We start from the raw sequence: 104,435 nt of genomic DNA, 5'->3' as shown, positions 1-104,435 counted from the left end.
GAGCTCTAGGGGTGCCTGAGGTTTCCGTGTCCCCTGTGAAGCCCAAATGCTGTTCCCTCGGCGCGGGGGACGCGCAGCCCCGCTCCCACTTTGCCGATGCAATGTGGACGAGTTTCGCTCAGCGGCTCTGGCACATTTTGGCTTAATTATGGACACCGAGGTTCTCAAGAGCGGCCTGAAGGGCTGGTCTGAGCTTTGTAGCTGATGTTTCTTTGCTGTCTGTCGTGTAAAATCACAGCCTGGATTACAGGGAACCAACACGTGGTCTTTGCTCGTCGGCGATGTGCGTGGGCAGCTTCGGCGACCGTTTCCGAACAAACTTTTGAACGCGCGTTTGGCTTCTTCCTCCAGTTCTGCGCTCTTGTTTGCTCTTGAACCGTTTTCCTGGGGATGAAAGAAGACGCCAGTCGCTGCTCTCATGGCGCTGGTGTTTGTCCGGGCGGTTTCTGGTGGCCGGGCGGTGGGTGATGCCAGTTCCTGTGCAGTGAACGGGGTGTTTCTCAAGTCAAGCGCTGATCAGTGTGATAAAACACAGATCTACAAAGCAGCAGATCCGAATTTCGGTAATTTACCAGCATGAGCTCAATTCTCAGATGAGTCATTAATTTCTAAAATATAACTCACTATCACAGAGTATGATTATTCCTTAGACACAGGACTGGATCGTTATTTTTCTCTATACAGCGTTCAGAAACTGTTAAAGCACTTGACAGGTGAATAAAAGATTCAACCCTTTCTCCGGAGAACATAAGCCCTGTCTGCACGCAGAGCGACATTGTTTTAACTCGCCTTTGTTCTTAAATCAATGTAGTTAACTAAGACAACAGTTGCATCTTTCAAGTTAAACCGTGCTTAAGATCGGTTTACTTTGTAAATCTGCATATGTAGGTTAAATCAATAAGGTGAAGCGAGGCAGGCTTGAACCGGGAGGAATGTCCTGGATCATCTTGCTGCAGGATCCCCACAGACTTTGAGGCCGGTTTGCAGTTTGCTCCCATATACAGCACCATGGTGGCTGAACCATCCCTGGAGACATCCCAGGCCAGGCTGGACGGGGCTCTGAGCAACCTGAGCTGGTGCAGATGTCCCTGTCATGGCAGGGGGGGCACTGGGGGAGCTGGGAACGTCCCTCCAACCCAAACCATCTGTGATTCTATAGAGTAAGTTTACAAAAGGCCCTATGAACGTTGGGAGGAACTGGTGTTTTCCACTGATGTCATTGTGGCCTTAATTTCATTTCCAAAAGGCAGAGATGATTTCGGCCGGCCTGCTTCTGGAGGACAGAGGTTTGCTGTCCCCTCTGCGCTCCCTTGGGCTGGACGTGGTCCCTGCAGGAGCCTGGGGGTGGTCCCGAACGGTGCAGCCTGGCACAGGGACAACCGGAGCCACCACAGTGGGATGTGCCTGTCATGGGTCAAGCAGCCAGCGTGGAGTTGTCACCTGCCAGCTGGAGAGCCACGAGCACAGCTGGGTTTGGGCTGTTGTGACCCTTGGTGGGGCTCGTCGTGACATCAGGAGCGATACTGAAACAATGCTGGTTGCGTTCCAGCGATGGAGGGTGCTGCGTCTGAGCAGCTTCTGACCATGGGGCTCACGCTGCCGATGACTTCTAGGTGACTTCTCTCCATAACTTCCCATGGGATGCTGCCCACCTGGATTAAGTCAGAGTCACAGATACACAACGCATAGTTTTTCCAGAGTTGTCTTCACATACAGCTTGAGAGGCTGGCGGACTTGGAGTGTGTCCCCTGTTCTCGGATTCCCTGTTGGTGACAGCTGGTGCCATGAAGCTGTCCCACGTTCATGTGCACGTTTTCCTCCCTGAAAGCCACCTTGTCCTGTCTAATGGTGTTGCTCTGATCCCAGGAGCCCCAAATTCCTGCCGTGGTTGGGTTTCTCCTCGCAGGGCTGGGAGGAGGAGGTGGGTGGGGGACAAGCTTCTCGAGGTTGAAACAACAGTAGAAAGAAACCTAAATGAATTTTTTAATTACCAACAAAGAGTAGGAAAGTGGCTTCTCTCCCTAATTCCGCCATGGCTTCAGCTAAGCGCGGAGCGGCCAGCACGCTTCTGCGAGTTCTGCATCTTCGTCGGGAAAGCGAGTGCAGCTCTGGATCTCCGTGTCACCAGGAAGCTTAATTGAATGTTTCTTAATGTGCTAATTGAATCTCCAATTATGTTCCCACTTAGTGTTCCGTTAGAGAAGGAAAACGATTTGTGTGTGTGTGTCTGTGTGCTTGTGTTTGTTTGCAAGCAAATAACCATCGTGATTAAAAATCTAATCCCCCGGTTGTTGGGTTTTTGTTTGGAGCCATCTGTCAACCTCGGGGGCAGGTTCACGGGGTTGGATCCACGATGAGCGGTTGGCCGGCGCGGTGGGACGTGGTTCATGTCCTGGCGTGTCCGTGCTCGTGGGTCCCGGTGCACAACGCCGGCTCATAGAAACCTGGTAGGTGGCAGCTAATGGGATTATCAGCCCCCTTATGTGTGTTTGACGGAGCCGTCGGCGCCGATTCACAAAAGCCCGAGCCTTTAAAATCCTCACTTTAAAAATGTTATGTCCTGTTCTTCAGCAGATGTGCTGACCGGCTTATTGTCTCCATGGTAACAAGGTTTCGCTTTTAAAATAGCCTAAAGTCACCAAAGAGAAGTGGGATATTAATAGCATAAGCAGCGTAGGTACGGATAAAAAATAGGATTTGGCTGTTCCTCATCCAAAATTTCTTGTATTTGGGAGTTGTCTGTCTCTCTGTACATACTGTGGGCGTTTGTTTAAATGTATTTTTCTAGTGTGACCTATAAAATTATTTATCTTTATTCATGCAACGTTATTATGATAGAATGTTTATATGGTTACGGTAGCAGAATACTAACATAATACCAAACACATAGTATTTAGCAGGTAATCATTAAAACAATATCTTTATGAACTGGATAATCTCCATGTAGAAAGGGCTGGAGCGCCCTGGGCGGCTCCGTCCTCACCTCCCATCACCCGCCACCCTCTGACCATCTCGCCCATGGGTTTATTTCTGCCCCACCGGTGTTTTTGCTGTAGGGTGACAGACCGTGCGAGACCCCGGTTGTGGGATTGCAGGGGGGCCGAGGCAGTTCAGCGGGTTCTGGGCGCTGCGTTTGCTGTCAGGCAGTTTCTATGGACACCGGGGGTTGTGTCAAGCGCAATCGCGATGCGTTTGTCTGTGCTGAATATAGAGGAAGCGGAGATGATTGCATGGGACTCCAAACCTCTCTTTGCTAAAATATTTTCTGTTGCTTTGAAAAGAATACGGTAGAGACAGAAATAGCTCTTTCCTAAAATCCCGAGTTCTTGGGTGACCCGCAGAGTTGGAAATAATAGCTTCTTAACTCCTTTCCGCTGCTTTCAGGGTTATATGGGAAAGCCTGATGTGTATAATCTTCAAAATTCTGCTTCAAACAGTAACAAAGCAGAGCTCTAGCAAGATAAAATTCAGGTGGGAGCTTCTCAGGTTGGTCCAGACAACCTTTGAAGGTCCCTTCCAACCCAAACCATTCTATGATTGTTCAGCCAATTGTGGTGTTAAAATGCCTCCTGTTAAATATGGTTTTTGACTAACAGTCGAGTGTCATACGGACAATCGGAAGGTGATGTTGCTGATCCATGTCAGATCGCTTGAGGATTGAAAAAAGACGCTGACAGGCGTTCAGAGCGTCTGGGTGACACGGTGTCTGTCGTATTAATGTTTGGTTGGTGTTGTGAGACCCCATCTGGAATATTGTGTCCAGTTCTGGGCCCCTCAGTTCCAGCAGGACAGGGAACTGCTGCAGAGAGTCCAGCGTAGGGCAACCAAGATGATTAAGGGAGTGGAGCATCTCCCGTGTGAGGAAAGGATGAGGGAGCTGGGGCTCTTTAGTTTGGAGAAGAGGAGACTGAGGGGTGACCTTATTAATGTTTATAAATATATAAAGGGTGAGTGCCATGAGGATGGAGCCAGGCTCTTCTCGGTGGCAAACAATGATAGGACAAGGGGTAATGGAATCAAGCTGTAACACAAGAGGTTCCACTTAAATTTGAGAAGAAACTTCTTCTCAGTAAGGGTGACAGAGCCTGGCCCAGGCTGCCCAGGGGGTTGTGGAGTCTCCTTCTGTGCAGACATTCCAACCTGCCTGGACACCTTCCTGTGTAACCTCATCTGGGTGTTCCTGCTCCATGGGGGGATTGGACTGGATGGGCTTTTGAGGTCCCTTCCAATCCCAAACATACTGTGATACTGTGATACTGTGATGGGGTCTCCAGCTGCCTCTGTGGCTTTGGGACCTGGTGGGGTGGGCGATGGACGGGACTCGTGTGCCTCCCTCATCCCACTGATCAAACCAGGAGCTTTCTCCAAAAATGGGAGGAAAGAGGTGTTTTCTGCTTTTTGCAAAGCGACTCGCGCCTGTTTTTTGGTGAGATCTGGACCGTAGCGCACTAGATACTCTAAGGTACCAAGGTAAAAATACATGTTAGTAGTCGCGTTCCAGTCACGTTCCCTCTTACAATTAAACCTCTTTGCACCGTTTCCTTGGCACGTTTTATGGTGAGCATCGCTGTTTTGGGGAAAACCTTTTTTTGTACCAAATAACAGATTTCATGTCCTCAAGTAAGAGTCGCTTTTGAATACTGGATTCTGATGGCTTTGTGTTGTTTGGGCCTGGCTTATGACAGCTTTTCTTGCATGGAATAAGCAAAATTCTAGCTGTGATCTCCATTTGGTTTTACTTGTATTCTGTTTCTGCTATAATTTGTATTTTTATGACAGTTGTTCTCTGGACTGATGGTTTCAGTGCTTAAGTAGTGACTCTTTTTCCCAGCCTATACAATATATCATTTTTCCATTTATATGTACAGACAGCAGGAACTGTCCCTACGTCTCTATATTTCTTTAGGTTAATACGCTTAATGCACTTTGATATCCCTTGCAAAATTTGATATGCTGATTCAGGCAATGTAATAAAATACTGTGGGTCAGAATGTTGAAAACACCTTTTGAAAACACTTGTTTCTCTGAAAGCCAAGATAATACTTTTATTGGGATTATCCGGTAGCTTCTACTCAGTGATATTCCATTAATCTGGCGCATTTCATCTGTGGAAGGATTTCCTGTGGTTTATTCTGTGGCCCTTTGGTTTTGATTCTTGCTTTTTGAAGCCTTTTATGACAAAGGCACCACGTGCCTTGGAGTTCACGAGTGGAGTTTTGTATTAGGAATTAGCTGAAATAGAATTCAGCTGAAATCGGACTCCAAGTTCTGCTAAAGCATCTGTGTTATGGCCGTTTTGTGATCATGCTTAGAAGCGATGGACGTACCTATAAATAATGCAGAAGTTAAATGGTTATAGTTAGAAATGGAGATCCCTTTCATAACCTGGTGTGGTTTTGGTTTGGTTTGGTTTTTTCTCTCTTTAATTTATCTTAGAGTGATAAAAATTACCTCAGCATTAGGCATTTCTTAGGGCTTAATGTCCAGTTGGGGTTAATGTCCCGAGATACATTAAACATCCAGCCAGTCATTAATCTTCCAAGTGCCTGGTAGCATATATGGCTTAAATAGTCTTCTCTTCTTTTGGCTTTGGTCATCTTAGGCCATTGGGAGCATCTTCACACGTTGGGACACACCAAAGGGTTAGATGATGCTGTTCCAGCATTAAGGATTTAGATGAATTATTCCATATAGACTTCAGCTCTTGAAGGGAGGTCACCACTCGGCCGAGAATAAAATCCTTATTTATTACAGAAAGAGACATTATGAAACAAAATGAAGATGGAAGGGAAGTGGTTGAGTCACCGTTCCTGGAGGGGTTTAAGAGGCGTTTAGTCGAGGTTCTTGGGGACATAGTGCTGGAGTTAAGTTACGGTTGGGCTCGATGATCTTGAGGGTCTCTTCCAACCAGGATGATTCTATGATTCTATTCTATGGAATAACTTGTAGAAAGTTATTGCAGAAATCCTGGAGTCTGTGTACTGTCCTGGAACTGTTCTGACGTGAAGGATGGCGGGGTGGGCTGCCCAGCTTGTGGTGGGCAGTATGGCAGGACCGGGAGATGCGGAGGAGATGAGAGACGACCATTGCTCTTTGTATTACCCTTTTTGCATTTCTTTTTTAAGTGAAAGCATGAATTACCAGTCTTACTGTTGAGCCCCAAACACCAACCTCAAGGAGAGGAGGCTGAATAGAAGAGGCTGCTTTATTCTTAGCCCTGTTCAGTAGTCAGGAGGTAGACGGCATTTGCTGTCGAACGGATGATTTTCAGAGCCCAAAAATACATTTAAAAAAGAAAGAAAAATAAAGAAATGTAAGCATTGTGGAGCAGAGCACACCCATCTGTTTGGCTGAATATTTTATAATTTTTATAATGAACTTGCTTCTCATGGTAAAGGCTGAAGTAGGTATTACATAGGCTGATGTTTGTCCTCCAACACGCACACAGCATGTCCCTGCGATGATGCCGGCGCCTCCTTCCTCCTCATCGCTCTTCCTGCTCATTTCTAATGCCCTCTGGAGGGACAAATATATTACTGATGTCCCCAGGTCTTGGTCCAAGCTTCATATTTCTTATCCGTGCCCACCTATTTCCCAGCTTCTTGTTGAAAACTGCAACGTGGTTAATTTTCCTCCCGTCTTTGTGTAGAGGAAAGACTGGTGGACTCAACAGCAGCCGTGGATTTTGCATTCCCTTCAGTCAACTGGGTAATTGCTCATAACTGAGCTTTTATTCTGTCTATCAGATTCATGTGGTATTTATTCTTGTTGGAAGCAAAGGTGTTTTATTTATTCATTTAATGCACTTACGGATTTTCCTGCTTTAGGCTGTTAACGTGTAATTGAGCAGCTTACATCCCTCTGTGACAAATCTCCTGGTATTTCAAACTTCTGCATAATCTCATGCTTCGGGTCCTCTCTGAGATTAGTGCTGGTGATTTGGAAAGACTTGTGTGTTCTGTTATTAACTGCGGTCATTGAAAATGAATCAGCTGTGAGGAGTCGTCACACAGCAAACCTCTCGCCAGAAAACAGTCCCTTTTCCAGCTCTCTGGACCCCATCTCTATGTCAAACCTGCAATTATTTCACCTGTAAACACTTCACCTTCACTGTTTTGCAGATGACTCTGTTTTCCGTCGTCGTTAAATGAGAGGTTACCGCTTACATGCAGGAAAAACAGAAGTGTGATGAATTACAAGCCAGTGTAATTTATGCAGAACAGTGTGGGGGAAATTGCAGCCCACTCCTGTTCCACATAAATTATGCATGTACCTCCTTGAAAATAGCTGCAGAGGGTGTTCGGATTTTTTTTGGCTAATGAATCATGCCCTAAATTTCTACAGTACATACATTGACTCAAATGTCCCCCTTTTGCCCCACCTTTATTTTTAGACCATCTGTAAACTTTTGCGGAGCGTGTAGTTCCGGATGTTTCTTTATTTTCCTCCCAACAGACCTGTTCTTTGAAGACCCTGTTTTGAAAAGGGGCTCCTGAATTTACTACTCCTCCCAGAGCTCTCCCACGTGAGAGTTTGCATTTTATGCTTTGGAGATCTCTGGAGAGATCCCTTGGCTGTTTTAGTGTGTGAATTATATGTGAATGACCGTGAAGATGCAACCTGGTCCTGTGTGCAGTCGCCCCCTGCAAACCACGGCTCCAGGCTTCTTGGGAGCTGCAGCCTTCAAACCTGGGTCATGGGCAACACAAACCCTTTCAACCTGAAATAAAGCAGTTGCAAAGAATTCATGAAGAAAGCAAAGTATGACGCCGTCCATATAATATTTGCTTGGTGTAATATATAAATATAATATTTATTTGGCCATAAGGTAGTGAAGCTGGGGGATGGTTAGAGCAACGCTATATATACGAGAGGAAATGTTGCACCAGGGGAAGTTTAGTTTGGATATTGAGAAGAATTTCTTTGCAGAAAGAGCTGGTGGGCATTGGAACAGTGGTGGAGTCACCGTCCCTGGAGGAGTTTAATGGACATGTAGACGAGGTTCTTAGAGACATGGGTTAGAGGTGGCCTTGGCAGTGCTGGATTAACAGTTGGACTTGATGGTCTTGAAGGTCTTTTCCACCCAGAATGGTTCTGTGGTTCTCTATAGCAGTTGGCCATGGGCAGCAGCTGGTCTGGTCCTCTCCTGCACCTCGGCAGCAGCTGCAAGGCTGGAGCTCCCTCGACGAGGCAGCATCACCAGCCAGCAAGAAGCAGTTTTGGAAGGGCTTGGAGAAGAGAAGCGCTCCGAGGAGGATTTGGAAGGTGAAGAACGGTTGCTTGGAACATGAGAAGGTGGAACAGCTTTGGGCCTAAAATCAGCTCGCTACAGGGATACAGAATGTTATGGGAAGAAAGAGAAGTGTGATTTTTCAGTATAATAAAGGTGTGGGTGGAGCGGCGGAGGCAAACCTGGGCATGGGGGGGGAGCAGGGATCGGAGGAGCAAAGGTTTCATGGGGCAGTCATGGGAAACCATCAGGATTTTGTCATGGATGTGGAAAAGGGAATTTCAAGATGCTGAAGAGAGATACTTGGTATGTTTTATTGTCGTCTGTGAGGAAACTGCGTAGGATATATATAGTTCAGCTCGTGTGTGCTTTCTTGAGGATTTTTCTGCGTTTTTTTCCCCCTGTTTTACATTATTTTAAAAGTACAATTATTTATCTTCATTTGATGTGTCCGAGCAAACAGTGATTGCATATTTGGGGCCAAATCTCTCTTGCCTCTGTCCTGCGGAAATCAGTGAGGGTCTTTGTGCAAAGCAAGCAGGATTGCATGAGATAAGAACAGAAGCTGGTTTTTATTCCCCCCTCCACCCCCTCATCTGCCATTGTCAGTAAAATAGACATTTATTGCCCCTCCACATCCATTTTTGACAAATGAAGAAAAACCATTTGTGGGAACAGCACCAAAACCAGTTTGGTTCCCAGCATGAAAAATGAAACACGGTTGGCCTGGGGAATGATGTGTAAGAGCAGCTGGGGTGGGGAGAGAAAATGTGAGGTTTATATAGTTATCTAGGGAGCACTAGGCTGGGAAAAACTTCTGTTGATGATCCATATGGTAAAAACAGTCAAGGTGTTGTGACTTGACTTTCGAGGGGTCCAAGCGGATGGATAATGGAGCATTTACTGGGGGTGAGAATCGTGGTCCCCTGGAGCTGTTCAGTGCTGTGTTCAGCCAGGGGACTCCTTGCCATGGAGTGCTGGGATGCAAAAACCCAACCCAAAACAACAACAGAAATGAACAAAAAAAACCCCAAACCAATAACAACAACAAAATTGATGCTATTTTTATTTTTTAAAATTATTAATAATAATGATAATCATAATCTGGTGGTTGTTTTGATTGTGGTCGCGCCCCCAAGAGCCGCATCCCACAGTGTCATGGAGCGGCTTCTTTAGCCTTTCGGTCCCCAAACCCCCGTCCTCAGTGTCACTTCAGGGTTCATCTCCAGTCTCACACGGCAAACGTTCCTTCTCGAAGGCACATGCACCTCTCACGTCCCATAGGAAAACACGTGCTCGGGAACTACGTTCCCCCTGCATTTGACTCACGTTAAGCAGCTTTATGGAAGTTTGTACGGAATGGAACATTAGAATATTTTTGTCGCAAGCTGTGTTTGGTACACAGAGAAGATATATGCTCTTTATGAGCATTTCGGTAAATCTGAACAGCGCCAGTGCTGAGATCTATCCATTAATTATCCATTTTCTCATCTCTTCAATATTGATTTTTGAATAGAGCAGCCCTTGGACTAAAATGTCAAGCAGATCTCAAACACGAGTGTATGTGAAAGCAAGCTTTATCAACCTGTTTGTACACCTTGCCTGATGAAAACCATCCAAAGTCTCTTCTATTTCCAATGAAAGGATAGTTATTTTCATTGTTTCACTAATTCTCTTCAGTGGTAATGATCCACCTCAGGATTCCCGTAATGTGTTTTGGAAATTAGCCCTGTTTATATGTATATGTATATATATATATACACAATGATACCTTCTAGTCTTTAGGAAGTTCGTTAGTATTTCAAGACTTATTTTGAAAGAAAATAAACCTGTCAACCTTTAGTAATTCAAAGAGCCCTTTAGCCAATTTTACTAATATCTTTGGATGAAAATTGTCTTTTCCAACTACCTAAAAAGTAATAGGTGCTGTCTCACTCCTTTCCTAGTTATTCAGAGAGGGGGAATAAAAAGGGTTTATTACTGTACGATGTGAATACATCCTATCTCATCTCTATGTACGAGACAGTATTTTTTTACTAAATAGCCATACCTTAGGGCGGGAAGTGTCATTGCTATCAGTTTTCCTATTATTAAAGCTACGCATGAAGTCGTTTGTACGATGCGTTTGAGTTTCTGTTCTCAATATATGTTTAAATTACTCTTAAACCCAAGTTGGCCAATGAGACCCTTTGCCCCTCCTCGCAGCCCACGGTTCTGTGTGGTTTCCCTGCCCTCCTGGTCACTGATTTCACCATTTCTCATCTGCTTTGCTCCCACCCGCCGTCCTCCCCAGGCTGGGCTGGATCTCCAGCCTAAGATGCAGTTTGGGCAGTTCCAGGCTTAAGCGTTCCCTGCTCCTTCATGTGGTTCTGCTCATGCCTTAGATCCTGAGGTTGAGAGAAGAATGCTAATCTATTAATAACTGCTAACGAGCATTCAGAATGCATTGTATTAACTCGCAGCATTAATTCTGTGAGATTTTTGGAGTTCAGCTAAATATGGCTTTTAGAGAGGGATAAAATTACTGTACGCAGTGGTTTCCAGGTTGTTTTTTTTTTTCTCGTTCAGTTCTATTATTGGAATAGTTACTTGCTACAATATATTTTAATACAATGGCAAACCAAAATGCACCGTACAGATGGTTTCTGACTCTCCAGTATCCATGTTCAGGCCTGTGCCCGTTAATTAGTTCCGCTGTGTTCACCTACGTGTTACTGTTTCGTAGGAGGAAAAATGTTATATTTTTGCACCTGAAAAGCAACTTCTTAGGGTTGAAAGAATTTGCATTATTCCTATGGAAACAAAACGCTGCACAAAGAAAAACCCACATATATTTAAAGCCAGTATTGGAAATCTGTGCCCTTCTGCATGGTGAGGCTGTGTTGGGAGATGGGGACGTGACAGCGGGAGCAGGTGCCAGATGCTGCTGCTCCTTCAGCAGCGGCTCCCAGGGGGTTCAGATGCTCCCTCTGGGGTCTGACTCCCCAAATTTCCATGGGTGGCACTGGGGACCAGGGACATGCCAGGGGCTGCCCCCCTCAGCAGTGGGGACCGCAGCTGTGCACCCACTGATGGCAATGGTGGCTTTTTCCTGGCTCCGATTCTGCATCTTCTGGGACCAAATGTCATCGTCTTTGCCTTGACACACTCGTCTTGGTGCTGGATTTGCCGTTGGGATTTCTTTAGAGCGGCAGCACAATGATTGTTGCTACTTGACCCCAGGTCCAGTGGCAGCCCAGTGGCCCAGCAGCTGGCCTTGCGCCTCTACAAGCCGCAGATCATCTCGTATACACCGTGTCACCCCTTATACTCATGGTTATCGCCTTCTGTAAGGTGTTTACTGTGTAGTTCTTAATCAACCTGCTTATCCTTGCTGAGCCGATGCCGTTCGGACCCATCCATGCCTGGTGTGATTGCAAGGGGGCAGCTGTCGCCTCCTGGGGTGTCAGGAGACCATTAAGTCCTCTATGCACGAAGAGGAGTGGACACAAATGCTCTTGCTTTTCTGACAGCCAGCAGTAATAGCCATCTTCCCAAATGTAAGGTTTTGACAGAGATAAATCCTGTGTTTTCCCTATAACGGGAGCTGGGATGAGGCAGAACCGCAGGGTGAAGGCCAGGATGCTGCTGCTCTTAGATCACACACCCAGTTATAGCCGTGCTCGTGTTCTCATCCTCGGTCACTACTTGTCTAAAACATGAGATTCTGATTTAGGCTTCAGAAATGCTTTTTTTGGGTGGTTGTTGTTGCTGTTTTTTATCACACAACTGGCAGCGGTTTGTGTTCGTGCTGTCTTGCAGCTTTTTTGTAGTCCTACCACCCTAGTGCCACAGTTTGTAAGGATCTGCAACACTGAGTTTCATGGGAATGAAGTATCTGATTCTAGGAAAAATAGAACAGTGTTCCAGGGCTATTCGCTTACATAGAAATTCATTAATTATTACGCTTACTTCATTTTAAAAGCCTCTTTTCACAAAATTCTTCCTTAGTATTTCAGGCAAGATTAACCTGGCAAATCCCGGCTCATCTGGCGTGCCCACGTTTAGATGGGTAAATGTAAATATGGTCACGAAGAGCAATCGTGTCAGTGCTGCACAGGACAGGGGCTGGGTTTCGGTGCTCTTACATCCTCAGGGAAATATTAAGATGAAGATGCTCTTGATTTACTAAAAGATGTTTCATCACTTGTCAAACACACAATTCCCATTTCTTTTAATTCGGATAAAGTAATGTAAAAGACTTTTCTAACAGAATCGGGTGCAGGAAAATGTGCCAGGAGCCTTTACACGAGTTGTAGATCTGGGTGGGCTAAAAATCTGCAATTCTGGTAAAAGCCACAGGGTGGGGTTGTTACTTTAAAGCTTGCTGTGATGTCGATGCTTGAGCACAGAGTTCGAGTCCTGAAGTCTTTACGTCCTTTTAGTGACTTAAATCTGGTATTTATACTTTTCAAGTTATTCAGTGAAGAGCCTGGCTCAGCACAAACATCACAAGCCCAATATAATTGATTTCCAAAGAGTTACTGGTGATGATTTTTGGGAGCAATTTGGAGCACTGGGTGCCGGATGAGGTGCCGGGTTGTCTCAGCAGGGAGGGGTTGGTTGGAGCTACAAAAAGTGCTGCTTCCAGGAATGTCTGATTTTTGGAGCCCAGGTAAGACTGATGCAAGTTCTCACTCCTACTCTGAACTTACATTTGTGGTATTGAGCTTGTAGGATGCAGGAGACGCAGCGAACAGGAAACAGTTACAAATCATCTGGTAACTTCTTAAATGAAGTATTTCCTGTGCCATTAAGCCACAGAAAGGGGGTTTCAATCATCATTTCTGGGCAGAATCCACAGCACCTTGTGCTTGCGTGAGGCATTTTAAAAGGTCCAAAGACAATAAATGTCAGTGCTGTGCACTCTTTGAAATGTGTCCTCTGAAGGGGAGATGTGATTCTGTGATGAATTAGCATTCTTTGGGCTTGCCGTAGAAGTTCCTTCTTCAGTTCCATGTTTAGGACTCCACACACAAGCGTTCCTGTGTACACCTCGTTCTCACTCCTAAGCAAATATAAACCCTCGTCTTCATGTGCGGGCTCCTCGCAGCCTGTCCCTGCATTGTCTGTCGTGTCCCGGTCATGGCCGAGAGTCCCGCTCCCAAGGAGATGTCCAACGCTCTGCCCATTTGCCCAGCTCATGGAATCACAGATGGTTTGGGTAGAAGGACCTTCCCAGCTCCCCCAGTGCCCCCCCTGCCATGACAGGGACATCTGCACCAGCTCAGGCTGCTCAGAGCCCCGTCCAGCCTGGCCTGGGATGTCTCCAGGGATGGTTCAGCCACCACTTCTCTGGCCAACCTGTTCCAGGCTCTCACCACCCTCAGGGCAACAATTCCTTCCTCATGTCCAGCCTGAATCTCCCTCCTTTAGTTTAAAACCATCACCCATTGTCCTGTCGCAACCAACCCTGCTAAAAAGTCTGTCCCGATCTTTCTTATCAGCCCCTTTTAAGCATGGAAAGGCCACAATAAGGTCTCCAGGAGCTTCTCTTCTCCAGCTGAACACCCCAACTCTCTCACCTGTCCCCAGCAGAGCTGTTCCAGCCTCGGATCATTCCTGTGGCTCCTCTGGCCCCTCTCAGCAGGTCCATGCGTGTCCTGTGCTGGGGACCCCGAGCTGGACCCAGGGGGGTCTCACCAGCCGCTGCCTCAAGCTCTCAACCTCCTCAAGCTTCCCAAACCCCTCCAGTGTTTAAGCCACTAATGAACAGGAACTGAAGAACCATCTTGTGGCTTCTTCTCCTCCATATGCGTGCCCAAGCCTTTGGCTTTTGTTTTTCTATTTATCCCAATACCAACCGTTGTCTTATTTTGACGGGTTTTGCTCCAAAGTGCTTATTGATTTCCTTTCTCTGCCTTAGAGCGTCTGCACGGAGCGCGTTGGTGCTGGGCTGACACGGTTTCATAAAAATATTTGTCCTGAGAGTAAAGCATGGGAATTACAGCAGACACTTTTCGGAGAAGAAAATTACATGCTATCAGACCACAAATATACAGCTAATTTACCATAAAACCTCTGCATTTGAAGCTCAGAAAAGCAAGGGGCTGGAACGCAGGACTTGTTTTGCCTGGTTTGTTTAGCTCACGGCGCTGTGATGTGCTTAGATATCTAAATACCCACCGGCAATGTGGGGAGCTGCGAGGTAGGGGTTTATCTGTTTGGAGGTTATGTCAATTAGAAACAGATTTATTTTCTTTTTAAACTACAAGCGCTTGGCGTTTTTTTTCCAGATTATATTCTAAAAAACTAATTGGTGAAGGCAGCCAGATTTGGTAACTCAAGCAACCCTGTTTCTAGTGTTTTGGCAATACAAAGCTGCGAGAAATCTGATCAAAACGGCGCTTGAGAGGCACGCTTTTCCCAGGAGCTGCAGGCCTGTCCCTTCATGTGCTGTCCTGGAAGCTCTTCAGTAGGGAAAGGAGGTTATTCCCCCAGGCTGTGCTTGGCATATCTGCGGGGAGGGCTCTCTGCCTTACTTTCAGCCTGGAAACCACGGTGAGAGCGCATTGCTGTGTCTGAATCTCCTGGATTTCCCATGTCTAGCTACTCCTGATCAGCAGGTTCTTTTTTATTATTATTTTTTAATATAGCTTATTTTTTAATCCAAGCTTGCTTGGCCATGGACAATGCACATGGAAACTAACAGGGAAAAGGTCTCCTGAAGTCTTCTGCAGGATGACTTTCTCGATTTATAATGAAATTTCTAGATTTATAATTAAATACAACCCCGCCGTGCCCTTACCGTCCTGGGTTATAGCACAGCATTGAAGCCTCATGGCTCAAATTCTGCATTTTGCTTTGGGGACCAACTGGCCTCTTCAATAAAAGGTAATTCAACTGGCCATTCATAAGCCCTGTTGATGCTTTCCAGCTGTGTGTGTTTGTCCATTTTTAGGGCAGCCGGTAGCATTTCCAGCACCTTTTGGGAGCGCGGGGCAGGGCTGTCTGCTCTGTGTCCTGGACTGGGGTAACTGGGCAGACTGGGAGGCACCTCGGAGCTGCCTCGTCCTTTGCTTTTGTCTTCTTGGAGCCCCAAACACAATATGCGGGTGGGCAAATCTCGCTGCTTTCTCCCCAGCGTCATAGAGCATGGGGAAAATCTTGAAGATGCTCTAAAGCTGGAATTGTTTTGAGTCATGAAAACACTCATAAACACTCCTACAGGCTTGCAGGCTTGGTTGTTCTAAATAATTATAATTGCTTTAATTTGTCATGGTTTGTGATGGCTCGCTCATTAAATCATGAGCTTCATGAAAGCTCCAGCTACCGAGTGGATCTGGTAGAAATAGTAAGATAGTATTTAGCTGTTTGCACAGAATTATGCAGCAATTATGACGAAACAAATTCCTTCCAGATTCTCCTGATTACCATGGTAACCCACGTCCAAAATAGCAGTATAAGGCCACTTAGCATGAGAAGACCAGATTTTTATCCCTTATTAACTGATGCATACTATAGATTTTGACAAAGAAGTCCTTAAAATGGAGGTGCTTCCCTTTTTAACTGCGGTGGTGTTGTGGCGCTGAATTCTCCCAGCAGAAGGCAAGGAGCGATCTTGCTGGGAGCGTTTCTCTTGCTTTGCGGAACACATGCTGTATATTTTTGACTTCTCTGACTAATGGCAATTAGTGAGGGACGAGTGGCTGTTCCAGGCAGAATCCCCAGGGTAGCAGGGCAGCCTATTTTAGGCGCATCTCGAAGGCGCAGCTGTTAAGCTCCGCACAGCGTTTCCCGTAGCTCCAGCCTAGAGCTCTGCACTCGGAGAAACTTGAGCCGGATGATCGATTGGGCTAAAAGGATCTCATGCAGATGTAATTTGTAAGGATTCAACAACTCCAAGAATTTAGGAGTTGAGTGTTGCCTCGGAAATAAAGCTGACTTCAGTTGTTTTTGAAATAGCTGGTTTGGATTCACGTTATGCCCGTGCACGTGGTGTATACTTGTTTTAAAGTGGTTTGCAGCTGTGAGTTTTTTTGAAGACAGTTTTCCCCAATTGTGTTGGCCGGAAGCTTTTGAACTGAAGCTGAGATTTATTTACTTTAATATTCTTCTTTCTTCAGGAATTGAAGTGGTAAGGAAAGCATTTGATGTCATAGCACTGGTGGTAAAACTGAAAGACTGTCTGATGCCGTTCGTATTTTACTCATCATTGGTGTAAAAAGATGAGTTTTCTGCGCTGAGTCACCCCCTGTGTAGCTGCAGGGGACAGTGTCAGCACATCCTGATCATGCCTTGCTGGCTTTTTAACTAAGGGCATGAGCCGAATTTATCCATACCCAACAGAGACCGATGTTATCGCTGGTGGTGGGGGCAGCGCTGATGGGGAAGGGGTTTTTGGGGACACCACCGCAGCAGGGGATGCAGAAAACCCTTTCCTTGCCCCACAGTGGGTCGCAGGTCCCCGTGGTGGAGAGGTCAGTAAACCCGTAAATAAACAAGGTTTTAGTGCTGCAAAGCAACCAGAGTCTCCCCTGGCAAGAAAACAGCTGTACCAGATGTGGCTCTTGAGAAGTGTGGAAGTGATGGAAGCGTCGGTGCTGGGGACGTCCCGTGAGCAAGAGGAGGGGACGTGGGAGGAAGGCTGCAGCGAGCCGGGGAACCCGGGGAGAAAAGGAGCCTGAATGCAGCACAATTACCCAGGGCTTTAAAACAGATGGTGAAAAAGCATCATTGTTCTAGCAGGAGGAGAATGGGAAGGATATGATTTCACCGATGACTAGAGAAGATGAATTTGGTGGGTGCATACTTGGGTATTTTTATTTATCCGTTTGTTTGCGATCAGTGAAGCAGAACAGAAACGCATCCTTCCTTTCGTGCCCTCCAATTATTTTTCTTGCCAATACATTCCCGAGCCGTACAGAGGGCGGGTTCGTGCGCGGTTCTGCTTGAGGCGCTGGATGCCCAGAAAATGCTCAGTGAGGTTGAAATGTCGTGGCAAGAATGCAGTCGGTGAAGGTCTTGGAAATTCACTTGTGCATCACGTCTATAAGACTTGAAACAGAACTGCAACTCAAGTTCAGGGTATGTTTTCACTCTGCCTGGAACACCGATGGGGCCGCTGGCTCATCCGCGCTTCCTGACTTAACTGAAACCACACGGTGCTCTTCTTATGAAGAGATTCTTGAAATACTTTCCTCCCTTGGATTTGCTCGATGGATGACACAGGACAAGCACAAAGCTGCTTTTCCCACCATGCACTTAGTGTGGTGCCATTTCCTCACTCTCTAAGGTTATTTTAAGTGATTTTTGTGTTGCTTTGAAATAGCAGAAGCAAGTTAGCAATTTAGTGTTCTCGCCAAGACTATGGCTTTTCATTTTTTGGGTTACTGGATGAAATCCAGCATCGGCTGCTAAGCTCGTTTGTCTTGCTCACGCATATATTATGGGGTCTATTAGAAATGCTGAAAATCAGAGTCCAGGACAGTATGCATGAGGTATACCTGTCCCACCAATGGCCATAGTGTGCTTATTCCAGTCACTAAATGTATTTAAGGGGCTTAGGAATGGGTTACCTGTACTGTAAATTACCTGTGAAGATGATACTGGCATCTGATGATACTTCAGGGCTGTTTGCTATTTATTTCTGGTTGGCGAACTATGCCTATGGGTCTCACTACAACAAAAGTTTGGGGTTTTTTTTATGGAAATAGCTTTTCAGTTTCTTAAAACTGACACTTTAATCTGCATTATGGACATTAGAAAGATGGGAAAAAAAATTGGGAGCTAATCTCTGTTAATGCTCAGAGGGGAGAGGAAAGATTGTCTGCAGGTAGAAGAACTATTCTCATTACCCTGACATCACTGCTCATTTAAGATAAAGGCGTTCAAATGTCTATTTTACGATCTGCAGAGAATTAAAGACGTTTGGTATTTTAAGAAAACGTTCTCAGGAATGTATCAGAGCCATCAAGGCTCACCTGTTGAGCTAGATATTCACAGCTCACAGTGCAATTCAGCTCGCTGCCATTCCTTTGTCACCTATGCCCTCACCACCTACTCTCCCACCCCCAAGTTTTAGGTGGGTTCTTCAAAAGATGAATAAAAACCCAAATTAGCTACGCGAAGAAGAATTCAAGGCTTTCAAATGCAGTGGGGAGAGCGGGCGCGCACGTGTGTGGGAAGGAATGAGTCCGCTGACAAAAGAAGCTATTAAATCTTTAATACTTGCTTCATGCTACTATGAAATGTATTGAAGATATTTAATAAAATGTCTTTTATTTGTATGGGTTTTTTTTATTTCCATGACTAAATCTGTAAGGCTGCTATACTGAGCTTGGGTTAAATTGCTTGGCTATAAGATGCTGTGCCTTAACACACGTTTGAAGGGCCGTTCCCTGTTCTGGAGCTGGTGCTGTTTGGCTGTATTGCTTTGTAATCCATGCCCGCACACTTTTCTAGTTATAACGTATTTTTAACGTTGTTGCTTCCTGTACATTGGCGAAGCAATTACAGCTTATTACCTTCAGCAAGTCATAGCAGTGCCTCCCCCGTGCAGTGAGAAGATGTGAAGTGATGATCCTTCCTCCAAGAGGGAGGCAAGGCTGGAGCACGCCTTCCCGGGACAGCGAAAGGTGGAAGCGCTAGCAAATGATTCTGAGGAGCAGCTGTGAAAATGAACATCCAACAGTGCTGGAATAGCAGTACGGAAATACCAGGAGCATCACCCACAAAGGCGGCTGAAGAAGCTGGAGAATGCTGATTCAGCGTTCTCTTGCGATACTTTCATTGCTTTTGCGCTCAAAGCCACACAGCTTTTGTTTCAGTCAGTTCACCTCTCTGATTGATGAGTGAAGAAAGCAGCGAGCCCTTCTACATCTTTCCGTTAAGCAGGATTAGTGCTACTTATCTATTTTTCACGGTGGACTTTCCCCACTCCATTTTCTTGCAATGCATACCGGGCTGTGTCTTTGGATTCCAGTTACTCTGCAAGTATTCAGGGATTTCTGCTTTTGTTTGTTTGTTTGTTTCTATTTTTATTTTGGTTGAGGCTGGTGGCTGCATCCTTCCCTATCACCTTCCCATCCGGAATGGGAAGAAAGACCAGTTGTGCTGGATGCCAGACAGGGTGGCTTTTGGCCGGGCTGCTCCTGAGAGGTGTGTCTGATGCTTTCGGGCCATGTGTAGACTGGAGGTGGTCGCTGTAGCCCGAATCACATCATGGTCCCCAGATGTCCAGGTCGGAGTGAGCGATGGCTGCTGTGGCCAGGAATGGCGTGGCTGGGGAGGAGCGGACAGGGAGACTGGTGGTGTCTGGGTGGATTTTGGACATGAAGTGAACCTGAGGGTAGGAAATGCAGCTGGGACTGGGTACTGGGAAATGCTTCCTTATAGAATCAGAGAGTGGTTTGGGTTGGAAGGGATGTTCCCAGCTCCCCCAGTGCCCCCCCTGCCATGACAGGGACATCTGCACCAGCTCAGGGTGCTCAGAGCCCCGTCCAGCCTGGCCTGGGATGTCTCCAGGGATGGTTCAGCCACCACCTCTCTGGCCAACCTGGGCCAGGCTCTCACCACCCTCAGGGCAACAATTTCCTCCTCATGTCCGGCCTGAATCTCCCTCCTTTAGTTTCAAACCATCAGCCCTTGTCCTGTAACAACAGGCCCTGCTAAATAATCTGTCCCCATCCTTGTCCCATAGCCCAGCCACAGTCCCGGAGCTTCCTCAGGAGCACTGCTCTGTGCCCTGGGACTTGCTCTGTCACAGTTCTTCGCTAGGACTGGCCATGTCCCTCCACCTGTTTTGTCCCAAGCCTGGGGACTGTGGAGGCCCAGCAGGCTGGGAACCCGGTGTTGAAGGACACCATGGCTTCCCTGGGCGGACCTCAGCTCTGGGAGCAAAGCCCGTGTGAAACAGAGACCTTGGGAGTCCAGACCTGCACCCAGTAAAACCCACGGGCTTCTCAGTTTCTCCTTCCATTGGCCAACCACTGTCACGCTACCTGTCGGGACAGAGGAGGAACCGAAAGGGATCTTGGCAGGTTATGAATGTGGGCAGAAAATGAAATGCTAATCGGCTGCAAAAATGCAGTCCGAAGGAGAGTAATTGTATGTGTACATTGAACAGATGGATGGTGAGAAAAACAAGGGCAGAAGTCGTCTTCACAAAGGTGAGCACAAAACACGCATTATGTTTCTCAGAAACATGTCTTTTGTTGCAGCACAAAGGTGCCATTTTAATGCTCCAAGTCTTGGCTCTTCATGGAAACAATTAGAAAAGCAGAGTGAGTTTCAGTAGCATTTTTGCCAGTGAACTCCCCATGCTGTACTAAGGGAACAGCTATCTTCAGTAACCTTTGCGCACGTACTTTAAAAGGAATGAAGGCAACTGTTCCCAAAAATCAGAAGACAAAAGTCTCTGAAGTGAGGTCCCTGACAGAAGCTCTCAGCTGTGTTTTAATGGTGAGGACGATTAAACTCTGGAGCAAAGGGAAGCTGGGGCCTGGCCTTGGTGTCTCCAAAATGAGAACAAGTGCCTTCCTGGGAACTTCTCTTCACCCAGTATAAACTGTTTATCCTAGCACAGATTTGCAGGCCTTCGCTAAGGGCTGGGGTGTGTAGGTGAAATTCTACGACTTATAGAAGGTCAAACTCAATCACTGTCTGCTCTGAATTTGTGAATGAGTCTCCTCTTACTGTTGGGTTGTTGTGTGGCCACGTTTCCAGATTCGTGCTCCAAATGTGAAGGAGCTGTGCTCATTGAGGCAGTTCCAAGGGTAAATTGAATGATTAAAGAGTAAAACTAAAATACGACCTTTTCCCCCTCTGAGATTTCCTCCATGCCCACCCAATTCTACTTCAGTGAAGGCCACCAGAAGTGATTCAGAGCACCCCAGTACCAGCTGGGTTTGGGAACCATCCCAAACCCACACGTTTCCAAGGCCCAAATTTCTGACGGCGCAGGTCGTGCTGGAGATTGACGAAAGCTCCATCTGCAGAGCACCACTCGCTATCTTACTCTGCTATTTTTATTCTCCTGAACCAAGAGGTGGCAGCAATATTCACCAGTGAGACATTTGATGACTTTTACTGGAGCATAATGTTTATTAGCAGTAGTGAGGGTTGAAGTCGTAATGTTATTTCTAGTCTGAACCGGAATAAACCCAATTTTGCATCATTGCACCCATCTGGCTGAAAATAATGGTTATAAGTTTCTGGTCTAGACCCAAAAGGTCGGGTTACCTTTGGCTGCACAGGGGTCGGTGTTGTAGAAAGTAATAATTACCACATTTGAACGGAGTGAATAGGAGCCTACTCTGTATTCTGCCCATCACAGCAGCTAATGGCAGATATTTTTTGAGAATAAAATGCAGTGGAAAACATGTACAGAATAAGCTGTCAACAATATGAGGTCTTTTCCTAAGCCTGTCCCTGCTAAGGGATCAAGGCTGAAGGCAAAGCTTGACCGCATCCCTTCAAACTTTGCTAAGCAGAACGTGTGGAGCTACAGTAGCTGCAGTACTCAAATAAACATCAAATCCTGTTTTAAGGACAAGCTTTACCCATTTTTGCTTCCATCGTTTATTTTAACAGAGTATGGAATTTTTCTACAGTTTGGATAAATATGCCCTTTTATGAATTTTGATTCTTATCACCTTTTAATTCTGCGCTCCCTCATCTGTGTATTGAATTAAATTCTGAGAACATGGGGTTCGGATCTGCTTCTCTATTTCTCATAATGTATATAGGCGGGGACGGCAGAGCTACCATAATTTATTATTCTCAACACTTCCAATTATAATATTCTGTTTTCTGCTTGTAACCCTGTCAAGCTTAGCTGTTCAAGCTGAATTTTTCCCTACTTGCTCTCAAATAGCTTCATTACGTGAGAACATTGCGATCGTAATGGACATTTTGGTTTGGACAATAGCAAATATTAGACTTTAGATATTGATCCTTCGTCATTTATTCCTACTTTTTGTCTCATAGGCGGTTTTAGATCTAGGACAGAACTTTCCTCTCAGCAGTCTATTTAGGGTTTGGGGTTTATTTTTAAGTAGTCTCAGTAAGGATGTTGTCAAAGCCAGAATAAACTAATCGTTCTGTTCTTTTTTGTGCATGACTATAGGGTTTGAGACATTAGGGAAAACACACGTCTAACAGCTCAAGGAGTCAGGGGAAAAATATTATAACGGTATTTGTGTAAGTGTTCAGAGCACCAGAAATGACCTGATCTGATCAAAGTTCTGACCTATACCTGAGCTTCCACAGATTTGCATCTTAATATCATGTGCATTGGGGCATCATTTCCAAGTGGGAATTTTGAATGTTTACTGATGGGTTCAAACATCCTGGCCTAAAAGCTGAGAAACAGATACTATTCTGTTCTATTTCAGTAGCTCCTCATGCATCAAGGCCCTTTTAGACACAGGGCTTTTCATCCACGTAACATGACGATGGGCTCTGCTGCTGCAGGGATTTTTATAATTCTGATTGCTGCCTTTTGTAAGGAAAAGGCAGAAGGCATTTTGAGTCATCTCTAACTGCCTCCGATTTGTGAAAGGACTCGTACAGTGCTGCTGGCACATGGAGGGTCTTGCGATGCTGAATGAATTGAGAATCGTGGGTGTTTATCACCCTGAGCAGAGCGCGGGTGACTCAGTTGGGCCCAGATTCCGCCTGACTTTGCCTGGGGATCCCTGGACTCTTGTCCCATCCCGAGTCACCACCGTACCCGGATCTGGTGGTGCAGACCCCAGCCGGCACGAGGTCTCCCTGCAGTCAGGGTGGAGTGTGGAAGCAAAAGGTGACATTTGGGCTGTTTTGAGCCACCCTACCTGGCACAAAGTGGCTGTTGGCAAGATTGACCAAGGGCCTTAGTCCTTCTCCTGGAAGTGGTGCCATTTGTGTCCCTCAAGGAGAGTCCAGGTAAGAATTAACAGTGCAAGGGGCTGAACCTCTCAGACAGAGACTCATTAAAAATATATTTTAGGATAATTATGTTAATCAGTCATCATTTTCAGGATATTTTAGAGAGATTTTGTGTTCTGCTTCTAGGTGGTGAGACTATCGCAAACTCATCGTTGCACCAGGTAGGTAGGAAAAGGTCTCACAGAGACTTTGCAGGCGAGAACTCAAATGTGCACAGCCAAATCCTTGAATATTTGTTTTTCTCAATTCCCAGCTATCCTCACTAAATATTTAAAGAAATCAGGTTGGATAAGTGGCTCCTCGTTCATTGATCTGTTGTTTCTGGATCAGTTTCTCCACTTGGACGGATGTCATGGAAATCTACTGAAGCGAACTGAAGAGGTTCCTATAGTCCCTTGCTGTGAAATTCAAAGTGCTGTGTTGCAGGATATGGTAATTGGATTATAAAGCATACAAAAACTCAATAACATCAACAGGCTAATCAAGCCATCCCTGTAAAATCCCAAGGGGAAGCAGCAAACTATAGATAAGTTCCTATAATATTTGCCCAGCTTTATTTATTTATCTATTCATTTATTTATTCCTTTAGCCTCTTAGGAACAACAACAACAAATTCTTCTTAGCACAAGGACTTCAAAACTCTTTGGCTCATTTTAAAACAGCCTTTGCCCTAGTTTAACTTGCTGAAAATGAAAAGGAGAAATTGTAGTTTTACTGGCTTATCTAAAGGAATAAAACCTCTCCAGTGAGATGATACTTTTTACAGAAGCTGGAGTTTTGCTTTAGCTTGCAGGGTCATGTTTGCCCAGCTCCAACTGCCCAGTCAAGGCTTTGTTTTCTCTAAAAAGCTATTACTTGATAGTTATACTTTATCAAAAATATATTCAAAGTAACATTTTTCTGAATGTTTACCGATAAAACTACAAATATTTGAGTGCATTTGGGAAATTAACACCGACCAGGAGCTTTCTGGGCTGGATGACTATATGAGCTTGGAAAATCTTTCTGGTGATTGCTCTGAAGCCTCTGTGGCATCCTCCATCTCACCAGTTCTGCTGAACTCACTTGGAATAGCACTGTGTGTGGCACCGGCTAATACACTTTTCTTATAACGGGTGCAAGATGGTGCCACCCAGAGGGACGTGGACAAGCTGGAGAACCTCATGAGGTTCAACAAGGCCAAGTGCGATGTCCTGCACCTGGGTCAGGGCAACCCTGGTACCAGGACGGGCTGGGGATGGAGGGGTGGGGAGCAGCCCCCGGGGGATGGACTGGGGGTGCTGGAGGATGAGAGATGGGACGCGAGCCAGCAAGGTGCACTTGCAGCCCAAGGGGATAATCATACCCTGGGCTGTGTCACCAGCAGCGTGGGCAGCAGTGGAGGGAGGGGATTGTCCCCTCTGCCCTGCTCTGTGAGCCCCCTTGCAGTGCTGGCCCAGCTCTGTCCTCAGCACAGGACACGCATGGACCTGCTGAGAGGGGCCAGAGGAGCCACAGGAATGATCCGAGGCTGGAACAGCTCTGCTGGGGACAGGCTGAGAGAGTTGGGGTGTTCAGCTGGAGAACAGAAGCTCCTGGAGACCTTATTGTGGCCTTTCTGGACTTAAAAGGGGCTGATAAGAAAGATGGGGACAGACTTTTTAGCAGGTTGTGTTGTGATAGGACAAGGAGAGGAGATGGACATGAGGAAGAAATTGTTGCCCTAAGGGTGGTGAGAGCCTGGAACAGGTTCCCAGAGAGGTGGTGGCTGAACCATCCCTGGAGACATCCCAGGCCAGGCTGGACGGGGCTCTGAGCAACCTGAGCTGGTGCAGATGTCCCTGCTCATGGCAGGGGGGGCACTGGGGGAGCTGGGGAGGTCCCTTCAACACAAACCATCTGTGATTCTATGATGAAGGTCTTGAGATGGTCCAGATGCAGAGTGCATAACATTTAACAAACAGCTGTGGTGGGATGCGATATACCTGGCATTCCCGGTCACCATGGCCGTATTCTTGCAGGGCTCCTTCCCCCATTCCCTGCACTTTTGCTTTTCTCAGCCCCAGGTGGGTGAGTGTTGCTCTCATGTGTGTTCTTGTGTGTGTTGTGGTACTGTTGAGGCTTTCCAGGATGCAATGGGGACTTTCACTACGTGGGTAAAATGACACCGGCTTCCCATAAACTTTGTAATTCGCTTTTATTGATAGTTTCCCATAATTTCATCAGTTGCAGTCTAAAGTGGTACACAGCAACACGCAGCATCAGCACTTACGGCAGTTAAGGAGATTGATTAGCATTCATAAGAAAAGAAGAGGCGCTTAAAATAAGAAATAAAACAAATGTTTAATCCTTTGGCCCAGATGGTTTTTGGCATGGAAGATAAAAATATATATCTTCTCTAAAACCAGCACTCCTCTATCTTCCTTCCAACAAAACGATATGACACAGTTCCAGCCATAAAACCACTCTGTCTTTTCGGGTTGGTACCTGTAGCGTGACTCGATATTTTGGACCTTCAGGCAGTACCAGTGTGGTGGGTGCTGAGAGCTGGGAACTGATGGGGGTTTTGCTGCAGGGAGTTTCTCTTTGTCTCGCAACATCTTGCAGGTAATTTTGGATTTGCTTCGCTCTATATCGTGCACCGGTGGGAGCCACAATTAGAGTTGGCTTGAGTTAATAAAGCCTTGGAGTGCATTCCTATCTGGCTCAGGAGCTGCAGATAATCCACTTTTCTTTATCAAAAGCACGCTGGAAGGCTGTAGCTGTGCTTCTGAGTTCGCCACAGCTCAGCTACTTGCAAATCTCCACAGTGCCTGCAAGAAAGAGGAATTTCACAACTAGTTAAATATAGAGGATACCTACAAATGTAGCCCAGTTACCTCTCTCATTGAAGGTGCTTTAAATGAAGAGAAAGCGACAACGAAGTCTTCACACTCTCTTTAATTATAGCAGCCTTTACATAACAGTGTCAGATGAATATGTTTTAGAATAGGTGGCACCTCACTTCCTCCAGAAGAACTGTCAAATTAGACCCTACCAGACTAATTTATGACTTGCAATTCAAAGAATTAAAGCATGCCATCCAGTAGTCTCTTTGAATAAAACCTTTAAATGCGCAGAATCCTCTGTGCCACGACATATCCCAAACAGCACAATACTTCTTTCTTTGGAAATATAAATACGTAGCTATTCATCTGATGGCTTCGAGGACTGCCAAATACCACAGATGTCACCCTGCTCTCATTGCTCATGAGCTGGTGGAAAACAGGGTTAGTGGGGATCTCAAGAGGTTGTTTTATTCATACCTCCACCCCGAGGCAGAAGCTGTTGTTACTGAACTGGATGCTTATCTAATCTATATTATAAAACAGAGGAGGGGAGAGAGAGGGAAATGGTTTTAGAGGGAGAAGGGGTAAAAATTGGGCTATGCCAAATAACTGAGAAGAGTGAGGAACTGGATTCCTTCCAACTGATGGAAGCAAGTTCTGCCTTAGGTGGATTGCTGGCTAATGCTGACTGTCTTTTTTCTTTATATTAATGAAATATATACTTGGGCCATTTTGCTGCTTTCAACAAGAGCAGCATCACGTAGGGGAGAGCAATTTTCCTCAACGGGTCCCAGAATTCAGGCAACGGAAGGTCAAAACCAACACTTGTGTTTCGTCTCAAGAATGCCGATGAAGGCATCCATGTGCTTCAAAGTGCTAGAAGGAGCGAGTTCACGTCCAAAGGTGCTATTAATGTAGCCATGAATGCTTTTCATTAAAACGCCTTTGCCTGCTGCGGGGATACTGTCTCATTACCCCAGAGCAGGAGGAGGCCATAAAGAACTTCTCACCGTCTTGGTGACGTTGGCGTTTGGTTTTTGTCACTTCAGGGTTAATATTCCTTCTCCTTCCTCCTCCAGAGTAGCAGGAAAGGAGGCCTGCGGTCCCGCTGCGTGACCCGCGGGGAGCCGCTAACAGCCCAATCCCAGGTGAGGGCAGAATTCTGATAGAGTACAGAAAAGGGAGAACTTGCTGACTTACATTCTGGCTTTGCGCACTGCGGTGCTGAGGCGTTTACTCGACTTGGCAATCTAGTTCCTGCGCTTTTATTCAAATAGCACTTTAGGGTGTTTATGCAAATAGTTCATTGCTACATCTCCTGAAAGAGCCATACGAGAGCTGTCATTTGGTTGTGTAATCGTCAGATTGGGCTTTAAATAAAATGTCTTGTGGTTCTGTACAAGACTCACGCCCTGGGAAAAGCAGTATTCCCACATTTGGATAGCTCAGAAATGACTAAATAATTGATATTCTGGAATATATGGATCCAACAGACTTCCTTTGTACTTCAGAAAGGGTTGGTTCTAATAAAAAAAAGAGAATATGAATGATCTATAGTGGGATCAGAGTATTTGGAGGAAGGCAAGTATTTCAGAGGTCTGCGGGATGCTCAGAGTATTCTGACTTCAAATCCGTTCCCCCCCCCCAAGCCTAATAGGGTACAGTAAAGCATTTATTTAAACATATTGAAGAAAATGTGTTAGTCTGGGTTTCTCCCCAGTGACTTACTCGTCGTTAGAAGTCTTAGAAGACCCTTTCCAAACGCTGAAACTATTGCAGGTAGTGATATATGTCTTTAGTGATGGGACAGCCTGGTTTTTGACAGAAGCACTGAGTAGGTCCTATAGAAACTGTGTTGGGTTTTAATCTTTGTTGACATCTGCTTTAAAATCCCCTGTGCCTTTGGGAACATGTGGAGTTGTGGGCTGAGATCAAAGGGCAGCATACGCTCCCTGCATACAATATTGCAGTAAATCCGTGTGAAACCTACATCCCGGTGGTCCTGCCGCCATCCTCAGAGGATGCACGTCCACAGTGAGGAACATCCCATGTGCCTATGGAGGGTGCAGCGCCACACGATTAAACCCTAGTAAAAGCAGAGAGCAGACTGCTCAGAATGCCTGTTTACCAGTCTTTGAAGATCACTGTCGTAAATCAATGATACAAACAAAATGTATAATGCAGCAACTCATACCATTAAAAAAAAAAAAAAGGTATTTTAAATGATTAGACCTTAAAAGACCGAGTTCAGCTCAGGTACTCATTTCATGTCTTCGCAGCTCTGTGTTCACACACACATAAGCTGATGGATTTTTGGATGCGGGTTGTTTAGCATTAGCCAAGTGCAGGCTGAGGGTGACAGGTACCAGAGCCCTTCTCTGTGGCTCGAGGCAGTGGAATTCCCAGCCTAATAATATCGGATCATCTGTATTCCCTTTCAGAAACAGGCCAGGGATGATTTTGATCTCTGAAAACCTTCAGTTAACGTGCGACCCTCATCTGTTATTGTTGTGGATTTGTTTGTTTGTGTCACTCCTTGGGAAGCTAAAAAGATGAAGCTTTTAACTGTCTCTCCCATTGCACTCTTTCCATTTTGCCTGTGTCAAACTATCCTATAAGCTGAAACCAAAGAGATTTGACTTTCTGGAAGCCAACAGAGATGACCAGCCATATATCCAGTGTAACATGGTGTCCCTAACGGTAAAAACACAACATGCTTTTTACTGAATAATGCCCCAGCAGGCATGTATAGAGATACCTGCATTACGGCTGACAGTGGAATAGCAATGGCTAATAAATTTTGAGTGATTTTCCTTAGCCTGAACGTTCTCGCCTCTGCAAACCTCCCTTGCTCCCCGTTTCTGAGCTCCATCCAGCCTCCTGTTCCTTTGGGATATTTTGAGAGCCTGATTGACTTATCAATTCCCAAAGAGCTGAACATCTTCCTCTTCTGCTTCGCTGTGTTACCTCTGCTGGTTCCTGTTGCGTGTTTCTCAGATAAGTTACCTCATAATATTCAATAGTCTTTGATTTAGAGTTCCTCTGTATTACCGGTATTTGTATTTTTGCATTTTAGGCTCATGCCTGGGAAAAACAAACAAACAAACAACTTATAAAGACAGAGGTTCCTGTATTTATTTGGCTCTTCTAATAATTTTCTCCACCTCATACCATGGGAACAGGCATTAGGTGTGTGTGTTTGGACTGACTGAGGGTTGCTCTGTCGCAGGGGGGCAGTTCAGGTCCCCGTCACGTCCCGGTCCCTGCACGGGGAGGGCATGGGCAGGACCCTGTGCCGGTGGCCATGGGGAGGTGTTGGGGACAGGACTGTCACACCTGCCCACAGCTTGTCTGCCAAACTGGGAAGAAGCAGCTTGAGGTTCCCCAGTGGTTACTCAGAGCCCCTGCCCTGACTGAGCAGCCTAAGCACTGTATTTTAGGCACCTAAGCTTGCAGCAGGTTGTATGGCTGTCCCTTATGTTTAGATCTTTTTCAAGTACAATCCCTATTTAATGAGCTGTGTGTGTATTTTTATAGCATCTTTTAGGAGCCTTTCAAGTTGAGTCATTAAATATCTATTTTTAATAACCTCTGCGTCTTAAAAGGACAGAGTGAAATGTAAGTACTTGAAATCAAATAGTGATTCCCCTGACTTCTGACTTCAATTATTTCATTACAAATTTATGTGAAGTTCAGACACTTTTTCTTTTCTTCTTGTGATTTCATGATTTCATGGCCTTTTTTTGTTTGTTTGTTTGTTTGGAGCTGACAAATTATTCTGATGTTGCACTTTAAAATTCCTTCTCATTTTAAATTTTAATAGTCTGCCACCAGCAATGTTTGTATTTCTTTAAATTTGTAACATCACAGATCTTCAGGGTGCGGAGGGGAAGGGACCTGCTCCATAGCACGGGCCCTAAGAATTGATCAATTCACTCCTGTATAGGGAGTTAATGAGAATTTTAAAGCCAACCTTGGATGCTGAAATCCTCCTCCAGGAAGGAGCCAGTTAAATGCCAGTCACAGAGGTGGCTTCTGGCACCTGAACAAGCATTCTGCCAGGAGCGGTTTGACACAAGTCACTTGGCCCAATGATCTCAAGGATCGTTTCCAGCCAGTATGGATCTATGCAGTGCTGTCTTGTTTGAAACAGGCCACTAAAAACCCATCCGAGATTTATGATTAACTGCTTGGTGTGATTTGTATGTTGGGTTAACGTTGGTAATGAGCTCATTGCATGGGGCAGGAGGTGAAGGTGTGATTCCTTGGAAGATTTTGTAGTCTGAGAACTCAATCCTGAAAAACACTTCAAGAGACCTAAACCTTAACCATGAGATTTTTCAGCGGATCATCAGTGGGACTCCATATGTAGATACACAAGCTCTTGCAAACCAGGAGGTTGTATAGACAGAAGAATACATGGAGGGCATAGAGGTAGCAAATTGGGAATAAGACTTAGCATAACTTTGTGATTCTGTGTGAATCTTTGATTAAATTTGGAAGAGGTTGGGAATACGGGGAGAATAACACCTTTGGCTTTGCTTCAGATGTCTGTTGGACACTTCCCAAGTGATTAGTGGTAACTTTGCAGAACTAAATTAAGCCTTTGCAAGGAAGAATAAATTAAGCAAACGGAAAAGAAAGATAGGAGGTGTTTGTGAACACGGGGATGTGGGATCTGATTGCACTGAGGATGGGATTTAAAATAATTGTTTTAATAAGGACAGGAAGTAAGTAGTAAATTTGTTTTCCTGTAATTCCTTTTATTATTATTTATGTGCCTTTTTATCACATAGGGCTATTCTTTAGTGTTATGCTTGCTCACTACAAATTTTAATGTTTTCGGCAGGAGAATCATTCAGTGCTACGAGATGGGAAGTCGGGAGACGTGCATGTGAAGGGGTGTTGGTGTGACTGTGCAGTTAATTAGCTCCTCTGGATGTGGTTTCTTCACCTGTGGGCTGAGGTTTGTGTGTCCCCTGGACATACTGTGGGGGTTTGCTTGGTTTGTTTTCAGACCTTGAGGGGGGTGGGTTGTGTTTCTCCTCAGAAACCAACTGCTGTTCTCTGGGATCTTGAAGAAGTGAGGGCGGGGCAAATAAAGAAAGAAATACCCTCCCTATTTCACAGAATCCCAGAATGTCAGGGGCTGGAAGGGCCCTGGAAAGCTCATCCAGTGCAATCCCCCCATGGAGCAGGAACACCCAGATGAGGTTACACAGGAAGGTGTCCAGGCGGGTTGGAATGTCTGCACAGAAGGAGACTCCACAACCCCCTGGGCAGCCTGGGCCAGGCTCTGACACCCTCACCCCCAACAAGTTTCTTCTCAAATTTAGATGGAACCTCCTGTGTTCGTTTGTACCCATTGCCCCTTGTCCTGTCACTGGTTGTCACCAGCAGAGCCTGGCTCCATCCTCCTGACCCTCCCCCTTTCCATATTGATCCCCAGGAATGAGTCCCCCCTCAGTGTCCTCTTGTCCAGCTCCAGAGCCCCAGCTCCCTCAGCCTTTCCTCACACGGGAGATGCTCCACTCCCTGCAGCATCTTGGTGGCTGCGCTGGACTCTCTGCAGCAGTTCCCTGTCCTGCTGGAACTGAGGGCCCACAGCTGGACACAAGATTCCAGGTGTGGTCTCCCCAGGGCAGAGCAGAGGGGCAGGAGAACCTCTCTGACCTACTGACCACCCCCTTCTAACCCACCCCAGGTACCATTGGCTTCCTGGCCACAAGGGCCCAGTGCTGGCTCATGGTCACCCTGCTGTCCCCAGGACCCCCAGGTCCCTTTCCCCTACACTGCTCTCCAACAGGTCATTTCCCAACTTACACTGGAACCTGGGGTTGTTCCTGCCCAGATTCAAGACTCTGCACTTGCCCTCGTTCTATTTCATTAAACTTTTCCCCGCCCAGCTCTCCAGCCTGTCCAGGTCTCTGATGGCAGCACAGCTTCCAGTGTCACCACTCCTCCCAGGTCGGTGTCACCAGCAAACTTGCTGACAGTCACTCTAGTCCCTCATGCAACCATTGATGAATATATTGAATAGTACTGGTAATACATTGAATGTTACTGGTTTTTTTGCCCCTCCTTGGGCACCCCGGCCGGAGGTCGCCCCGCCGCCGCCAGGCAGCAGCTGCCGTGAGGCGGTGGGGGGGGCAGCGGTGCTCGGCTGCGCCCGCAAGGCTGTGGTAAGCGCCGCGTCACAGCCAATGGCGGCGCGGCGGTAGTGCATGGCAGCCAATGGCGGCGCGGCGGCGGCGCGTCGCAGCCAATGAGGCGCGGCGGCGCGGGGAGCGGGCCGCGGCGGGCGGGAAGGCGCGGAGCGGAGCGGGGGGGCCGCGGGGGGCGCGGCGCCGGCAGCGGCACCTGCGGCGGCACCCGGTGGGCGCGGGAGGCGGCGCCGCGGCTGGGGCGTCCGCAGCGCTGAGAGGGCAGGACCGGCCCCGCCGCCGCACAGGCCTCCGCCTTCCCCTCCCCCGCGGCGCCTCGCAGCGCCGGTTCCGCACCGAGAGAGGCGCCCGGCGTCAGCGGACCTCCATGTACGACAACTTGTACCTGCATGGATTTGAAGACTCGGAGGCGGTGAGTGCGGCGAGGGGAACCGCGAACATACCCCCGAACCCCCCGGCTTTGCGAGCGGAGGTGGCCTGTGCCGGCCGGAGCCTCCCGAAATGCTCCCCCGTTACATAACGGGGAGAGCGGCGGCCGCTCTGGGTCCCGCAGCCGTGGGCAGGCGGCTCCGGGCGGGCAGCGCCGGCTGCCGCTGCCGGTGCGTCCAGCAGCACCGCGGGGGAGCCGCTGGTGCCAGCCGCACGAGTTGCGCGGCTGCCGCCGGTGTCGCACGGATCCCGTTGGGACGGACGGACGGACGGACGGAGCAGCCGTGCGGGCCCGTGGTGGCTGAGGCATCGCCGGGGGTGTCAGGGGCTGTGTCGCCCAAAAGAAACTGAGGCAGGCCGGGGATGCTGGTTGGGATGCGATCTCCCCTCCGGCATCACCGAATGTGCGGCAGCCTGGCTGGGGAGCCGCGGCCGCCCCTCACAAAATGGTTCTCTTGCAGCACAGCGGCCCCGTTACCGTGGTCAGAGCTTGATGCCCAAAATAAGCATCGTCAGGGGCAGTTGTCCAAGTGCCATGGTTTTTTTAATTTATTTTATTGTATTGTATTTATTTCCAGCACTAGCTGCGCAGGAGCCCCCTGGAGCAGAATCACTCGGGGCGAGGGAACCGCCGGGATTGCCGCGGCGATGAGCACCCCGTTCCATATTAAACAGGGATCTGTTACATAAGGCCTTGTGGCCAGCTCGTAAAATGCACAGATTATACCATAAAATAGAGCGTACGTCAATGCAGACGTACGTATCGTGTGATGTGGCATCCCCAGGAGAACGGACAGGACTCCGTGTCGCTTCGGATGAGGATTTTTGCCTCACCTGGCAGTGAGGTTGTGTCGGTCTAGGGCTGGGAAGTGCAAATCTGTCTACATGTTGCCTCATGTACCACCAACTTGTTTTAGCATCTGTTTATTTCAGAGGGAGGGGAACCAGGACTGTGCAGGATTGAAATTAACTAATGCGACACACTGTGCCGAGAGGAAACCCTTGCATTTGACTTATTCCAAAACTGTGTGTTTGAATTCTTTCAAAACTCTGCTGCTTTGGGTCAGTTTAGAAATTCCTGCCTTTTTAGTACGCATGTGTTAATTTGTGTTGTCTCTCGCTGCTGCTTACAAGTTGCCATGCCAAGTGCATATGAGTGTGTTGGTTCCTTTAGGGATGTGTTTTAGCATCTGACTGGTTGTTTCTGTAAACCAGGCAAAGCGTGAATTCTTGGGGACTGTTCTCAGTCCCAAATATGTCTTGTGCTGGGATAATGTCTTTCAGCAAAGTATAAATAGGCAACTTAAGTATAAAAGGCAACTTAAAAGCATAGTAGTATGGATAAGGCTAATTTGCTGGATAGTTGTTGCTGTAGAAGGAATGTTTTAGCTATAAAAGCCGGATTTCAAAGTTCACTAGAGAACACAGATAGATGTCTGGTGGGATTCGAGGGTGCTTCTGAGATGCTTAACTCCATGTGTTTCAGTAAAGTCCCACTGGTTTCTTCCAAGAACATCATTTGGGAAAAGCGGTTTAAGCAGTTTGAAGGACAGCAGAAGAGCAGAGACCTGCCTGTTACACAGGCATCTGTGTTAGATTGTACTGTAAGAATCGTGTTCATAACAGAGGAACTGGGTCTTTAGCTGTCTGCTTTGAAAGGTTGGCATGAAAAGTAATTTCCAAGTTCTTAAATACACTTGACTAGTTAATGATAATGCTGTTTATGGCTTTTGTAATTTACAGTCTCTCAGCACTTGAGAATGCTTATGATAAACTCAACTTCTGGAATTGTGGGAATATGTGAGAATCTCAGCTTTCATTAACAAAAATAACCCCCAAACCAAACCACCAAACCCTAAAAGCAATCTGGACCTCCCAGTCATATGGAAAAGCTGGAGGGTGTAAACCCCAAAGGCTCAGACACAAAGCAGATAAAATTCCCCAAGTGTTTGTTTGCTTTATGCTCCTGAACCTCTTGCTTCAAACATTATACCTTATTATTATTTTGGATTCTGACTCATGAGTTGAGAACACCCGCTGAGACAATATTCTGGCAAACAGGTAGCCTGATGGGTCATATGAGTATTACTTTCATGCCAAAGAAAGCCAACGTGATAGAATTAATATAGTGAAAAACAAGTCAGTGGTAGAATACTGGTTCCCTGTGGTTAAGAGAAAATGAGTGAGAGCATGGAAAGGTGAAAGGAAAGGCCTCAGTTGTTCTGAGGTTTAGGATGTGAAAGCTCAGCCCAGATGTTGCGCAGCTGTTGACCTGCAGGGTGTACAAGCCGATGTACCCGATGTGCTCTGCCATCCCCTGAAGCAGGGGAGGTGCGCTCGAGGACTTGTGCTGCCCGCACTGGTTCTGGCATCAAATTAACCAGATCAAGATGTGTCATTCTAATACAGTAACATCTTCCTAAAGTAGACATTTGCCCTCATCGAATCCATACAGCGGTTTTCTATAGTAATGGCCTAATATTCATAGTGAGAAATAAGAGCTAACAAATGATTGTGGTTTTTTACCCCAGTTTTCATTGTTTTGCATGTGGACCATGTTCACTCTGCGTTTTCTCTGATGGAAATCCTGGTGTGTGTCCGAAGTAGCGGGAAACTGTTGGAACCCAGTGAACTAGCAGCGTTTACTCAGGTCTGTCTCAACCTCCAGCCCGGCAGGCAGCTGATCTGGGTCAAGCCTAACCAGAGCTGAGCTGGCTTTAGGCGCCCTCCTAGGCAGCACTTGTACTGAAATGTGGTAGGAGCCAAAGCTGCGCCTAGTGCTAAAACAAAAACCCACATGCCCTCCTTCCTTGGGGTTTGTAGAGACTAGCTATTGAGCTGGGTTTATTGCAGTAAATGTGTTTCTTAGGAATGAAGGCAATGGGAAGATCAGCAGTTGTGATCAAGGGTTAATCTCCGTGGATCTTCGCTGGACTGAAATAGATGCGTGTGGCCGAGTGCCTCTGAACCGCTTCACACAAACATAGCGGTGTTACAGTTGGGGTGCCGTTCGGCTGATTTCTGACTTCAATATCCACAATGGGTTTTTTTCAGTCATAAACCTGCACCTGTTATAACTCCTATGTACACATATCAAATTTTAATTTGCACTGGAGGAAAAGATGAGTGATCGGTGTATGGCACTGACACAGAGTATACCTGCTCACTTTTAGAAAGCTACAGTAAAATCACAACATTTAAAGACAGGGAAGCTGAGGTATGTGCTGAGTTCATACCTGGCCTCTTCTGGTAGATAATACACAGATTAACTGATCAGGGGATGCACTAGGAAGAGTGTGCGGGTGACATTTTCCTGTTAAAACCAGGAACAAACATGACATTTTTTTATCAGCGAACAAATATATAGATGATTTTTGTAATTGAAGCTGTTATTGTAGTGTGTATATGTGCATATATATAGAATATATGTAAAAATACGCATTATTATAATATATATATTTAAAAAAAAGTGGGCTGGACGTGTGCATGAGTATTAGAATCCATTACCAGCTGTGATGATTAATGTGAAGTAGATGATGCACTAGTTAGTGTGAGGCATTTTGGAGGAGGAAAATTACACTGTTGAAGCTGAAAAAAAACCTACCAGCGATTGTAGACAAAAAGCGGTTGCCACGTTGAAGAAAAGAGGTGCAGAGATATGGAAGCAAAAAACATCTGCAGGCACATGTGCTCTGGTAATGAATACAGTGCAGCCTTTCAGTTCACGGCCATAGAAAGAAACATCTTCCCAATGAAGATTTTGGCCTAGTTTGTTGCCTTGCCCTGTGATTTGGGGGATTTTTGGGGGGCTTTTTTAGTGCTTTGAGTAGATCTGAACAGGGTCACCCTTTGGGGAATGAAGGCATGTTTGCCTTGTAGGGAAGCGTGTGTGACATTCTTGATAACAAGAGAATAGGATGTAAAAACCCGTTAGCACAGGGGGATTATGACAGTGAGGTCCAGTGGTTGGAAAATCAAACTGTTTCACCTTCCCAGCTGTGAAGCGAGAGGAGTGTGTCTGCTCACAGGGGAAAGGTCTCAGTTCAGTCCAGAATCTCCCAGTTTGGTTTCAGTAGAGACTCCATCTTTTTCAGAAACAAACTTCCACAAAACTCTCCCATAAGAAGCGGCATTTTCCGTAAAATGACATTTTCCATTAGAACTGTATTTCATTGAAAATTTATCTGCAGGAATCAGCAACAAGTACCTTCTTGTGCAGAGTCCTTCCCAGCCCCAGCAAGTTACTGGGAATGATGCATACCCCAAGTGAGCCTTGGCCTTTCGCACCCGGGAAACTATCAGACTGAGCCCTTTTAGTTTATTTGGGGGTTTTTTGTGTGTTGTGTCTTTTTGGTTTGTTTTGTTTTTAATATTTATACCTTCAGAGCAGCACCTGAGCATGTGAAATGGTTTTCCTCGCTTCTCACAAGGTGTAAGTTTAAGGCTTATCAACACGCAAGAGGCTTTATCATCTGCACTCGAGTCAGTTATCAGGGCCCTTGGAAGTCGCTGCTCAGAAGCTCAGCCTGGGTCGGGATTAGCAAGGGCTGCTTAATAATGCCAGCGGTTCCCATTCAGCTCGTTTGCTTCCTCCTTGTGTTCAAGGCGTTTAAGATGGCATTTGATTTATGACTTGGTCTTCTGCGTGTGTTTTTGGTAGGGAAGTTCATATTGCAATATTGATTGGATTTCTGTGTGCTGCCTCAGTGACCTTTAAAGAAGGAGGTAAGGGAGTCTTTCCTTGCCCAGGATGTCTCTGTTGCAGTAGCTCTTTGGTAGCTGCCTTCACCTATTTGCTTTTTCCCCATCATGTTCTTCTTCTCTTAAGCTGTATATGCACCTTCTTTTCTAGATGTCTCTTTGCCATTTGGCTGGCATCCAGTTCTGCTTTCTCTGGGGCTCTTCTTGTCCCTGCCTCCTATTCCAGTGCTAGAGGGGGCTCTCAGTACACCAGACAAGCAGCATTTTCATTTTCTGCTGCTTTATAAGCCAGGATGATGTGCTTCAATCAAAGGTACTATGCGAGTTCAAACTCTATCACCAAGAATTAGATAAACACTTTTGGTGGGATTCATGCCCAGATCCGTAAAAGCACTTTAGATTCTGAAAGACCTCTGGTGTTTGTAGGGACTATGTGCAGCTGATGTTCAGGGTTGGCCACACAAAGGGCAGCGGGAAGGACTGTGGGTGCAGGAGCCATTTCTACAGCCCTGGGTCATCAGAGCTGTAGCGTGGAGCTGGAAAATAGAATCACAGAATGGTTTTGGTTGGAAAAGACCTTTTAAGATGGAGTTCAAGTGTTCCCCCACCCCTGGCACTGCCCCATGTCCTGAGAACCTCATGTCCGTCTGTCCAGCCCTCCAGGGCTGGTGACTCCAGCACTGCCCTGGGCAGCCTGTTCCAATGCCCCGCAGCCCTTTGGGGAAGAAATTGTTCCCACATCCAACTTCAGCCTCCCCTGGGCAACTTGAGGCCGTTTCCTCTGGTCCTGGCCCTTGGGAAAACAGTGGCTGGCTGTGCAATACGTATCATACTGACAATGTGTGGGGTGACACGTATTGGCTTTATCCGCAGTGTTAATGGCTTGAGGTCATGCATTAGGGTAGAAAGCTCTGCTTGGGGCAATTCCAGTGTATTGGTAACCAGCAGTACAAACTGTGGTATTACCACAAGTTGATAGCATCGTGTGCGAGCCGCAGGAGCCAGCAGGAGCTGCTGCGGTGCAGAGCCATCGCACTGGCCATTCATTCCTCTGGGAGGAAGGTGGATGTGACATCTGTGTAAAAACCGTGCTGATCTGGAACTTTTGTCTCCAGTTATCGCATATCATTCTTGACTGAGCATTGCTGAGGATTTTTAGGAAAGAGGTGACGTGAATAGTAGGCAAACATGGTTCATTCAGCACGCAGAAGCTCGGTGTCGGTGTTTTGGGGACAGTGTCCTCCACCCCGGTGGTGACATTGCTCCTCTCCCCAGCCATCCCTTGTGTTGCTCCTCTGCGCTTTTCCTCATGCCAAGTGGGACAAGAAGATCTGCTCAGGCAGAAAAACGTGATTATAGAACCACAAACCTCAGTAGGGAAGTTCATATTTAAATATCAACTGGATCTCTGGCTGGTACCTCTTCGATCTCTCACGGAGAAGGAATGGTGGTCTGTGCTTGCCCCATACATCTTTCCTATACATCTGCCTGGGAGGACAGAGCATGTGCAATGTGATCACGGGCATTCCCTTGCGCTTGCTCCTGAAACTCATCCTCTGTGCCTGCAGAGCTTGTCATCTCTCTCTGCAATCCCAGGGTTACTGCTGTGAGTTTTGTAACACCCAACATGTTTTATAGAACGTCTTTGTACAACAGGCAAGCAAAAGGCTTCACGCAGCTGTCGCATAAAACCTGGGGCTTTCAGTGGGGTCAGAAGCCTTTCAGTGATTATTGGGTGCATCGTTTCTTCTGAGATATTCAAGCTGGAGACTGGAAGTTGGTAGTTTGGATCTGATTGTCGTTTTATAGGGCTCGATGGATTTTGCAGGCAGGGCTTGTGGGGGCCAGTGCATCTTTCTTGCTTGCCAGCAGGATTCTCTGCCGGTGGAAAGCCTGGCAATGCACACCCTCTTTACGGTGCACGGGGGAGTTTTACTCCTTGCGAAAATCTCTGCTGGGTTTGTAGGTAAAATTAATAATAAGACCCTCGGTTGTGGGGCTGATGATCAGTAGGATGCAGCTGGGTTTCCTTTCTGTGGCTCCCCGGAGAGGTTGTGGATCTGGATGTGAACCACGAGAAGAGCTTGCGGTGCCATCCGGCTGTTGATGACACGCGGCTGTTGATGACACGCGGCTGTTGATGACACGCGGCTGTTGATGACACGCGGCTGTTGATGACACGCGGCTGCTCTTCAAGCAAAGCTGTTCTTTGTTTCTGCACTGGATTAGTTAAGTTTTCTGATGTTTAATCCAAAAAGGATGAGTAATGTCAGGACCTCGTCATTCCAGGATGGTTCGCCAAACTGCTGCCGGTTATCTCCTCGCGGTTTCTGTGGGATTTCTAGTGTCAAGTGTGCATTAAAGTCTGTCTTGGCTGCGAACAGAGTAGATAATTTCTGCTAAAGAGATTATCCTCTGCCCATTAAGTCTTCTGAACTCTGGTTGAGATTTGGCTTTTACATGGTCAAAGCGTTTGTGTGTCTCTGACAGTTTCCAATCTGTTTTCATTTCCATTAGTTCTTAATAGATTGCTTCGACTAATGAATCATCATCTGCCTGACATTTCTCTTCTGTATAAAGGCTGTCTAACAGGGTTGGAAAGTTAGCTGGTTTTCTCTTTGGGGCTTTGCTTGGCTGGTTTTGCTTAGATTTTTTTCTATTAACATTCCCAAAGTCCTAGTATTAGTACAGCATGGGCCATTCTTACCAAGTCTAATGTTTTGTGCTCACAGGAAAGTGATTTTCTATCTGACTCAGGTCTTCTGTTGTTAAATGCAATGCTGTGATTTGGTAGTATGGTAGTCAAATAAAACTTTCAGTAAGAATCATAAATAATTTTTACAAGAGCTCGCCAGACTGCGATAGTGTGTGTTGAGTAACGTTTGTTCATAGGAAGGACTAAGGTGTGTAGTTAACTACAGCTTTACTCCAGCTTTTGGATGCCTTGTGGTGAACTCTTGGCTGACCGTGGAAGGACAAGGGCCTCTCATGAATGTGCTGATCCCGGATTGCAGGTCGCTTTAAACATTGCCCAGCGCTTAAGAAGACGCTCAGAAGCGTAAATGGCTCAAGGGCATCTGGGGGAGGAATGTGGCTCTTGCTGCCGAAGGGACACATCATAGGAATAATAAATAAGCGTGTGATTTGTTGGTGCTGTGGCTGGCTTCCCTATCTCCCTAAAGCACGTTCTGCGTGTGAGATACCGAGCTGTTAGATGTCTTTCCATTGAGCGTGCGTTTACAGAGATAGCGCAGCCTGGCTTTAAGAATCAGCAGCTTGCACAAATGCAGATGACTTTACAAACAGGACAAGCCTGACAACTGTTCACGATCATTTGGAATCCGGTAATTAATTTCAAACTGGCACTTAGCCGGCTGAATGCTGAGTTCTGTAGGGGTCGCAGGTGCTGTCAAGATTTGCTTGCAAACTTCCATCAGATCCTGGTTTGTATTTTTCCACAGGGCTTTGTTGGTGATTTTCATGCCAACAGTGGACTGTTTTCAGTTCTTGAGTGTCTCGTTTTGCCGCGTCCTTTCCTGTTACCTGTGTCTTCAACATTTACCTACATTCAGGTGCGATATGTTTGCACTTCTGCACGGTGGGGAGGTCACCGGCCTGTTGGTGGGCACAGTTTTTGTCCTTGTCCGGGTAAATCCCTCTTTCCGCAGGAGAATCCATCGCTCCTGGGCATCTTGGTTCTCTCCACTCACAACATCTTTCGTGGACCTGTGCGTGCCCAATGAATTCAGCTGATGTAACATCATATATGTCTGGAACTACTCGGGAGTGTTGCCTAGAGGGGGTTTTTCATTGTTTGTTTCATAAACCAAAGAAAAACGAGACTGGACTGGGCATCCCTCGCTGCGTTGGAGCACAGGTTTGTGCCCAGCTTTCTGTGCTACTGGGCATCAGAAGGGATTTCTCCTGTGCCGTTTTCCAGAGGAGGCAAGTTGTTAAGAATTAAGTGGGCAGCAGGTGGGTTAGAGGAGAATGTCTCCAAGCACAGTGTCATCTGGTGTGTGCTGAGTAACTTTGGGGCCTCCTCTTGCTTGTCCTGCATCTTTCGTTGCCTTCCCTTCCTCCAGGCTCCTGCCTTGCCTTAACTTGGCTGCGCTCCTGACAGACTCGCTTTGAACAGATGATGGGTTTGTGTCTATATATACACATACATATGTGTATGTATATACATACATATGGGTATATAGGAGTTGGGCTCCGGAGGTCCCTTCCAGCCTCAGCTATTGTGTCTCTCTGTGAAAACTGAAGGTCGGCTTTCAGGGCAGGAAGGGGGTGTTCTGTCCAACTGCAAGTTCCAATGGGTCTGTTGTGCCCACCTGGGACAAGGGGCTGCTCTCTCGTTTTGGTTTGGTTTGTTTTCCCTAGAAAGTCAGGTAGTACCAAGGCTGTGTAAGTTACAGAGATGGAGCTATTTGCTTGTGCTGTTTCACCGGCCTGGGGAACGGAGCCTGGCGCTGATTTGATTTATTACGGCAACACGGAAGAAATCATGAGCAAAAATACTCCCTATCATCTTGCTGAGTACTGAAGTGGTGAAGTGTGTGTTCGAATGAGCTGCTAACACTTCATATAAAACTGCCGAAGCCCTTCTATTTTGAGACAATTTCGCTTATACCAAATACATTTTCCCTGCGAGTCCTCTATATTTGTTTTTAACGTGCTGGGACATTTCCCTGCAAATCAGCTCTCAGTGCTCAGCTCTTTCTGCTTCCTCCTGCTGTTTGTCCTCGGTACACTGGCATCACACTTAGTGATTATATTATTATAAATGTCAAGTTTTCCTGGCCGTACTGGCTGCTTCTGGTGTGTATGAGGCTGGAGGATGTTTTTTAATAGCCATGTCCATTATGGCCATAGATGAGCTCTTTGTGCCTCTCGCCCCCCTGGAAAGAGCTGTAGGGTGGGGTGGCCAAGGCACTGTCCCCATTCCCCCGTCCTGCTCACAGGGTCGGGTACAGCCCGAAATCCTCTGGCCTATTAGTTCAAACAAAGCTCGTTCAGAACCTCTCATCCTTTAATCTGTGAATAAACCAATGTTTCTAATGGTTACCCCACTATTCTGCTGCTTTACAGACTTGACTTTTCCATAGAGGACTTCTTCTGTGATTGATGTGTCCCCCGAATAACGTATCTATTTTGCCTGGGAAAATGATGGATTCTGACAAAACATCAGTTAATCTCCGCTAAGATACATAGGTCAGGAGATACCACGATAAAATTGTATTTTCCGGAACAATTAGCGGTGATCTCAGGTGCCAAAAGGAGAATAAACAAGTGGAATAAACAAGTGGAGCACAGGGTGTGATGGTCCCTTTACCCTCTGGATGTCTTGACCAACATTGCTCATCTTATATATATATGTATGTGTGTATATATATATGTATGTGTATATATATATATATGTGTATGTGTGTATTTATATATATTTTTTTTAATTTACTTTTTTTAAAGTTCCTCTCACCACTTTGTTTCCATTGATCTGGCCCTGCAAAAAGCTGCTCAGCAGAGGTACCCGCTGCCATTTGACATGTATGCTCGCCATGGATATAGAATATAGCAGTTTCCCAAAATTACCATACTGATGTTCAATTGTGTACTTGCTGAAGTGCCTGTTTAAAAAAGAAAAACGGGCAAAGTTATTGTATTTCTGAGTGTATTTGTTTTCAGAGTTTCTGGCAAGACATGAGAAGCAGCTTTATCCCCATTGCGGTGCTTATTCAAGTGAAAAAGTTCTCAGGACGTTTTTTACACCATTAGACAGGACTATCGGAACTTTACGCTTTTTATTGATCTCTTATTAGAAAATGAACAGGATATTGACAGCTGGAAAAACGGACAAATGAGTTCTATTTTGCCTCCCTACATTTTTCCATGCTAAGTACAGTTGTTTTGCTTTTCACTTGCTATGCTAAGGAGCAGAGTGGTAGGAAGGGTTTCCATACAACGTTGAATAGCTGTTGCGTTCCACCCGGGAGCGGATTCATTTCGGGAACACATGAAATCATCTTCCCTTTAATACATGGGGTCTGCTGTGTGTAAACACAGCACGAGTGGGAGTGAGGAGGAAAAGAGTCACAAGCTGGAATATTTCCTGTTGTACATTTAGAATTCGTGGAGCGGTGGTGGATGCACAGAAATTGTTTTGCTGAACAGACTTGAGTTGATTTAGGCTTTGAAACTTGCCATCGAGTGTCATTTCCAGTGCTGATGGTACCACTGGTGACATCTGCATTGAGGATGGTTTCTCTATTATAATATTTAAGCACTTTGTGAAGAGTTGAGCTCCGCTGCTCTGAATTTAACACACACAAGTGTTTCCTTTCGGTTGGCTTAGAATCAGGTTTGCACCTCTCCCTTTCACTGTAAGACCTTTCCATCTCATTTCTCCATGAGAGGTGTCCCGTATTAACCTCCTACCTCATTTACGTTCTGTATAGGCTTATGTAGCGCAGGACTTTCTACATAGGGTTTTGAATTACATAGTTACACGTATTTCAGTGTATTTCAGGTGTAAAGTGCTGCGTTTCAAGGAGGTTTTATGCCTCCTAGCGCCTGGACCATGTACATTTGGAAGATCCAAAAGCGGTTTGCGCACTACTTGCACGGTGAGGGCTTTGTTGTTCAGAATGGTCCGGAAAAGGTCCCTACAGCAAATATTTGCCTGTGTGTACAGTCCCAGGTTCAAAATATTATTTGCTGTGGGGTTTTTTGTGGTTGGTTGGTTGGTTTTGGCTTTTTGTTTGTTTTTTTAATACGTTGGGTCTTTGGCTCCATCAGGCCAGGAGTGTCCCTGGTGTTGACCGAGTTTAAAGTCATGGTATCTAAGGGGTGATCATGACAGTCATTCTAATATGTAATGTGCTCAGTACTACAATCTGTTTCTAAGATGCTTGGATATATCAACATAACCGTCACACTTCCATAGTCGTCGTCTTGTCTGCAAGAGGAAGCGCCTGTTGTAAGAGTTCTTATTCAGGTTCTTGCCTGCAAGGGGTATTTGCTAAGTGGAAAAATACATTCGAAGACATGTAACTTTGCACAGATATCTTGTGTCTTCCTTCATAACCAAGAATTTAATTTATAAAAGGTATGCAAGATCCGCTTGGCATCAGAATTGAGTATTTTGCATTCGTCAACAACAACAAAACACTAACAAAGCTAGGCTACCTCTGTTCTGGGTGCTCTGATCTCTTACGGATAAAGAAATTCTGGTCTGTATCCTCAGAATAACACCAATGATGTAAATAAATAACACTGCAGTGTTGTTTTGCTGAAAACCGATCTGTGAAGAGGTAGGTCCAAAGTTATCCCAGCCTGCTTTTCAGCCTGGCTTTGCTGGACGCTTTCAAACCTATCTGGCCTAAATAGAAATTACATGTACCCGGTATCTCTGAAATTTGAGGCCAGAACTGAACTGAGGGGTAAAACCAACTGGGTTTCAATGGAGCTGGACTGATGCCGTCCCTGGAGGTTTTTCAAGTGAGGTTGGACATGGCACTTAGTGCCATGATCTAGTCAATGGACTGGAGTTGGACCAAGGGTTGGACTCGATGATCTCTGAGGTCTTTTCCAACCCAGTCCATTCTGTGATTCTGTGATGTGTTTCAGAGAAGTGCAGCCCAGAATTCCCGATTCCTGCTCATTTCTTCCAGCCATTGAATAATAATTCCTCCCTTTGGTTCTGTTGTCTCTTCACCCAACTGCAGCTGCTGTGTTACCTGCAGCTGGAAGATTAAGCAGCTTTCCCCTATGAAAGGTTTTAGGAGGGAAGTCAGCAGAGCGGTTTCCCCAGCCTGGCCGGGTACGTGCTGCAGTCTCGGGGGAGCCCAGGAGCGTTTGGGTTGGTTTTTCTTTTTGCTTTGATTTTATGTTGCTCTTTCCTCCTCCAGCAAGTCCCTCTCGGCCTTTGCTATGCATTGCAGCGGCGCTGCTGACACAGAGCTCCGGCTGCCAGGAGGAACGAGCCGCATCCTGCTCTTCCCTGGTTTATTTTCGTCTTTCAGCAGCTGCAGTTCTTGTTCCTCCCGTCATTTCGGGGGGAATCGGCCAAGCTGCACAACCAGCACCCTGTGGGCTGCTGCTTCGGGGTGATGGGGTAGGGAGAGGGAGAGTTGTCCCTCCTCTGTGAGCCTCAGCACCTTTTTCCCCTCTCACTTATTTGGTATCTTGTACTCATTTGGTAATTTGTTGGTGTTTCAGTAGTGTTGCTTGCACAGCTCTTCTCCAGCGTTGAGATGGACCATAAGAGCCGCAGTAGAGAGCGGTACGGAAGGGGCTGTGTCAGGGCAGCGGGGCCACAACAGGAGCGACACAGGTACAAGTGTCAATAAGAAACAGCCTGAATCCTGCTGTGCCTGCGATGGTGTGTCCTGCACATCCTGGGCTCTGACAAGATGCACAGGGGATAGGAACCAGGAGCCCAGGACTCCAGACCCTGTTTCTGGAGAGGAGGTGCATGAAATGTGCCGCCAAGGAGGGGAGCGCTGGGATTTTGTACTTTTTACTCTGCTGTGCGTTGCTGGGAGGGAAAGCTGCGTGAAAACCACAGAATCCCAGAGTGTCAGGGGTTGAAGGGCCCTGGAAAGCTCATCCAGTGCAATCCCCCCATGGAGCAGGAACACCCAGATGAGGTTACACAGGAAGGTGTCCAGGCGGGTTGGAATGTCTGCACAGAAGGAGACTCCACAACCTCCCTGGGCAGCCTGGGCCAGGCTCTGACACCCTCACCGGGAACAAGTTTCTCCTCGTATTTAAGTGGAACCTCCTGTGTTCCAGTTTGTACCCATTACCCCTTGTCCTACCATTGATTGTCACCCAGAAGATCCTGGCTCCATCCTCCTGACACTGCCCCTTGCCATATTGATCCCCATGAATGAGTCCCCCCTCAGTGTCCTCTTGTCCAGCTCCAGAGCCCCAGCTCCCTCAGCCTTTCCTCACACGGGAGATGCTCCACTCCCTGCAGCATCTTGGTGGCTGCGCTGGACTCTCTCCAGCAGTTCCCTGTCCTTCAGGAGGTGGCTCTGAGCAGAAGGGTCCTGCAGGTCCTCAGCAGGATGGAAAGCAGATATGAGTACCCCACGTGGAAGCGGTCGGCTCCTCCATATGTACATGAACGTATATATCCTGGGGATGTAGCAGGCTCGCTGCCCCCTCCCTCGCCGTGTCTCACAAAGGCTTGGCTGTCCCTACTGCTCGTGCTTCTGCAAAGCTGAGGGGGAATTGGGCTGGACGTGGCCTCTGCCACCCCCAGGTGTCACTGGTGGCCTCTTTCTCCAAAGGTGATGCTGTGCTGGCTCGTCCCTCCGTTGGGGAGCTCTGGCCGTGCTCCCGGGGGTCAGCAGTCCTGTGGCTGTGCGGAGGCTGCTGGAGCTCGCTGTGAGGCCTCTTCTTTCTCCTCCTCTTCCTCCTCCTCTCCCTGCCAGCATCCTCCTGCTCCGCTGCCTCCGCAGCCTCCCAACCGCTGCCAAGCCGGCGAGTGATGCTGGGCACAGAGGGAGCACCGGTGTAACGACACAGTCCACATGGAGCTAATGGCACACAAGAGGGTTTACAAAGCGGGGTGGGGGAGAACTCTTTAGCGACTGAGTTCTCCTGCGGGTTCTGTGCTGCGGAAAGTGGGACGTCCGGAGCAGCCGCGGGACGCGGAGCTGGGCGTTCAGCCCCGGAGCTCCCGGGGAGCGAGCGCCCGGTGCGCACAACTCTCTGCAAACACATGTAAAGAGTGAAATACAAAATGTTGAGTTAATGCAAAACCGTGCTAAAGAAAATGTGAGTTGAATACAATCCTGCCAGCAGCACAGGGCCCTTGGGTTTGCGGTGAATTATTCTGGAGTGCGGAGAACTCTCGGTGATCAGTGTCCTGCAAGGAGTGCCACGGATGCATTAATACTTATATAAACTACATATAAAACTTGTATAAACTATGTCCATCCTCAAATCTCTTCTGCTGTAGGCGGTAAGTCTGGGTACTGTTTATGTATATGTTTAGATCAACATAATGTTATCATGACATTGAAATGTTTTATTATTTAGGTCTTGTATGGCCAGCATGAGCGGTTTGTCCACCCAGGGTCTGAACCCTGGGGGTTTCGCTTTGTTTAGCCCAGAAGTCCCTAAAGTTGAGCTGACTGGATTTGGTTTATATCCTTCCCTTCGTCCTTCTGTTTCTTTGGAAGGGCAAGGAACGGGTTTGCATCTGCCTTTGATGAGATGCTTGTGCACCCAGGGAGCTGGCTTGGGCTGATATCGATCTAAGGGTGGTTGTGAGCAAGGCACCGTTTTCCATCTGCTGCCCTTCAGCTGCTTCCCTGTGATTTTCATGTTCTGGTTTATTATCTTTGAACGTTATTCTTCTCTTCTGCTGGGTAATTTTCTGTACCTTAGACCAGGCCTTGACGTCCTTCTGCAGTCGAACCCATTCCCTGCCCCTTTGGTTACATTTCAGCGCAGGTTTGTAGGGCACCAGCAGAACCCTCGGCAGCAGCGACGTTGGTTTGGAGCAGTTGGATCTCTTCTAGAAGTTCCCAAAATATGGTAAAAGCTTGAGGGTTTTAACTCTTGTCAACCTTTTGACAGATTCCACTCCTGACGAAGGCTTTTTTTCCTGCTTTTGGCACAGAACAATATGCAGGTGCTCGAAGTTGTCCTGTCGGCTTCATCTGTAGAGTTGTGTCACTGCTGGATGTGAGGATTTAGATGGAGAAGGAGCTTTTTGCACAGGATGAGATCCGCAGTGGCTTTCTCTGTTAGGCTGTTGCCAAATCAAAGAGGTTGTGGGTATGGCAGTGATTCCTAAAGGGTTTTTTTCTTGGTTGGAATGCTTATTGGCTGCCAGTAAGAAGGAAAACTTAACTGTTGTTTCTCCTAAGCCATTTAATTAAGCATCCATTTTGAGATAACGCTAGAGGCAGTTATTAAAAAAGAGGATTTGGGGTTTGAGTTTCTAATTTTTAACTCTTTATTTGAGAGAGTTACCTGTCATATACCGATTTACTATGTAAACTTGAGAGAGATTGTTACAGGCTCATGGCAATCAGGAGAATTTGGGAAAGCGTGTTCAGGCCACGCTGTGTACCGAAAAAATATGACCACGTCTGAAGCTTCGATGTCAACTAAGGTTTGGCTGTTGCCTCTTCCTGGATTTGCATTTTTACCTCGCATAACTTAATACCTTTGCATTTATCCCAACAGCAAATGTATGGAGAGACTATTTAGGCAGTGGCATCCCGAGATTTGTTTTAAATCAGCCCCATGACTGGAGTCCCATCCAAGTAGAGACCGTAATAACCCAGAGCTCCTGCAAAGTCCTCGCAGCCCTGCATTGATTACAGCAATGAAGTTCCATAAAGCGTCCCTCAAATATTACCTCGGTAGGCAATAGCAAGATGCCCTTTCGCTTGTATTTTGCTCTCAGCACGCAGAGTTTTTAGATTGCAAGGTTTTGGGGAAGGGAGTTGCTGTTTGCAGAGTGCATAGTACTTAGGAAATTAGGGCTTTTTCTTACTAAGATATTTCTAGCACTATATAACGGCTTATTGTGAGTTCAGGAGTTGTGTGATGTTCGAATTTGGTCCTTGCTGCATGAAAAATAAGAAGAGATCATAGCGGCTGAAAGGTGGTTCCCTGCGGGGAGAGAAAAAACCCTGGAAAATGTAAAAAGCAACAGAAGTGAAACGCTGTGTTTGTAAGCCCCATTTATTCGTGTGTAAAGCTCTTTCTAAGCCTCCGAGTTTGGAAGCTTGTGGAAGGAAAAAAACTAATTAAAACCGCAATAGAACGCAACGTACTGAACCTTAGTCCAAACCCTATCAGTCGCTTGGCTTCAATTAAGCAGCACGAAATTCATTTCAACGTAACCTCACAATTCTTTCCCATTCACTATCCAGCGTGAATATTTTAAACAGAGTCATTTTCCCGTGATGTCGTTGAAGTTGTACGAGTTGTCGGTCACTTTTGGTATTTTGTGCCCTGGTGAGACGGGGGTAAAAGCCACACAAGCTCAAGGGAAGCCATCGCCACCTAAATAGAACTGGTCACGGGCCTCTCTAATCAATGGAATAAAACCTGCCCAGCGCGTCTCTTGGGTGAAGGATTACAAAATAGGTGCTGTCTGCAATTAGGCTTTTGTGATTTAGGGGCTGGTACGGAGCCGGAATAGCTGGTACCTGCAGACCTTGTGTGGAAAGTGCAAAGCAAACCACTCGTCTGCTCAGGGGCTGTTGGTGAGCGTGTGGTTTCCTAAATCAGCGTAGGGCCAAATTGTGAGATGGTTCTGTGTGTTCTGAACCACTCCTGTTTAAAGAATGGAAAGAAATATTCAGGGTTCTTTTGGCTGTGCCAAACCTGATGGTGTGGGAAGTGGGGACACCATGGTAGAAGAAAGGACACTGTAATCCTACAAATCCTTAGAAAGAGAGATGTTGTTGAACTTGGCGGTTTGAACAGAAGCACATGGTGACAGCAGGCGGGTGGCCGGATCTCCTCCACAAGGAAAGTTCCACTTCTTCCCTCTCATTTATAATACTTGGCAGATGATTATAGTGAGCATCCCTGCTTTGGGGCTGCAGTCAGTGCGTGCTTGCAACCCAAGTGGAGATGTTGTAAAGCTGAGAAAAATCCCTTTAGCCAACGGGCGGGACAAAAGAATTACTGAGATCCTTCATTTGTTCACTGATGATCATAAACTCGAATTCTAGCACATACTTATTTCCCTGTCTGTAAAAACAATGTTTCTAGGTAGAAATCTGCTGTGTCCAGAACTCCTAGCTGGATTTGTGCCAGTAACTGAATGCAGCTCATCCTAGGCTCTGCTTAACTTTTGCACATTGATATTTTGGAAGGCTTCAAGGTGCATTAGTAGATGTTGGAATTAGACTGATGGGAAGTGTTTAAATACCCCTCCCCCCCCCCCCTTTATTGTATTTACGCTGTATTTTTAATCTATCTGCTTGGCAAATGTAAGCTGGGAAATAACCTTATTGTTTGAAAACACACACCGTGGCACAAGCGGAAGGTCTCTCAACCCATGGTGTGTGTCCTCCAGTCCCATCTTGGTTGGTGTCGCTGCCTTTGTGGCAAGATACAGAATTCTGCAGCAAAATTTTGTGCTACTTCAGGCAGGTATAAGTTGGGGAACAACCCGTTAGAGAGCAGCGTAGGGGAAAGGGACCTGGGGGTCCTGGGGACAGCAGGGTGACCATGGGCCAGCACTGGGCCCTTGTGGCCAGGAAGCCAATGGTACCTGGGGTGGCTTAGAAGGGGGTGGCCAGTAGGTCAGAGAGGTTCTCCTGCCCCTCTGCTCTGCCCTGGGGAGACCACACCTGGAATCTTGTGTCCAGCTGTGGCCCCTCAGTTCCAGCAGGACAGGGAACTGCTGCAGAGAGTCCAGCGCAGCCACCAAGATGCTGCAGGGAGTGGAGCATCTCCCGTGTGAGGAAAGGCTGAGGGAGCTGGGGCTCTGGAGCTGGATAAGAGGACACTGAGGGGGGACTCATTGCTGGGGATCAATATGGAAAGGGGGAGTGTCAGGAGGATGGAGCCAGGCTCTGCTGGTGGCAAACAATGACAGGACAAGGGGCAGTGGGTGCAAACTGGAACACAGGAGGTTCCACTTAAATTTGAGAAGCAACTTGTTTGGGGTGAGGGTGTCAGAGCCTGGCCCAGGCTGCCCAGGGGGTTGTGGAGTCTCCTTCTGTGCAGACATTCCAACCCGCCTGGACACCTTCCTGTGTAACCTCATCTGGGTGTTCCTGCTCCATGGGGGGATTGCACTGGATGAGCTTTCCAGGGCCCTTCAACCCCTGACATCCTGGGATTCTGTGATTCTGTGATTCTGTGAGGACGGGGTGTAGTGGGATATTTTTAAAGCACTGACTGGGCTGTTTTGTTGTCACTCCCCTGTGGGCTTTTATATACAGATCCAAAGGCTAAAATCTCACAGACGTCCTGTAGAGGCAAATAAACCAATAGTGATGATCTCTAGAAATCATTGCTCCAGAAGCCGTGTTACTCACCTGTCTACGAACATGTGTCATTAAAAAAACCCCAAAAGCCAGGTGAACGACATTGGCCTTATCACCAGGTGCTTCATTGCCCCTGTGAGTCCCAGGGGGTGGTTTTGGGGTGATGCTCCTGTGCCTTATTGCAAAAACCCTTGGATGGCCCTGAACCCGTGATGGTGACGGCGTGCTCGTTATTCAGCTCGCTGTAGAAGAATAAATGCTGATTTATACACATGCAGAAAGCCTCCCAATGGCCTCTGTTCCAAGGTAAAATAAGGATATCCGAGAGCAATCCCAGGGGCGGTCGTGGTGATGTGAGTGCACTAGGGAGAGAAAATAGAGCTGAGCTAGATGAAGATGAAAGAGAAATGGGAATAAACTTCAACAGAGTGAAGTAAGGGGAGAAATGGGAGCTAATCCCCTTCCAGATGGGCACGTTAAACATCCATGATGCTGTAAAAAGCAACTCGATGGAGGTTTGTTTTTTTAATTAAAAAAGAAGGTGCACCCATCCCAGCCAGCCTATAGAGGCATCTGTAATATTCAGATGTAATATCACTGCAGGACCTGCTGGCTGAAGACTTGGTGCTGCACGTCTGAGGAGCCGACGTGCTAGACCACATATGGGAAACGCAGATGCTGGCGGAGTTGGCAGCACGATTAGCTTTACTTTGGGGGCAATATTTGTACTTTTGTTTTTTCTGAAGATTTAAGGAGCATTCTTGGCTTCCTAACGCATTTTTTGGGGACAGACACAGAGCAGCATCTTTCCGGGAGAGCTCATTTCGGACAAGAGGTGTGATTTTACTAGCTGGTGTGTTATTATCAGGTGTCATAAAAGCCAATAGCAGGAGCTGCCCCAGGGCCTTGGGAAGATCACTCAGTACTTTCAAGAGCCAAAGTAATTAGTTAAAAATAGAGCGGTGTCTCTATCCTGTTGCAGCTTTACTTTGGTGCCTTTTATCACTGAAGAACACCCACCTTTTTCCCTCTCCTGGGTCTTTTGAATAACTTCCATGGAAAAGAGGGACCAGGTGCAGAGATGGAAGGAAAATTCAGGCTGGAGGTGTTGAGCTGCTGATTCAATCGCAATTCTGAGTGCAGGAGACTGGAATAAAACACAGATCAGAGCATTCCCAGACAGATCTTTGCTCTTTCGTGGTGCCTAAGAACCTCATCTACGTGTCTTTTAATACTAATGTGCGAATGCATTTTTATGGTGAAGAGAATGGAAATAGTGTTTTATACTGTCCATTTTACCACTGAAACATCTGAGCTTCACCCCTTGACTGCTTCGCCTTTGAGGCTCCAGCAAAGGCAAAGCAACATTGAGTTTATAGTTATAAATAACATAAGAAATTATACCTGTCAAAACGTGAAAATGAAAGGTTTAGGAAAACTAACGTATTCAGTGACCACTATCTCACGCTTCTTTTTTAGTCTACCTAATTCTTTTAGCTGCAAACCTTTTCCATATGTAACAGCTGGCGAATATATACCCGTAATGCACGTCAGGCAGAATCTTGTACATCTTGCATGTTCATTTGAACATTACAGAAAAAGCTGGAGTGTTTTGGCAATAACTGTGTGTATTACTGGTGCTTTTTTTAAACCCAGTCTCTTAGATGTGCAAACACAATCTGTGCGGAGCTGGAGCAGCTCGAGAGGGGAGACGGGACTGCAAGAGCTGAAATTCGGGGGAAAAGAGAACATGGAAAGAATGTTAGAACAACTGCCCTATTTTCTAATGAGTATTCACACTGAAAAAAACATGTTCTAACTACCTAGTAATGTCAAAATTGCTGAGACACCTAGTGAGTTGTCATCAATAAATTAACCAAACATAGAGGAGGAAATAATTGCGGAGCATTGAGTTCTGAAAGCAGGACTCGGTGCAGAATGGTCGGGCAGCTAGTTTGTCTGTGTGTCAGTCCTTCCAGAAAACTCTTTGGTTGGGAACTGATCCTTGTCCTGCTTGGACTCGTATCGGCACATTTGTATTGACTCTTAGATGTGAATCGCTGAGAAAGTCCCACTCAAATGCTTTGCTATGGCTCTGCTGGACCTCGTTATTTAACGTTACAACAGCTGTAACAGAGTTTGTAATTCGAGGGGGATATTAATACTTCTAGAGGGGAGAATGTGGCTTTGCAAAGCGAGCTCTCTGTTGTCACCAAGGCGAAAGCCACGTGTGCGTGTGAAGGCCGCCAGCAGAGCTTTCCCCTCGAGCGGCGACTGTGCGCGGCGTCCGCCTGTTCCTGGGCGAGGGTTGTGCTCACAACGCCCAGAGCTGGTCCTGCAATTAGACGCTGCCGCCCCATCCTTTTGCTTAATGGATGAGGCAGAAGCTTTTCTCGGAGCAGGGTATGTTTTCAGCAATGCTTTCGGGGTTGCAATGGGCTCTGCAGCACCCTAAATCTTTTCAAAAGAGGCTGCATGTCATCTGGCTGATTGGAGCTCCTAATGGCTTGATGCTTTAATTGCATGGGCTCTATGGCAGAGCATTACAAGTTATGGCTGGATAGAGAGCAATTCAGAGCTGTATATTTATGGCAGTTGGAAAAAAAACCCACATTATTTACAGCCTCACTGAAGTCTTTATGTTTTTCTTCCCGTCTGAAACCAGAACAGCTAAAGGTTGGTATATTCTTCTGCTCTTCTGAGCGAGCAGGAAGGCCGGACCTGCCCGGCTCTTGTTCATAGTGTCCATGGAGAGGATGCACGTGAGCTTTTCCTCCCTGAACAAGCATAGAAACACCATGTTCATTAGGAATATCGTGTTAATACTTCCCATCATCCAGCCACCTTGGCGTGTATCTCTCAGGCGTCTCAAGTCAATGAGCAAGAGTGGCTGATGATTTACCATTAGTTTCTAGTTGCTGAATAAACAGCCTCCCTGTTCTTTCTGCTTTACCCTTTTTCCCCAACATTTTGGGGATTGCTTCAAACCTCAGTGTTTTTATCAAAGCTGAATTAGACTAACAGATGAGAGAGGAAAATGAATGAGGGAGAAAATAAGTAATAAATTGCAATAAAAATTAATTCACAGAAGCCCGAAGTAAAAAGGCTGTGAAATACGAAACGGGTCTTTCATTGCCTTGAATAATATATTGTCTGGCAATGCCTGTTTCTTTCAAATGGTCAAATCCAGGGTGCACTTGAGCTCGCTTACCCTCCCACTTCACAAAGCTCCTGTGTCTCCCAGGGGTCAGGAGAAAATAAAGAAATGGAAGGGTGTTTTTGATAAGGTGTTGGGGTACGTGATGTGATGGGCAATCCCTCTTTCCTCTTCTCTCGCTTCCCTAGGACTACGCACGTTCTTTGTTTCTTATTGTGTGGTGAGGCAGTGGGTTACACTTTCCCAGCTGCGACAAGAGCGTGGACGCAGCCCAGGATTTAGTGTCATCACATCTATTGCGGTTCCAGTGAATGTCATAATCAGCCCATAACTTCACCGCACGTGGTGCTGTGCAGGCGTGAGGGTTCGTGTTGGCGTGTTGCACCATATCCTGTCAATATTGCACAATATTGCTGCCAGTGTTCTGATCTGCAAAACCAAATTGCAAACAGAACTGAAAATGAAAGACAAGAAGCGCTGCTTTCGTCTGGGCGGTGTTTTAAAAACAGTCAAAAGCTGGACTTGGAAGGATAACAAAGGTTGTTTTTAATTTATGGACTGCTTGTGTTATAGTAGCTCCCAGCAGCCTTAAGCAGATTCTGAGATGCGTGAGCTGAGAAAAGCAAACCTTAGTTGTCCTTGTTCTGCTCTGACCTGCTGGGGACACTCGGTTCCTCGTGCTCACAGTATCACAATATCACAGTATGTTTGGGATTGGAAGGGACCTGGAAAGCTCATCCAGTGCAATCCCCCCATCGGGCAGGAACACCCAGATGAGGTTACACAGGAAGGTGTCCAGGCGGGTTGGAATGTCTGCACAGAAGGAGACTCCACAACCCCCTGGGCAGCCTGGGCCAGGCTCTGACACCCTCACCACGAACAAGTTTCCTCTCAAATTAAAGTGGAACCTCTTGTGTTCCAGCTTGATCCCATTACCCCTTGTCCTACCATTGTTTGCCACCGAGAAGAGCCTGGCTCCATCCTCCTGGCACTCACCCTTTATATATTTATAAACATTAATAAGGTCACTCCTCAGTCTCCTCTTCTCCAAACTAAAGAGCCCCAGCTCCCTCAGCCTTTCCTCACACGGGAGATGCTCCACTCCCTGCAGCATCTTGGTGGCTGCGCTGGACTCTCTGCAGCAGTTCCCTGTCCTGCTGGAACTGAGGGGCCACAGCTGGACACAAGATTCCAGGTGTGGTCTCCCCAGGGCAGAGCAGAGGGGCAGGAGAACCTCTCTGACCTACTGACCACCCCCTTCTAACCCACCCCAGGTACCATTGGCTTCCTGGCCACAAGGGCCCAGTGCTGGCTCATGGTCACCCTGCTGTCCCCAGGACCCCCAGGTCCCTTTCCCCTACACTGCTCTCTAATATGTAATTTCCCAGCCTATACTGGAACTCGGGGTTGTTCCTGCCCAGATGCAGGACTCTACACTTTCCCCTGTTAAATTTCATCAGGTTATTCCCCGCCCAACTCTCCAGTTTGTCCAGGTCTCTGGATGGCAGCACATATGCTCACGGTACCTTACAGGGTGCCGGATTTCACCATTTACCCCGAACGGCTTTTTCTGCCCATCTTGCCACTGTTTGCAGACTCGTGCTGATTTTCGGCAGCGCGAGTCACGGTCCTGGGGCTGCACCTCTCGGCTGAGCCCCTTGCTGCTTGGTACCATGTGCAAGAGAAGAAGGGGAAGGGATCGTGTGGATGGGATCGTGCTGATCTGTATCGTTTGATGCAAGAGAAGAGAAAGGGATCACACAGATGGGATCGTACTGATCCATAGAGTTTTGTGCAAGAGAAGGGATCACGTGGATGAGATCGTACTGATCTGTATTGCTTGGTGCAAGAGAAGGGGAAGGGATCACACAGATGGGATCGTACCGATCCCTATTGTTTGGTGCAAGAGAAGGGGAAGGGATCGTGTGGATGGGATTGTACCGATCCGTATCACTTGGCACAAGAGAAGGGGAAGGGATCGTGTGGATGGGATCGTACCGATCTATATCATTCGGTGCAAGAGAAGGGGAAGGAATCATGTGGATGGGATCATACCGATCCGTATCATTTGATGCAAGAGAAGGGGAAGGGATCACACAGATGGGATTGTACTGATCTGTATCGCTTGGCACAAAAGAAGGGGAAGGGATCGTGCGGATGGGATTGTACCGATCCCTATCACTTGGTGCAAGAGAAGGGGAAGGGATCACATGGATGGGATTGTACCGATCCATATCGCTTGGTGCAAGAGGGGGAAGGGATCGCGTGGATGGATCGTACTGATCCCTATGGTTTGGCACTAGAGAAGGGGAAGGGATCGTGTGGATGGGATCGTACTGATCCCTATGGTTTGGCACTAGAGAAGGGGAAGGGATCGCATGGATGGGATCGTACTAATCCCTATGGTTTGGCACTAGAGAAGGGGAAGGGATCGTGTGGATGGGATCATACTGATCCCTATGGTTTGGCACTAGAGAAGGGGAAGGGATCATGTGGGGGGGATCGTGCCGGTCTGTCCCGTTTGGCACACGGGCAGTGATCAGCATTGACGAGCAGCCCGGGGTGGCCTCGCGGTATCAGCTGCTGTGGCTGAGACTCCTTTGTTCTGACAGCATCAACTAGGTCAGCGCTCAAACACAGGCCACTAAAAGCCGGTATGGTGAGCTGTGCATCCAGCGTAGGCAGCTATTTCTATTAAATCGCCTTTATCCTGTCCAGAGGACTTGAACAAATACAAAGACACACGCGGAGATGAAGAGACGTGGCCCGGGCACAGGGCGGTGCTGAGGAGCGGTGCTGAGGAGCGGTGCTGAGGAGCGGTGGCTCCTGGGGCCAGCAGCAGTGACTTTGTCTCGGTTCCCAGGCACACCGGGCTGTTGTGTGTTCCCGTTGCAGTGTGTTACACCAGCTAGGACTGAAATCCTAGAAAGAAGCCTATTCTTACTGCAGTATATTATTTATGTTTATTATAATGCCTTTTGATTTATTACTTGGAGAGTGTAGTTACTTTTCCTCCTTCCTTTCTGCGCTAGTGACATTTTGTTGTCTGTGAGATACAGAATGTGATGATCAGCAGCTATAAAGCATTTTGGATCTTCAGAGTGTTTAGTGGCTGATAGATGCTAAACTGTTCCTGTGTACCACGAAGCTGGGCTGTCTTTGCAACTCCTGGTCTGTATTTTTTTTCTTTAATTGCTTTGAACCGTGCAGACTTTAATATGGAAGATGGGCTATAATTTTGGGACTGGAATATTTGACCATTTAAATTCAGTCTCACACTCATAGGCTGAGGACAGGCTGAGAGAGTTGAGGCGTTCAGCCTGGAGAAGTGAAGGGTCCAGGGAGACCTTATTGTGGCCTTTCTGTACTTGAAACAGGCTGATAAGAAAGATGGGGACAGACTTTTTATCAGAGCCTGTTGCAATAAGACAAGGGGTGATGGTTTGAAACTAAAGGAGGGAGATTCAGCCTGGACATGAGGAAGAAATTGTTGCCCTGAGGGTGGTGAGAGCCTGGCCCAGGTTGGCCAGAGAGGTGGTGGATGAACCATCCCTGGAGACATCCCAGGCCAGGCTGGACGGGGCTCTGAGCAACCTGAGCTGGTGCAGATGTCCCTGTCATGGCAGGGGGGGCACTGGGGAGCTGGGGAGGTCCCTTCAACCCAAACCATCCTGTGATTCGCCCTCAGTCACTGAACAAGGCGTCAGTAGGAACAGCAGGCTGTGCAAGGGTCCCCTGCTACCCGGTTCACCCAGGTGTGTTGAGCTGCCGTGCTCTGCACTCTCCCCCTTGATCGGGGAAGAAATATTCTTATCCCTCTGGCGCTGCATTCGGTAGCTGAAGTTTGAATCCCGGCCCAGGACCAGGTGCTGTGCGTCCCGCGGGTGCTCTGCAGCGCGGCCAAGCGCTGCGGCTGGCGGGTCCCCCGCTCGCTGTGCCGTCCCGGAGGAGGCAGAAGGAGGAGCAGCAGGTCTGGCTGCCCAGCTGGGAAGAGCTCGTGCTCATTTTCAGGCTCTTCATGTTCGACTTGTTCCAGCCCCGGACCCCCGGCGCGTGGCACGCTGCCCTGTCCCGCTCCCCTTGGTGGCCGGCTGTCCGGGAACAGGTATTTCTGGTGTGTTAAGATGGTAGCTGTGTGTTAGCTCACGTTAGGAAAATCCTGTTGTCAACGCAGAGGACATCGTTGTCCCTAGTGACGGCGCCGTGCTTCTGGCCAGCTTATCAGTGCGACACGGAGAGCATCTGCTCCTCAGGGCTGCCTTGCCAGGAGTCTGCTCATGGAAATGTACTCGCATCTATACCTAAGAATCTGTTCGCTTACATGGAGAATAAGAATATTGATTACATAGAATATACGCCCCTGTGCTGCAGGATGTGGGTGAGTGTAAGGAAAAAAATTGAAAGACGTCATGCTGTAGAATGGCTCTTTTGGAACACGTATAGAGTTACAGGTTTTGGAGCTCTCTATGAAGATAAAGGTGTCTTTGATTTGTCGATAGAAATGTGATGACTTAGAAGTTCTTTGTTACACTGGTTATATAACACAACACAGCCCGGCGCACTCCTCCTTTCCCTTATTTAAAACCAGAACTGGTGTCTCTTGGCACTGGTCGTACTTTGCTGTATATTCCTCCTGCTGCGTACGGTACCGGGGCCAGATCCTCCTGATCTTTTGAAGTTCTCTTTCTTTATGGTAGTGGTTTTGTGTAGTTATTTTTCCGAAGACACACAGAATAGGTAGGTTAAGAAGTTAGGCTGCAGTGCGAACCGTATGCAGCTCTTTACACCAAACGGTCCAAACTGCATTTTCCAGCAGGCAGAACCAGCCCGGCCGAGCGCTGGGATACAGAACGTGGGCTTGTGTGTGACTGCAGAGCATCGCGTGGGGACAAACACACCGGGCTAACGACCCAAACGCTAATTAATCAAATGCTGTATCACCAGGACTCTGCAAGGCTGGGGTCTGGTTTAAGCAAAGGCCATTGTTCACCAGGCAGATGTTAATCTATTAGTAAAGATTCTATTCGCTTGGCAAGCGGCTCAGTCAGGGACATGGATTTGCTGTTCAACATGGATCTCGAGTGGCAAGTTAGACCTAATCTTTAGGATTTTGAGATCTCTGTAGGAGTTTCCTGCTACAGTGAGAATGTACTTTTACTTTTGTGTGAATACCCGGGTGTTCAGCCCTCCATCAGTGCTGGTCTCGCCGGGCTTCTGGGTCATTGGAATACAATAGACCTACGTGCTGGGTGTTTGAGGTTTTGGAGAGAGGGGCATCAGTATTTCAGATGAATCATGAGTAAAGGTTCCCATCACCTTGCTCTGAGATGAAAGCCCTGCCTGCTCCATGCGGATCTGAAGATGAGCTGTGCAGGATGGGCACCGGACTGCTTTATAAAGAGAAGAGAGGAGCCACCACGTACTTCAGATGTTGCCCGACGGCCTGAATAATGTCCCAGAAAAATAAACAACTCTAACTGTGGCCGTACCTTATTCCAGCCCTTAGAGGCTGCTGCGTCCTTCTGTATGCGCTGCTTTCAGTTCATAGCACTGTACAGCTTTTGTGTTGCCCTCTTGAGTAGCTTCTAATAACGTGAGTTTTGGCACTTTTCTCCCTCTGGAAGCACAGAACAAAGCTTCATGTGAGTGGCAGCCATGGGGGGAGCGTTTACACACCCTATTTACAGGGAGGCTGATTCTAGCCAAGCTTTACAATACCTTAATTATATTTGATGTGACCGAGCCCTTGGCAGTGGTGAGTCCAAGGTTGTCAGACAGGATTTAGATATTAAGACAATTTATAGGCAGTGCCACAGCCGAGCTGCGTTTCACTGTGTCACTGAGAAAGTAAAGAGGTTGTTTGGAAGTGGGGAGTATTATTCCTGAGATTTTTGTCTTTGGCTTCATGCACAGGTTATTTCTCTGCTAGATTCCGCGATACATAAAACCCACTCAAAGAAACTGAGAAACCAGTATTTTAAAAGTATTTTATGAATCCGACTGGGGAAGGGGTTTCCGTTCCTTACATGTGTTTTCTTAGTGACGTGGATTGCATTGCAGGGCTCAGCAGATTCGTACACAAGCAGACCCTCGGACTCGGATGTGTCTCTGGAAGAAGACAGGGAAGCGATCCGCCAGGAACGGGAGCAGCAAGCGGCCATCCAGCTCGAGAGGGCCAAGGTCTGTTCTCTGCAGCTTTAGGAGCAACCAGGCTTTGGGGCACTTTTCACAGCATCACAGTATCACAGTATGTTTGGGATTGGAAGGGACCTGGAAAGCTCATCCAGTGCAATCCCCCCATGGAGCAGGAACACCCAGATGAGGTGACACAGGAAGGTGTCCAGGCGGGTTGGAATGTCTGGTGTCGCGGTTGAGACGGACAAATGACATGGACCAAATTCTTTCAAGATGAAAGTAATAGGTGCCATTTATTGCTACAAGTGCATTTTTATACAATTCTACCAGTTCATGTGTCTTTTCACTATTGGTTACAAGTTACAGCACTAACATCTCATTGGTTAATTTTTCTATCATCCATGTTATTCTTCTATCCCCTTCTCTCTCACGGGTACATCTCTCCTCTCTCCGGATACTCCTTTACTCCCATCCTTCTCAAAGGTAAATCTTAATATCTCAAGGCTGATCTCCCATATTTTCTGTCAAGGATTCCACAGCCCCGCTGCAGTTCCCCACACTCTGGCACCCTGACTTCTTTTGCCTGGTGATGAAATTCACACTGTTGGTTGATTAGAGAGCAGTGTAGGGAAAGGGAGCTGGGGGTCCTGGTGGACAGCAGGGTGACCATGAGCCAGCACTGGGCCCTTGTGGCCAGGAAGCCAATGGTACCTGGGGTGGGTTAGAAGGGGGTGGTCAGTAGGTCAGAGAGGTTCTCCTGCCCCTCTGCTCTGCCCTGGGGAGACCACACCTGGAATATTGTGTCCAGTTGTGGCCCCTCAGTTCCAGCAGGACAGGGAACTGCTGCAGAGAGTCCAGCGCAGCCACCAAGATGCTGAAGGGAGTGGAGCATCTCCCGTGTGAGGAAAGGCTGAGGGAGCTGGGGCTCTTTAGTTTGGAGAAGAGGAGACTGAGGGGTGACCTTATTAATGTTTATAAATATATAAAGGGTGAGTGCCAGGAGGATGGAGCCAGGCTCTTCTCGGTGGCAAACAATGACAGGACAAGGGGTAATGGGATCAAGCTGGAACACAAGAGGTTCCACTTAAATTTGAGAAGAAACTTCTTCTCAGTGAGGGTGTCAGAGCCTGGCCCAGGCTGCCCAGGGGGTTGTGGAGTCTCCTTCTCTGCAGACATTCCAACCCGCCTGGACATATTCCTGTGCGACCTCACCTGGGCGTTCCTGCTCCATGGGGGGATTGCACTGGATGAGCTTTTGAGGTCCCTTCCAATCCCAAACATACTGTGATACTGTGATGATAATATTCTGAAATAGTTTGATGGGTGATGTTACCTGCAGACAGGGTGTTTGGGGGGGTATAGTGTAAATATTCTCATATAAACAGGGATGTTCTAGCCAGCTGAACTCTGCTGGCCCGGGGGAAATTGTCAGCTCTGGGTTTTGGTGTACTTGGCAAACATCCTCTGTAAGGTTAGTTTGGTAGAACAGATCAGTTATTGATTCAGAAAGTTGCCACTGTTTGTGCTGCTGTTTCTGTTTGCAGTCCAAACCAGTAGCGTTTGCTGTGAAGACCAACGTGAGTTACTGCGGAGCTCTGGATGAAGATGTCCCCGTCCCAAGCACTGCCATCTCCTTCGATGCCAAGGACTTCCTGCACATTAAAGAGGTAAACCCGAGATGTTATAAAAGGGAATGTGAAAGAGAATCTCTTCACATGCCAAGGACTATGATTTGAACAGTCGAGGCTGAGCTGCACCTGATTAAAAAGAGATCCAAGAGCCGAGCGGAGGCAGGAGAGCCCAGCACATCCATCTGATCAGTGTCGATGTGATGGTTCTTCAGGCTTTTTAGAGTTCCAGCACCCTGGAGTGGTTATCTTGCACCTTTTTATCGCTTGATATTACTGACTCGTGGTCGGATTTTCGTGTCACAGGAAGGAAATGACGTCCTTCGTATTTTAAATCCCCTTTGGTGTGGTAGATTCAGATTCTTCTGTCAGATGAATATTGTGATGGATCAGAGATGATATAATAGAAAGGGATTCTATTGATCAGAAAGTGGAGTAGCAGCAAGTTACACCAGGTCTTCATAAAGCACAAGACAGACTTTATAAGAGAGGAAATAAGGCCTCGAATAATACAATAGGAAAATAAAATATTGAAGAGGCCAGATACAAAAACAAGGAAAAAGGAATAGGAATAAAAGGGCCCTGAGTATGGCTTGGTAGAGGAAAAATACATTTTCTTGCATGCTGAGCATATTTTCTGCAATTCTTCATGTGCGGTGAGCGCTCTGAATTTGCACAAGCCCCTGTTGTTTTGCAGATTCAGAGGCAGGCCTGCAGCTTGCAAAAACATTGAGTCCCTCTCTGCATTCCGGGTTTATTTTAGGGGGTACAGTACTCGTCTCTTTCTTTGAACGTGTGTCTGTCATGGCTCCCGAGCAGCGAGCTCCCTTAGGCTGGGACAAGCGTGGTTCCAGCTCTATAATAACGCTAAACTGGGTACGAAGTGAGCTGCTCCGGGATGAAACGTCAGCCGGAACCGCTGAGTTGCTATATTGAGGATGCGCCCTGCGCCTCTCAGCTGTCTCCTCCAGGACCATACATTATGTGCTGACTTAAACAAGGGAGCGGCAGCAATTACTGACAGCGCAGCAGAGATCATCATGGGCATGGCAACCGCTGGGGATGAGCTGGCGTCCTCCCACGCGCCGAATGCAAAGAATAGCATATGGGAGGTGGTGACCTAATGCAAACAGCCCTGTGTTCCTTGCTGCTTCGTATCGTTTGCGCTGCTCTGATATTCTCAGCGTAACGCTGATTCTCGTCTCGTGTCTGGAGGGATGGATCACGAGTCCATGGCCCATAATGTGTTCAGACCATACATTTAGAACCAGAACAGGAATTCTCATGGAACTGAGGTTCTACAGCGCTTTAAATCACAGAATCCATGGGGTTGGAAGGGCCCTGGAAAGCTCATCCAGTGCAATCCCCCCATGGAGCAGGAACACCCAGATGAGGTTACACAGGAATAAATCCATTGATTTCGCTGATTTGCCAGAGAATGCTGGATCCCGCAGTATTTGTCTATTTTAAAGCATGTAAATAGTTACATTGACTTAAGCAGAAGCAACGTGTTTAAAATTAAGCTCTGCTTAGGGACGTTGTCTGAATCAGGGTCGTAACAGCGTGAAGAACAGATATTTTGGAAGCCGAAATGATAAAACACTGGCACCTCTTTTGTCAATAACAGCTCTATAGAGAGCGCAGGTTTCAAGATGAGGGTATAAGGGTCGTGTTCCCTTAGCTATGTATGTTAATATTTGTGTATGGATTAATAAATAGGCTAATTGATTTCTTTTCTACTGTGATATACGCTATATCATTGCTTTTTGTCTCTCCATCATTAAAGTTAGTCCAGACTTTCAATAATGCAGAAAAATGTATGTTACTAGAAGTTAATGATAAAATTGAAATGTAATATGTTCAGCTATATATTAAAGTTTCTTCCTAAAAGTGAATGTTTTTTCAGCTGACAGAAATTCAGATGTGTACATCTCCAAATAGTTCAGCTCCTTCTAGGCAGCGACACCATCAAAACCTCATTTATAGGAAGGTGTCACAGCTTTGGTTAGCACTTGGCATAGCCAGAAGCGGTTTTAGTTCGTTGCTGGAGCTGCCCGATGTTCTGTGTTGCCTTGGACAAGCTGGTCTATATTTATCTTTGTTTCTAGAAAGGTGTTTGTAGAGCTTTTCCCCCTCGCAAGGTGGAGTCTGGTTGCATGGTCTGGAGCTCAGGCTGGGGGGTAACAAACCAAGGGGGTTTGGGGTGTGACGGGAGTAACCTTTGTGTGTTCCAGAAGTACAATAACGACTGGTGGATAGGGCGGCTGGTGAAGGAGGGCTGCGAGATCGGCTTCATCCCCAGCCCGCTGCGCCTGGAGAACATCCGCATCCAGCAGGAGCAGAAGAGGGGACGCTTCCATGGAGGGTGAGAACCTTGTAGAACCACCCGAAATCAGACAATATCTTCAAAGGTCACTCGGTTCTTTTTCACCGCGGTGCGTTTGGAGGGATTGCGTTTGCGATTTGCGTTTGGGATTCCAAATGAAAACACATATTTGCCCAGAATAGGCGAGTTGGATATTGGCACTGAGAAACAATAAAAAATGTGTATTGACTTTAGGAAAGATGAGTAACACAGGACGAGTGGTACGGACAGACGTTTCCGAAGGGCTGGAGAGTTTTAAGTTCCTGTGGGTTTAAGTCAACTTGGTGCTCAAAGGCTGCAGGTTTTCTTCTTTTTTGCAACTGTTTTGTTCTGAAGGTTGTGGTTTCTTTTCTTTTCTTTATTTCTCTCCATTTTGGCCAAACCCAGACTTTTCGAACTTTATAGAGATGAGCTTTGTCAATCAACTTCCATTATTCTGACCATTCTGAGTCTCCACGCTGCTGGAGCTGGTGATTGCAAGGCCCTGGAGAAACATAAACTTGGTCACAGGTCTAGGAAGTAAAACCGATTTCTGACAATCTCAGTTCAGTCACTGAAGTCACTCTTCTATTGACCCAATACACAAAAGACTTTTGCCTTTGTTTTTTGTTAATTGATATACTACTAGCTTATTATTCACACTAATTGAAAGCAAACTTGAAATGTTCACACATCTTTAGTGCTGCAGAGTAAAGAGCCAGTTAAGTCTGGACCTAATGGCAGTAACAGCAGCACAAGTGACCCTGTGCAGGACTGTTGGGGAGCTGGCACGCTAATGAACTTAATCAAGGGCAGGAATTATTTCAATATAAACTATCTGGGGAAGGGTTTTTAGAACGGTTGAGCAGCCTTAGCTCTGCTTTTCCCAAATTGCTTTTATGATTTTTGAAATCGCTTCAAATGAAGCCGATGTATCTCGACCTACAGAAGGAATAGTATCTAATTCGGAGAGAGGGATGCTAACAGGGTATTTAGGATACTGTTTCATGTACAGCGTATTAGAAAAGTTCTCTGCTTGTGTGAATGGGCACAACTCCACCAAATCACCGATTCTTGCAAAGGTTTTCTCTATTCTCACCTATAGAGAATATTAAGGATAAAATGAAGTCTGAAGGACACAGGGGAATGTTGTAAAGGGTGTGTGGTGAGACATCCGCACACCAGGGCTTTCTTGAGGTGGGAATGTGGGTGAAAACTCCTTTACCAATGTGATTTATCATATCTGCTGCCTAAATCCTCCCCTGTTTCCATCCCTGTGTGCCTGGTGTTAACGGGATCTTTCTGGAATCGCAGGAAATCCAGTGGAAATTCTTCTTCAAGTCTTGGAGAAATGGTTTCTGGCACGTTCCGAGCTACACCTACTTCCACAGGTAAGGCGGGATTTTATTGATGGGAACTCTGGCTATTCCTATTAGCTGTTTTTAAAAGTATATAGAAAATGCAGGTTTCCCCCTTTGCTAAATTATGAAGGTGTTTTAGAGAAAAGTGCTTGCGGAGGCAGACAAAGGCGTTATTTCTAGACATGCCGTAGTTCTTGGGGAGTGGGACAAATGTGGCAGCTGCCCCCGAATGGGCTGAGCGGGCAGTTGAAGCAGGAGAGGGCTGCGCTGGGAGAATAACCAAGAGTGCTCCGACAAAGGGAGTTTTCATTGCGAGTGTTACGGTTGTTGTACACAGCGTGTGGTTTTTAACCAAGTTCTCATTTGGTCTTTTAGCAAAGCAGAAACAAAAAGTGGTAAGTAGAACTTTTGTTTCCATCTTGTTTATTTTATTTAATTCTAATATGTGATTCCCTGGATTTTCCTGTGGGTCTCCTCTGATCAGGGTGGTTTTCTTTTCTAGACAGAGCACGTTCCCCCATACGATGTGGTACCGTCAATGAGACCTGTTGTGTTGGTGGGTCCGTCGCTAAAAGGCTATGAGGTACATACATTCGCTGTGCATGGTCCAGCACAACTGTTTTATGATAATTTAAAGTGATCTTAGCTTAAATAATTGTCAGAAACATGATATAAGATTTAAGAGCACGGTTAGGACCTTGTGTCATTTGGGTGAGGTGCCAGCTGATTATTTTCTACCTCGCAACAGTGTGTGTTGCTCGCGATGCCTCAGCAGAAGGGCAGGTAAAGTGAGTACAAAACTGCTCGTTTTGCAGTTTTACTGCTTTAAACACAGCGCACATCCATGATCTTCGGTGCAGTTATTCTTGATTAAATCAAGTGACAAAAAGAGACTCGTGTCCACTGCAAGAAGAAGGGGGAGCAGTCAAGTTAACCAGCCAGACTTCTGCATGCATGGGAAATTATAGTCAAACTGGCACATGCTTTGAACTTAATTAGAAAACATTTGGAATAAACTTCACCATTGTTCTCCTTTGTTTCACTTTTAAAAACTCGGCGTCTTCCCGTGCTTGGCAAACGGACTATTGCAGCAGGTTCAGTTTCCTTCTCCAGCACCTGAAGCCGCAGATGGGAACTGACGATTATTATCACAGCGTATTTTCCTAAAGTTTATATTTTCTAGGATTGTTAGTATATTGAAATATATAACAAAAGCAACCTCTAACCCTTCTAAATTATTTGCCTGTGTTCAATGTAGAAGTAGATAAGCAGGACACCCAATTTTCAAGTGAGCGTTTAACACAGGCTGAACGAGCAGAGGTTGTTACCAGGGCGTTTTGTGAACTTAACCATCTCTTAAGTGTTTTGCTGAATTAAGAACCAAATGAACATGAACATAAAATAAAAGCTACACTTTGTTTAGCTCAATTAATGTTGTTAGTACTTTATAGGATATTATTAAACACATTGGAATGGTTCTTTTTGGAAGAGTACAACACGATGTGGTTACTAGCATAATGCAGCGTTCTTGCATTGTTTTTTGTAAGAATGATTGGAAGTGTAGTTTAGCAAAGCAGGTACTTCATGTTCTACTCTCTGCCTTTTAATTTTATGGAGATGTTTCTTGACAGGAGTAGATTTCATCCCTGGACTTCCATGGTGCTGCACCACACTTTAATTTGCCTCGGGACCCTCAGGTTTGGAGGGGAGAGAGGCTGTTTGTTAACACAAACCTCTACAGATACACCGTGCTGCTTTTGTTTGACAAAGTAACACTAAACATGACATCTTGAACATGTGAAGGTGTAGAAATGGTAGCGCAGAATATTCATTTTCAATTACAAATAGCGGCCTGCGTAACAGACCCATTGACGTGGGGAAATTGTTTTGACTATTTGCTTTAATTTTCCCTGACTAAATTCTGAATTTTGAAAGACAACCATGGAGAAATAGAGAGGCAGAGGCCGTGGGGGTTGGATGAAGCTCCTGTCTCAACTGGCAGACAAGAGGTGTCAGCCTGAGTTGTCCTGGAGAGGACAAGGAGTTAATGCAGTAAAGTCGATGAGTGGAGGCATCCTTTTGTTTCTCTGTGTTAGAACAGTCGTCCAACACTGTAAATCTTGTATCTGAAGTTTTAAGCCAGTTCTAATGGTGTTACACAAAACAAAACCAAAAACACCCCACCGAAAAACCAACCCAAAGGCAACTGGTCTGTTCAAGCTGCCTTGTCCTGTGCTGGTGCCGTGAAGGGAAGTTCTCGTGAGACGTGCTGATTGCTGGCAGTATCCTTACCTTCTACTTACCTCTCTTTCTTACTTTTGACCTCTTTTTCTCGCTGTCCATCCTCCCTGCTCCATGTCCCTCCCCTCTGCCAAGGTGACAGACATGATGCAGAAAGCTCTCTTTGACTTCCTGAAGCACAGGTTTGATGGGAGGTGAGGAATCCTGTCCTTTTCGTGCTTTTTCCCCCCATGCGTTACTACCATTTTTTAAAAATTATTATTATTATTTTTTTAAGGGATGCATGTTCGAAACGGGTTTATCGGCTTTGTATCAGCACTGAAATGCAGGCAGCCGTGGGGCGGAACACGGCTCATGGGTTACTAGTGCATGTATCACGGTATCACAGTATCACTGTATGTTTGGGATTGGAAGGGACCTGGAAAGCTCATCCAGTGCAATCCCCCCATGGAGCAGGAACACCCAGATGAGGTTACACAGGAAGGTGTCCAGGCGGGTTGGAATGTCTGCACAGAAGGAGACTCCACAACCCCCTGGGCAGCCTGGGCCAGGCTCTGACACCCTCACCCCAACAAGTTGCTTCTCAAATTTAAGTGGAACCTTTTGTGTTCCAGTTTGTACCCATTACCCCTTGTCCTATCATTGTTTGCCACCCAGAAGAGCCTGGCTCCGTCCTCCTGGCACTCACCCTTTATATATTTATAAGCATTAATAAGGTCCCCCCTTAGTTTCCTCTTCTCCAAACTAAAGAGCCCCAGCTCCCTCAGCCTCGTATCTTCATAGCCGCTATGTCTGTAGTAGGATTTATTGAATTTGAAGAGTAGATAGCTGGCCAGTTCCTTCCATGTCATGGAACAGTTGAGAAAACATGACTAATTACACATAAAGTTTAGTTTTATTCACAAACCTTTGGGAATATGAAGATTTCTTAAGGAGTGTGTCCTGCAGGTGTGCGGACAGCAAACAAATGCTTCTTGATTTTATTTGGAAGTTGTTCTATTTGGGCTGGTTCATTCCAGCACCTCCAGGGCACTTCCAGGCCCCTTTACAGCAGGATGTTCTCAAAATAAAACTGATTACACCCCAGGCCTGAAATGAGGATCAGAAACCACATTTCAACAGGGTGCAGTAACGGGGCTTCAGACCAACACCTGAGAAAAATCAACTCTTAGATGTCCCCAGTAGTCAAAACTACTTCAAAAGGCAGTTTGAAGAAGGAAATGCTGAGGACTGAAATATGGAGAAGAGTGTGTTGGAACTTCAGAACTTGTGAGGAAGGTTCATCTGTTCATCTGGAGCGCAGAGGATGTTTCCTGATGAGCTGCGAGAGGGACCATTTGGATTTCCCTGTGAGGAATGCAGGCTCGCTCCGTGGCGTCTCTTACAGGCACCTGCTGCTGTGTGACAGGTTAGAAAGTACCCAAAACCTTGGGTTAGGACAGTGGAAATAATAGTGGCTGTTGTTTGGGAGAGCTGGAGCAGGACTGATGCTCAGGGTCCCTTTTGGGGCGCAGTGAGGAGGTGCAGTGCTGCGCGAACCCTCAACAGCCTACACCAAACATTTAACAACGTGATTGCTATGAGTATATCCTTTAGGAGGCACGTTTTTGTACCCTACACCAAGATCAGAGGTGCTTAAATACAGAGAAGAAAACATAAAGCGCACTGGGCCACTCTCAGGCCCTCTCCCCACCGAGCAAGATGAGGCGATTGACTTCAGCTCTGACTTTCCTTTTCAGCTGCTTCTTGGTCCTCCTGCCAACTACGGCTCCACAGTCTTTCTCCTCTCGCCCTTTCTTTTTCCTTTGTTTCCACCTCTTCTGCAAGGCCCACATTGCCAGAAAGGAAACGGGTGTCCAAGGAGCAGCTTTTCAGAAGAGTTCAGTAAGACCCGGACTGGCAGGACTCCTTCCCTCCCTCCGAAAACACACTTGGCATCTGTAGCCATTGGCTTCCTGGCCACAAGGGCCCCGTGCTGGCTCATGGTCACCCTGCTGTCCCCAGGACCCCCAGGTCCCTTTCCCCTACGCTGCTCTCCAACAGGTCATTCCCCAACCTATACTGGAACCTGGGGTTGTTCCTGCCCAGATGCAGGACTCTACACTTGCCCTTGTTAAATTTCATCAGGTTATTCCCCACCCAACTTGTGCTTCTTTTACTCTTCCATCTGATAACTTCACTTAGAGCTGCATCAATCTTACGTCATTTGGAGTAGCTCCCAGTGAATTCCAGCTTGCTTTCTTCTCCTTATTCACGGCTCTTGGGCTCATCGCGCTCCTCCAAAATGGATTTTACGTGGAGTGATTGTGCGGTCTTTGTTTTCTAACATTTGTCAAGTGAAAAGCCCCACCTTCCCTAGGTACAGAGGAGTACGGGTGCCTGTGCCCCAAATTACCTTCCTCCCATCGAACCACGCAACCAACTGCCTGGAGCAGGAGGGTGTGTTGCAGGACGGGTGTCCCGACACAGGCAGGTCTGTCGGTGACCAACAGGCGCTCAGCTGTGAGTGACAGGTGTCCAGACATCTCAGCAACGTCAGGTTTCATCCATCACCTGGAGGAGAAGGGCTGTTGTGGTGAAGGGCTGTTGTGGTTACGACTGTGCTGTTCTGTGCACTGTAAGACTCGCATAACTTGCAGTGTTTGTGGTGTTGTGTGGATTTGTGTACGGGGTGAGTTGTGAAGGAGACACATTATCTAATGCATTGAGGAGAACAGCAGAAACTATGTGCCAGAGTCCACAATAGTGCAGGGAATAGAAAACAATGTACAACTATGTAGCATTTCTTTTAGTTGGTCTTTAATGACGCCGTAACTCAGCCATAAAACATATCGGCGTTGTATTTTATTGTGTTTGCACTTGGGAATGGAATGTAGCTGCGAAACATGTGCAGGGCACTGAAAACATGACTGTTGTGGTTTTGTGCTGTGTTCTCGCTCCAGGATATCAATAACCAGAGTGACAGCTGACATTTCTCTTGCTAAGAGGTCCGTTCTGAATAATCCAAGCAAGAGGGCAATAATCGAGCGGTCAAACACAAGGTCCAGTTTAGGTAAGACATTGACACGGGTGTAATTCTGAGCATGGTTACATGCTGGAGGAAAGGGACAGGATTTCAACCAAGATGTCATCGGTTCGGCAATTGTAGATGTGTCTACAGCAGTCAGAACAATGAATATCAGAAATATAATTTATATGGAAATCAATGTCTCCTTTTTCTTCAGACGAAAGTGTTTTGGTGTGAATGTCACCATTGGTGGTGTTTTAAATGTTACCCTGTCGATTATTGAACATAGACAATTTTTGTGTTTCTAGAATGAGGAGGTCACAGTTCTGCTTTTCACACAGGCTCTTGTTTGAGTTAAATCACAATTACAATCCGAGAGCAAGAATAGTTGTAAGAAATATCAATGCATCACTTGAAGTCAAAAATTAAGAATCTTACGACTCCTAATTGTTTAGCAGATGTGGAAAATAAGTTTAGTTTATGTTAATAGAGACGTGTGTTTAATTGTCCCCTGATGTTTATATCTGTTATAAATTAATGTAGTACGTATGTGTTCTTAGGCAATGGAATTGTCTCTATAAAACAATTACTTGAGTAATAGGTTATTTTATGGAAAATACATTAATTCACCTATGGAGTTCATATACTGAATGTGTACAGCCCGTGGCAGCGAAGAGGTGATGATATTTTAGCGTAAGCAGTGCTGGGGTCTCAGCTGCTCCGCTTTCCTTCCCCAGCCGAAGTACAGAGTGAAATCGAGAGGATCTTCGAGCTGGCGCGGTCCTTGCAGCTGGTGGTGCTGGACGCCGACACCATCAACCACCCCGCTCAGCTCATCAAGACCTCCCTGGCACCCATCATCGTCCACGTCAAGGTGTCTTCTCCCAAGGTGACGTGTCCCACCCTTAGGTCCCTGCGTTGGAGGGGGCCTGGATGTGGGCTGGGACTGCGCAGCGTGGTGGCTGCTCACCAAGAAGTGAAGGGATGAAGAGCGAGACAGTGACATTTTTAGAGGAAGGGTTGCAGGTTACCAGCGGCGTCACTCAGGGGTCTGTAATGGGACCGGTACAGTTCAGCCCTTTTGTTAATGACCTTTGCTAACACAGGAGGCTGGGGACAAAACCTCATCCTGGGGCAGGTTAGTGTGCTGTCATTTCCAGGGGCCTTGGCAGGCTGGAAGGAACAGCTCTCAGGAGCCTCTTGTAAGCTCAGCAAAGGCGAATACAAGTCCTCACGAGCAAAGATGGGCCAGTCCTGGCTCGAGGTGCTGGGGTCTCCTTGGGAATGTTCAGAACTGAGGACAGGCTGCGAGCCGTCTGATCCAGCTCCCTTGGAGAGGCACAGAGGCCTCTAGAGGTCATTCCGACTTAAAAAATACTCCCTTGTTCTATGATCTTGTGATTTTCTTTGAGACTTTACGGAGAAATAATTTCAGTTTCCTGACTTTTCAGCCCATTAAATTCTAGTGATGAACACAGTGAAAAGTAAAAACAAAAAAGAACTATGAACTGTGTGTGTAAAATACCTTCTGTACCCAAAATGTACCTCAGAACAGATTAAGTTACAGCATTATTGCCACGTTACTGCTACTGTGGTACTGCAGCCAATCCAGTGTAGTTCTGTGTATGTGTAATTCTCATGGTCCTCTAGATTATGCTTGTCAAAAAAAAGTAGAATAAAGCAAAATCACCATTTGCCCCGCATTTGAAATATTTGCAAGGGATCAAATGTGATGCAGAGGGAAACATGTCCAGCTTTCGGGGGGTTATCAGGAAGGTTTGTGCTTATATTCAAGAACAATGTTTTATCAGTTTTGTTACACATACGAGAGAGCTCCTGAGCTTGGTCATCTCCCAGTGGGCTGTCAGGCTGAGCTTTGTGGGGATCCGCGCTTCTTAAACTCACACTTGCCTCTTTTCCTCCACCAGGTGTTGCAGCGACTGATTAAATCGAGAGGAAAGTCACAAAGTAAACACTTGAACGTTCAGTTGGTGGCAGCTGATAAACTCGCACAATGCCCACCAGTAAGTACGGGAGCAAGGCTGAAGAACCGGTGATACGTGCAGTTCTAAAGATTCCTGCTGCGTTGGTCTTTGGCTGGAGCTGAGAGCATACATTATCATTTTACGGTGATTCAGACAGCCCTGCAGTTGCAACCCTCGACCGGCTTTTATTGCTAAGAAACAAGTTGTGTGATACTTTCATCCTGATTATCTCCTGGCCTGGGTTTATTGTGGTCCGGAGCCGGGTGACAGGTCAAAAATGACGTGTAGGGTAAAACGATCGACCAGCACACGAGCCGGTGACATCATTTGTGGAGCAGTGTCAGCGGAAGGTCCCCAAGGGCCCAAGGCTCAGACCTGTGGGGTGGGGGAGGCTGCAGAGGGTTTTCTTCAGCTGCACAGCGAGCCCAGCCATGAGTCGTGTGTCTGTGACACCGAGCTGAGTGGCGCAGGTGACACACCTGAGGGCAGGATGGACCCAGAGGGACCCGGACAGGCGGGAGAGGTGGGACCTGCAAACCTCGTGAGGTTCAACAAGGCCAAGTGCAAGGTCCTGCACCTGGTTGGGGACAGGCTGAGGGAGCTGGGCTGTTCAGCTGGAGAAGAGAAGCTCCGGGAGACCTTAGTGTGGCCTTTCTGTACCTAAAAGGGGCTGATAAGAAAGATGGGGACAGACTTTTTAGCAGGGTGTGTTGTGATAGGACAAGGGGTGATGGTTTAAACTGAAGGAGGGAGATTGAGGCTGGACATGAGGAAGGAATTGTTGCCCTGAGGGTGGTGAGAGCCTGGAACAGGTTGGCCAGAGAGGTGGTGGCTGAACCATCCCTGGAGACATCCCAGGCCAGGCTGGACGGGGCTCTGAGCACCCTGAGCTGGTGCAGATGTCCCTGCTCATGGCAGGGGGGGCACTGGGGGAGCTGGGAAGGTCCTTCAACACAAACCATCCTGTGATTCGATGATCACATCATTCCCAACACAGCAGCACCCGCGAGCTGTTCCAGGAACCTCCTCAGAGTACAGTCACTGTTTACCAACCATTTTATCAAAGATTCTGATGACTTGTCTGGAACAAGCTGCTGCTGAGGGAGCAGAGGTCGCTGATCAGGCAGAGGCAGGTGCTGTGTGGAGCTGAACTTGGCTCTGGGTTTGCTTTTCCAGTGCTGTAGCCGTGTGTAACGTGGGGCTCACAGGGGAGGCTCAGCCAGCCCTGTTTCTGGCTGGCCGTGTTGCCCGGCTTCCTCCTGCTGCGGGGAGAAATCAGGTTAATGCAGAGAAATTTAGACCAGACACTGGGAAGGTTTCCATGATGGCACTTTCACTTAACACATGCAGACAGCTGACAAAAGAACCACCTTGGAATGCCCGGCCTTGCTGGTCAGATGTTGCTTCTGGACGACTTTGCCTTGTGCCATGTAGACCTTAAAGAGATTGTCTCCATTTCAGATGGGGTTTTTCTTGATTCAGATGAAAGTAACAAAGTTGAAGCAGCTTCTGGAGTGATGATCCACAAGGATTTATTTCCTTGAAACTTGCCTTGGTTTTGTGTGCTCCTTGAGATTCCCAACTTCACAGCCTCCTCCTCTCTTACTCCCATTGACCACAAAAAGATAATCCAGGCGTTTCTCCTCAAGTACAACAGGACGTGTTGCTCCCTGACCCTCCCCGTTGGTAGGAGCTGAGGTTAAGCTGCTGATTATCATCACCATAGATCCCTTTGCTCGCTGTCTCAGCCTCGTTTTCCACTTGGAGCAGCTCTGCAAGGTGTTCAAGCCGTCTCGAGTTCACCTGAAGAGCTCAGCTGTATTATGTTTCTCACATGTAATTTTCTACTGAATTGTTATCTCTTAAAATGGTCCCATTGACTAAAACAGAATTATATACTATTCTGTAGCACAAACTAATTTCTATAAAAGCGTGTGCCTTCCCAACAGAGGGTGCAAGCCAAGTTCAATGGAGCTGCATCTGCGCCTCTGTGAATACGGTTTGTGGTGTTTACACCGAGCTGTCACTGAGCTGACAGAACAATCCGCTGCACGTTCCTCTCATTTCGAAAGATGTGTTTGTTTTCCCACCTGCACGGAGAGGCTTGTTTGCTCTTTTATGCAGCGCTTTCCTCTTATTCCACTTCAGTTTGCTCATGTCAGCTGTAATGAGGCAAGTAGCTGCGTTGATGAAATAAGAACGTGATGTAGCGTCTTCTTTGCATCGCAGCGGTTACGTTGTCCGGCCCCAGGATGGAGTAAACTGCCCTAACACCCAGTCCTGCAGGCGGGTTTTATTGCTCAGGACAACAAAGTGAGAGCCCATTGGGATAAGAGAAATGTTTCCAGATCTCAGACATGCACGTGCTCCGGGTCTGCGTCCCCTCCGACTCGCCCCGCAGCCCCCAGATCAGTTTTGCACTGTTTATTTTCCTTAATTAACCAGCAGCTTTTAAAACCAGGCTTCAAATTATCTGGTAATGTCTTCGGGCAATGAAATCCCCGTGAAATCGCAACAAACACCTCCATCATTTTAATATTAAACGTGGTCGGTGTTGAAGGCAACGGGTCTGTCTTTGTGTTTGCTTCCAGCAGTAAGTGTGCGGCTTTGCTTGCGATTGTTTAAATTAGGTTAAGTTTAAATTAAAGAGCCAACTGATTTAATTAAGTAAAAGTATACTGCTAAGACCAAAGACACCGCTGCCTGCCTTCTGCACGGCGACCTGCTGTTCTGTTCCGCAGCTCCAGTTCCTCAACAGTATTTGTTTAAAGGGTAGATACCTAAAAACTGTAAAAGCCTCGCTTTATCACTCGCTGAGAGTCAGCCTGGAGTACGCAGACGATGCGGTACGTCTGGACATTTTAAAACAGCTGTCTCTTGGGGCGTATCTAAGTTCAGGAGCCGCTTTCATTATTGATTCCTTGCTGATCTTTGTGCTGCTGCTCCAGCCGGTGCAAAGCGCGTCTGCCGCTGCGCCACTCCCGCCAGCACGGACACTGTACTGCTCCAAACACGAGCTGTGTTCCTTGTGGAGCTCTAAATGCACCACTAATATGCAGTTGATGAGGATTTTAACTTCTGGATTCGTGCCAATGCTAAGGGAAGCTGTATATCCCTCTGGTCTATTTGACATAACCTGAAAAATACCAGAAATGACACTGTGGCTGAACTAAAATGCATTGATATTGTTAAAAATAGCTGGTACAGCAGCTATGTCTGCATGTTCAGATCCTCCTCGGGTGCATCTCCATCCTGGCCGTTCTGCCTGGGGCATCTTTTCCCCCAGAGCATCCTTTCCAGACCCAGAGTGCACGATGTGATTTGGGATTGGCCTGAGCTGTAAACCAAAAGAAATAGCAGAGGACAGGGGCAACTAATTTTATCCTCCTCTTCTCTCTCCTCTTCCTCCTCCTCTTCCTCCTCCTCTTCCTCCTCCTCCTCTTCCTCCTCCTCCTCTTCCTCCTCCTCCTCTTCCTCCTCCTCCTCTTCCCTGTCCCCTTCCCTGTCCCCTTCCCTGTCCCCTTCCCTGTCCCCTTCCCTGTCCCCTTCCCTCTCCTCTTCCCTCTCCTCTTCCCTCTCTTCCTCCCTCTCTTCCTCTCCTCAAAAGGCCACTGCTTTAATGTATTTCACTTAAGAAATACTAGTATATGGAAATGCTCATAACTATTTTACGCAGGTTGTAAGAAAATGTTGCAGTGCATAAAGTGCATTGTAAGGAGAGCTGGAAAGAAATTGCTTTATTTATCTTAGTTTACTGAGAGTTGAATTGCAAACAAGGGTCTTCTTGAAAGAGTCTTTCCTCCCAAATACATAGGAATGGAGCCACAATTACCTTCCAGTTTGGATAAAAAAGGCAGTGTTGCCCTCAAATCCATGGCTGTGCAAAGGAGGAGCAGCGCAGGGAAACCGCCTGCTGGTCTCGGACCAGAAAATGGCAACGTTCATTCCTTATTTCAGAAAACACATCTTCTCTTCCAAGCGTAATATTGTACTGGCAATATCTTCCAAAGCAAAGTATGTGTAAGCAAATCACGGTCTTTTATTTCCTAACGCTAACGTGTTTGAATCACTAACTTCTTCCACAAATGATGGTGTGAGCGTTATAGTGGAATATGTAGCATATCAATGCGTGTTTAAATAGTAAGGGAGGGTGTAAAGGGTATAGATAAATTGAGGAGCAAAACAAGCAGCAAAAACCACTGAATTTGACCAAAGGATGTAGTGTTAAGAGTATTATTATTATTATTATAAGAAATCTCCAGGCTTGCTGGCAGAGGAGGAGGCATTTCTCTGCCCTGCTGAGAAGAGAAAATAAATTGAAAAATCAATAAAACGGGTGCAGTATTAAAGTAAGTTCTGGACTAGACTTGGGGCCGACGGTACATACATGATCAAGGTGTATGACAGATTCATCGTGCAGTTTTATATCTTATTCTGGAGACATCAGCTCTCTGTGTATTGGGCAGATCTATAAACAGATGTGGAGGAAAGAGCCGCCTGTGGTTTGTATCGGTTGCTTTTCACACCTGCAGCACCTGCCCTTATTTTTTCGTTTCCTGTGCTATTTTCACAATAGTTTTTTTCCACTAAGGCGCGAGTTCAGACGCGGTACAAAATATCACCGCTGAAAATATGTTTCTGTTTCTCTTGAGGGACTCATGGTGGTTTGTTATGATGGTTGATTAGGATGGTTCGTTATCAGCAGGGTGAGGAGGGCTGGGTGAGTGCTGGGACTTGCACCGACGCTCCGGTGCTGACCACAGCCAAGCCATCAGTAGGAAAAGGGTTGTACTGGCATGTTCTCACGGATTTGAGAACAGAGGTGCTGCTTTTGGTCACTTACAGAATCATTTCGGTTGGAAGAGACCCTCAGGATCATTGAGTCCAACCATAACTAAACTCTAGCACTAACCCATGTCCTGAGAACCTCATGTCCGTCTGTCCAGCCCTCCAGGGATGGTGACTCCAGCACTGCCCTGGGCAGCCTGTTCCAATGCCCCACAGCCCTTTGGGGAAGAATTTGTTCCCTCAGCCTCCCCTGGGCAACTTGAGGCCGTTTCCTCTCATCCTACAAACCCACTCATAACATTTTCTTCGGCAGTCCCTGTGCTCCGATTCTTACGGATTGAATTTTCAGGGATTAACATGATGAGAATTAACATCTCTTCCTTTTCACCTATAACGTCGTAACGGCCCCAAACTCTGTTGTCGTGCTCAGGAAATGTTTGATGTCATTCTGGACGAGAACCAGCTGGAGGACGCGTGCGAGCACCTGGCGGAGTACCTGGAGGCGTACTGGCGGGCCACGCACACCACCAGCAGCACCCCCATGACCCCCCTCCTGGGCCGCAACTTGGGCTCCACGGCGCTGTCCCCGTACCCCGCTGCCATCTCGGGCTTGCAGGTACGAAAACACGTTTCAGCCCCAGGCGCCGGCGCAGCTCAGGTGGGCTTTGTTTCATCTGGGGGGGAAATAGCATGATGTGTTTTATCGAGCGTGACTTATGTTTTCTTCGTGAGTTATTACTCCGTTTGGCCACTGCCAGCGCTCAGACGTGAGCAGAGGCAGCGGTGAAGCAGCAGCTCGGCAGCCAGGACTGCTCTTGCTTTAATAATAATGATAATAATAATATATAATAAAATGGCCATCAATTTTCTGGCAAGGAGTTAGTTCTGGAGCAAGATTTAAACGCCACTCTATCAAGTGGTGTTACAGCCATGTTAGAAAATGGCCTTTTTTCAAATCGTTGCAAACGGGGCCCTTTCAGATTGCGACTAAGCACGTGCGGCGTGTCGCAGCGGTTAAGCCAACAGCTGCTGCATTTAGGAATGCAGAGCAGTGTCTGTAATGATCCCTTTTATTTCTGCCCTCATAACTTCACAACACGTTCACTTCTGGGTGGAAAAGCTTCCATGCTTGTCTCTTGTATGAGCAAAACGCCTTCACCTTGCTGAGTTCTCTGAGTGTGAATAAAATACCTCTTTTTTTACCCATTGAAAAAAATTCTGACCATTTTTTTCCACAGGGATAGCTCAAAATCGGCTGAACTTTGAAACTTCAAACGTGGCATGTAAATAGTCCTTAATGAGAAGTACGTGCTTTACTAAGTTTGAAAAGAGACAATGTTTTTGATTAATAGTTCCGAATGCTTGAGAGGATCAGCATTGCAGCAACTTTGAAGTGTGAGAGCGGCAGAAGTTGTATGTGTGTGTGCCCTGGCAGGAGTGTGCGCTCTCTAATGTGTGTCCAAATTAGAGTTGAGCGAGTGACGTGTAACGAATAACTGACCTGACAAATTTAACCTCTGTTCTGCTTGTAGAGTATCTGGAAGCAGGTAACGATTTTGAAGGAAATGATTCGTTGTTCAGTGTTTTCAGTTAACATGGAGCTGTTTTTCGTGTGAGTGGATCGCACTGCACTGGAGGTGCATGATCCCCGATGCTCACATTTCTAACGCTGTGCTTGGTTTGATTAGGATCAGTAAGTCACTGTTTCCTGACTGCTGACTGCACAAGCACTGTTCTAATTACTAATGACATGCACATGTAAAATGTTGTTTCCATTTTCACTTGCCTTACAATTTCAGTTTTCCATCCCTTCATGACAATAAAGTACCATGTGCAGAACTTTCACCTCTTCAGTTTCATTTTGCAAACTGGGTGTATCCACAGAATTTTTTTCAGGCATTTATTTCTCTCTGATCAATGGACACCAGCAGTGACTGTGCAATGTTGCTCCATTTACTTAGGGAAAACTCACACTGAAGATGAAAATCACCCCTGTGCAGTGGGCTGGCTGAAGGTACGCGTCACTTAATCCCCGCTTCACCCTCACCGTGGAGGCTTAGGCGGGACTTGAGCGGTGCTAGTTCTCTGCAGAGGGGTAACTTTCTCCCTGAGTGAATGCTGCCCAACCAGAGACCGCAGGGTCAGGGAGTGCCCATGTTTTGCGTGGTTATCTTGCAGTAAAGATTTCCATCATCTGAAGTGGATTTATACTAAGTCAAACCTTTGGCAGGATTTGCATCAGTTTTAACTGTAGTTTTGTGATGTGGTAATTAGCGCGCTCATGCAAATCCTAGGAATTAAACCAGTATTAAGAATTTATACTTCTTATGTCCTTCTGACTCCTTCTCCCGATACCACGGGGAACTGAATAACAAAGGCCCAGAGCCTCGTGTAACAGTCCCTCCGAGAATGGTGCAGATTTCCTGGGATAATCTGTACGTAATTTCCCTAATCAGGACTTGGGAGTGTCCCTTTGGTCACCTGGAGTTTAGTTTACTGAGAGTTGAACCTTCTGATTTAACCTAAAGTCTTTGGGCTTCATGAAGGTCATCAGGCTGAAGTTAAACTCTAAGCCCTGGTTAGCGCTAAACCTACGCAGTGTAGTCTAATTTCAACAAATGGACTTAAATCCTGTACTTAAAGATTTTGGGGATATGTGTTTCTTAGGCTCTGGGCGATTTGCATTTTAAATCCATTACTGCAGAAAACACAACGCAGCTCATTGTTTGGCTTGCGCTGCAGGGTCAAAAGCGATGTGGGGCGTAAGAGCAGCGTGTAAGCACCCCAGGTTTGCCAGGCCTGCGCCTCTCGGGAGGCAAAGAGCGGGATCAGAACGGCTGCACAGTGCGGCAGGGATGCGGGACGGTTTCTAGAGGGAGCAGAGAGGTAAATTCCCGCAGGGAACATAGGGGGTGCGAGCACAGAAAGTTAACGTTGCAGCTGATGCAGTGAGTATATATCAAAATGGTACACCTAGGTCAAATAAAACTGAGAAGTATAATTTGTGAAGAGGGTAGGTGGATTCGGACATACAATCACTACTAAAACGTGGCGCTATAAGGAAAACTTGGGAATAACTTGGTAGAAGCCGCTGCTGTTTGCAGAAGGGCACGCTTTTCTGCGCCAGCTCGTTAGGCGCATCTCTCCGTGAGTCACCTTGGCAGCATCGACCCGCAGTGAGAGATGCGACGCGGCGTGGGCTGCGCTGTAACATACACCCGGCCCGCGCCGACCAGCCCTTCGCTATAAATTATGCAGCGAGGGAGCAGCAGCAGGAGGAAGGTTTGATAGCGCAGGGAGCAGCGGGCACAGCTCCGGCGCGAGCGCAGCGGCCGGTGCTGGGCACGGGAACCCGAGGCCCCCAGAGCGCGGCCGCGTCCCCTTGGCCATCACGGGCTCAGAGCAATGGCGCTGGCTGTGTAAATTGGAGAAAGAAAAGCGTTGACCGCGTTGGCTCAGAGGGCGGATGGCTCTGCCTCGAGAGGTTTAGCGTGTGCTTACGGCAAACCAAATCACTTTTTTAGGCTGTTTTTTCATTGTGCCAATTAACTGACAGAAAGTATGAACTGATTTTGTTAATGTGACAAACGTAGCCTGTTATCATTATGGGAACATGAGGATAGCAGAGCCCAAATGTTTAAATTAATAAGTTATCTAGAAAAGGATATTCTGTCAACATATTGAAATATTTTAGTTGAAAGAATTTGTTACTATCTAATAATTTTAGCCACCCCTTAGCTGCCTGGTTAGCGGTCCATCATTTCTTGTGGCACGTGAAGGTTTTTAAATAGGGCTTAGAGCTGCACCTTTTTAAAGAACAATGACAAACATCTTCAGATGTTTTCTAAAACCACAGAAATCAGCGCTCAAAATTTTCTAAGCAGAATAGAAGCATGAATGTTATGTTCATGATCAGAGAAAAGTGATAAATGCTGAATACATCAGCTCACTTTTCATGCTAAACGGCCTGTAATCTGAATATGTAACAAGGTGCATACCATCCGGCGCGCACTGTAACACTGCGTGGGGTCTGTTCCAGCTCTAGCAACCAGCCTATTCTTGTATCCCATTCCTGTAGCAAACAGATTTTAATAGAGAATGAATAACAGAAAAGTGGATGGATTCTGAAAGACCTCAGAATAAGTCTGAAAACGAGGTGAAATGATGTCAACTGCTCTTTGTGTGTGTTAACGCTTGGATTCTTTGGCACCCGTAGAGCCAGCGCGGGAGGCACAGCAGCCACTCCGCAGAGAACTCTCCCATTGAGCGGCGAAGTCTAATGACCTCAGATGAAAATTATCACAATGAAAGGGCTCGGAAGAGCAGGAACCGCTTGTCTTCCAGTTCCCAACACAGCCGAGATCACTATCCTCTAGTGGAAGAAGAATATTCTGACTCGTACCAGGACACGTACAAACCCCACAGGAACCGCGGCTCCCCCGGAGGATACAGCCACGAGTCGCGACACAGGCTTTGAGTTCAGACCCTGGGGAAGAACGGGATTCATCAGTCGAGAACTTGCCATAATGTAGCTAGGAAAACGAAAATATCACCTTAATTTGGCAGGTGTAACGCGGTCATACTGAAGTTGCGCTCTGCTGTCATTTGATGTTAAGTAGGGGGCAAAGAAAACCAAGTGACCATGCCCTTACGTTTATGCCCGATCATATAGGTTGTTTTTTTGATTTATTGTCTTTTTAGTACAGCATTTGCATTTATAGCCATACTTTTTCTTGTCGTTAGATATTAGACACATCCGTTTGTAATTTAGGGTACTTAGCGAGGCACTTATAAAATAATTTCCTGTGCTGGAAATTCCAAATGACCAGTTCCAGTTGGAACCAATTTATAAACCAATTCCTGTTGGAATTTGGGTGAATTGACTGGAAAGTCGACTTGAGCATGTTGCAACTAATTGAAAAAAAAGACACAAATGACAAATCTGAAAACGACAAACAGTGGGAAGGCAGAAAGCTGCGGTGTTTGTTTGCTGGAAGCTCCATTTACATTGAAAGTTAGAATAAAAGGATTTATTCTAACTCCTTATTTCCAGAATGGCTTTTTCAGACAAACCAAATGTAGAGTGTGGAGAGTGCCAAATATCACAAATTATTGCAGCAGTGGCAAAATACTTTCCAGTTTGCGATTATTTTGAGCCCTGGTGTGAATGTTGCAGTGAAACCATTGCTTTAGTTCCGCCCGTCCTGATGAGCTACGACAGGATCAGGAAACAAACAGGAACACGAACAAACTGCACAATAGTTTGGATGGTTGCAGGTTGAGAATAGTCTTTTCTTCCTTTCTTCTCTTGTTTACCTGAATGCAGCTGGTAGTCCCAAAATGGAACATGAGTGTATCATACAGAATAGGTTTTTTCTCCCATTTTTAGTATTCCGCCTTTTTAAATGGACAATACACTCTTCTTACCCAGTGTGTCCAGTACATCCGATACCTCCTTCTGTCTTACATCTCTCAAAACCCATCTTGGAATGTCTGAAAACTCCGGCGTCGCACAAGAACTCTCCAGAAGATCGGTTCAAATTTCAGTAATGAAACCTGAGGGAAGGGAGTGGGGTTGAATAACGGTGAAGGGTGAGCATTTCAAATAACATATTGGTCAGGATTAGGTTGCAGTATCAGTGGAGTATCAGAAACAAACCTGCTCACGGTGAAGTCGCAGGGCTGACATCTTTGATTCAAAGAACTTGATAAATCTGGAGAAATTGCTGCCTTACTTCCTACCAATCACTTCTTTTCACCCGCTGATCTCCAGTTTCTTTAAACAGAGAAGTTAATGGGATTGGACCTTATGTCTTACACGATCGGTGAAGCCTTAGATCCAACGTGATTGAAAATTTGACCATAACGGACCGTTTTGTAAAACCCACCGATGTCTTTAAGCAGAGACTCCAGAAGCTCCCCGCTGCCTGCATTTTCTAAGATCGACAGAACAATACTGAACCTGCATTTTTTTATGCAGGTTCATGCCCAAACTATATTTTTTTCAAAAAATGAGGATCATTAACTTTTATATTTGCTTGTTTTCTTCCCAAAGCCTGCTAAAAGTCGGCTTTCAAAGCATGTAGCACTGAATGAACTTCCTGAATATTACGGTTTCTTCTGCTTTCTGGAGCAGTTGGCAAAGATCACTGGTGTTTTCCACCACTGTTGAGTCTGGTTATCTTCTTGATGTTACCAACGAGGAAAGTAATTCATCCCATATCTGGTACAACCAAAACCGAGGTACATCTCTAGAGGCGTTACAAGATTGCGGATGCATGCTTCATTTTCTAAACACCATCACTGCGTAGAAGGCGGCTTCAGCACCGCCCCGTGATTCCAATGGGCCACTTACTGCAACAAAAGAGAATCCATGTATCCCTTGGAGTGACAGAGTTGAGAAGGGATACGGCAGACCCGATCCTGTTGGATTTTCTCCGGCCAAATGCCTGCAGATTCCAAACCCAAAAGCATTTAGGCTGAGAAAGTACAGCAAGATCTGGGCCGGGAATGGCAGCTCCAGCTGCCTTCTCCGTATTTTCTGCTCTGGCACAGCGGAGCCTTCTCCAGGAATTTTTGCGGCTCTTTGGTACATGTACAGCACACATACCTGCATGAGAAAGAAGGCGTTAGGCAAAGGCATTTTTTTCTATAAGCTTTAATAATTAGTTTCTTGTTTGTGTGCATTAAAGTATTAATTGCAAAGGATGCACTGAGATGTATAAACCTAGATTAGACAGCTGTTTCTTCTGTGGTAGCATTAGGGATCAGATCATTTAACCGCTTGAAGATATTTGCATTTTAATGGCAGGTAGCTGCAAAGCACCTACATATATTTTCTAGTAAACAAGGTTACTGCTTTATCATTTCCTAGATGAAAAACTGGCGTTTATTTCTAGAGCCTTTTGGAGCCTTGTTTTGAAGTCTTCCATGTCACGCTCGTAAAGGGAAAGACGGACACAGCACGTGTGCACGGACCCCATCGCCCGCAGCATCTCAAGTGCCAAAACTACTTCTCTTGGTTCTCATCCGAACACGCTTGCGAGGGAAGTCGTGTCTTGTCTTGCAAGAACCCGCTGAGTTCCTTCACTGGCTGGGTTTGAGTTCCCTTTCCTGCTGCGGGTATTAGTTCACCCTCTCCTCTCCTTTCCCACCGCCCAGCCCATTTTAATATAAGAAACCAGTTATAGGTGATCCAGCAGGTCTCCTTGCTTGCTGGCTTTTTTATTCTTTGAAGCTTGATATATCTTTAAGTACAAATATACCGAACATGCTGATAGATTGTTAATTTATTCTAGATACAAGCTATGGGAGCTCTTTATTTTTAAAGGTAAATTATTTTTAGGAAGCGCGATGATCAGTAAAAGCTGCGATGTCCATCAGGAGACGTTAACTCCTGGTGTTTGTACAGGAACTTCAGCCCTGCTTGCCAGCTCTAGTGCGATTTATCATGCAACGGCGCTATAGAAAATCGCGACATTCATATATTCCTCAATGAATGCGAGTAAGGCTAATTTCATTTGCCAGTCCTCATACCACTTCTTGTTCTTAAAATATTATTGAAGATCAGAGTTGTGCTCGTAAGCTCTGGCTTATACAGCCAATTTTAGAAATGGTTATAAAACACTGATTTTTTTTTTAAAAGGTTTTTTTTGTTGTTATCTGAGTTTTTCATTAGGACACTTTTGGATGAATGACAATTTAGCCAATAAAGATGATAACAATCTCAATATCTAAAGACAATGTATGTCAGTGCATTCCTACGGTTGTGAATGAATTAACGAAGTATTGTAAAAATCTGGAAGCCACTTTAAAGACAATTGATCGTTAAACTTTTAATTTAAGTACTTCCTATTTGGCAAGTTGTATTTAGCAGATGAACAGGTTCTTTTACTAGTTCCATAGATGAGCATTTATCCCATGGGATGTGCTAAGATCTCTGTCATTAATTAAACGACAACTCGCAACCAATTTTCTGAGTAGATGGTGAAATGCTGGTTAAAGGAATGCAACTGAAGCTGTTCTGTGTCAAATTTGAGTTTCTAAACTGTTGGCCAAATGAGATGATCATTTGCTAAATGGGTCAGTCTGGCACAACTCAGTTCCTCCGCCTGTGAGATGCCGGTGCAGCACAACCTGCCACCTGCATCGTGTCCTGAAAGATGCTCTTGTCACGGGAATCAGGTGCTGCCCCTCACTTTGCGCTGGAGTTTCTGGAGCAAGTGCTGTTCTCTCCTGCAGCTCACACAATTCCTCAGCGACCGGCTGCTCCCCCTGCTCCCGATCCCGGGTGCTTCGGCTTTAACTCTGGTGGGCGCAGATGAAGGCAGTGAGCGTGCAGCCGCGGCGCTGGCACTCGCGCTCTTAGCGATGGGCTTGCTGCAAATAGGATAACGAAAGTTTTACTGCGTTTTCCCCAGGATTGAAAGCTGCTTCTGAAGTTGGTGTTTGGGGTTCAATCTTTTGTGCTCCTTGCTTTTCCAATAACGCTGAATCCGTACATAAGAGGGAGAGCAGGACGAGGAGGAGGGGCGGCTGGAGGGCTGAGCACACACTGGTGCTTCCTCCATGTTCCCATTGAGTGCAAATCTTCCAAATTCTGTTTGGTTTTCATACTCTAGACTTTTCTGAAACGTCCCAGAATCTCATCTCTTTAGTGACACGACCATTCTCAAAACAATACTGCTGATGCTTTTTAGCACACTGATTTGGGTAAGTTAGGGCTTTCATCAGTCATTTTTTCTTGAAGAATGTGCTAAGTGAGCCCTCTACAAGGTTTTTTCTGAGTTCAGTGCTAATGAATCCTGGCCTTGATTCCATAGTCTTTTTTTTTTTTTAAGCCAAATAATTGGAGACCACAAAACACAAAAGTTCAAATGCCTAATTTGTAAAATGCCATTTATACAAATCTGGTTTCACTCCTAAAAACCTGTACTTTAACATTGGATACATGGGGTTCTGCTGCCATGTCATTTGTTGCAGTTACCCCTCTGTCCTCCAAATGGTGGTTCTGTAACACAGCCAGTTTTAACTTGGGGGCAATTACGTTCCCACTACCTTTAAAATGATGCCAAAAGAGAGCATATTATTTGACATTGTCATTTGAATAATCTCTGTTAGATTGTTATTCAAGTCCAGTTTATATTCTATAGAAAAATAAAGGTATGTCTTTAAAATGTTTGCTAGTGTTGTAAAATATATGTAAGAAATGAACTCGGAGAAAGAGCTGAAAATGCTACTCAGTATTGAAAATTGGGTTAAAATCTCTTCAATGACTTGTGGAATCCATTTAAGAAGTGGAGAGAAATTGAATCTATATAGAGAATTTTGGGAGAAGGTAGAAATCGCTTTAAAATAAGAGCGTGTCACAGCCTTACTCCTTTGTGTGTGGAGCTGGGAGCAGCACTGGCTTGGTCCCTGTGCTCTGTAGTGGGTTTTGCCTTTTCCCTCACGTTTCTTGGCAGCGAGTTACTATGTGGAGTAGCTCCTACAGACACCTACTACTGGACACAGGGTTTGTTACGGTCTCCTCTGAGAGTCGGCATTTGCAAGGTCTGGCCGTAAACGTCCTGTACTGATTATCACCTGCCTTAGCAGTATTTCCTGAAAAACAAAATGTGATTAAATGTAACGCCACAGTCCCCTTGGGTATTAGTTCTACTCTGTATAAGCAGTAGAAAATATACTGAGAAAATATATTGTACAGTACAGAATAATATATTTTGCCAATGATGTAAAAACAGAGCAAGGAAAAAGAAGCACATTTGTAATAGCACAAATTTCGAATAATTCCACTAGTGTATCTGGCGTTGTATTTTTTGGAAAAAAAAGGGGTAGATTTCTTGTGGATTTATTGCATTTTTGATCAGTTTAACGTGCTGCCTGATAGTTGAGCAGTTGGTTTGTGAGCCTTGCATTTTGCACATGGGATTGATTTCTCAAAAACTTGTATTCCTTCCATATCAATTGGTGAAAAAAGGTATTTTCATATTAGAAAGTCCACTGCGTTCATTTCTGCTATTTTCCTCCTCAAAGCTGAAATTACATGAATAACCTCTAATTTGGGCCAATGTATAGATTTTGGCACATGACTACTGACTGTACCACGGATACAGAAGTAACCCAAGGTTGGGAACGAAATACTCCCAATAAATACGTTTTTGGGTCTACAGAGCTGCTTGTTTTTGTGTATGGGGACAGGGAGGGGAGGATGTGACACCATAAGAGCCGTGGACGAGTCCACCCAGAACTTTCATTGATAGGGCTGAGAATTTAGGAGGTAAAAGCAAGCGAGCAGAAGGTTCAGGCTGAGGCCCGTGGGGTTTTGACGTTTGAAATTCACCCGATTCTCTTCTCGGTGAGGTTTGATGAGAAAGAATCAAGGGAAATGCAGACTGTACGTAGGCGTGAAAAGCAGAGGGGTGAAGAAAGATGGAAACAGTCGTGCAAACCGTGGACCTTGGGCTTCTCAGACCCCAGCAAATCTCTGTTTCTCACCCAAAGTGGTTCCCAGTGCAGCGCCGCCTCCAGCCGCACCGAGAGCCGCTTCAGTCACGCTGGGAAAGGCGCCGCTGCCTTGACTACCAAAAAATCCCCACAAATTGGTGTTTCTTTTCTGCTGATTTGCCCCTTTCTGTTTTTCCTTCTATAGATACTGTATGTGTAGCATTCTACAAGGCATGCTGGGTAAAATATACTATGCAAATGTGTACAGTGGTGCATGCTTTGCTCTCCCTCTGCTTTTAGTGGCTTTCAAAGAAAATTTAAAACAAAAAAGTGTTGTTATTTTTGTGATCAGAATCATTTAAAAAACGACAATGCAGACTGCATGCTGATAGTATCCTCATTTCTATGGACTTGTTTTATGGAATTTAGATGTACAAAAATGAACTGCATTACAATAACTTTTCTACAATAAATGAAAACAACTACAAACCGTTGAAAAGTCTTTGAAGTCTCTTTGTGTTCTGCACTCAAGATTGGATAAAGCTGGGAAGAGAAAAGGGGTATTTTTATTGTTTGCCACTAGCTTTTGGCAGCGGCTTCATGCGTTCTTTTAGTAAAAATGAATGAGATTCTGAAGAAGGGGACGCAGCTGCTCTGTGACATGAATGATGTTTATTTTTAAATCTATCTGCTCTTAAATAGCTGCAACTCAGAAATACATGAATACGTACAATATCTCAGTGTTCCGTTGAGAAGTAAAATGCTTTCAGTCAACTGAAGGATTCTCGTGGACATCAGTGGTACTTGGATCTGGTCCTCAGAGTGATCTCAGGTTAACTTAAAATTGGTTCCTAGACAGAAACAAGTATCGGAATGATGCGAGGTATGAAGGCTTGAAAGAATAACTAAAAGAATAATGAAATACCATTTATAGTAGCTTGAAACAAGAAAGCACTGAAAGATGGTTCCTCCAGCAGAGAGTTCCCCTCCAGCTCTTCCTGGGCGTTCTGCCGGGAGCCTGCCCTGCAAGGACAGACGGACATTTGCCAGGTAAGCTGCATGTTACGTATGAGTTACCGATGGCTTTTATACGTCTAATACGCACGCAGGGCTTTTAAAATTCTGTTTAGCTCTCTTGTCTAAGTGTACAAAATGGGAGATGAGCACGGGAGTTTTCATCTAAGCTGTTAATAAAGAGCTTAAGGTCTTTCAAATAAATATAACAACGCAAAAATGCATTGTGTGTTTTCATCCGATCCTAGAAGAGTTCCTGAGCCACCTCTCTGTCTGCTCTACATGTTGGGGTTTTTTCTGTATTTCCCCTCCTACCATAGGCAGCTGCTGCGTTGAGACACTCAGGTCACTGGGAACAAAACATACATGATGTGAAAAAGGCTTCTCAGATATCCTGGAGGAGATTGTGTAACTATTCACAATAAGCTACGCTGCTCTGAGTGTTCTTAGAAAGCAGCAATGGGAAACCCAGCGTTGGTGTCAGCAGGTAAAAAAGCAGCAGTACAATACAGGCTACACCAGGCTGCCATAAAAATGTCTTTCATGATAACTGAACTAGCATAGGGAAGCCAGAGATGAAATCTCAGTGCCTTCCTGGTCCTAAAAAACATCTTCTATTCATTCATTTTGTAAAAATGGGAGGGAAAAAACCCGATGCACTTCTATTTAAAGAATCACAGTATCACAGTATGTTTGGGATTGGAAGGGACCTCAAAAGACCATCCAGTGCAATCCCCCTGCTGGAGCAGGAACGCCCAGGTGAGGTCGCACAGGAACATGTCCAGATGGGTTTTGAATGTCTGCAGAGAAGGAGACTCCACAACCCCCTGGGCAGCCAGCACTGTGCCAGGCTCTGGCACTGGGAAGAAGTTTCTTCTCAAATTTAAGTGGAACCTCTTGTGTTCCAGCTTGATCCCATTACCCCTTGTCCTATCATTGTTTGCCACCCAGAAGAGCCTGGCTCCGTCCTCATGGCACTCACCCTTTATATACTTATAGACATTAATAAGGTCCCCCCTTAGTCTCCTCCAAACTAAAGAGCCCCAGCTCCCTCAGCCTTTCCTCACACGGGAGATGCTCCACTCCCTTAATCATCTTGGTTGCCCTGCGCTGGACTCTCTGCAGCAGTTCTCTGTCCTGCTGGAACTGAGGGGCCACAACTGGACACAATATTCCAGGTGTGGTCTCCCCAGGGCAGAGTAGAGGGGAAGGAGAACCTCTCTGACCTACTGACCACCCTCTTCTAACCCACCCCAGGTACCATTGGCTTCCTGGCCACAAGGGCCCAGTGCTGGCTCATGGTCATCCTGTTGTCCACCAGGACCCCCAGGTCCCTTTCCCCTACACTGCTCTCTAATATGTAATTTCCCAACCTATACTGGAACCTGGGGTTGTTCCTGCCCAGATGCAGGACTCTACACTTGCCCTTGTTAAATTTCATCAGGTTATTCCCCGCCCAGCTCTCCAGCCTGTCCAGGTCTCTGATGGCAGCACAGCTTCCAGTGTCACCACTCCTCCCAGCTTGGTGTCATCAGCAAACTTGCTGATAGTCACTCAATTCCCTCGTCCAAATCGTTAATGAATATATTGAACAATATTGGCCCCAGTACTGCCCCCTGAGGCACTGCACTGGATACTGGCCTCCAGCTGGACTCCGCACCATTGACTACCACTCTCTGGCTTCTCTCCTTAAGCCAGTTTGCAACCCACCTCACTAAATCAATATAAATAGTTTGAGTTTTGCTGCCCTCGCGTCGTTGTGCAGCCCACCTAACCCTGGAATGAGCCCGTGGATTGCAGACTCGCTCTGTGTTTACACCAGGAGAAATGAGAACAGAAGTGAACTGTAAGCACCTGAAATTCTCAGGAAAGGGGGATAATTGTTGGCTAATGAATACTTAATCCACAGAAACTCAGAGATTACTGCTGGCCTTGCTGCTTCAGCTGTGGGCCAGTTCTGCAGCAGGGCAAACAAAAGCAGGAAGCCACTGTCAGAATAGAAGCTGCTTGAAAGAAGCAAAAATCTCTGAAATAAGAAAGGAGTTGGGGGTGGGACTGAGTGAGCAGGTGAAAAATTGAGACACTGGAAAAAGGAAAACGGGAGGCTGTGGTGCGGGTGAGGGGACACTATGGAATGAGGTGCAGTAACACCTACTATCAGTGACAGAAAGTGATAGGATGTTGTACTGACAGCTCTGAGGAACATGAGCAGGGCCAGAAGATTTAATACTTTAAGGACAGAGAGGCTTCCCAGCCCAAAGTAAGGGATCCCATCCTGCAAGGAGTCATAGAATCACCTTGCTTGGAAAAGAATTTTAAGATCATCAAGTCCGACCGTTCCGCCACCCCTGGCACTGCCCCATGTCCTGAGAACCTCATGTCCGTCTGTCCAGCCCTCCAGGGCTGGTGACTCCAGCACTGCCCTGGGCAGCCTGTTCCAATGCCCCACAGCCCTTTGGGGAAGAAATTGTTCCTAAATCCAACCTCAACCTCCCCTGGGCAACTTGAGGCCGTTTCCTCTGCTCCTGGCGCTTGTTCCTGGGGAGCAGAGCCCGACCCCCCTGGCTCCAAGCTCCTTTCAGGCAGTTCAGAGATCAGAAGGTCTCCCCTCAGCTCCTGTTCTCCAGCTGAGCCCCCAGGTCCCTCAGTCTCCATCACATTGTGCTCCAGAGGAGACACCTTCTGAACTTAAGAAACACACATTCCCTCAGTTTCAGGTTTTCACACTCTCCGCCAAAGTTCCTTTTCCAGAGAACCACAGCTGTTGGTTTCACTGTGCCCAGCACTGGTGGTTAAAATGTGGCTGCAGCTACTTGCAGCTCTCTAGAGAATACTTTGTAATAAAGTTGCAAATCCTAGTGCTGAAAACACCCATTGCTTAAATCCATCCACTATGGGTGTTGTGAAAACAAGAGAGAACGACACCGACCCATGTAAAATTGAGCATTTTTATGGATGTTAATGAAGGTGGTGCAGCTGAAATGTAGGTGGTGCTGGGCATCAGTCCTGTTGGACAGCTCGCAGGTAACAAAATGGTGTTTCTGGGTTAAATAAAGTGGTATTTTGGTCAGGGACAAATGGGGGCAAATATAGAATGGCTTTGGTGGGAAGAGACGCTCAAGATCGAGTCCAAGCGTTAAACTAACGTGTCACTAAGAACCTCATCTACAAACCGTGTCTCCAGCCTATTACACAGCGCCGTGTACATTTTATTACGTCATCTTTTTTTAAAAAAAGACACCTCACGTTTGGTCAGAGAAATTTATCTTTAGGGAGCCTGGGTGCTTTAAAAACGAACTGTGAGGTGACTGCAGGGCCCAAGGCGAGCGGCCGGGGCGCTCCCTCACTGAGGCGGGGGCCGCGTAATGGCGGCGGCGGCTCCTCCCTCAGCTCGTCACACCGACGCGTCCGCCCCCGCCTTCCCCGTCCCTACGGTGGCCGCGGGGTCGGCGGCGGCTCGTCGCTCTCCCCGCTCCGCTGAGGAGAGGGAACCGGGGGTAAGCGGCGGTGTTGGCGGCGATGTTCTCCCGAGAGCAGGCCCGGCGAGGCCCCAGGCGGCAAAGCGGGCGCTGGGCCGGGCTTTGAGCGGGTTTAACCCCGCGGTAGGCGCTGAGGAGACGGCGAGGCCCGGAGCTGAGGATGGGGATCCTCTTCACTAGGATATGGAGGCTGTTCAACCATCAGGGTGAGCGGGAAAGGGGTGGAAGCGGCGGCCCGGGGATGTGTGAGGGGCCGGGCCTCAGGGCGATCGCTCCTCGGTGCGGCCGAGGGGGTGAATCGCCCTTGGAAAGCGGTTCAGCTTCGGCCCGCGGCGGGAGGGCGAGTGGCGGCTCCTCCTCAGCCCGGCCGGCGGGGGCAGCCGGGAGGACGAGCCGAAAAGCCAGAAAAGTTGGGGGGTTAAACCCTGTTTTCCCTCCTCTGAGTCACCAGAAAGCTCGTTTACTGGCGTATGTTAATTTATTAACGTGTGCCGAAAGCATACAACTGTGTTGCCTTGTGGTGTGTAGTTCCATCTTGTCGTCTGTAGAGCACGCTTTATGGATGTTTTTTATTGATAAACTTCCATATCTGGCAAAATTGCTCGTTTGTGGGGCGAATGTTATAAATAACTTTGGATTTGTAGCGCCTGTCTCCTTACAGTGAGGCTTTAAGGAGAGTTGTAACTTTAACTATAAAACACATGCTGACGCTCTCATCTGTGTTTATAAGGGCTTTTAAATTTGATTTTGAGTGAACTCGGCTACGCTCACACGTGCATGTTGAATGTCCCAGTTATATGCCCATTAACGCTTAGTGCAAATCCAACAAAACATTTTTGTCTTGTAGCATCCAGCCCCAGCCCAGACCTGCTGTTCCAGCTGGTTCCCTAACAGCACTATGCTGGCAACATCCCACCAGCAACAAAAGTTCCTAGTTATGGGGGGTCAGGTAAGCTGATATTTTTACAATATTGTGCAGTTATGCAAAGTTATTAAAGCTGGAATTTATATTCGATGGTATATCAGACAACTCTGCAAAACCACACAATATTGATAAAATCAAAGTCAAGAAACCCCCCTTACCTGACCCCTGACTCCCCCCCCCCCCCCCTCCTCTGTGCTAAATCAATGCCAGTGTGCTTTGCTAACAGAAGGAATCGATCTCGGGCTGTCTGAAGCTTGGGCAGGTTTAAAATGGCTTTTTGTTGCCCTTGTGGACCACTGGGGAGGGGGGAAGGAAAGCCCTTCTCACAAAGCTTTTACTGGCAAGAATAGCCCTGTCGAGGCCAAGGTTCTTTGTGCAAGTAAAAGTTGTGTAATATAGCTGAGAGAAGGCAGTGCTCACTCGTCCTGCAAATCATAAATTTGAATGTGCTCGACAACACCAGCTGTAGAATTCAAATTCAATTTTGTGATGTATAGGAGAGAAGGTGCTAAATAGAAACAATCATTTATTCTGGCATCGAGCGCCAAGATGCGTCTGCATATGTGTCAGAGTAGTTCTGTGCAGCACTCGTTGGTTCATCTAAAACTAAATTGGGTAAGATATTTGTAGGCAAATCTGTTCTCCAGGTTCCAAACCTGTGGAAAGTTAAAGAGGACACTGAGGGGGACAAGTGGGTCACCCTGCTTACAGTGCAAGTCGGCGTTGTTGTGGTTTTTAACAGCTCTTTGCAAAGAGATCAAGGTGTTGCGGGCCATAATAAAAGTAAGGCCTTGGAAATGAACATTTAACATGTGTAAGCGTGTGGCCTGGAGAATGGCTGCAGTTCGGGGGAACACAGAGTACAGTGTGCTATCTGCAAAAATGTATGGAAGCTTGGGAAAGGATCCCAACATGAGATTGCTCTGGCACTTCAGAGAAGGAAAAAATCCACCTGTAATCTCCCAGAAATTGTTCCTATAGATGTGCAGATGGGGAGAAATTGACAGTCGCCTACTCAAGACAGTCCACAGAGTTGTACACCTGCACAGCCAAATGAACTAGGTACGGGTCATGAAATGTGGCACCTGAAGTTGGGCAGTCTTTGCTTAGGAAATCAGCCTCAAAAGCAACACTAACCTTGTTTTGTAGCACAGATATCGTGATACACACAGCTGACTTACTGGTGATATTTTCATTTCAGAGCACAAAGTAATCATTGTGGGTCTGGATAACGCAGGAAAAACCACGATTCTTTATCAATTGTAAGTATGAATTGCAGGTGATGTTTCTTGTATTTCAAGGCATGCATTGCATATATTACTCTGACTTGTCGCTATGTTCCTTGTTAGTTTTTACTCTGAGAGCGCTGAGCTGAAGATTACAGGATAGGTGACAGTGGGTTATAACATGTATTTAGAGTTTGGAAAGGTCTGTATTTTGCCTGGTATATGAGTAAGGTTTTGTTCCAAGCTTTTATTTATCAGATTACATTGCTATTACCACTTAATCGCGATTGTCTTTGGTGTTACTGTGTAGGCTGTTTGCCAGCTCCATAAAATATGATTAGATTGAGGGTTAGCCACAGGACAGCGCTGCTAAACCGATGCATGCCGCAGCATGGAAATACTAAAACAGTTGTTCTGTGAGTAGCAAAGAGCGAAGCCTGACCTCTCCTTGCCGTGATTTGTGTCCGGTGTGCCGAGATGCTCCTTCATGGCATTTGTGGTGGGGGATGAGGAGGAGGGAGGAAGGCTGAGTGCTGGTTGAACCCGGGACAACACGACTCTGGGCTGGTGGCAGCCCAGGCTCTCATGCAGCTTCTACCTTTCATAAATAGCAGCACTGACTTGTTTGTCTTGCGTTAACCTTGCTGCTGGTTTACGCGAAACTTGTATGTGCTTCATATCTGTGGGCATGCACTGCATTTTGATAAAAAGGTACAAATTTGTCCACAACTCAGCAGCTTCTAGGTGGGACAGGTGACTCAAGGTCTCTTTGTAATAGAAACAGATTTGCGATTTCTCACACGTAGTAGTCTGGTATTAGGAAGTGTTCCTGAGTCAGTATCAGAAATAATTCCTGTTAAGTGATATGGCCATACTGGTCCAATCCTACACTTAAAATATGTTTGGTTTTGTAAAATTGTGATCTGCTCTTGCCTTTCTGAAAGGGGAAACTTGTGCAGTGTTTCCAGCCACTTATGCCCTGGCACACTCTGCAGAGCAAGTGAAAAGATGAAGCTGAATGTCATTATGTAGATCAGGAGTGAGAGATTTTAAAAAGCATAACAGAATGAAGAGTATCTTTTAAGGCTAGTAACTGCTGCAGCTGAGGGCTGTCCTTGGCGCATTTTAGTGCTGCCTCTTTCCAGTTCCTCTACAAACGTCTCATGATTCTTCTTATCTTCTTATTTCTGCACTCTCAGTGTTTTCTTTTCCCTGTGGTACAGTGAATCTCTATATGTCTCCTTTTCCTTTATACCCTTTTTAGCTCCACAGGACTTCCCCTCCTCTCTTCTTGTATTCCCCTTCCCCGTTTGCTGCTTTGGCAGAGCTCCGTGTGCGTCCTGCTCAACTTCTCCTTCAACCCCACCTCCATCTTTGCATGGTCTGTTTCTTTTTCTTACCATTTCTTTGTGGCATATCAGTGTTCTGAATATGTTTAACTGTTTTCATAGAGACAGGCAGAGATAACCAGCAGGATGACTAGTGTGGGTTAGTGCCCTGGCTGTTAGTTTGTCGTGGGTGGTCACAGCACATGGTGGAGCGGTGATTCTTCTAACAGATCACGGCAGCTCCACAGACACTTCATTTCTTCCCGTTCTCAGACTCATGTCCCCTTCCTGTCCCCAGGTAGCAGCAGGATTTTGTGATCAGGTGTCTAGAAATGCCATTAAGCTCCATGCTCACCTCGGTTCAGCGGGGAAGAGGGAAGATCCAGCTGTTGTATTGCAAACTGTGAGGTGCCAACAGCTGGAATGTGAAAGGCTGCAGGTTCAGCCAAGGAAAGGGGATTTCAGGATATGTCTCTTCCAAGCGTTAAAAGAGCTCTGCTAAAACCTGTTCTTTTAAATATTAAATCAGCCACAGGCATCATCTTATCCTTAACTTGATTTTATGGTTCTTTCTTCTTTCCCTTCTGTAGCCTCCCCTAAATGTGTGTGGTGAGAAGGTTTCTTGTTATATGCTGCTAAGACACTGGGAGACTGGGATTACTTTTCAGAACACTGGACTGTCCCTTTTGTCTCCTTGGTTCTCTATATCCTCTTCAACCAATATTCCAGCACTGTTACAAGTCTCAAATTGCTGTCACTGTAACTAAAAGTTCTGCTAAGCCTTCAAAAAGTGTTCATAAGAAATGAAAAAATATATCAGGATTACCAGCAGAAAAAATAACTAAGTTCTCTGAAAATGGTTGACGGTTTCCTTGAAGCTGCTTTTAAATTTTTTGCGGATCCCATATCATAGAGTTTAAATAATTAGAACTTTAGGAGTACCCAGAGTACACATTGGCTTGTCACTATTGATAGGAGACTGGTTGTCTTAATGACAGAGCTGCACTCTGTATCTCTAAAATATCTGATTATTTTAAAAATATTTAATGTCTGCATTTGTCCCCAAAACATAGTTATGGGGCTGTGCTGAAGGCAGAGAGAAGAAAGGTTGGACAGAAAGTGACTGAATTGTGAAGAAAGTACATTCTCAGCGGCCTATACTGGAACGAGACCGAGATGTATTATGTTTGGTGGCGCTGGATGATGAGTTGTTGTTTTTCTGCAGCTTTGGAAATCTTGTGGCTTAACCACATTCTTGAAGCAAAACAACTGCTCTCTCCCCTGCGTGCCAAAGTCAGCCTGGAAAAAGAAAAGCTGACTGCTTAAAACAACTTCTGAAGCAAATATTCTCTCAGCTTTATGATTTAATTAATTAGAATATGGTTTTGTTCATGAATGCTCTCTGAACTCTATAATTTGGTTATTATATAGTTCACGGAATCCTTTTTTATTGCTATTCTTATTTGTTTTTGTTTGCCTTCCACCATCAAATCTTTTCTCTATTTGCTGTATAAGGAGTGTTTGCTATAATTGCTAAAATAGATATATAATAATATATAAGCTCCCCCCAAGCTTGCTACCTCGGGATAACTCTCAACTTTAGTTTTTATAGAGGCAGGTCAGTTTGGAGTCCTGAAATGCTCATTACCGCAGGTAAGTGGGCCGTTTCTGCAGCGCCTGACCGAGTCGCTCTCTTTGCAGCTCCATGAACGAAGTGGTGCACACCTCACCCACCATCGGGAGCAACGTGGAGGAGATCGTGGTGAACAACACACGCTTTCTGATGTGGGATATCGGAGGGCAGGAGTCTCTGCGCTCTTCCTGGAACACCTACTACACCAACACCGAGGTGAGCGTGAGCGCCTGGCTGGATGGCGTGCTGTAATTCACTTTTATATTCGTATGTAAGGTGTGTCACATGGAGTTGCAATTAAAAACAACTTATTTGAGAGGATTCTCTCTCTGGGGCTCTGTTTCCATTTGTCTTGGTGTTGCAGATCCCCATGTTTACATGTCCGCTTTTGTGGACCATGAGTGCTCTGTCTCTGTAGCGGGTACTTTAAAACCCGTCTTAACGCCTCAGGACTAAGGCTGAAAGCCCAGAGGCTTCCCTCCAGGACTGTGGGAGTTCTGCCTTGCAGTATTGCGTAATCCTGGCACAGTTGGGCTCAATGATTTAAAGGTCCACAACCAAAATGATTCTGTGATTCCAGGAGCAATTCTCTTTAGCAATGAAGTTGCAGCACATATATGAACTTGATTAAAATAATTATGAGTCAGGGTTACTTATGTGTTATCAAATGTGGCTTTAAAAAAAAGTTATTTTTTATAATAATTAATTTGTTCTCCTCTGCTTCCCCTAAAAGATGCTGTGATGTGTATCTGCATGGATGCTCTTGAAGTGTGGAGCTTCTGGGTTTTTTTAAATCCCTTGCAAATATCTATCTGCATGTTATTATGTGAAGTAGAGGGAGAAAGCTGATACAGTTTGCCTTTGTAAGGCTGCCACATATTCTTTGAGGGATCTGTGTCCTACCTCAGTTACGCTAAGCAAAGAACAAAAAGCGATCTGTGATTACAGAGAAACGCTTCAATGTAAATTTTTCACTTGCAAACATGAAACAAAAAGTCAAAAGATGTGCCAGAGCTACCTTTAAAAACAAACCACAGCATAAATTGTAAACTGTACCAGTAGTGGGGAAAGTGTGTCTGGAATAGGATGCTCTGATAATCCGGCTGAGTGCCTGGATAACGTGGTGGGAACAGTAATCTGCTCTGCTGACAAGAGTGTGGCAAGAAAGATAGGATTTGTTCTCTGACTAATTATCTTCTCCCTTTTTAAAGTTCGTGATAGTGGTCGTGGACAGCACAGACAGAGAGAGAATTTCTGTGACTAAAGAAGAACTCTATAAAATGTTAGCACATGAGGTGAGTAAACGCTGTGGTTTCTCTGGTTTAATATTCATTGTGGGTAAAATCTGGATGGTACGTGTTAAGGGAAGCAGATTTACATGCTGTGTGTGGAAGCTCCTGGAGCTGGACCAGGATGGATAGAGGCCCCAGGCAAACACCTCCAGTCCCGTTCTCCCATATGGCATCAGAGCCGGCCTGTCCTGCTGGAGGCTCTGTCTTTTCCGAAGCTCCTAATAAAGCTGTAAATCAATACCAAATTACTGAAGGGTACTCTCACAAAAGTTGTTTTTCAAATTCTCAGTGCTTCAGTGAAACAGAAATTAAGACCTAGAAATTATTTTTGTGGTTTGTATGCTTCAATCCATGTTGATATCCGAATGAGATGGGTTTTCAAAAATGTTGTTTCTTCCCACAAGTTAATTACTGGTTTTGATAGCTTTGTGGTTGCTTGGTGTTTTCTGTTTTCACAGTGAAACAGATATAGCCTTAATGATATGCCTTAGAGCAACCACTATAGCACTGCAGAAATGGGCTGCCTCTGGCTACTGTAGCCATAACTCTATTTGTACTCGGAATTACAGAATGCAAGTATCATTTGCTAACTTGTTAAGAGCCTCTTTAAAATTGAGCCTTGTGTCAAGTCTAAAACTGACCTATCTGGGTCTGATTCAGAAATACTGGAGGGATGTATAAGCCAAGGAGCACCTGCTGCATGACCTGAATGTCCCAAAGGTTTTAGTCTCTCTATGAAGTGCAGCAAGACCCGCGCCCCGATTTTGACTGAAGATGTGTTTAGATAAGCTGGACTACTGCAGGAACTCATGAGACAAGTCTAATGCAAACTGGATCAGTTTGTATGAGATGCCACAGAGTTTCCCAATTTAAGTGTCAGAATACAAAGATATGCATAAAATTAATGGCATTATACCACAAAAGATTACATTTGTATATAAACTATAGCCATTGTTTAGTAGGTGACTACGGGGAGGGCAAAGACTGCCTGTGTATTTCCTTTGAGTGATCATGGTAAGCTAAAGCACTTGAGACTAAACAAGTGCTTTGCCTAGCATCTTGAATTTCTATTTTTTTATATTTAAATTAAAATTATGTTTAATAAATTCTAATAAAGTAGGTCTGGCTTTCTTGGTTGTGGTGGACTGTTAAACGTGGCACGGGGGAACTGTTGCCATTGTCAGAATTTCAGAGGTGTACTCTTCAGTCTGTTGCAGTCGCTAAACAAAATTGCATCTTCTGTTTTGTAATCAATATGAGAAGATGCAGAAATTGTTAACAAACCGAATTTGAAATGCAGGAAGTCTGGAGCTCTGAGCACAATGAATGCCCTTGCTTCGTGTTGGGAGGCTGCTTCTGTGCTCCGAAAGCACCCACCTAACAGTAAATGTGCCCATTGTTTTACAACAGGATGTTTTCAGTATATTCTGCTACATCTCCAGACGTGATGACGTTTGCAAAGGGCAACAATAGCTATAAGCTGAAATTAAAGTCAAATGTTTATTTAGAATAGCTTTTCCTTGTAGTCCTTGAAGATCTTTTATTTCTGTTAACCGGTTCAATTGATTTTTTTTTTTTGTTACGGCAAAATTGAGTTGCTTAGGTCAGTTCCAACAATTTTCTGGACCAGCAGATAGTTTGGGAATTAATTTTATTGCTTGTAAAAATCAGTGTGTGTGATAAGCACTTAAGTGAACCAGCTGTCTTGGATTCCTGGGAAGATTTCTTTACTTTTGGAAGATGTTCAGTAATATGTGCCTGTACTAGTGTAATTCTGAGCAGCTTGAGATAAAATAAGCTTGCCCCAAGAGTTGCTGTTCTCTAAAGGGTTAGTACTGAAGTTTTAAATATTGCCTTAGGTTTATTGTGCTGTGCTTGTTCATGTAGATGTCCATCCCTTGGTTCTAAAGCCAGGCTCAGGACAAGGCCGCACTAGGTTTGGATGCTCAGACAGGAATGAGCTGCAAGCTCAGGGTTAAACACGAGGCCTCCACTGGGAGGTGTGTAGTGTTCCCGACCTGCACACACACAGACACAGGGTCCTCTGATCCTCACAGGGCACAGCAAAAATACTGCACGTGCTTTTACAGGTCCTCCCAGCAAAAACTGGACGTTTGGGCTGCGGGATCAAAGGATTTTCTGAAGCTGCGTGTCAGTCTGCCTGCGGCGTTTTATAGTTGAGGTTTTTTGCTGGGGCTTAAGGTTCTCTGCTTTGGTATGACATCTTTTGCCTCCAAGTGCTGATTTGTAATCGTCTTCTTTTGACTTCTTTCTCCCCAGGACTTAAAAAAAGCGGGTTTGCTGATCTTTGCTAACAAGCAAGATGTTAAAGAGTGTATGACAGTAGCTGAAATCTCTCAGTTTCTGAAGCTGACTTCAATTAAGGATCACCAGTGGCACATTCAGGCGTGCTGTGCTCTAACTGGAGAGGGGTAAGAGTTATTGTCTCTAGGAGGGGAAGCTTGAATTATTTGAGTATTTTTCTTGTGGTGTTTGGTCTTAACACACAATCCTCGCCTGGCAACAATAATCTTTCACTTTGGGCTCAGAACATACTGACTTAGGATCAGTGTGATCTGAAAACCAACTTTCACATCAAACCTGCAGCTTCACCTCCCAGTGATAAAACCTTGTATGATTTGGGCATAATGAGGGCGGGAGTGGGAACAACCCAAAATCTCTTCTGGTTTATTCAGAATAATCACAGTTAGAGATACCTTCAGTGCATGTCTTCAAGTGCTGGGATCTGAAGTCTCTGCCCTGTATATTGCATAATAAGATCTGGGAAATGCTGCTCTTGGGGTGAATTGTTTCTGGAAATGATTCCTTCAGTTAGAATTACAGAGTTTGCAAGAAGAAATTAAATTGGTGCCATGAAATGATCTTTGAAGTTACCCTGAGAAGCGCATGTATTCCTTAAAAGTTCTCTCTTTCGTTTGCAGACTGTGCCAAGGACTGGAATGGATGATGTCAAGACTTAAGATCAGATGATTTTTAATGGCCTCTTTGCACAGACATTGCTTCAAAAGAGCTGTACCCATGCTTACCTTCACGGTGGCAGAATTAATGGGTTAGATGTATTTATACTGAACTGATTTCAACTTTATTTTCTACATAGATGCACACACACCTACGTGTATATAAATGAAGACCATTCAGCAAAAAGAAAGACGCAATTGGTTTCCTGTTTGTTTTCCTCCTGAGGATGCGTTTCAAAGCTGTGATCAACCTTCTCTTCAAGATACAGCCACTCTGAACAGTCCAGTGTTGAACGTGGTGGAGATGAAGTGAGAGGAAGAAGCTTTTAATTTTGAGTTTTATTATTTCATTGTAGTCCTCTCTAGTTGAAGATGTTGGCTTCATTATTCCAGTAAATTAGCAAACAAATCAATGGCATAGGTATCAACTTTCCAGTATTTTTAAGGTTACTGATGTTACAAATGCAAAAATATTTTCCTGTATGTGTACTGTACATATCTGTGTATATTTATACCTCAATTTTAGGTTAATTGCAATCTGTTCAGACCAGTGTGTAAAGCTGAATCAGTATGTCAACAGTAATACTAATATTTGACATCGCCAACGTGTCAGCACTTTCCTTTGTTATCCGTGTGGCTGTAACGTCCATCAGACAGTTGGCTCACAACTGTATAAAGCAAACTCTCTCTTCAGACTGTTGCTTGTTTCTCACCTGTTTTTCAGTTAGGGATGCCAGAACGGATTGAGCTTCAAACTACAGTGTCGGCAAACAGTAAATATTTGCCAAAGAGTTTAAAATTAAATGGATTTTCTTTCTTTTTTTTAATTGTAGTCATCATTAGATGAGGTGATTCCAAAAAGTGCACGTCATGCTGTCCTATGGTACTGCTTTTCTTTTTTGGCAGTACAGTTCATTTATTATTCCAGTCTAGTAGAAGTACCTTTAGCTGCCATAAAGGGAAAAATGTCATACTTTTTTTTCTTAACCAAAGAAGAGGCACAAAAGTACGTGTTAAAGTCCCACTGGAACCTTACAAAAAAGTCATACTCTGTGTAAGTGTTTTTCAGAGGAAGGCACACTTCTCTTTGATAGCATGAAATGTATATATATCTATATGCAGTGGATGGAACTGGCATGGGGGATGAAACCGATGACACTACTTGAAAAGCTGTAAGTGACCCCTGGATCGTGTTCGCGCAGAAGGTTCAGGGCAGCGCTTCTTGCAGACAGAACTCCTTTGCATGGCCCCCGGGTGAGTCGGACAGAAGCGTCAGAACGCTGTGTGAGGAGCTTTTCTTACTGTAGCACCTATGGGATGGGTGTCCCATGCAGAACCTGGGCAGAATTTCCATGTTAAACGATACAGACTTCTCGGCGGGGTGAAACGCTCGCAGTGTTTGGAAAGTGTACGTGGCCTTACCCGTAGTCTTTTGTGTTGGGAGGTGGATGTTGGAGGACTAGAGCAAAAAGAAGTAAAACTTGTTTAAAATGGCCTTCCCCTTCTTAGCTCGTGCATCCGATAGCGGTGGAAAGGACATTTTAAAGAAAAAGCGTAGTTCAAGCTTTGTAAGGTGCTTCTCTTTGGTGACGGGATGGTCTCATCAGCCCTCTCGTTGACCGCTTCTCTGGGCATCGCGTGGGGAAGGAAGGGAGGAGCTTCAAAAGTCTGTATTTAACAAAGACAGGCAAAGAATTTACCTTTTTAATATATTTTTGGTATCTGATGCTCACTGTCTAGGGAGTCTGCTGTCTTTGTTAAACATTTTAATGTGTACATGCATATATCGATAGTGCATGCACATAGATATCGGTATTTAACTGGTGTATTGCAAAATGTATGAATGTTTGAAGAAATAACAATTTAATGCAAAGACTTTCTCGATTTATCTGATAGTATCTGCAAGAAACAAGCTCTGTGCACACTTGCATATGAAATGGAATTGTATGTTTTCTAGTTTTAAAAAAGAAAAAGCAGATTTGCTTCTAAACTGAAGTCTTGGGTTTTTGAGTCTTATGTCTTCCCTTTCATGCCGTTAAAACACTGGCTGTGGTAGTGTTGAACACTGCGTACTTTTGCCTGGATCCGCACAGGTTGTGTGTTGATGAGTTTTTGTTTGTTTTTAAGAAAATGTGTTTTTCTTGTTAAGGAAAGAAAAATCACAGAGCAGTATTCTGGTACCTGCTGCTTGTTGAAATTTGCTGCTTAGTCCCTCGCTTAAATTGGAAGGACTTGATATATCTATATA

At 46.1% G+C, this 104,435-nt stretch overlaps 2 protein-coding genes across 6 annotated transcripts; both read left to right on the top strand.

Annotated features, from left to right (window-relative positions):
* Positions 1-32,478: 32,478 nt before the first annotated feature.
* On the top strand, positions 32,479-82,343 carry CACNB4 (calcium voltage-gated channel auxiliary subunit beta 4; the record flags this gene model as incomplete). Its single annotated transcript, XM_080346321.1, has 13 exons — positions 32,479-32,523; positions 60,438-60,557; positions 62,057-62,179; positions 64,375-64,505; positions 65,799-65,875; positions 66,221-66,240; positions 66,348-66,428; positions 68,222-68,280; positions 71,029-71,138; positions 71,831-71,982; positions 73,022-73,117; positions 78,297-78,482; positions 82,083-82,343. The coding sequence occupies 13 exons, from the start codon at positions 32,479-32,481 to the stop codon at positions 82,341-82,343; spliced, it is 1,461 nt and encodes a 486-aa protein (XP_080202447.1).
* A 10,357-nt stretch (positions 82,344-92,700) lies between these two features.
* Positions 92,701-104,193, top strand: ARL5A (ARF like GTPase 5A). Of its 5 annotated transcripts, XM_080347079.1 has the most exons (7): positions 92,701-93,011; positions 94,932-94,992; positions 97,986-98,133; positions 99,129-99,212; positions 101,490-101,641; positions 102,152-102,242; positions 102,328-102,369. In XM_080347079.1, the coding sequence occupies exons 1-6, from the start codon at positions 92,966-92,968 to the stop codon at positions 102,198-102,200; spliced, it is 540 nt and encodes a 179-aa protein (XP_080203205.1). In that variant the 5' UTR covers positions 92,701-92,965; the 3' UTR covers positions 102,201-102,242; positions 102,328-102,369. The 5 variants fall into 5 exon arrangements, with proteins under 5 accessions (XP_080203205.1, XP_080203202.1, XP_080203204.1 ...); XM_080347076.1 differs by lacking the exon at positions 102,152-102,242 and having other exon boundaries at positions 102,328-104,193; XM_080347078.1 differs by having other exon boundaries at positions 102,152-104,193.
* The last annotated feature ends 242 nt before the right edge of the window (positions 104,194-104,435 follow it).

This window comes from Nesoenas mayeri (genome assembly GCF_963082525.1).
Source record: "Nesoenas mayeri genome assembly, chromosome: 6".
NCBI lineage: Eukaryota > Metazoa > Chordata > Aves > Columbiformes > Columbidae > Nesoenas > Nesoenas mayeri.
This window is presented reverse-complemented; position numbering and strand designations above follow the sequence as displayed.

What these genes read in the sequence shown, in the direction of transcription:
- ARL5A (XM_080347076.1), top strand. Translation starts at nt 92,966, where the DNA reads ATGGGGATCCTCTTCACTAGGATATGGAGGCTGTTCAACCATCAGG. An exon ending in ACCACGATTCTTTATCAATT is followed by an intron (nt 94,993 to 97,985) that starts GTAAGTATGAAT and finishes CTCTCTTTGCAG; the next exon opens with CTCCATGAACGAAGTGGTGC. An exon ending in TGTGCTCTAACTGGAGAGGG is followed by an intron (nt 101,642 to 102,327) that starts GTAAGAGTTATT and finishes TTTTCTACATAG; the next exon opens with ATGCACACACACCTACGTGT.